The following is a 143,253-nucleotide window of genomic DNA, read 5'->3' on the forward strand; positions in this document are numbered from 1 at the left end:
ACGGTGGTGTGAGAGATCCAGCACCACAAGGTGTGCACGCTGAGTCCACCTGGTGCAGGTGGCCCAGGTGCATGAGCTGCAAGTGTGGGACCCAGGAAATTTAACAAAAATCTCCTACCCCTGAGCAAGCAGAGCAGGACTGATTCCATTTTGTGCTACACCCGCCACCTCCCCTATGACCCCCTCATCACCTGATTATGGCTTAAGGCGCTGCCCCACCCTAGTCAGATTGCTGGGCACACCCTAATCAGAAATCAGCTCATAACAGTGAACCCCGCTTTGTGCCCACCAAATCTGTGCGCCGATTCTGACCAAAGTAATAGAGCAGCTCAAGTGGATACTATACGGTAAGGTGCAATTCAATCGGCCACCTGCGTGTGAACTGACATGACTGTGCAAATTTCTGCATATCCCATGGTCCACTGGCCCCTATAAAGCTGCTATGCCTCTTAGTCTCAGGGTCCAAGTCCCTGCTCCGCTGTGTCGGGTGCACTTGGACACAAGCTCCAGTTTGTAAAGAAAGCCTTGGGAGTTTGCTTCGTGTTGGCTCCTCAGTGGTTTCTCGGTTTCACAATCTTGGGCACAACACAAGGGACTACTGTCCTGACATCCCTTCTAGGGCCATTCTGACTGCCCTGCAGGCCCTCTCTGCCCCAGGCTCACAGGCAAGGGGATGTGGGGAGGGGAGGAAGTGCCCCGTACCTGGCCAGCCACGACCTCCTGGACAGAGGGAGCACAGACATCCGGGTCGCTTTGCACAGACCCTGGTGACCTGAGGCTTCTTGGCTGTCACTCTGTCCCAGGCCCTCCTGGCTCGTGGGGCACAGCCTGAGTCCCAGTAAAGTCTGTCAGGTCCTGAACCCGGCATCTGGCCACCTGTGGAAGGCACGTGGGGACGCAGCTGGGTGTTCCTGGTGGCGCCCCTGCAGGGGCTGGTGGGGCCAAGGTGGTACCCCCTCCTCCTCTCTTGGTGTCTTTCCATGCCCCGTGAACAGTGTTCTGGGAGACACAGAAACGGGCTGGCTGTGCATTTTCCTACCACAACACTTTATTGACTTTCTACAGTAAACAGGCTCAGAGTCGAGGGTGGACGCCTTCCCCTGGGGAGGGAGACCTTTCTGTCCTTTAGGGGAGGGCAAGAATGACATGTGTTGGGGGGCGGGTGCTGGAGTCCCCCACCTGGGAGCAGGTGTGGACTCTGGGTGGGGGCGTGTGTCCTGACATTTCAGTCTGAGAGACAGTTCAGAGGACAGCAGAGCTGACCTGGACCTGCACCTCATGGGCTTCTGTGCTGGGCCCCGCAGGGCAGCTGGGCCCCAGCCTCGGGATCCCTGGGGCCCCAGCACCTGGAGGAGCCTGCCTCTTGGTGTGGGTGCGGGTGGGGCCCACCATCCTACCCCAGGGCCCAGGAGTCAACATCCAGCTGTGAGATGGCTCTCTCAGCCCGGGGCCAGAATCCAGGGCTGGCCAGGGCCATGTGGGCTGGATCCCATTAGTCTTTGTGTTGGGCCTGGGGTGAGGGCTCAAATCACCCCAGCCCTCACAGAGCCCAGGGCCAGGCCAGCCCAGATCCCCATGGGTTAAGGGCTGGTGTCCTATGCATGGTGTGCCGCCCTAAATGAGGGACACTGGGCGGAGGCAGGGCACAGTGGGTCCTCTGCACCACTCACCTGCACCCACCCTGTTGGGGGCTCCCTGTCTTCCCTCCTCCCTGCAACCCATGGGTACTCTATGGGACACCCGGGCTTCTGATGGGATCAGGGTATCCAGAGAACCCCAGGGAGGCTGAGCATGTCCCACAGGGGGCACCTGCACTGGGTCCTTGCTGGGGGTCAATGGTGTGGTGGTAGATGGTGTGGGGACAGGGGTATGATGGTGGTGAAGAGTGGGGAATGGTGTAGGGGTGATGGAGTTGGGGTATGGTGTGAGTGGGAATTGTGTGGGGCTGCGTGGTTTTGACGGGGATGGAGTCTGTGGGATGCCATTGGGGATGATGATGTAGGGGGATGGTGTGGGAGTGGTGAATGATGGGTATGTCGTGGGGGGCCTGTGGAAAAAGGGCATCTCCTTCCTCTAAGATGCACAAGGAGACATCTACAGTTAAAGGCGACTAGTCTGGGGTTTGCAGTGACACCTGCCCCTGGGGCACCGTGTGGTCAGTGCAGGGCCCTGGCTGGACTGGGGGCATTATCTGGGGGTCATTATACTATGTATGTTATCAAATTGCAAATTGTCTCAAATGAAATGCATAGAATTTAGAAATATATAAAGCACCGAGAGTGGGTGTCACTCTGACCCGTCTGACCCTCATGGGATCAATGTTTGTCCTGGTAGAGCCGCGGCCATGCCGCCTGGCCCCCAGGTCCGGTTCCTGCCCCCCACGTCCCCCACTCCATCCCCTGCTTCTCAGGGGGCCGTCCCTCTCCCCTTTGGCATTCAGCTCCCATGGCAACCCCTGGAGGCCCCATCCTACTGGCCTCCTCATCCCCGAGGCACCGGGAGTGTGGGCACTGGAGTCATCCCCAGCATCCTACCATGGAACAGTGTGTTGTTGGCTGCTATTGCTCCCCCCGGCCTCAGAAACCCGTTTTCCCTACCCAGAAGGCCCCGGGCCTCCCTCGGGGCCCCGAAGCCCCCTGGCCCAGCAGCCTCACCCGACCCCCTAGCCATCCCAAAATACGGTGTGGCTGCCGAATGTCCTGTTGCTGTCTAAGTCTACCTGGGTGATGTCCCTGGTGGAGACCAGGACCTCCTCCTTCATTTCCTGTGGGAAAACTGCGGAGGAGGAGCAGGCGTAAAGGACACAGACCCCCACCTGTCACGAGCTGCCATGCTGGCCAGGGAGCACTGGGGCCACCATGGGAGTGTGTCCTGCCGAAACCTCCTTCCTTCCCCTGGGAGCGGCATGGTGAGAGTTCCCACCATGCCCGTAGGACCTGTGTGAGGGCCTGTGCCCAGCTGTTGTGGGCGAGGAGGTGACTGAGGGTCAGCCTGGGTGGGAGGGGATAAGGTTTCAGCCCAGGTGGGAGGGGACATGGGGATGTTGTGCCCAAGATTGCAAATCCGAGAAACCACTACGGAGCTGACACTGATGCAAACCCACAAGGGTTGATTTCCAAACTCGAGCCTGCGTCCAAGTACACCCGACACAGCGGAGCAGGGACTTGGACCACGAGGTGGGTTTTTGCTTAGTTTTAAGGGCTTGTATCGGGGACCTCCAGAAGGGCTGGAGTAATTCCTCAAGTTCTGTTTACATTTTGATATGGGGCCTTCAAGGGCATTGACCTCTGTTCCCATTATAATAGGCGCCTCCATCCCTTGGCGTGGGCTCAGTTCTTATTCTATTGTGGGGGTTTCTAGGACATGAAGCTGTAAACTTTTGTTTTTTTCCTGTAACTGAAGTAATGTAAATTTCATCTCTTCTTCACAGGGGCCTGGGATGGCTGGACGTGTTCGAACGCTGAACTTAAAGCGGAAAGGCCTTCATTTTCTCAGCCTCCTTGCGTCCCATCCCATCCTATCTAGCTCCTTTCCCCTTCCCCGGACCTCCTGAGAGAGCAGTTGCAAATGACCTCAGCGTGGCAGCGTGTGTTGGACAGGACCAGGGATTTGGGATCAGGAAGACCTGGGTTGCGTGCACCCCGGCTGTGCAGCGGGATTCGATGCTGCAGACTCTTATTCCCTAAGGCTATCTTGAAAACTGACTTTTACATAGAAAAGCTGTCCTTTATGTTTAAAAGATGAGGAGCGAGTCAAAGCCTTTTTTCTCTGCCCATCTGATTGCTCAGATTCCAATCTGAGATGTATTTCCTGTTAATAAGGATAATTTACTATCCATAGTACTATGGTTAAAATATTCTGACACAAGTAATTCAGAGGGATGAGGGTTTCTCGTCTCTTTCTTTCCGGCTCAGTCACTCCTCAGGAAATGCATCTTTATGGATTTGGAAAGAACTGAGAGACATTATTACCAATGGTCCTATTATTATGTGAAGGATTCTTCCCTGAGAATCTTCCCCTGTTTCAACTGACACTGAAACACTGAACTCTTTTGAAGACAAATGTCAAGGAAATAAATGTTATGCATTGCTAATTTTAATTGCACTTGCAATATGGTGTCTATTATACTAAAAGTATTTTTATCTGATTTTTGCTATTTATTATCCGTTCCTGCTTTTGAGGTTAGGGAGGCATTATACGTGTTCATAAGTGTTTTTATTTCCTTCTGATCTAAAATTTTTACTTTGTTTCCATCAAAGGAACTCTTTAAGAATAAGGCAACAGTTAATTAAACTATTCTTAAAATGTCTTCACACTTGGAGCCTGATTCATTTAAGTCAATTTTCAAAATAAATCTTATTTATTAGGAAAAAAACAAAGATATATAGGGAAATTGAGAAGATAGTACAGAGCATTCGCATGCACTTGCACTCAATTTCTCCAATTATTGATATCTTATATTAGTACGGTACAAATGTTAGCTAATGAATCAATATTAAAATAGTCGCATTAACCAAAGACCATACTTTATTCAGATTTCCTTAGTTTTTGCTAAGTTACCATCCCTCATATCACATTCCATTTGTCCTCCTGTTTTCTTAGGCTCCTCTGGATTGTGACAGTCTTTCAGCCTTTCCTTGTTGTTGCACTGGAACACTTTGAGAAGTAGAGTATTTTGTAAAATTTCCCTCAGTTGGGACATGTCTGTTGTTTATCTCATGATTGAATTGTTTTTGTGGATTTTATGCAGAGATATACTGCCATTTTTATTATATCATATAAAGGATAGATACTATCAACATGATTTATCAGTTTTGGTATCGATCTGATCATCTTGCTGAGGTAGTGTTTGTCATCTTTCTCCATAGTTAAGTGATTCTTTTCATTATTATTAATTATTGTTATTATCATCATCATGTTATTTTGTTTTTCATAATATATTTTGTAGAAGGAAGTTACTATGTGTATTCCACACGTAAGAGTGGGAAGCTATGCTCATCAACATGAGAGTGGAATGTCTGCACAAATTGTTTGAAATTCTTCTACAAGGGAGATTTCTCTTCCTTGTGGGTTTCTTTTTTTTGTTTCTTTTTCAAAGGTGTTATTTATTTATTTGAGAGAGAGAAGAGAGAAAAAGCATGAGTGAGAGAAGCAGAGGGAGAGGGAGAAGCAGGTTCCCTGCTGAAAACGGAGCCTTCCTTGCGACCTGGATCATGATCTGACTTAAGGTAGAAGCTTAACTGACTGAGCCACCCCGGTGCCACTCTTTCTTTCTTTCTTTTTTTTTAAATAATAAATTTATTTTTTATTGGTGTTCAGTTTGCCAAATCAGAATAACACCCAGTGCTCATCCCATCTAGTGACCCCTCAGTGCCCGTCACCCATTCACCCTCAACCCTGCCCTCCTCCCCTCAATCACCACTAGTTCATTTCCAAGAGTTAGGAGTCTTTATGTTCTGCCTCCCTTTCTGATATTTCCCACACATTTCTACTCCCTTCCCTTATATTCCCTTTAAGTATTACCTATATTCCCCAAATGAATGAGAACATACAATGTTTGTCCTTCTCCGATTGTCCTACTTCACTCAGCATAATACCTTCCAGTTCCATCCACCTTGAAGCAAATGGTGGGTATTTGTTGTTTCTAATGGCTGAGTAAGGCCCACCTTTTCTCTCTCTTCATCTTCTGAGTCTCCTATGATATGAATGTTATTGTTTTAATAAGTGGCTGACTTCCCTACGTCTGCCTCTGTGGTCCATAACCTTTCTTGTTTTGAAGGCTTCCAGTTGGGACTGCATCTCAGTTATAGCATTTTTAACGTTGGACTGACTTGATTTTAGCTCTTTTATTTCTACAGTAAGAGATTCTCTAGTTTGCTTCTGTGCTCATTTTCCAGCCCAGCTGCTATCTTTATAATCATTGTTTTAAACCGTAGTTAGACATAATATATGTTTATTGATGAACTTCCTGGCTGTGAGTACTACCTCATGTTATTTTATGGAGGAGAATTTCTCCATCTCATTATTTTTTCCAGAAAAAAAGAAGGAAGAAAAAGAAAAACCACGAAAAACAATAACAACTGCCCTCCAAAAAAACCCACCAGATTATTTTGGCCTGCTTGTTAAAAGATTCTAAATCCCAAAATATGAAACACAATTAAACTACCATAAAAGTAAAAATAAGAAATATATAAGGTACATACATTAAATTAAAATAAGGCAATTAATAAAAAAGAATCAAAGAAAATAATTAAAAATAGAGCACAAAGTACAAGGGAATCTAGACCCTACTTTCCAGGCAGAGCTGAAGCTTTGCAGCCTCTGTGGTCTGGCAACTTGGTGGCAGCGAATGGTCTGTGTGGGGTCTGGGGATGGGCCTTGGCGCTGATTGTCAGGTGCACATCTGCCTGGGAGTTGCACCTGTGGGGGTCAGAGTCGGGGTGAGCGTCAGCGCCTCTGGGCTCCAGCGGGCGGCACTGTGCTGCTCCCTGATTCCTGGCCCTGATGGTGGGATGCCGGTGGGGACGCTGGGTCCTCTGGCTCTGGGGCTGAGCATCCCACCCCCCAGTCTGCTGGGGCCACCACAGAAGAACCCCAAAGCCCCCGGGTCTCCGCGGCTTCTCTCAGAACCCTGCGTTCACTCTACCTGCACCCAAGCTTCTTTTGGTTTTCTTTTTTTATCTCAGACTGTTGTGCCCAAGATTGTGAATCTGTGAATCTGAGAAATCACAAATCACCGAGAAGCCAACACCAATGCAAACACATGAGGGTTTATTTACAAGCTCGAGCTTGTGTCCAAGTATACCCAACACAGTGGAGCGGGGACTTGGACCCCGAGGTGGGTTTTAGCTTATTTTTAAGAGTTGGTCTCGGGGAACTCCTGAAGGGTGGAGTAATTCCTCAAGTTCTGTTTACATTTTGATATGGGGCCTTCAAGGGCATTGAGATCTGTTCTAATAGGGGCTTCCTGCCCTTGGACTGGGCTCAGTTTTTATTCTATTGTGGGGCTTGCTGTGTCCTGACAGTGAGCATTCAGGAAGGAAATGATGGATGTGACTCCCTTCTCAGGTGCATCACAGAGAATAAATAAGGAGACTGAACAAAAAGAGCACAAGACATTGGGGACTTCGTCCATATCAGAAGGGACTCCTCAGAACCACAGGGTAAGTGAATGGGTAGAATGGATGGTAGGGTCAGGGGAGGTGAGGCAGTTGGTGGTTAGGCTTAGGTTAGATGTTAGGTGTTTGTGATTAACCTTATGGTTACGGATTAGAGGTTAGGGTGAGGGATAAGGGTAAGGGTCAGTGGTTAGGAGTTAGGATGGGGGTTAGGGATTAGGGAATGAGGTTAGGGTTAGTGACAGTATTTAGAGTTAGGGTTAGGGTTATGCTTTAGGGTTTAGGGCAGGAGGTTTAGGAGGTGGGTTTAGGGTTATGGTTACAGTTAGGGTTGGGCTTAGGTTTGCAGTTAGGGTGAGGTGTTAGGGTGTGAGTTAGGGTTAGGGGTAAGGGTTAGGGGTTAGGGTAAAATTTAGGGCTAGGTTTAGGGTTAGGGCGAGGGTTAGGTATAGGATAGGGGTTAGGGCTAGGGATAGGATTAGTATTTATTTAGGGTTTAGGGTCAGGTCAGGGTCAGGGTCAGGGTACGGTTTTGGAAAAGGGTAAGAGATAGGTATAGGGAGTGGTTTAGGAGTTAGTTTTAGGGTACAGGTTAGAGTAAAGTTTGGGGTATGAGATAGGATTAGTATTAGAGGGTTAGGGTTAGGGTACAGGTTAAGGTTAGGAATAGGATTTGAGTACATTAAGTTAAGGTTAGGGTTAGAGGTTAGGGTTAGATTTAAGGTAGGGGTCAGGGTTAAGGGTTTAGAATAGGTTTAGGATATAGGGTGAGGGTTGGCATGAAGGTTCCGTGAATGTGTTTTGGTCTTGGGGTTTGTGTTTGGTTTTCGATTAGTGATGGGTCTTGTTTAAGGGTCAGGTTAACATTAAGATTAAGTGTAGGATTAGACTTATGTCTGTGTATGGTTAGAGTTTGGGTCTTGGAATGTGCCTGCACTGGGACTCCTAGCATCTTGGGCAGTTTAGTTTTATGCACTCTATTTAGGTTTTGGGTTCAAAGATAGCCTGACTCCACCAAGTCAGTGGCCTCCCCAGAGAATCAAAATCCTGGCTTCTGCTGGGGTGAGAATAGACATGGCAGGTTTCTCCCGAGCTGAGCTAAGGAGGGGATTTGTGGCTCTAAAGACTCTTTATTTGGATTTTCAGTTGCCTTTCTGATTTTATCTCTTGTGTGCACATGTTTTCTCTATACTACCAATTATTATTTTAAAGTTTTACTTGAATTCCTGTTTGTAAACACAGTATGATATAGTTTCAGGTTTACCACATAGTGGTTAGACCCCTGGATACAACGCCTGGTACTGGTCACAGGTGCCCTCCACTATCCCCATCCCCTGATTCACCATCCTCCCCACCTTCCCCTGGTATTTATTAGTTTATTCTCTGTGGTTAAGAGTGTGTATCTTGGTTTGCTTCTCTCATGCCTCCTCCGCCCCTTTGCCAGTTTGTTTGGTTTCTCAAAATTCACATGTGAATGCAATTGTATGGTATTTGGTATCTGTCTTTCTCTGACTGAGTTCATTTAGCATAAATCCTTTCCACTCCTTCCACGTCACCGTAAATGGATTCATTTCATCCCTTCTGATGACCGAGTGATGTCGCAGTGTGTATATTTACCACACCTTTCTGCCCATTCATCAGTCGATGGACATCTGGGCTGTATCCACAGTCTGGCTGTTGTTGATAACGCTGCTACAAACAGTGGGCTGCGTGTCCTTCCTCGAATCTACTAAAGTATTTCTCTATCCTCGGGATAAATACCTAGCTGTGAAATTTTGGAATCGTAGGGTAGCTCTATTTTTAACTTCTTTTTTAAAATTTTTTTATGATAGTCACAGAGAGAGAGGCAGAGACACAGGCAGAGGGAGAAGCAGGCTCCATGCCCTGGAGCCCAAAGTGGGATTCAATCCCGGGTCTCCAGGTTCGCACCCTGGGCCAAAGACAGGTACCAAACCACTGCACCACCCAGGGATCCAATTTTTTTTAACTTCTCTAGGACCCTCCACACTGTTTTCCACAGTGGCTAAATGTGTTCGCATGCCCACCAGGAATGTAAGGAGGCTACCCTTTCTCCAAAGCCTCACCAACACCTGTTGTTTCTTGTGTTGTTAATTTTAGCCATTATGACGGCTCTCAGCTGACATATCATTGTGGTTTTGGTTTGCATTTCCCTGATGATGGGTGACGCTTTGTGTCTTTCCGTGAGTCTGGTGGCCATCTGGCTGTCTTGTCAGAGACAAAGTCCATTCATTTTTCTGCCCATCTCTAGTTGCATAATTTGTTTTTAGGATCTTGAGATTAATATTTCCTTTATGTGTTTTGCATACTAACTCTTTATTGGATGTGTTGTTTACCAATATCTCCTTTCATTTTGTATGTTGCCTTTTAGCTTTGGTTGTTTCCTTCACTTTGCAGAAGCTTTTCATTTTGATGAAGTCCCAGTAGCATTTTTGCTTTTGTTCCCTCACCTCAGTGGCATATCTAGAAAGAAAAATCAGTGGCCAATGTCAAAGACGTTGCTGCCTATCTTTTCTTCTTTGATTGGTTTCAGGTCTCACATTTAGGTCTTTCATCCATTTTGAATTTATTTTTTATATATATGGTGTAAGAATGTGGTCCAGTTTCATTCTTCTGCATGTGGCTGCCTGGTTTTCCCAACACCATTTATTCTTATCCTGGGGTCAGGGTTAGGGTTTGTTGAAGAGACTGTCTTTCTGCCATTGGATATTCCTTCCTGCCTTGTTATCCTTTATGGGTCATAGATACAGGTTTGTATCTTGTTTTGGCTTTCCATTCTGTTCTATTGATCTAAGCGTCTCCTGTTGGGAGAACCCTGATTGCTGATTCAATTTCTTTGCTGGTTATCTGTCTGTTCAAATTTCTTATTTCTTCATTTTTAATTTTTGCTATGTTATATATTTCTAGGAATTGATCTATTTCTTCCAGGTTCTAGGTTGCTGGCATATAATTTTTCATCATATTCTCTTATAATCGTTTGTATTTCTCTAGTGTTGTTTTTTATTTCTCTTTTCTCATCTGATTTTATTTGGGTCCTTTCTCAACTTTTTATCTTTTTTTTTTAAATATTTTATTTATGTATTCATGAGAGACACAAAGATGCAAAGGTATAGGCAGAGGGAAAATGAGGCTCCATGCGGGGAGCCTGATGTGGGACTTGAACCCCTAGGACCCCGGGATCATGACCTGAGCCAAACACATGCTCAACCACTGAGGCACCCAGGTGCCTTGCTGATTCAATTCCTTTGCTAGTAATGGGTCTGTTCACATTTTCTATATCTTCCTATTTCAGTTTTGCTCATTTGCACATTTCTAGGGATTTGTCCATTTCTTCCAGGTCTCCCAGTTTGTTAGCGTATAATCTTTCATAGTATCCCCTTATAATTGTCTTATTTTTCTGGTGTTGATTGTGATCTCTCTTCTCTCATTTGTGATTTTATTTATTTAGGTCTTTTCTCTTTTCTCGTCATAAGGCTGGCTAGGGCTTGATCCATTTTATTACTTATTTTAAAGAACTAGCTCTTAGTTCTGTTATTCCATTCTACTGTTTTGTTGTTTCTGTATTGTTTATTTCTGCTCTGATCTTAATTTTTTCCCTTCTTTTGTAGGCTTTAGTCTTTGTTTGCTATTCCTTTTTCAGCTCCTTCAGGTGTAGGGTTAGATTGTGTATTGGAGACTTCTTGTTTCTTGAGGTAGGCCTGTATTGCTATGTACTTCCCTCTTAGGACTGCCTTTGCTACATCCCAGAGGTTTGGAGAAACATGTTTTCATTTTCATTTGTTTTAAATTTCCTCTTTAATTTTCTGGTTGCTCCATTCATTCTCTAGTAGGATGATCATAAACTCCACGTATTTTTGGTCTGTCCAATTTTTTTCTTACTGTCGACTTCCAGTTTCATAGCGCCTTGGTCTGAAAATGAACAGGGTGTGAAATCAACATTCTTGTACCTGTTGTACCTGTTGAGGGCTGATTTGTGGGCCCTGATATGATCTGTTCTGGAGAATGTCCCATATGCAATTGAACAGAATGTTTATTCTCCTTTTGGAACTAATATTCTAACTATATCTGTTGAGTCCCTGTTGCCCAGTGTGTCAAGGCTATTGTTCCCTTGTTGATTTTCTGCATAGACGATCGGTCCATTGCCATAAGTGGGTGTTGGAATCCTCTGTCAGTGTATTATTATCAGTGATTTCCTGTACGTTGGTTGTTAATCAGTTTCTATATTTAGGTACTCATGTTGGCAGCATAAATAGTTAGTTGTTTGATCTTGATAGTCTTTTTAATTATGAAATAATGCTCTTCTTCATCTCTTCTTACAATATTTGTTGTTTCTTTTTGAGATTTAAATATATTATTTATTTATTTTTGAGAGATACACAGAGAAGCAGAGGCAGAAACATAGGCAGAGGGAGAGGCAGGCTCCCCAAAGGGAGGGTGATGTGGGACTCGATCCTGGGATCCCAGGATCACACCCTGAGCCGAAGGCAGATGCTCAACAACTGAGCCACCAGGTGTCCCCCAGGGTTTGGTTTCAAATCTCGTTTGTCTGATATAAGTATGGGTCCTCCAGCTTTCTTTTGATATCCATTAGCGTGGTAGATGATTTTCCCTCCCCTGACTATCAATCTGCTGGTGTCTATAGGTCTAAGGTGAGCATCTTGTAGGCAGCATACAGATGGATCTTGTTTTTTTAATAATGATTTTATTTATCACAGAGAGAGAGAGAGGCCGAAAATTAGGGAGAGAGAGAAGCAGACTCCCCACCAGGAGCCCAATATGGGACATAATCCCAGACTCCAGGATCACAGCCTGAGCAAAGGCAGATGCTCAACCCCTTGAACCACCCAGGTATCCCGGATCCTGTGTTTTAAGCCACTCTGATACCCTATATCTTTTGATTGGAAAATTTAGTCTATCAGCATTAAGAGTGATTATTCACAGATATGAACTTTGTTCCTTTGTGTTACCAGAAGAGTTGGTGTTTCTGGTGACGTTCTCTGGTCCTTTCTAGTCTTTATTGCTTTTGGTCTCTTTTTTTCCCCCACTAGAAGAGTCCCTCTTAATCCCTTACTGGACTGGTTAAGTGGTCATGAAATCCTTGATATGTTGACTGTCCAGAAAATCTTTCTCTCTCCTTCTCTCCTGAATGACACCCTTGCTGAAGCAAGAATTCATACAAATTGGACTCCAATAAAAAGGAATTTAAAAACATAAAATAAATTTTTGGTCTTATGATTGAGGAAAATGGCATTTAGGAGGAAAACCAGAAGCTAAGAGAGAGGAGGACAGATTTCACCATCCGTAGCCATCACAGGGACATGGTGTCCTTTCCATGAAGGGGCCTCCCCTCCGTAGGATTCTTCCTGCACCTCTGTGCTCCTTGTTGGAAACCAGCAAGCACATCTCTGTATCTCTAGCACCTCTGCAGTCATGGTTTATTGCATCTTCCATGTATCCTACTGGTGACAACAGCGTCGTGTATGTAACCATCTGGCTCCTGTTAGACAACATTGGGGGGGATTCCGACTTCTGTTGGTTTTGGGGTGTGTGTGTGTCTATCACATGTAGCTATCACGTGCAGGTATCTGATCCTCTGGCTGGGTCACCCAAATGCCGAAATGGTTGGCACAACATCATTTCTGGTGCTGGCGCTGGGCAGATAGCTGGGCTCTCCTTGCCGACTCGGGGCTCGCTCCTGCAGTGACTTCCCACTGGAGGGTCAGCTGAGCTGGAAGGTCCAACTCGGCCAAATTCCCATGTCCTCAGGGGGTCCCGCTGAGCACCTGCTGTTTCTCTTCTCCCAGATGCCTCTCCAGCAGGGAGCCAGACCTCAGCGCCGCCCTGGGGGGAGATCCTGAGGAGCTGGCTGCCCATGGCGGGGAGCCCTGTTGCTGCCTGTGTATGGGAGTCGAGTTGGGGTCTGGTCTGGGGTTCTCAGTCCCCTGTGCTGCCTGGCCTTCTGGCGAGCCCCATGCTCACCCAGCCCCTACTCACTAGGGTGAGGAGGGTGCCCTCTACACACTGGTGTGAGAGATCCAGCACCACAAGCTGTGCACAGTGAGTCCACCTGGTGAGGGTGGCCCAGGTTCGTGAGCTGCAAGTGTGGGACCCAGGAAAGTTAACAAAAATCCCCTACCCCTGGACAAGCAGAGCAGGACTGATTCCATTTTGTGCTACACCCACCTCCTCCCCTATGACCCCCACATGAGCTGCTTATTGCTTAAGGTGCTGCCCCACCCTAGTCAGGCCGCTAGGCACACCCTAATCGGAAATCGGCTCATAACAATGTAACCCTGCTTTGTACCCCCCAAAACTGTGCGACGATTCTGACCAAAGTAATAGGCCAGCTCAAGTGGATACTATAGGGTAAGGTGTAATTCAAACGGCCACCTGCGTGTGGACCATCATGACTGTCCAACTTTCTGAATATCCCATGGGCCACTGGCCCCTATAAAGCTGCTATGCCTCTTAGTCTCGGGATCCACGTCCCTGCTCCGCTGTGTTTGGTGAAATTACACCCAAGCTCCAGCTTGTAAAGAAACCCTCGGGAGTTTCCATCGGTGTGGGCTCCTTGGTGGTTTCCCTGATTTACAATCTTGGGCACAACACCAGGGCCTGGTGTCCTGACATCCCTTCCGGGGCCACGCTGACCGCCCCACAGGCCCTTTGTGCCCCAGGCACACAGGCACGGGGATGCGAGGATGGGAGGAAGTGCCCCGGAACTCGGCCATCCTTGGCCCTCAGGACAGAGGGGGCACAGACCTCCCAGGTTGCTGTGCACAGACCCTGGTGACCTGAAGCTCCCTGGCTGTCACTCTGTCCCAGCCCCACCTGGCCCGGGGGACACAGCCTGAGTCTAAGTAAAGTCTGTGGGGTCCTGACGTCTGGCTGCCCCTGGAAGGCACGTGGGGACGTCAGCTGTGTGTACCTGGTGGCGCCCCTGCAGGGGCTATTTGGGGCCTGGATGGTGCCCCCTCCTCCTCTCTGGGTGTCTCTTCACGCCCCATGCATAGAGTTCTGGGATACACAGAAACGGGCTGGCTGTGCATTTTTTCACAACACTTTATTGACTTTTTACAGCAAAGCGGCTCAGAGCCTAATGCGCGCCTTCCCCTGGGGAGGGAGACCTTTCTGTCCTTTAGGGGAGGGCAATAATCACACGGTGTGGAGAGGCGGGTGCTAGAGTCCACATTGTGGGAACATGTGTGGACTCCGGGTGGGGGCGTGTGTCCTGAGATTTCATCCTGAGTGACTGTTCTGAGGACAGCAGAGATGACCTGGACCTGCAGCTCATGGGCTCCTGTACTGGGGCCCCGCAGGGCAGCTGGACACCTGCCTTGGGCCCTCTGGGGCCCCAATACCTGGAAGAGCCTGCCTCCTGGTGTGGGGTTGGGTGGGGCCAACCGGCCTATCCATCCTTTCCCTACCCTGGGGTGTCCCGGGATCCCCCAGTCTGCCCTAGGTTATTGACCTGGATCTGTGGGGCACGCCCAGGGCCCAGGAGGCCACATCCACTTGTGAGAGGGCTCGCTCAGCCTGGGGCCAGAATCCAGGGCTGGCCAGGACCATGGAGGCCTGGATCCCATTAGTCTTTGTGTTGGGCCTGGGAGGGGCTCAATTCAACCTAGTCCCCACAGAGCACAGAGCCAGGTCAGCCCAGGTCCCTCTGGGTTAGGGGCTGGTGTCCTGTGCAGGGTGTGCTGCCCTCCAGGACAGACAGTGGGCGGAGGCAGGGCCCAATGTATCCTCTGCACCACTCACCTACACCCAGCCTTTCGGGGATCTCTGCCTTCCCTCCTCCCTGCAACCTCTGGGTTCTCTATGGGACAATCAGGCTTCTGATGGGAGCAGGGTATCCAGAAAACCCCAGGGAGGCTGAGCATGTCCCACAGGGGGCAGCTGCACTGGGTCCTTGCTGGGGGCCGATGGTGTGGGGGTGGATGTTGTGGGGTAGGGATATGATGTTGGTGGTATATTAGGAAGGTATAAATATTAGCCTTGAATCAATATTAAAATATTCTCATTAACCAAAGACCATACTTTATTCAGATTTCCTTAGTTTTTGCTAAGTTACCATCCCTCATATCCCATTCCATTTGTCCTCATGTTTTCTTAGGCTCCTCTGGATTGTGACAGTCTTTCTGCCTTTCCTTATTGTCGTTGAACTGGAACACTTTGAGAAGTAGAGTATTTTGTAAAATTTACCTCAGTTGGGAAATGTCTGTTATCTCATGATTAAACTCTTTTTGTGGGTTATATAAAGAGATATACTGCCATTTTAATTATATCATATAAAGGATAGATATTATCAACATGATTTATCAGTCTTGGTATCAATCTGATCATCTTGCTGAGGTAGTGTTTGTCAGCTTTCTCCGTAGTAAAGTGATTATTATTATTATTATTATTATATTATCATTTTTATATACACATTTTCATATTCTATTTTGTAGAAGGAAGTTACTATGTGTATTCCATACATATGAGTGGGAGGCTATGCTAATCAACTTGAGAGTGGAATGTCTGTACAACTTCTTTGAAATTCTTCTACATGGGAGATTTCTCTTCCTTCTGGGTTTGTTTGTTTCTTTTTAAAGATGTCATTTATTTATTTGAAAGAGAGAGGAGAGAAAAACCAAGAGCGAGAGGGGCAGATGTAGAGGGAGAAGCAGGTTCCCTGCAAACAGGGAGCCTGCCTTGGGAATTGGATCATGATCTGAGCCTAAGACAATAGCTTATGTGACTGAGCCACCCAGATGCCACTTTTTCTTTCTTTTTCTTTTTTTAGTAATAAATTTACTTTTATTGGTATTCAATTTGCCCACATACAGAATAACACCCAGTGCTCAGCCCGTCAGTATACGTCACACATTCACCCCCACCCCCACCCTCCTCCCCTTCCATCACCCCTAGTTCATTTCCCAGAGTTAGCAGTCTTTACGTTCTGTCTCCCTTTCTGATACCTTCCCACCCATTTCTTCTCCCTTCCCTTATTTTCCCTTTCACTATTATTTATATTCCCCAAATGAATGAGAACATATAATGTTTGTCCTTCTCCGACTGACTTACTTCACTCAGCATAATACCCTCCAGTTCCATCCACGTTGAAGCAAATGGTGGGTATTTGTCATTTCTAATAGCTGAGTAATATTCCATTGTATACATAAACCACATCTTCTTTATCCATTCATCTTTCGTTGGACACCGAGGCTCCTTCCACAGTTTGGCTATAGTGGCCATTGCTGCTAGAAACATCGGGGTGCAGGTGTCCCGGCGTTTCATTGCATTTGTATCTTTGGGGTAAATCCCCAACAGTGCAATTGCTGGGTCGTAGGGCAGGTATATTTTTAACTGTTTGAGGAACCTCCACACAGTTTTCCAGAGTGGCTGCACCAGTTCACATTCCCACCAACAGTGTAAGAGGGTTCCCTTTTCTCCGCATCCTCTCCAACATTTGTTGTTTCCTGCCTTGTTAATTTTCCCCATTCTCACTGGTGTGAGGTGGTATCTCATTGTAGTTTTGATTTGTATTTCCCTGATGGCAAGTGATGCAGAGCATTTTCTCATATGCATGTTGGCCATGTCTATGTCTTCCTCTGTGAGATTTCTGTTCATGTCTTTTGCCCATTTCATGATTGGATTGTTTGTTTCTTTGGTGTTGAGTTTAATAAGTTCTTTATAGATCTTGGAAACTAGCCCTTTATCTGATATGTCATTTGCAAATATCTTCTCCCATTCTGTAGGTTGTCTTTGAGTTTTGTTGACTGTATCCTTTGCTGTGCAAAAGCTTCTTATCTTGATGAAGTCCCAATAGTTCATTTTTGCTTTTGTTTCTTTTGCCTTCGTGGATGTATCTTGCAAGAAGTTACTATGGCCGAGTTCAAAAAGGGTGTTGCCTGTGTTCTTCTCTAGGATTTTGATGGAATCTTGTCTCACATTTAGATCTTTCATCCATTTTGAGTTTATCTTTGTGTATGGTGAAAGAGAGTGGTCTAGTTTCATTCTTCTGCATGTGGATGTCCAATTTTCCCAGCACCATTTATTGAAGAGACTGTCTTTCTTCCAATGGATAGCCTTTCCTCCTTTATCGAATATTAGTTGCCCATAAAGTTCAGGGTCCACTTCTGGATTCTCTATTCTGTTCCACTGATCTATGTGTCTGTTTTTGTGCCAGTACCACACTGTCTTGATGACCACAGCTTTGTAGTACAACCTGAAATCTGGCATTGTGATGCCCCCAGATATGGTTTTCTTTTTTAAAATTCCCCTGGCTATTCGGGGTCTTTTCTGATTCCACACAAATCTTAAAATAATTTGTTCTAACTCTCTGAAGAAAGTCCATGGTATTTTGATAGGGATTGCATTAAACGTGTATATTGCCCTGGGTAACATTGACATTTTCACAATATTAATTCTGCCAATCCATGAGCATGGAATATTTTTCCATCTCTTTGTGTCTTCCTCAATTTCTTTCAGAAGTGTTCTATAGTTTTGAGGGTATAGATCCTTTACATCTTTGGTGAGGTTTATTCCTAGGTATCTTATGCTTTTGGGTGCAATTGTAAATGGGATTGACTCCTTAATTTCTCTTTCTTCAGTCTCATTGTTAGTGTATAGAAATGCCACTGACTTCTGGGCATTGATTTTGTATCCTGCCACGCTACCGAATTGCTGTATGAGTTCTAGCAATCTTGGGGTGGAGACTTTTGGGTTTTCTATGTAGAGTATCATGTCATCGGCGAAGAGGGAGAGTTTGACTTCTTCTTTGCCAATTTGAATGCCTTTAATGTCTTTTTGTTGTCTGATTGCTGAGGCTAGGACTTCCAGTACTATGTTGAATAGCAGTGGTGAGAGTGGACATCCCTGTCTTGTTCCTGATCTTAGGGGAAACGCTCCCAGTGCTTCCCCATTGAGAATGATATTTGCTGTGGGCTTTTCATAGATGGCTTTTAAGATGTCGAGGAATGTTCCCTCTATCCCTACACTCTGAAGAGTTTTGATCAGGAATGGATGCTGTATTTTGTCAAATGCTTTCTCTGCATCCAATGAGAGGATCATATGGTTCTTGGTTTTTCTCTTGCTGATATGATGAATCACATTGATTGTTTTACGGGTGTTGAACCAGCCTTGTGTCCCAGGGATAAATCCTACTTGGTCATGGTGAATAATTTTCTTAATGTATTGTTGGATCCTATTGGCCAGTATCTTGTTGAGAATTTTTGCATCCATGTTCATCAGGGATATTGGTTGTAATTCTCCTTTTTGGCGGGGTCTTTGTCTGGCTTTGGAATTAAGGTGATGCTGGCTTCATAGAATGAATTTGGAAGTACTCCATCTCTTTCTATCTTTCCAAACAGCTTTAGGAGAATAGGTATGATTTCTTCTTTAAACGTTTGATAAAATTCTCCTGGGAAGCCATCTGGCCCTGGACTCTTGTGTCTTGGGAGGTTTTTGATGACTGCTTCAATTTCCTCCCTGGTTATTGGCCTGTTCAGGTTTTCTATTTCTTCCTGTTCCAGTTTTGGTAGTTTGTGGCTTTCCAGGAATGCGTCCATTTCTTCTAGATTGCCTAATTTATTGGCGTATAGCTGTTCATAATATGTTTTTAAAATCGTTTGTATTTCCTTGGTGTTGGTAGTGAACTCTCCTTTCTCATTCATGATTTTATTAATTTGAGTCTTCTCTCTCTTCTTTTTAATAAGGCTGGCTAATGGTTTATCTATCTTATTAATTCTTTCAAAGAACCAACTCCTGGTTCTGTTGATCTGTTCCACAGTTCTTCTGGTCTCGATTTCGTTGAGTTCTGCTCGAATCTTTATTAACTCCCTTCTTCTCTTGGGTGTAGGATCTATTTGCTGTTTTTTCTCTAGCTCCTTTATGTGTAAGGTTAGCTTTTGTATTTGAGTTCTTTCCAGTTTTTGAATGGATGCTTGTATTGCGATGTATTTCCCCCTTAGGACTGCTTTTGCTGCATCCCAAAGATTTTGAACGGTTGTATCTTCATTCTCATTAGTTTCCATGAATCTTTTTAATTCTTCCTTAATTTCCTGGTTGACCCTTTTATCTTTTAGCAGGATGGTCCTTAACCTCCATGTGTTTGAGGTCCTTCCAAACTTCTTGTTGTGATTTAGTTCTAATTTCAAGGCATTATGGTCCGAGAATATGCAGGGGACAATCCCAATCTTTTGGTATCGGTTCAGACCCGATTTGTGACCCAATATGTGGTCTATTCTGGAGAAAGTTCCATGTGCGCTTGAGAAGAATGTGTATTCAGTTGAGTTTGGATGTAAAGTTCTGTAGATATCTGTGAAATCCATCTGGTCCAGTGTATCATTTAAAGCTCTCGTTTCTTTGGAGATGTTTTGCTTAGAAGACCTATCGAGTATAGAAAGAGCTAGATTGAAGTCACCAAGTATAAGTGTATTATTATCTAAGTATTTCTTCACTTTGGTTAATAATTGATTTATATATTTGGCAGGTCCCACATTCGGAGCATATATATTGAGGATTGTTAAGTCCTCTTGTTGAATAGATCCTTTAAGTATGATATAGTGTCCCTCTTCATCTCTCACTACAGTCTTTGGGGTAAATTTTAGTTTATCTGATATAAGGATGGCTACCCCTGCTTTCTTTTGAGGACCATTCGAATGGTAAATGGTTCTCCAACCTTTTATTTTCAGGCTGTAGGTGTCCTTCTGTCTAAAATGAGTCTCTTGTAGACAGCAAATAGATGGGTCCTGCTTTTTTATCCAGTCTGAAACCCTGCGCCTTTTGATGGGGTCATTAAGCCCGTTCACATTCAGAGTTACTATTGAGAGATATGAGTTTAGTGTCATCATGATATCTATTCAGTCTTTGTTTTTGTGGACTGTTCCACTGAACTTCTTCTTAAAGGGGAATTTTAAGAGGCCCCCTTAAAATTTCTTGCAGAGCTGGTTTGGAGGTCACATATTCTTTCAGTTGCTGCCTGTCTTGGAAGCTCTTTATCTCTCCTTCCATTTTGAATGAGAGCCTTGCTGGATAAAGTATTCTTGGTTGCATGTTCTTCTCATTTAGGACCCTGAATATATCCTGCCAGCCCTTTCTGGCCTGCCAGGTCTCTGTGGAGAGGTCTGCTGTTACCCTAATACTCCTCCCCATAAAAGTCAGGGATTTCTTGTCTCTTGCTGCTTTAAGGATCTTCTCCTTATCTTTGGAATTTGCAAGCTTCACAATTAAATGTCGAGGTGTTGAACGGTTTTTATTGATTTTAGGGGGGGATCTCTCTATTTCCTGGATCTGAATGCCTGTTTCCCTTCCCAGATTAGGAAAGTTTTCAGCTAGAATTTGTTCAAATACATATTCTGGCCCTCTGTCCCTTTCGGCGCCCTCGGGAACCCCAATTAAACGTAGGTTTTTCTTCCTCAGGCTGTCGTTTATTTCCCTTAATCTATCTTCATGGTCTTTTAATTGTTTGTCTCTTTTTTCCTCAGTTTCCCTCTTTGCTATCAACTTGTCTTCTAGGTCACTCACTCGTCCTTCTACCTCGTTAACCCTTGTCGTTAGGACTTCTAGTTTGGATTGCATCTCATTCAATTGATTTTTAATTTCTGCCTGATTAGCTCTAAATTCTGCAGTCATGAAGTCTCTTGAGTCCTTTATACTTTTTTCTAGAGCCACCAGTAGCTGTATAATAGTGCTTCTGAATTGGCTTTCTGACATTGAATTGTAATCCAGATTTTGTAACTCTGTGGGAGAGAGGACTGTTTCTGATTCTTTCTTTTGAGGTGAGGTTTTCCTTCTAGTCATTTTGCTCAGTGCAGAGTGGCCAAAAGCAAGTTGTATTGGGAAAAAGAGAAAAAGAGAGGAGAGAAAGAAGGAAAGAAAAGAGAAAGAGAAAAATAAGGGAAGAAAAAGAAAAAAAAAAACGAAAAAAAAAAAAGAAGAAAAAGAGGAAGAAAAAGAAAGGAGAAAAAAAGGGGGTGGGGGAAGGAAACAAATCAAAAAGCAAAACAAAACAAAAACAAAAACAAAAACAAACAAAAAAAAGAACCACCGGGGAGTATCTTCTGATTCTGTGTACTTTAAGTCCCTTGGCTTCTCCTGGAAGTTGTCCGTCTAGCTGGTGTTCTGGGGGAGGGGCCTGCTGTGCTGATTTTCAGGTGTTAGCAGTTGGGGGAGCTGCTGTGCCCCTGCCTGGTGCAGGGCTCGGTGGGGGTTGTTTACCCCGTGAGGCCGCAGGAGGAACAGCCCCAGTGGCGGGGCAGCTCTGGAAACCTGGATTCAGCTCCGGCAGGAACTCCGTCTGCAGGGCCTGGAGGCTCCGGGGCGGGGCCGCTGATCTGCTCAGCTGGGGCAGGAGCGTCCTTGCTGTCCTGGGCCCTCCCGGCCTCTGCCTGTCCCGGGGGAGGCGGGATCCTGGGCTGTGTCCCGGCGCCCTGTGCTCTGGAGCCTGCGCTGTTGGATTCGCGCTCCCGGGCCGCGCAGCCCCCTCCGCGGAGCCGCCGCCCAAGTCCCTCCGAGCTGCTCCTGGAACCGCGCAGCCCCCTCCGCACGGAGCCTCTTCCTCTGCCCGAGCCCCTCCGAGCTGCTCCCGGGGCCACGCAGCACCCTCCGCGGAGCCGCCGCCCGAGCCCCTTCAGCTGCTCCGGGTCCCGCCGGGTCCCGCCGTGCGCGCTGCAGCCCTTAGGGAGCTCGGCGCACTCTCCTGGGCGCGCAGTTGCTGTTACTGTCCCCGGGAGCCCGAGGGCATCCTCGCCCTCCTGGGTCCTGCTCCAACTCCCTGGGAGCCCCTTTCCGCCCGGGAAGGTCGGTGCAGCTCCTGCTCCTCCGGGACGGGGCTCTCCTGTCCTGGGGACACTCGCCCCGGCCTCAGCCCGGCTCCTCGCGGGGCCCCTCCCCCTTGGAGGCCTTTGTTCCTTTATTTCTTTTTCCCCCGTCTTCCTACCTTGATAGATGCGCGAACTCTTCTCACTGTAGCATTCCAGCTGGTCTCTCTTTAAATCTCAGGCCGAATTCATAGATTTTCAGGATAATTTGAAGGTTTTCTAGGTGGTTTGGTGGAGACAGGTGATTTGGAGACCCTACTCTTCCGCCATCTTGCTCCTCCCCTCATCTGTTTGTTTCTTTTTAAAGATGTCATTTATTTATTTGAAAGAGAGAGGAGAGAAAAACCAAGAGCGAGAGGGGCAGATGTAGAGGGAGAAGCAGGTTCCCTGCAAACAGGGAGCCTGCCTTGGGAATTGGATCATGATCTGAGCCTAAGACAATAGCTTATGTGACTGAGCCACCCAGATGCCACTTTTTCTTTCTTTTTCTTTTTTTAGTAATAAATTTACTTTTATTGGTATTCAATTTGCCCACATACAGAATAACACCCAGTGCTCAGCCCGTCAGTATACGTCACACATTCACCCCCACCCCCACCCTCCTCCCCTTCCATCACCCCTAGTTCATTTCCCAGAGTTAGGAGTCTTTATGTTCTGTCTCCCTTTCTGATATTTCCCACACATTTCTTCTCCATTCCCTTATATTCCCTTCACTATCATCTATATTCCCCAAATGAATGAGAACATACAATGTTTCTCCTTATCCGATTGACTTACTTCACTCAGCTAGTAGGGATATGATGTTGGTGGTATATTAGGAAGGTATAAATATTAGCTTGAATCAAATTAAAATATTCTCATTAACCAAAGACCATATTATTCAGATTTCCTTAGTTTTTGCTAAGTTACCATCCCTCATACCCATTCCATTTGTCCTCATGTTTTCTTAGGCTCCTCTGGATTGTGACAGTCTTTCTGCCTTTCCTTTTGTCGTTGAACTGGAACACTTTGAGAAGTAGAGTATTTTGTAAAATTTACCTCAGTTGGGAAGTCTGTTATCTCATGATTAAACTCTTTTTGTGGGTATATAAAGAGATATACTGCCATTTTAATATATCATATAAAGGATAGATATTATCACATGATTTATCAGTCTTGGTATCAATCTGATCATCTTGTTGAGGTAGTGTTTGTCAGCTTTCTCCGTAGTAAAGTGATTATATTATTATATTATTATTATTATATTATCATTATATATATCATTTTATTATAACATTTTCATATTTATTTTGTAGAAGGAAGTTACTATGTGTATCCATACATATGAGTGGGGGCTATGCTAATCAACTTGAGAGTGGAATGTCTGTACAACTTCTTTGAAATTCTTCTACAGGGAGATTTCTCTTCCTTCTGGGTTTGTTTTGTTTCTTTTTATTTTTTTTTATTTTTTTATTTTATTTTTTATTTTTGGCCTAATTTTTTTTATTGGTGTTCAATTTACTAACATACAGAAAACACCCAGTGCCCGTCACACCATTCACTCCCACCCCCGCCCTCCTCCCCTTCCACCACCCCTAGTTTCCCAGAGTTAGCAGTCTTTACGTTCTGTCTCCCTTTCTGATATTTCCCACACATTTCTTCTCCCTTCCCTTATATTCCCCTGTCAACTATTATTATATTCCCCAAATGAATGAGAACATATCAATGTTTGTCCCTTCTCCGACTGACTTACTTCACTCAGCATAATACCCTCCAGTTCCATCCCCGTGAAGCAAATGGTGGGTATTTGTCATTTCTAATAGCTGAGTAATATTCCATTGTATACATAAACCACATCTTCTTATCCATTCATCTTTCGTTGGACACCGAGGCTCCTTCCACAGTTTGGCTATCGTGGCCATTGCTGCTAGAAACATCGGGGTGCAGGTGTCCCTGCGTTTCATTGCATTTGTATCTTTGGGGTAAATCCCCAACAGTGCAATTGCTGGGTCGTAGGGCAGGTATATTTTTAACTGTTTGAGGAACCTCCACACAGTTTTCCAGAGTGGCTGCACCCAGTTCACATTCCCACCAACAGTGTAGAGGGTTCCCTTTTCTCCGCATCCTCTCCAACATTTGTGGTTTCCTGCCTTGTTAATTTTCCCCATTCTCACTGGTGTGAGGTGGTATCTCATTGTAGTTTTGATTTGTATTTCCCTGATGGCAAGTGATGCAGAGCATTTTCTCATGTGCATGTTGGCCATGTCTATGTCTTCCTCTGTGAGATTTCTGTTCATGTCTTTTGCCCATTTCATGATTGGATTGTTTGTTTCTTTGGTGTTGAGTTTAATAAGTTCTTTATAGATCTTGGAAACTAGCCCTTTATCTGATATGTCATTTGCAAATATCTTCTCCCATTCTGTAGGTTGTCTTTGAGTTTTGTTGACTGTATCCTTTGCTGTGCAAAAGCTTCTTATCTTGATGAAGTCCCAATAGTTCATTTTTGCTTTTGTTTCTTTTGCCTTCGTGGATGTATCTTGCAAGAAGTTACTATGGCCGAGTTCAAAAAGGGTGTTGCCTGTGTTCTTCTCTAGGATTTTGATGGAATCTTGTCTCACATTTAGATCTTTCATCCATTTTGAGTTTATCTTTGTGTATGGTGAAAGAGAGTGGTCTAGTTTCATTCTTCTGCATGTGGATGTCCAATTTTCCCAGCACCATTTATTGAAGAGACTGTCTTTCTTCCAATGGATAGTCTTTCCTCCTTTATCGAATATTAGTTGCCCATAAAGTTCAGGGTCCACTTCTGGATTCTCTATTCTGTTCCACTGATCTATGTGTCTGTTTTTGTGCCAGTACCACACTGTCTTGATGACCACAGCTTTGTAGTACAACCTGAAATCTGGCATTGTGATGCCCCCAGATATGGTTTTCTTTTTTAAAATTCCCCTGGCTATTCGGGGTCTTTTCTGATTCCACACAAATCTTAAATAATTTGTTCTAACTCTCTGAAGAAAGTCCATGGTATTTTGATAGGGATTGCATTAAACGTGTATATTGCCCTGGGTAACATTGACATTTTCACAATATTAATTCTGCCAATCCATGAGCATGGAATATTTTTCCATCTCTTTGTGTCTTCCTCAATTTCTTTCAGAAGTGTTCTATAGTTTTGAGGGTATAGATCCTTTACATCTTTGGTTAGGTTTATTCCTAGGTATCTTATGCTTTTGGGTGCAATTGTAAATGGGATTGACTCCTTAATTTCTCTTTCTTCAGTCTCATTGTTAGTGTATAGAAATGCCACTGACTTCTGGGCATTGATTTTGTATCCTGCCACGCTACCGAATTGCTGTATGAGTTCTAGCAATCTTGGGGTGGAGACTTTTGGGTTTTCTATGTAGAGTATCATGTCATCGGCGAAGAGGGAGAGTTTGACTTCTTCTTTGCCAATTTGAATGCCTTTAATGTCTTTTTGTTGTCTGATTGCTGAGGCTAGGACTTCCAGTACTATGTTGAATAGCAGTGGTGAGAGTGGACATCCCTGTCTTGTTCCTGATCTTAGGGGAAAGGCTCCCAGTGCTTCCCCATTGAGAATGATATTTGCTGTGGGCTTTTCATAGATGGCTTTTAAGATGTCGAGGAATGTTCCCTCTATCCCTACACTCTGAAGAGTTTTGATCAGGAATGGATGCTGTATTTTGTCAAATGCTTTCTCTGCATCCAATGAGAGGATCATATGGTTCTTGGTTTTCTCTTGCTGATATGATGAATCACATTGATTGTTTTACGGAGTGTTGAACCGCCCTTGTGTCCCAGGGATAAATCCTACTTGGTCATGGTGAATAATTTCTAATGACTGTTGGATCCTATTGGCCAGTATCTTGTTTGAGAATTTTTGCATCCATGTTCATCCAGGATATTGGTCTGTAATTCTCCTTTTGGGGGGGTCTTTGTCTGGCTTTGGAATTAAGGTGATGCTGGCTTTCATAGAAGCGAATTGGAAGTAACTCCATCTCCTTTCTATCTTGCCAAACAAGCTTTAGGAGAAATAGGTATGATTTCTTCTTTAGAACGTTTGATAAAATTCTCCTGGGAAGCATCTGGCCTGGACTCTTGTGTCTTGGGAGGGGTTTTTGATGACTGCTTCAATTTCCTCCCTGGTTATTGGCCTGTTCAGGTTTTCTATTTCTTCCTGTTCCAGTTTTGGTAGTTTGTGGCTTTCCAGGAATGCGTCCATTTCTTCTAGATTGCCTAATTTATTGGCGTATAGCTGTTCATAATATGTTTTTAAAATCGTTTGTATTTCCTTGGTGTTGGTAGTGATCTCTCCTTTCTCATTCATGATTTTATTAATTTGAGTCTTCTCTCTCTTCTTTTTAATAAGGCTGGCTAATGGTTTATCTATCTTATTAATTCTTTCAAAGAACCAACTCCTGGTTCTGTTGATCTGTTCCACAGTTCTTCTGGTCTCGATTTCGTTGAGTTCTGCTCGAATCTTTATTAACTCCCTTCTTCTCTTGGGTGTAGGATCTATTTGCTGTTTTTCTCTAGCTCCTTTATGTGTAAGGTTAGCTTTTGTATTTGAGTTCTTTCCAGTTTTTGAATGGATGCTTGTATTGCGATGTATTTCCCCCTTAGGACTGCTTTTGCTGCAATCCCAAAGATTTTGAACGGTTGTATCTTCATTCTCATTAGTTTCCATGAATCTTTTTAATTCTTCCTTAATTTCCTGGTTGACCCTTTATCTTTTAGCAGGATGGTCCTTAACCTCCATGTGTTTGAGGTCCTTCCAAACTTCTTGTTGTGATTTAGTTCTAATTTCAAGGCATTATGGTCCGAGAATATGCAGGGGGACAATCCCAATCTTTTGGTATCGGTTCAGACCCGATTTGTGACCCAATATGTGGTCTATTCTGGAGAAAGTTCCATGTGCGCTTGAGAAGAATGTGTATTCAGTTGAGTTTGGATGTAAAGTTCTGTAGATCTGTGAAATCCATCTGGTCCAGTGTATCATTTAAAGCTCTCGTTTCTTTGGAGATGTTTTGCTTAGAAGACCTATCGAGTATAGAAAGAGCTAGATTGAAGTCACCAAGTATAAGTGTATTATTATCTAAGTATTCTTTCACTTTGGTTAATAATTGATTTATATATTTGGCAGCTCCCATATTCGGTCGGGGCATATATTGAGGATTGTTTAGGTCCTCTTGTTGGATAGATCCCTTAAGTATCATTTAGTGTTCCTCTTCATATCTCTCACTACAGTCCTTGAGGGTAAATTTAATTTATCTGATATACGGATGGCTACCCCTGCTTTCTTTGAGGACCATTTGAATGTAAATGGTTCTCCAACATTTAATTTTCAGATTGTAGTGTCCTTCTGTCTAAAATGAGTCTCTCGTAGACAGCAAATAGATGGGTCCTGCTTTTTTATCCAGTCTGAAACCCTGGGCCTTTTGAACGCAGTCATTAAGCCTGTTCATGTTCAGAGTTACTATCGATAGATATGAGTTTAGTGTCATCATGAATATCTATTCAGTTCTTGTTTTTGTGATTGTTCCACTGAACTTCTTCTTAAGGGGAATTTTAAGAGTCCCCCTTAAATTTCTTGCAGAGCTGGTTGGAGGTCACATATTCTTTCAGTTCCTGCCTGTCTTGGAAGCTCTTTATTCTCCTTCATTTTGAATGAGAGCTTTGCTGGATAAAGTATTCTTGGTTGCATGTTCTTCTCATTTAGGACCCTGAATATATCCTGCCAGCCCTTCTGGCCTCCTGAGAGACGGTTCTTAGGACAGCAGAGCTGACCTGGACTTGCAGGTCATGGGCTCCTGCACTGGGTCCCCGCAGGGCAGCTGGACCCCGGACTTGGGCCCCCTGGGGTCCCAACACCTGGTGGAGCCTGTCTCCTGGTGTTGGTGTGGGTGAGGCCCACCGCCTACCCCTCCTCTCCCCAACCTGGGGTGTCCCGGCATCCCCAGGCCTGCCCTAGTTCAGCGACCTAGGCACGTGTTGGGCACGCCCAGGGCCCAATAGGCCACATCCAGCTGTGGGAGGACTCTCTCAGCCTGGGGCCAGAATCCAGGGCTGGCCAGGGCCATTGGGCGGCTGGATCCCGTTAGTGTTTGTGTTGGGCCTGGGGGTCTCAAATCCCCGCAGCCCCCACAGAGTCTGGGGCCAGGCCAGCCCATGTCCCTCTGGGTTAGGGGCTGGTGTCCGATGCAGGGTGTGCCGCCCTCCAGGAGGGACAGTGGGTGGAGGCAGGGCACAGTGGGTCCTCTGCACCACTCACCTGCACCCACCCTGTCAGGGGCTCCCTGCCTTCCCTCCTTCATGCCACCCCTGGGTACTCTATGGGAAACCCGGTCTTCTGATGGGAGCAGGGTGTCCAGAGATCCCTGGTGAGGCTGAGTATGTCCCACAAGGGGCAGCTGCACTGGGTCCTTGCTGGGGGCAGATGGTGTGGGGGTGGATGTTGTGGGGGCAGGGGCATGATGGTGGTGGCGTGTGGGGTATGGTGTAGGGGGGATGGTGGGGGTGTGGTGTGGGTGGGGATTGTGTGGGGCTGTGTGGGTGTGAGGGGGATGGTATAGGTGGGATGCCATTGGGGATGATGATGAAGGGGGATGGTGTGGGGGTGGGGAATGAGGGGGGATGGCGTGGGGGGCCTGCCGACACAGGGCATCCACATTCTCTCAGATGCACACGGATATGTCTACAGATAAAGGCGACCTCAGTCTGGGGTTTGCTGTGACACCTGCCCCTGGGGCCCCGTGTGGTCAGTGAAGGGCGCTGGCTGGACCGGGGGCATTATCTGGGGATCATCATACTATGTATGTTTACAAATTGCAAATTGTCTCAAATTAAATGCATAGAATTTAGATATATATAAAACACCAAGTGTGGGTGTCTCCCTGACCCGTCCGACCCTCATCGGATGGATGTGTGTCCTGCTCCAGCCACTGCCATGCCGCCTGGCCCCCAGGTCCGGTTACTGCCCTCCACGGGCCCCACCGCAGCCCCCTGCTTTTCAAGGGGCTGTCCCTCACCCCTTTGGGGTTCAGCTCCCATGGAAACCCCTAGAGGCGCCAACGTAGTGACCTCCTCATCCCCGAAGCCCCGGGTTTTGGGGCACGGTGGTCATCCCCGGCACCCTACCATACAGTGGTGTGTTGCTGGCTGCTGTTGCTTCCCCCGGCCTCTTAAGCCCTGTGTTCCCTACCCAGAAGCCTCTGGGACTCCCCCGGGGCCCTGAAGCCCCCTGACTCAGCAGCCACACCCCACCCCCTAGCAATCCCAAAACATGATTTGGCTGCCGAACGTCCTGTTGATGTCCAGGTCTATCTGCATGATGTCCCTGGAGGAGACGAGGCCTCCTCCTTCATTTCCTGCAGGAAAACCGGGGAGGAGGAGCTGGCATCAGGGACACAGACCACGGCCTGTCCCCAGCTGCCATCCTGGGCAGGGAGCCCTGGGGCCACCATGGGAATGTGTCCTACCGAAACCTCCTTTCTTCTCCTGGGAGGCCTGGGGACAGCCAGAGTGCCGACCGTGACCGTGGGACCTCTGTGAGGGCTTGTGCCAAGCTGCTGTCGGCGGGAGGTGACTGAGGGTCAGCCTGGGTTGGAGGGGACAGGGGATCAGCCCAGGTGGGGAGGGGACATGGGGGTCTTGTGCCCAAGATTCTGAATCGGAGAAACAACTAAGGAGCCGACACCAATGCAAACACAGGAGGGTTGATTTACAAACTCGAGCTTGGGTCCAAGTATACCCCACATAGTGGAGCAAGGACTTGGACCCCGAGGTGGGTTTTAGCTTAGTTTTAAGGGCTGGTCTCAGGGACCTCCAGAAGGGCTGGAGCAATTCCTAAAGTTCTGTTTACATTTTGATATGAGGCCTTCAAGGGCATTGAGCTTTGTTCTCATTCTAATATGGGGCTTTCTGGGACCTTAGGCTGTAACGTGTTTTTTTCTTTTTTTCCTGTAACTGAAGAAATGTAAATTTTAGCTCTTATTCACAGGGTCCTCGGATGGCAGTTCTTGTGCTAACAGTGAACTTAAAGTGGAACGGCCTCAATTTTCTCAGCCTCCCCACAGACAAGTGACTGAATTTTAAAACTCCAAATTTTAGGGGCTGCCCTGGTGGAGCCCTGTGCTCTTCCTGCCTGGGAGGGTGTCCTTGCACTCCTGGCCTTTGCTGGTCTGTCCCAGGAACGGGGCCCTGTGACTGCACAGGGGTTTGCAGCTTATGGCCACACAGGGCAGACAGCTGGCCCGAGTCCTGCTGCTCTCAGCCGGGTTCCTGCTCCTGTGCCTGGGAACAGTTGGCGCCACTGTCCTTGGGACCCTTGGGATCCTGAGCCCGCCCTGTTTCTCCAGGGATTGCCCCCTACTTCTCCACCTGAACACCTTAAGGCTGGTGTGTCCCCCACTCTAGGAGACTTCTGAAAGTTCAGATTTTGTGCACTGCTGCTTATAATATTGTGCGTAGACCCTTCAGTTGGCTCTCTGCCCTTGTGGGATCTGGGGCTGTGTCTCCCCAAGATCAACTGATTGATTGTTTTTAAGATTTTATTTTTCTGTAATCTCTACAGCCAACATGGGGCTAGAACTTGCTACCCCAAGAACAAGAGTCCCATGTTCTTACGAACAACACCAAGCCAGTCAGGCTCTCTTTGATTGATTGATACATGTTAATTGATGCAGGGGTCTTGCATGTGTCAGGGCAGAAACTGAGCCCACGCTTTGAGGTGTGGTGGAGTCATTTGGACCTGATCAATGTGAAAGAAACCATAGCTTCCCTGGGAGCCCAGGGAGCAGGGCCCACACACGTGAATAGTTGATAATTTCCTTTACTGTAGTAGTTATTTTACTGACTATTTATTTAAAGTGCTATTCAATGGTAAATGTCAATCTAGGATTGGGATACAGTGAGAATGTTCTAGGATTCGGAGGTAACTAAAGCTTCCCGTCCAGGACTTAATGTTCCAGTTGGATGCAGAGATAGTCAAGGAAGCAAAGAGTTATGAAACATGGCAGTGGGGTGCCTGGCTGGCCTGGTTGGGGGATCTTGATCTCAGGGTTGTGAGTTTGAACTCCATGTTGGGTATAGAGAGGACATGAAACGAAAATATTTAACAAATAATAAATGGATGAACAAATAAAGCATGACATCAAAGGTAAGTGTTTGCTTATGTCTCACCTGCGAACTATTCTTGATCGCCCCACTTGTCCTACTTGGCCCAGATGACGTCCTCCACAAGGGATAGTACTGCCCCAGTGAAAGTGGGCGTCTTTCATTGTAAGACCTGTGGTTCCCCTCGTTCTGCAGGGAGAGAAGAGCCGTGAAGCCACAAGTTCGGGGGATCAGCATACACCTAGGCAATGACCATTTCTGAACCCGGTAGCCAGAGCTCGGCCTCCTTTTAGGATGCGATGTCATAACGAAGCCTCTTTGGTCATTGTCTTGGATGCAGGGTGGAGGCTAAACTAGAATTAGGAAGAACAAAAGAGGAGGAAAACCAGAAGCTGAAAGAGAGGAGGACAGATTTCACCATCTGTAGCCTACACAGGGACCTGGTGTCCTTTCCTAGAAGGGACACCCCCTCCGTAGGATGCTTCCTGCCTCTCTGTGCTCCTTTTTGAAACCCAGCAGGCACATCTCCGTGCCTCCAGTACCTCTGTAGTCATGGTTTATAGCGTCTACCATGTATCCTATTGGGGACCACAGCATCGTGTATGTAACTATCCTGGCTGCTGTTTGACAACATTGGGGGGATTCCGACTTTTGTTGGTTTTGGGTTGTGTGTGTGTCTATCACATTCAGATATCACGTGCAGGCTATCTGATCCTCTGGCTGGGTCACCCAAATGCCGAAATGGTTGGCACAACATCATTTCTGGTGCTGGCGCTGGGCAGATAGCTGGGCTCTCCTTGCCGACTCGGGGCTCGCTCCTGCAGTGACTTTCCACTGGAGGGTCAGCTGAGCTGGAAGGTCCGACTCAGCCAAATTCCCATGTCCTCAGGGGGTCCCGCTGAGCGCCTGCTGTTTCTCTTCTCCCAGATGCCTCTCCAGCAGGGAGCCAGACCTCAGCGCCGCCCTGGGGGGAGATCCTGAGGAGCTGGCTGCCCATGGCGGGGAGCCCTGTTGCTGCCTGTGTATGGGAGTCGAGTTGGGGTCTGGGCTGGGTTCTCGGTCCCCTGTGCTGCCTGGCCTTCTGGCGAGCCCCATGCTCACCCAGCCCCTACTCACTAGGGCGAGGAGGGTGCCCTCCACACGCTGGTGTGAGAGATCCAGCACCACAAGGTGTGCAGGCTGAGTCCACCTGGTGAGGGTGGCCCAGGTTCGTGAGCTGCAAGTGTGGGACCCAGGAAAGTTAACAAAAATCCCCTACCCCTGGACAAGCAGAGCAGGACTGATTCCATTTTGTGCTACACCCACCTCCTCCCCTATGACCCCCACATGAGCTGCTTATTGCTTAAGGCGCTGCCCCACCCTAGTCAGGCCGCTAGGCACACCCTAATCGGAAATCGGCTCATAACAATGTAACCCTGCTTTGTGCCCCCCAAAACTGTGCGACGATTCTGACCAAAGTAATAGGCCAGCTCAAGTGGATACTATTTGGTCAGGTGTAATTCAATTGGCCACCTGCGTGTGGACCATCATGACTGTGCAACTTTCTGCATATCCCATGGGCCACTGGCCCCTATAAAGCTGCTATGCCTCTTAGTCTCAGGATCCACATCCCTGCTCCGCTGTGTTTGGTGAAATTACACCCAAGCTCCAGCTTGTAAAGAAACCCTCGGGAGTTTCCATCGGTGTGGGCTCCTTGGTGGTTTCCCTGATTTACAATCTTGGGCACAACACCAGGGCCTGGTGTCCTGACATCCCTTCAGGGCCACGCTGACCGCCCCACAGGCCCTTTGTGCCCCAGGCACACAGGCACGGGGATGCGGGGACGGGAGGAAGTGCCCCGGAACTCGGCCATCCTTGGCCCTCAGGACAGAGGGAGCACAGACCTCCCAGGTCGCTGTGCACAGACCCTGGTGACCTGAAGCTCCCTGGCTGTCTCTCTGTCCCAGCCCCCCCTGGCCCGGGGGACACAGCCTGAGTCCAAGTAAAGTCTGTGGGGTCCTGACCCTGGCGTCTGGCTGCCCCTGGAAGGCACGTGGGGACGTCAGCTCTGTGTACCTGGTGGCGCCCCTGCAGGGGCTGTTTGGGGCCTGGATGGTGCCCCCTCCTCCTCTCTGGGTGTCTCTTCACGCCCCATGCACAGAGTTCTGGGAGACACAGAAACGGGCTGGCTGTGCATTTTTGCACAACACTTTATTGACTTTTTACAGGAAAGGGGCTCAGAGCCTAATGCGTGCCTTCCCCTGGGGAGGGAGACCTTTCTGTCCTTTAGGGGAGGGCAATAATCACACGGTGTGGAGAGGCGGGTGCTAGAGTCCACATTGTGGGAACATGTGTGGACTCCGGGTGGGGGCGTGTGTCCTGAGATTTCAGCCTGAGTGACTGTTCTGAGGACAGCAGAGATGACCTGGACCTGCAGCTCATGGGCTCCTGTACTGGGGCCCCGCAGGGCAGCTGGACACCTGCCTTGGGCCCTCTGGGGCCCCAATACCTGGAAGAGCCTGCCTCCTGGTGTGGGGTTGGGTGGGGCCAACCGGCCTATCCATCCTCTCCCTACCCTGGGGTGTCCCGGGATCCCCCAGTCTGCCCTAGGTTAGCGACCTGGATCTGTGGGGCACGCCCAGGGCCCAGGAGGCCACATCCACCTGTGAGAGGGCTCGCTCAGCCTGGGGCCAGAATCCAGGGCTGGCCAGGACCATGGGGGCCTGGATCCCATTAGTCTTTGTGTTGGGCCTGGGAGGGGCTCAATTCAACCTAGTCCCCACAGAGCACAGAGCCAGGTCAGCCCAGGTCCCTCTGGGTTAGGGGCTGGTGTCCTGTGCAGGGTGTGCCGCCCTCCAGGACAGACAGTGGGCGGAGGCAGGGCCCAATGTATCCTCTGCACCACTCACCTACACCCAGCCTTTCGGGGATCTCTGCCTTCCCTCCTCCCTGCAACCTCTGGGTTCTCTATGGGACAATCGGGCTTCTGATGGGAGGAGGGTATCCAGAGAACCCCGGGGAGGTTGAGCATGTCCCACAGGGGGCAGCTGCACTGGGTCCTTGCTGGGGGCCGATGGTGTGGGGGTGGATGTTGTGGGGTAGGGATATGATGTTGGTGGTATATTAGGAAGGTACAAATATTAGCCTTGAATCAATATTAAAATATTCTCATTAACCAAAGACCATACTTTATTCAGATTTCCTTAGTTTTTGCTAAGTTACCATCCCTCATATCCCATTCCATTTGTACTCATGTTTTCTTAGGCTCCTCTGGATTGTGACAGTCTTTCTGCCTTTCCTTGTTGTCGTTGAACTGGAACACTTTGAGAAGTAGAGTATTTTGTAAAATTTACCTCAGTTGGGAAATGTCTGTTATCTCATGATTAAACTCTTTTTGTGGATTATATAAAGAGATATACTGCCATTTTAATTATATCATATAAAGGATAGATATTATCAACATGATTTATCAGTCTTGGTATCAATCTGATCATCTTGCTGAGGTAGTGTTTGTCAGCTTTCTCCGTTGTAAAGTGATTATTATTATTATTATATTATCATTTTTATATACACATTTTCATATTATATTTTGTAGAAGGAAGTTACTATGTGTATTCCATACATATGAGTGGGAGGCTATGCTAATCAACTTGAGGGTGGAATGTCTGTACAACTTCTTTGAAATTCTTCTACATGGGAGATTTCTCTTCCTTCTGGGTTTGTTTGTTTGTTTCTTTTTAAAGATGTCATTTATTTATTTGAAAGAGAGAGGAGAGAAAAACCAAGAGCGAGAGGGGCAGATGGAGAGGGAGAAGCAGGTTCCCTGCAAACAGGGAGCCTGCCTTGGGAATTGGATCATGATCTGAGCCTAAGACAATAGCTTATGTGACTGAGCCACCCAGATGCCACTTTTTCTTTCTTTTTCCTTTTTTTAATAATAAATTTACTTTTTATTGGTATTCAATTTGCCCACATACAGAATAACACCCAGTGCTCAGCCCGTCAGTACACGTCACCCATTCACCCCCACCCCCGCCCTCCTCCCCTTCCATCACCCCTAGTTCATTTCCCAGAGTTAGGAGTCTTTATGTTCTGTCTCCCTTTCTGATATTTCCCACACATTTCTTCTCACTTCCCTTATATTCCCTTCACTATTATCTATATTCCCCAAATGAATGAGAACATACAATGTTTGTCCTTCTCCGATTGACTTACTTCACTCAGCATAATACCTTCCAGTTCCATCCACTTTGAAGCAAATGGTGGGTATTTGTTGTTTCTAATGTCTGAGCAAGGCCCACCTTTTCTCTCTCTTCATCTTCTGAGTCTCCTATGGTATGAATGTTATTGTTTTAATAAGTGGATGACTTCCCTACGTCTGTCTCTGTGGTCCATAACCATTCTTGTTTTGAAGGCTTCCACTTGGGACTGCATCTCAGTTATACCATTTTTAACATTGGCCTGACTAGATTTTAGTTCTTTTATTTCTACAGTAAAGGTTTCTCTAGTTTTCTTCTGTGCTCTTTTTCTAGCCCAGCTGTTGTCTTTATAATCATTGTTTTAAACTGTAGTTAGACATCATATATGTGTATTGATGAACTTCCTGGCTGTGAGTAGACCTCATGTTATTTTATGGAGGTGATTTTCTCCATCTCATTATATTTTCCAGAAAAGAAAGAAGGAAGAAAAAGGAAAAACAAGAAAAACAATAACAACTGCCCTCCCCCCCAAAAAACAAAACAAAACAAAATAAAACCCAGATTATTTTGGCCTGCTTGTTAAAAGATTCTAAATCCCAAAATAGAAACAATTAAAGTGATCCCTGGGTGACGCAGCGGTTTAGTGCCTGCCTTTGGCCCAGGGCATGATCCTGTAGACTCTGGATCAAATCCCACGTCGGGGTCCCAGTGCATGGAGCCTGCTTCTCCCTCTGCCTGTGTCTCTGCCTCTCTCTCTCTCTCTCTCTCTCTTTCTCTCTGTTTGTGACTATCATAAATAAATTGAAAAAAAATTTAAAAAAGAATCACAATTAAAGTACTATGAAAGTAAAAATAAGAAATATATAAGGTACATACATAGAAATTAAAATAAGGCAATTAATAAAAAAGAATCAAAGAAAATAAATGAAAAAAGAGCACAAAGTACAAAGGAATCTAGACCCTACTTTCCAGGCAGAGCTTAAGCTCTGCAGCCACTGTGGTCCAACAACTTGGTGGCAGCGAATGCTCTGTGTGGGGTCTGGGGATGGGCCATGGCGCTGATTGTCAGGTGCACATCTGCCTGGGAGATGCACCTGCGGGGGTCAGAGGCGGGGTGGGCGTCAGCGCCTCTGGGCTCAGCGGGCTGTGCTGCCCTGTTCCTGAGACCTGGCCCTGATAGGCGGGATGCGGGTGGGGTCTCTGGGTCCTCTGGCTCTGGGGCAGAGCATCCCCCACCCCAGTCTGCTGGGGCCTCCACAGAAGAGCGGCCAAGCCCCCAGGTCTCCGCTGGCTTCTCTCAGAACCCTGCGTTCACTCTACCTGTGTCCGAGCTTCTTTTGGTTTTGTTTTTTTATCTCAGACTGTTGTGCCCAAGATTGCTAATCCGAGAAACCACCGAGAAGCTGACTCCAAGGCAAACACATGAGAGTTTATTTACAAGCTTGAGCTTGTGTCCAAGTATACCCGACAGAGCAGAGCAGGGACTTGGACCCTGAGGTGGGTTTTAGCTTAGTTTTAAGGGTTGGTCTCGGGGTACTCCCGAAGGGCTGGAGCAATTCCTCAAGTTCTTTTTTTTTTTTAAACTTCTTTTTTTTTTAAAGATTTTATTTTTTTTATGATAGTCACAGAGAGAGAGAGAGAGGCAGAGACACAAGCAGAGGGAGAAGCAGGCTCCATGCACCGGGATCCCGACGTGGGATTCGATCCTGGGTCTCCAGGATCGCGCCCTGGGCCAAAGGCAGGCGCCAAACCGCTGCGCCACCCAGGGATCCCCCTCAAGTTCTGTTTACATTTTGATATGGGGCCTTCAAAGGCATTGAGATCTATTCTCATTCTAATAGGGGCTTCCTGCACTTGGCCTGGGCTCAGTTTTTATTCTATTGTGGGGCTTTCCAGGGTATTAAGCTGTAAACTTTTGTTATTTTCCTGTAACTGAAGTAATGTAAATTTCAGCTCTTCTTCACAGGGGCCTGGGATGGCTGGACATGTCGAACGCTGAACTTAAAGTGGAAAGGCCTTCATTTTCTCGGCCTCCTTGTGTCCCTTCCCATCCTATCTAGCTCCTTCCCCCTTCCCCGGAGCTCCTAAGAGAGCAATTGCTAATGACCTCAGCCTGGCAGCCTGTGTTGGGGGACAGGCCCAGGGATTTGGGATCAGGAAGACCTGGGGCTCGGGCGTCCCAGCTGTGCAGCGGGATTTGATGCTGCAACTCTTATTCCCTAAGGCTATCTTGACAACTGACTTTGTACATAGAAAAGCTGTCCTTTCTCTTTATAAGACGAAGAGCGAGTCAAAGTGTTTTTTCTCTGCCCATCTGATTGCTCAGATTCCCAGGATAGATGTGGGCCCGCATCCACCCTGACAGGAACACCTGGGCCGCTTCAGGACCTGCAGGGAGGCTTCAGGAAGCTGTGGTGCTGCGTCCACTCTGTCAGGAGCTCCCGGGCCACTCAGGACATAATTTGAGTCTTCTGGAAGGTGGGGGCCGCATCCATGGTGTCAGGAGCCCTGGCCTCCTCAGAATCCGCAGTGAGGCTATGGGAGGACTTGGGGCCACGCCCACACAACAGGACGCTGACGTCCTCAGGACCCCCGGTGTAGACTTCGGGAAATATGGGGATGCTTCCATGCAGACAGAAGACCCCAGCCTTGTCAGGGCCTGTGGTGAGGCGTAAGAAAAATGTGGGTGCCGAATCCAAACTGACAGGAGTCTCCAGCCTCTTTAGGATCAGCACTTTGGCTTCAGGACATATGGGGCTGCGTCTATGCTGACAGGAGCCCACAGCCCCCTCAGGACCCGCAGTGAGTTTTCTGGGGGCCATGGGGCCATATCCAGGCTGACAGGAGCCCTTGGCCTCCTGAGGACCTGCTGTGAGGCTTCCAGAGGATGTGAGGCATAGTCCACAGTGACAGGAGACCCGGCGTCCTCAGGACCCGCTGACTATGACTCAGGAACACATGGGGCCACATCCACACTCACAGGATCCTGGCTTCCTCAGGACCCCCTGGAGGACTCTGGAGGTGCCGTTGGGGGCCACGTCCACATCAGAAGGGACTACTCAGAACCACAGGGTAAGTGAATGGGTAGAATGAATGGTAGGGTCAGGGGAGGGGAGGCAGTTGGTGGTTAAGTTAGGTTAGATGTTAGGGTTTAGTGATTATGCTTATGGTTACAGATTAGAGGATAGCGTGAGGGATAAGGGTAAGGGTCAATGGTTAGGAGTTAGGCTGGGGGTTAGGGATTAGGGAAAGGGGTTAGGGTTAGTGTTAGGGACAGGATTTAGAGTTACGGGTTAGGGTTTAGGCTTAGGGATTAGGGCAGGATGTTAGGAGTTGGGGTTAGGGTTATGGTTAGTGTTAGGGTTGTGATTAGGTTTGCAGTTAGGGTTAGGGGTTAGGGTGTGAGTTAGGGTTAGGGGTTAGCGTTAAGGGTTAGAGTTAAAGTTAGGCCTAGGTTTAGGGTTAGGGCGAGGGTTAGGCTTAGGATAGGGTTTAGTGCTAGTGTTAGGGTTAGTGTTTGGTTAGGGGTTAGGGATGGGGTCAGGTCAGGGTCAGGGTAGGGTCAGGGTACGGTTTTGGAAAAGGGTAAGAGATAGGGTTAGGCAGTGGGTTAGGGATTAGTTTTAGGGTATGGGTAGTGTACAGTTTGGGGTATGAGATAGGGTTAGTATTAGAGGGTTAGGGTTAGGGTACAAATTAAGGTTAGGAATAGGATTTGAGTACATTAAGTTAAGGTTAGGGTTAGAGGTTAGGGTTACGATTAGATTTAAGGTAAGGGTCAGGGTTAAGGAAACCTCAGAATAGGTTTAGGAGTTAGGGTGTGGCTTGGCAGGTAGGTTCAGTGAATGTGTTTTGGTCTTGGGGTTTGTGTTTGGTTTTTGATTAGTGATAGTTCTTGTTTAAGGGTTAGGTTAACATTAGGCTTAAGTGTAGGGTAAGGGTTATGTCTGTGTATGGTTAGAGTTTGTGTCTTGGCATGTGCCTGCACTGGGACTCCTAGCATCTTGGGCAGTTTAGTTTGATGCACTCTATTTAGGTTTTGGTTTCAAAGATAGCCTGACTCCACCAAGTCAGTGGCCTCCCCAGAGAATCAAAATCCAGTCTTCTCTGGGGTGAGAATAGGCATGGCAGGATTCTCGTGAGCTGAGCTAAGGAGGGGATTTGTGGCTCTAAAGACTCTTTATTTGGATTTTCAGTTGCCTTTCTGATTTTATCTCTTGTGTGCACATGTATCCTCTATACTACCAATTATTATTTTAAAGTTTTACTTGAATTCCTCTTTGTAAACACAGTATGATATAGTTTCAGGTTTACCACATAGTGATTCAACCCTTGAATACAATGCCTGGTACTGGTCAGAGGTGACCTCCACTATCCCCATCCCCTGATTTCCCACCCCCCACCTTCCTCTGGTATTTATTAGTTTATTCTCTGTGGTTAAGAGTGTGTTTCTTGGTTTGCATCTCTCATCCCACCCTTTGCCCCTTTGCCAGTTTGTTTGGTTTCTTAAAATTCACATGTGAATGCAATTGTATGGTATTTGGTATCTGTATTCTCTGACTGAGTTCATTTAGCATAAGTCCCTTCCACTTCTCCCACGTCATTGTAAATGGCTTCATTTCATCCCTTCTGATGACCCAGTGATGTTGCAGTGTGTATATTTAACACATCGTCTCTGCCCATTCATCTGTCGATGGACATCTCGGCTCTATACACAGTTTCGCTGTTGTTGATAACGCTGCTACCAACACTGGGCTGCATGTTCCTCTTAAAATCTACTAAACTACTTTTGTATCCTCGGGGTAAATACCTAGCTGTGCAATTTTGGAATCGTAGGGTAGCTCTATTTTTAACGTCTTTTTAAATTTTTTTTATGATAGTCACAGAGACAGAGGCAGAGACACAGGGAGAGAAAGAAGCAGGCTACATGCACTGGGAGCCCGACGTGGGATTCGATCCCGGGTCTCAGGGATCACGCCCTGGGCCAAAGGCAGGCACCAAACCACTGCGCCACCCAGGGATCCCCTATTTTTAATTTCTCGAGGACCCTCCAGACTGTTTTCCACAGTGGCTGCACCTTTATTTATGTATTCATGAGAGACACAGAGAGGCAGAGTTATAGGCAGAGGGAAAATGAGGCTTCATGCAGGGAGCCTGATGTAGGACGTGATCCCCCAGGACCCCGGGAACATGACCTGAGCCAAAGCAGATGCTCAACCACTGAGGCACCCAGGTGCCTTACTGATTCAATTTCTTTGCTAGTTATGGGTCTGTTCATATTTTCTATTTCTTCCTATTTCAGTTTTGCTCGTTTGCACATTTCTAGGGATTTGTCCATTTCTTCCAGGTCTCCCAGTTTGTTAGTGTATAATCTTTCATAGTATTCCCTTATAATCGTCTTATTTTTCTGGTGTTGATTGTGATCTCTCTTCTCTCATTTGTGATTTTATTTATTTAGGTTTTCTCTTTTCTCGTTGATAAGGCTGGCTAGGGCTTGATCCATTTTATTAATTATTTTGAAGAACCAGCTCTTAGTTTCGTTATTCCATTCTACTGTTTTGTTTTTTCTGCATTGTTTATTTCTTCTCTCATCTTTATTTTTTCCCTTCTTCTGTAGGATTTAGGCTTTGTTTCCTATTCCTTTACCAGCTCCTTTAGGTGTAGGGTTAGGTTGTGTATTGGAGACTTCTTGTTTCTTGAGGCCTGTATTGCTATGTACTTCCCTCTTAGGACTGCCTTTGCTACATCCCAGAGGTTTGGAGAAACATGTTTTCATTTTCATTTGTTTTAAATTTCCTCTTTAATTTCCTGGTTGCTCCATTCATTCTCTAGTAGGATGTTCATAATCTCCACGTATTATTGGTCTGTCCAATTTTTTTTCTTACTGTCGACTTCGAGTTTCATAGCGTCGTGGTCCGAAAATGTACAAGGGGTGATATCAACCTTCTTGTACCTGTTGTACCTGTTGAGGGCTGATTTGTGGCCCATGATATGATCTTTTCTGGAGAATGTCCCATGTGAACTTGAAAGGAATGTGTATTCTGCTTTAGGAAGAAATGTTCAGACTATATCTGTTGAGTCCCTGTGGTCCAGTGTGTCAAGGCTATTGTTCCCCTGTTGATTTTCTGCATAGACGATCAGTCCATTGCCATAAGTGGGTGTTAAAATCCAATGTCATTGTATTATTATCAGTGATTTCCTGTATGTTTGTTGTTAATTGGTTTCTATATTTAGGTACTCCTATGTTGGCAGCATAAATGTTTAGTTGTTTGAACTTTTTTTTTTAGTAAATTTATTTTTTATTGGTGTTCAATTTACCAACAAACAGAATAACACCCATGCTCATCCCGGCATGTGCCCCCCTCAGTGCCCATCACCCATTCTCCCGCACCCCCTGCCCTCCTCCCCTCCCAGCATCCCTAGTTACTTTCTCAGAGTTAGGAGTCTTTATGTTCTGTCTCCATTTCTGATATTTCCCACACATTTCTTCTCCATTCCCTTATTTTCCTTTTCACTATTATTTATATTAACGTATTGAATGACAACATACATTTGTCCTTCTCCGATTGACTTACTTCACTCAGCATAATACCTTCCGGTTCCATCCACGTTGAAGCAAATGGTGGGTATTTGTCGTTTCTAATGGCTGAGGAATATTCCATTGTATACATAAACCACATCTTCTTTATTCATTCATCTTTCAATGGACTCCGTCCACAGTGTCACTATTGTGGACATTCCTGGTAAAAACATCGGGGTACAGGTGTCCCGGCATTTCATTGCATCTGAATATTTTGGGTAAATAGGGAAGAGTGCAATTTCTGGGTCATAGGGCAGGTCTATTTTTAACACTTTGTGGAACCTCCACACAGTTTTCCGGAGTGGCTGCACCAGTTCACATTCCCACCAACAGTGTAAGAGGGTTCCCTTTTCTCCGCATCCTCTCCAACATTTGTGGTTTCCGGCCTTGTTAATTTTCCCTATTCTCACTGGTGTGAGGTGGTATCTCATTGTAGTTTTGATTTCTATTTCCCTGAGGCAAGTGATGCAGAGCATTTTCTCATGTGCATGTTGGCCATGTCAGTGTCTCCCTCTGTGAGATTTCTGTTCATGTCTTTTGCCCATTTCATGATTGGATTCTTTGTCTCTTTAGTGTTGATTTTAAGAAGTTCTTTATAGGTCTTTGAAACTAGCCCTTTATCTGATACATCATTTGCAAATATCTTCTCCCATTCTGTAGGTTGTCTTTTAGTTTTGTTGACTGTATCCTTTGCTGTGCAAAAGCTTCTTATCTTGATGAAATCACAACAGTTCATTTTTGCTTTTGTTTCTTTTGCCTTCGTGGATGTATCTTGCAAGAAGTTACTGTGGCCAAGTTCAAAAAGGGTGTTGCCTGTGTTCTCCTCTAGGATTTTGATGGACTCTTGTCTCACATTTAGATCTTTCATCCATTTTCAGATTATCTTTGTGTATGGTGAAAGAGAGTGGTCTCATTTCATTCTTCTGCATGTGGATGTCCATTTTCCCAGCCCCATTTATTGAAGAGACTGTCTTTCTTCCAATGGATAGTCTTTCCTCCTTTATCGAATATTAGTTGACCATAAAGTTCAAGGTCCACTTCTGGGTTCTCTATTCTGTTCCATTGATCTATTTGTCTGTTTTTGTGCCAGTACCACACTGTCTTGATGACCACAGCTTTGTAGTACACCCTGAAATCTGGCATTGTGATGCCCCCATATAAGGTTGTCTTTTTTAAATTCCCCTGGCTATTCGGGGTCTTTTCTGATTCCACACAAATCTTAAATAATTTGTTCTAACTCTCTGAAGAAAGTCCATGGTATTTTGATAGGGTTTGCATTAAACGTGTTCATTGCCTGGGTACCATTGACATTTTCACAATGATAATTCTGCCAATCCATGAGCATGGAATATTTTTCCATCTCTTTGTGTCTTCCTCAATTTCTTTCAGAAGTGTTCTATTGTTTTTAGGGTATATCCTTTACCTCCTTGGTTAGGTTTATTCCTAGGTATCTTAAGCTTTTTGGTGCAATTGTAAATGAAATTGACTCCTTAATTTCTCTTTCTTCAGTCTCATTGTCAGTGTATAGAAATGCCATTGATTTCTGGGCATTGATTTTTTATCTTGCAACGCTACCAAATTGCTGTATGTGTTCTAGCAATCTTGGGGTGGGGGCTTTTGGGTTTTCTAGGTAAAGTATTATGTCATCTGAGAAGAGGGAGTGTTTGACTACTTCTTTGCCAATTTGAATGCCTTTGATGTCTTTTTGCTGTCTGCTGAGGCTGGGACTTCCAGTACTATGTTGAATAGCAGTGGGAGAGTGGACATCCCTGTCTTGTTCCTGATCTTTGGGGAAAGGCCTCCAGTGCGGCCCCACTGAGAATGATATTTGCTGTGGGCTTTTCCTAGATTGCTTTTAAGATGATGAGAAATGTTCCTTCTCTCCCTATGCTCTGAAGTGTTTTGATCAGGAATGGATGCTCTATTTTGTCAAATGCTTTCTCTGCATCTAATGAGAGGATCATATGGTTCTTGGTTTGTCTCTTGCTGATATGATGAATCACATTGATTGTTTGACGAGTGTTGAACCAGCCTGTGTTCCGAGGATAAATCCTACTTGGTCATGGTGAATAATTTTCTTAATGTACTTTTGGATCCTATTGGCTAGTATCTTGTTGAGAATTTTTGCATCCATGTTCATCATGGCTATTGGTCTGTAATTCTCCTTTTTGGTGGGGTCTTTGTCTGGTTTTGGAGTTAAGGTGATGCTGGCCTCATGGAACGAATTTGGAAGTACTCTATCTCTTTCTAACTTTCCAAACATCTTTAGTAGGATAGGTATGGTTTCTTCTTTAAACGTTTGATAGAATTCCCCTGGGAAGCCATCTGGCCCTGGACGTTTGTGTCCTGGGAGGTTTTGGAATGACTGCTTCAATTTCCTCCCTGGTTTTTGGCCTGTTCAGGTTTTGTATTTCTTCCTGTTCCAGTTCTGGCAGTTTCTGGCTTTCCAGGAATGCGTCCATTTCTTCTAGATTGCCTAATTTATTGGTGTATGGCTGTTCATAATATGTTTTTAAAATCGTTTGTATTTCCTTGGTGTTGGTAGTGACCTCTCCTTTCTCATTCATGATTTTATTAATTTGAATATTCTCTCTCTTCTTTTTAATAAGGTTGGCTAATGGTTTATCTATCTTATTAATTCGTTCAACGAACCAACTCCTCCTTCCGTTGATCTGTTCCACAGTTCTTCTGGTCTCGATTTCCTTGAGTTCTGCTCGAATGTTAATTAACTCTATTCTTCTGTTGGGTGTAGGATCTATCTGCTTTTTTTTTGCTCTAGCCTCTTTATGTGTAAGGTTAGCTTTTGTATTTGAGTAGTTTCCCGTTTTGGAATAGATGCTTATATTGTGATGTATTTCCCCCTTAGGACTGCTTTTGCTGCATGCCAAAGATTTTAATGGTTGTATGTTCATTCTCATTAGTTTCCATGAATCTTTTTAATACTTCCTTAATTTCCTGGTTGACCCTTTCATCTTTTAGCAGGATGATCCTTCACCTCCACGTGTTTGAGCTCCTTCCAAACTTCTTGTTATGATTTAGTTCTAATTCCAAGGCATTATGGTCTGAGAATATGCAGGGGACGATCCCAATCGTTTGGTATCGGTTCAGACCCTATTTGTGACCCAGTATGTGGTCTATTCTGGAGAAAGCTCCATGTGCACTTGAGAAGAATGTGCATTCAGTTGAGTTTGGATGTAAAGTTCTGTAGATTTCTGTGAAATCCATCTGGTCCAGTGTATCATTTAAAGCTCTCGTTTCTTTGGAGATGTTGTGCTTAGAAGACCTATCGAGGGTAGAAAGAGCTAGATTGAAGTCACCAAGTATAAGATAATTATTATCTAAGTATTTCTTTACTTTGGTTATTAATTGGTTTAAGTATTTGGCAGCTCCCATATTCGGGGCATATATTGAGGATTGTTAAGTCCTCTTGTTGGATAGATCCCTTAAGTATGATTTAGTGTTCCTCTTCATCTCTCACTACATTCTTCGGGGTAAATTTTAGTTTATCTGATATAAGGATGGCTACCCCTGCTTTCTTTTGAGGAACATTTGAATGGTAAATGGTTCTCCAACATTTAATTTTCAGATTGTAGGTGTCCTTCTGTCTAAAATGAGTCTCTCGTAGGCAGCAAATAGATGGGTCCTGCTTTTTTATCCAGTCTGAAACCCTGGGCCTTTTGATGCGGTCATTAAGCCCGTTCATGTTCAGAGTTACTATCGATAGATATGAGTTTAGTGTCATCATGATATCTATTCAGTTCTTGTTTTTGTGGATTGTTCCACTGAACTTCTTCTTAAAGGGGAATTTTAAGAGTCCCCCTTAAAATTTCTTGCAGAGCTGGTTTGGAGGTCACATATTCTTTCAGTTCCTGCCTGTCTTGGAAGCTCTTTATCTCTCCTTCCATTTTGAATGAGAGCCTTGCTGGATAAAGTATTCTTGGTTGCATGTTCTTCTCATTGAGGACCCTGAATATATCCTGCCAGCCCTTTCTGGGGTGCCAGGTCGCTGTGGAGACGTCTGCTGTTACCCTAATGCTCCTCCCCATAAAGGTCAGGGATTTCTTGTCTCTTGCTGCTTTAAGGATCTTCTCTTTATCTTTGGAATTTGCAAGCTTCACTATTAAATGTCGAGGTGTTGGATGGTTTTTATTGATTTTAGGGGGGAATCTCTCTATTTCCTGGATCTGAATGCCTGTTTCCCTTCCCAGATTAGGAAAGTTTTCAGCTAGGATTTGTTCAAATACTTATTCTGGCCCTCTGTCCATTTTGGCGCCCTCGGGAACCCCAATTACACGTAGGTTTTCTTCCTCAGGCTGTCGTTTATTTCCCTTAATCTGTCTTCCTGGTCTTTTAATTGTCTGTCTCTTTTTTCCTCAGTTTCCCTCTTTGCCATCAACTTGTCTTCTATGTCACTCCCTCGTTCTTCTACCTTGTTAACCCTCGTCGTTAGGACTTCTAGTTTGGATTGCATCTCATTCAATTGATTTTTACTTTCTGCCTGATTGGATTTAAATTCTGCAGTCATGAAGTCTCTTGAGTCCTTTATGCTTTATTCTAGAGCCACCAGTAGCTGTATAATAGTGCTTCTGAATTGGCTTTCTGACATTGAATTGTAATCCAGATTTTGTAACTCTGTGTGAGAGAGGACTGTTTCTGATTCTTTCTTTTGAGGTGAGCTTCTCCTTCTAGTCATTTTGCTCAGTGCAGTGGCCAAAAACAAATTGTATTGGGAAAAGGAGAAAAAGAGAGGAGAGAAAGAAGGAAAGAAAAGAGAAAAAGAAAAAAGAATAAAGGAAGATAGAAGGAAAAAGAGAATAAAAGAGAAAGAAAAGAAAGAAGGGGGAAAAAGGGAGGGCGAAGCAATCAGAAATAAAAAAATAAAACATGGGGGAGTATCTTCTGATTCTGTATACTTTAAGTCCCTTGACTTCCCCTGGAACTTGTCCGTCTAGCTGGACTTCTGGGGCGGGGCCTGTTGTGCTGATTTTCAGATGTTAGCACTTGGGGGAGCTGCTCTGTCCACTGCCTGGTGCAGGGCTCAGTGGGCGTAGTTTACCCCGTGAGGCCTCTGGAGGAACAACCCCAGTGGCAGCGGCCAGCTCTGGATACCTGTATTCAGCACCCACAGTAACTCCAGAGCAGTCCATCTGCAGGGCCTGGAGGCTCTGGGGCGGGACCGCTGATCTGCTCAGCTCTGGGCAGGAGCGTCCTTGCTGTCCTGGGCCATCCGGGCCTCTGCCTGTCCCCGGGGAGGCCTAATCCTGGGCTGTGTCCTGGCGCCCTGTGCTCTGGGGCCTGCGCTGTTGGATTCACGCTCCTGTCTGCGCAGCCGCCTCTCCCCGGAGCTGCCGCCCAGCCCCTCTGAGCTGCTCCTGGTCGGGCAGCCCCCTCAGGGAGCCGCCGCCTGAGCACCTCCGAGTTGCTTCCGGAGCCGCACAGCCCCCTCTGCACGGAGCCACTTCCTCTGCTTGAGGCACTGCCACCAAGCTGCTCCCGGGGCATGCAACCTGCTCCACGCAGAGCCCTGCCCGAACCCCTCTGAGCTGCTCCCAAGTCAGTGCACGTGCCCTGCAGCACTTAGGGAGCTTGGTGCACTCTCCTGGGAGTGCAGGTGTCTCTTAGTGTCCCAGGGAGCCCGTGGGTATCCCCGCCCTCCTGGGGTCCTGCTCTGAATCCCTGTGGGCGCCATTCTGCCCAGGAAGATTGGTGCAGATCCTGCTTCTCTGGGACAAAGCTCTCCTGACCAGGGGGCACACCGCCTGGCCTTAGCCCGGCTCCTCGTGGGGCCCCTCCCCTTGGATGCCTTTTGTTTCTTTATTTCTTTTTCCCCCCTGTCATCCTACCTTGATAGAAGCGCGAACTTTTCTCACTGTAGCATTCCAGCTGGTCTGTCTTTAAATCTCAGGCAGAATTCGAAGATTTTCAGGATGATTTGAAGGTTATCTAGGTAATTTGGAGGGGACAGGTGACTTGGGGACCCTACTCTTCCGCCATCTTGCCCCTGCTCCTGTATGTTGCCTTTTAGCTTTGGTTCTTTCCTTCACTTTGCAGAAGCTTTTCAATTTGATGAAGTCACAATAGGATATTTGCTTTTGTTTCCCTCACCTCAGAGGCATATCTAGAAAGAAGATCCAATGGCCAATGTCAAAGTCATTGCTGCCTATCTTTTCTTCTTTATATGTTTTTTGGTCTCACATTTAGGTCTTTCATCCATTTTGAATTTATTTTTTATATATATGGTGTAAGAAAGTGGTCCAGTTTCATTCTTCTGCATGTGGCTGCCTGGTTTTCCCAACACCATTTGTTCTTATCCTGCAGTCAGGGTTAGGGTTTGTTGAAGAGACTGTCTTTCTGCCATTGGATATTCCTTCCTGCCTTGTTGTCCATTATGGGTCATAGATACATGTTTGTATCTTGTTTTGGCTTTCCATTCTGTTCTATTGATCTAAGCATCTCCTGTTGGGAGATTCCTGATTGCTGATTCAATTTCTTTGCTGGTTAACTGTCTGTTCAAATTTCTTATTTCTTCATTTTTAATTTTTGCTATGTTATATATTTCCAGGAATTGATCTATTTCTTCCAGGTTCTAGGTTGCTGGCATATAATTTTTCATCATATTCTCTTATAATCTTTTGTATTTCTCTAGTGTTGGTTTTTATTTCTCTTTTCTCATTTCTGATTTTATTTGGGTCCTTTCTCATCTTTTTATCTTTTTTCTTTTTTAAAGATTTTATTTATGTATTCATGCGAGACACAGAGATGCAGAGGTATAGGCACAGGGAACATGAGGCTCCATGCGGGGAGCCTGATGTGGGACTTGATTCCCCAGGACCCCAGGATCATGACCTGAGCCAAAGCACATGCTCAACCACTGAGGCACCCAGGTGCCTTGCTGATTCAATTCCTTTGCTAGTTATGGGTATGTTCACATTTTCTATTTCTTCCTATTTCAGTTTTGCTCATTTGCACATTTCTAGGGATTTGTCCATTTCTTCCAGGTCTCCCAGTTTGTTAACATATATTCTTTCATAGTATTCCCTTATAATTGTCTTATTTTTCTGGTGTTGATTGTGATCACTCTTCTCTCATTTGTGATTTTATTTATTTAGGTCTTTTCTCATTCATAAGCCTGGATAGGGCTTGATCCATTTTATTAATTATTTTGAAGAACCGGTTCTTAGTTTCGTTATTCCATTCTACTGTTTTTTTATTTCTGTATTGTTTATTTCTGCTCTCATCTTAATTTTTTCCCTTCTTCTGTAGGCTTTAGGCTTTGTTTGCTATGCCTTTTCCAGCTCCTTTAGGTGTAGGGTTAGGTTGTGTATTAGAGACTTCTTGTTTCCTTTTTTTTAAACATTTTATTTAATTTTTATTTATTTATGATAGTCTCAGAGAGAGAGAGAGGCAGAGACATAGGCAGAGGGAGAAGGAGGCTACATGCACCAAGAGCCCGATGTGGGATTCGTTCCCGGGTCTCCAGGATCGCGCCCTGGGCCAAAGGCAGGCGCCAAACCGCTGCACCATCCAGGGATCCCAGACTTCTTGTTTCCTGAGGTAAGCCTGTATTGCTATGTACTTCCCTCTTTGGACTGCCTTTGCTACATCCCAGAGGTTTGGAGAAACATGTTTTCATTTTCATTTGTTTTAAATTTCCTCTTTAATTTCCTGGTTGCTCCATTCATTCTCTAGTAGGATGTTCATAATCTCCACGTATTTTTGGTCTGTCCAAATTTTTTCTTACTGCCGACTTCAAGTTTCATAGCATCGTGGTCAAAAATATACAGGGTGGGGATCCCTGGGTGGCGCAGCGGTTTGGCGCCTGCCTTTGGCCCAGGGCGCGATCCTGGAGACCCAGGATCGAATCCCACGTCAGGCTCCCGGTGCATGGAGCCTGCTTCTCCCTCTGCCTATGTCTCTGCCTCTCTCTCTCCCTGTGTGACTATCATAAATAAATAAAAATTAAAAAAAATATACAGGGTGTGATATCAAACTTCTTGAACCTGTTGTACCTGTTGAGGGCTGATTTGTGGCCTATGATATGATCTGTTCTGGAGAATGTCCCATGTGCACTTGAAAGGAATGTGTATTCTGGGATCACTGGGTGGCGCAGCAGTTTGGCGCCTGCCTTTGGCCCAGGGCGCAATCCTGGAGACCCGGGATCAAATCCCACATCGGGCTCCCTGCTTGGAGCCTGCTTCTCCCTCTGCCTATGTCTCTGCCTCTCTCTCTCTCTGTGTGACTATCATGAATAAATAAATAAAATCTTTAAAAAAAAAAGAAAGTAATGTGTATTCTGCTTTAGGAAGAAATGTTCAGACTATCTGTTGGGTCCCTGTGGTCCAGTGTGTCAAGGCTATTGTTCCCCTGTTGATTTCCTGCATAGACAATCGGTCCATTGCCATAAGTGGGTGGGTGTTAAAATCCCGTCATTGTATTATTATCAGTGAGTTCCTGTACATTTGTTGGTAATTGTTTTCCATATTTAGGTACTCCCATGTTGGCAGCATAAATATTTAGTTGTTTGATCCTGATAGAGAGTCTTTTTAACTATGAAATAATGCCCTTCTTCATCACTTCTTATAGTATTTGTTCTTTCTTTTTTGAGATTGAATATTTAATTTATTTATTCATGAGAGATACACAGAGAAGCAGAGGCAGAAACATAGGCAGAGGGAGAGAAAGGCTCCCCAAAGGGATGCCGATGTGGGACTCGATCCTGGGATCCCAGGAACACACCCTGAGCCAAAGGCAGATGCTCAACCACTGAGCCACCAGGTGTCCCCCAGGGTTTGGTTTCAAATCTAGTTTTTCTAATATAAGCATTGGTCCTCCAGCTTTCTTTTCATAACCATTAGCGTGATAGATGATTTTCCATCCCTGACTTTCAATCTGCTGGTGTCTATAGGTCTAAGGTGAGCATCTAGTAGGCAGCATACCTATGGACCTTGTTTTTTTAATGACGAGTTTATTTTTGAGAGCATGAGAGAGAGAGAGAGAGAGAGAGAGAGAGGCAGAAAATTAGGCCCAGAGAGAAGCAGGCTTCCCACCAGGAGCCCAATATGGGACTCGATCCCAGACTCTAGGATCACATCCTGATTCAAAGGCAGAGGCTCAAACCCTGAGCCACCCAGGCATCCCGGATCTTGTTTTTTAAGGCACTCTGATACCCTATATCTTTTGATTGGAGCATTTAGTATCAGCATTCAGAGTGCTTATTCAAAATATGAACTTTGTGCCTTTGTGTTACCAGTAGAGTTGGTGTTTCTGATGACGTTCTCTGGTCCTTTCTAGTCTTTGTTGATTTTGGTCTCTTTTTTCCCCCACTAGAATGGTCCCTCTGAAAATTCCTTACTGGACTGGTTTAGTGGTCATGAACTCCTTTATACTTTGCCTGTCTGGGAAAATCTTTCTCTCTCTTTCTATCCTGAATGACACCCTTGCTGAAGCAAGAATTCATACAAATTGGACTCCAATAAAAAGAAATATGAAAACATAAAATAAATTTTTGCTATTATGATTGTGGAAAATGGCATTTAGTAGGAAAAGCAGAAGCTGAAAGAGAAGAGGAATGATTTCACCATCCGTGGGCTTCACAGGGTCCTGGTGTCCTTTCCTAGGAGGGCCCCCCCCCTCTGTAGGATGCTTCCTGCACCTCTGCACTCCTTTTTGGAACACAGCAGGCACATCTCCGTGCCTCCAGCACCTCTGCAGTCATGGTTTATAGCATCTTCCAGGTATCCTATTGGGGACCACGGCGTCGTGTATGTAACCATCCAGCTGCTGTTTGACAACATTGGGGGGATTCTGACTTTTGTTGGTTGTGGGGTGTGTGTGTGTCTATCACATGAAGCTGTCACATGCAGCTATCAGATCTTCCGGCTGGGTCACCCAAATGCCGAAATGGTTGGTACAACATCATTTCTGGTGCTGATGCTGGGTGGCTAGCTGGGCTCTCCTGGCTGACCCAGGGCTCGCTCCTGAGGTGAATTTCAGCTGGAGGGTCAGCTGAGGTGGAAGGTCTGGCTCGGCCACAATCCAATGTCCGGCAGTGGGTCTCCCCAAGCGCCGCCTGCTTCTCTTCTCCCCGATGCCTCTCCAGCAGGGAGCCGGACCTCGGGGCCACACTAGGTGGATCTCCAGAGGTGCCGGGTGCCCATTACAGGGAGCCATGGGGCAGCCTGTGTGTGGGAGTAGGGGTGGTGATGGGGCTGGTGTTCCTCGGTCCTCTGCTGCCTGGCCTTCGGGCCAAGCCCCATGCTCACCCAGCCCCTACTCACTAGGGCGAGGAGGGTGCCCTCTACACACTGGTGTGAGAGATCCAGCACCACAAGGTATGCACAGTGAGTCCACCTGGTGAGGGTGGCCCAGGTGCATGATCTGCAAGTGTGGGGCCCAGGAAATTTATCAAAAATCGCCTACCCCTGGACAAGCAGAGCAGGACTGATTCCATTTTGTGCTACAACCGCCACCTCCCCTATGACCCCCACATGACCTGCTTATGTCTTAAGGCATTGCCCCAACCCAGTCAAGCCGCTGGGCACACCGTAATCGTAAATCGGCTCATAACAATGTAACCCTGCTTTGTGCCCACCAAAACTGCACGCCGATTCTGACCAAAGAAATAGGCCAGGTCAAGTGGATCCTATAGGGTAAGGTGTAATTCAATCGGCCACCTGCATGTGGACCGACACGACTGTGCAACTTTCTGTGTATCCCATGGGCCAATGGCCCCTATAAAGCTGCTACTCCTCTTAGTCTCAGGGTCCAAATCCCTGCTCCGCTGTGTCGGGTGCACTAGGACACAAGCTCCAGATTGTAAGGAACCCTTGGGAGTTTGCATCGGTGTTGGCTCCTCAGTGGATTCTCGGATTCACAATCTTGGGCACAACTCAAAGGCGTACTGTCCTTAACATCCCTTCTAGGACCATGCTGACCGCCCGGCAGGCCCTCTCTGCCCCAGCCACACAGGCACAGGGATGCGGGGAGGGGAGGAAGTGCCCCGTACCCGGCCAGCCACGGCCTCCTGGAAAGAGGGAGCACAGACCTCTGGGTCGCTTTGCATAGACCCTGGTGACCTGAGGCTTCCTGGTGTCACTCTGTCCCAGGCCCTCCTGGCCCGCGGGGCACAGCCTGAGTCCCAGTAAAGTCCGTTGGGTCCTGACCCCGGCATCTGGCCACCCGTGGAAGGCACGTGGGGACGTCAGCCGGGTGTTCCTGGCGGCGCCCCTGCAGGGGCTTGTGGGGCCTAGGTGGTACCCCCTCCTCCTCTCTGGGGGTCTCTCCATGCCCCGTGAACAGTGTTCTGGGAGACACAGAAGTGGGCTGGCTGTGCATTTTCACACCACAACACTTTATTGACTTTCTACAGTAAACGGGCTCAGAGCCGAGGGTGCACGCCTTCCCCTGGGGATGGAGACCTTTCTGTCCCTTAGGGAAGGGCAAGAATGACATGGGTTGGGGACGGATGCCGGAGTCCCCCACCTGGAAGCATGTGTGGACTCTGGGTGGGGGCGTGTGTCCTGAGGTTTCAGTCTGAGAGACGGTTCTGAGGACAGCAGAGCTGACCTGACCTGGACCTGCAGCTCATGGGCTTCTGTGCTGGGTCTCCGCAGGGCAGCTGGACCCTGGCCTCAGGCTCCCTGGGGCCCCAGCACCTGTAGGAGCCAGCCTCCTGGTGTGGGTGCAGGTGGGGCCCACCATCCAGCTGTGAGAGGGCTGGCTCAGCCTGGGGCCAGAATCCAGGGCTATCCAGGGCTGTGTGTGCTGGATCCCATTAGTCTTTGTGTTGGGCCTGTGTTGGGGGCTCAAATCACCCCAGCCCTCACAGAGCCCAGGGCCAGGCCAGCCCAGATCCCCATGGGTTAGGGACTGGTGTCCTGTGCAGTGTTTACTGCCCTAAATGAGGGACAGTGGGTGGAGGCAGGGCACAGTGGGTCCTCTGCATCACTCAACTGCACCCACCCTGTCGGGGGCTTCCTGTCTTCCCTCCTCCCTGCAACCCCTGAGTACTCTATGGGACACCCGGGCTTCTGATGGGATTAGGGTATCCAGAGAACCCCGGGGAGGCTGAGCATGTCCCACAGGGGGCACCTGCATTGGGTCATTGCTGGGGGCCAATGGTGTGGTGGTGGATGGTGTGGGGGCAGGGGTATGATGGTGGTGGAGTGTGGGGGATTGTGTAGGGGTGATGGTGTTGGGGTATAGTGTGAGTGCGGATTGTGTGGGGCTGTGTGGGTGTGAGGGGGATGTGTAGGTGGGATACCATTGGGGATGATGATGTAGGAGGATGGTGTGAGAGTGGGAAATGTGGGGGATGTCGTGGGGGGCCTGCGGACACAGGAAATCTCCTTCCTCTATGATGCTAAGGAGACATCTACAGTTAAAGGCGACTAGTCTGGGGTTTGCAGTGACACCTGCCCCTGGGGCTCCGTGTGGTCATTGCAGGGCCCTGGCTGGACCGGGGGCATTTTCTGGGGGTCATTTTACTATATATGCTTTCAAATTGCAAATTGTCTCAAATTAAATGCATAAAATTTAGAATAATATAAAGCACCGAGAGTGGGTGTCACTCTGACCCGTCCGACCCTCATGGGATCGATGTGGTCCTGCTCCAGCCGTGGCTATGCAGCCTGGCCCCCAGGTCCAGTTCCTGCCCCCACATCCCCCACCCCATCCCCTGCTTCTCAGGGAGCCGTCCCTCTCCTCTTTGGTCTTCAGCTCCCATGGCTACCCCTGGAGGCCCCATCCTAGTGGCCTCCTCATCCCCGAGGCACCGGGAGTGTGGTCACGGGTGTCAGCCCCAGCATCCTACCATGGAGCAGTGTGTTGTTGGCTGCTATTGCTCCCCCGGCCTCAGTAGCCCCGTTTTCCCTACCCAGAAGGCCCCGGGCCTCCCTTGGTGTCCCGAAGACCCCTGGCCCAGCAGCCTCACCCGACCCCCTAGCCATCCCAAAATATGGTGTGGCTGCCGAACATCCTGGTGACATCCAAGTCTACCTCCAAGATGTCCCTGGAGGAGACCAGGGCCTCCTCCTTCATTTCCTGTGGGAAACCCGGGGAGGAGGAGCAGGCGTCAGGGACACAGACCCCAACCTGTCACGAGCTGCTGTGCTGGGCAGGGAGCCCTGGGGCCACCATGGGAGTGTGTCCTGCCGAAACCTCTTTCTTTCCTCTGGGAGGCCAGGCATGATGAAAGGGTCCACCGTGCCCGTGACACCTGTGTGAGGGCCTGTGCCCAGCTGTTGTGGGCGGGGAGGTGACTGAGTGTCAGCCTGGATGGGAGGGGATAGTGGTTCAGCCCAGGTGGGAGGGGACATGGGGGTGTTGTGCCCAAGATTGTGAATCCGAGAAACCACTACGGAGCTGACACTGATGCAAACACACAAGGGTTAATTTCCAAACTCGAGCTTGCGTCCAAGTACACCCGACACAGCAGAGCAGGGACTTGGACCCCAAGGTGGTGTTTTGCTTTTAAGGGCTTGTCTTGGGGACCTCCAAAAGGGCTGGAGCAATTCCTCAAGTTGTGTTTACATTTTGATATGGGGCCTTCAAGGGCATTGAGCTCTGTTCTCATTCTAATAGGCGCTTTCAGCCCTTGGCGTGGGCTCAGTTCTTATTCTATTGTGGGGCTTTCCAGGGCATTAAGCTGTAAACTTTTGTTTTTTTCCTGTAAATGAAGTAATGTAAATTTCATCTCTTCTTCACGGGGGCCTGGGATGGCTGGACGTGTTCGAACGCTGAACTTAAAGTGGAAAGGCCTTCATTTTCTTGGCCTCCTTGCATCCCTTCCCATCCTATCTAGCTCCTTCCCCCTTCCCCGGAGCTCCTAAGAGAGCAATTGCAAATGACCTCAGCCTGGCAGCCTGTGTGGGGGACAGGCCCAGGGATTTGGGATCAGGAAGACCTGGGGCGTGGGCGTCCCAGCTGTGCAGCGGGATTCGATGCTGCAGAATCTTATTCCCTAAGGCTATCTTGACAACTGACTTCGTACATAAAAAAGCTGTCCTTTCTCTTTATAAGATGAAGAGCGATTCAAAGTGTTTTTTCTCTGCCCTTCTGATTGCTCAGATTCCAATCTGAGACGTATTTCCTGTTAATAAGGATAATTTACTACTATCCGTAGTACTATGGTTAAAATATTCTGACACAAGTAATTCAGAGGGATGAGGGTTTCTCATCTCTTTCTTCACAGCTCAGTCACTCCTCAGGAATTGCATCTTTATGGATTTGGAAAGAACTGAGATATATTATTACCAGTGGTCCTATTATTATGTGAAGGATTCTTCCCTGAGATTCTTCCCCTGTTTCAACTGACACTGAAACACTTTGAACTCTTTGGAAGACAAATGTCAAGGAAATAAATGTTATGCATTGCTAATTTTAAATGCCCTTGCAATATGGTGTCTATTATAATAGAAGTATTTTTTATCTGATTTTTGCTATTTATTATCCGTTCCTGCTTTTCAGGTTGAGGAGACATTATACGTGTTCATAAGTGTTTTTCTTTCCTTCTGATATAAAATTATTACTTTGTTCCCATCGAAGGAAGTCTTTAAGAATAAGGCAAAAGTTAATTTAACTATTCTTAAAATGTCTTCACACTTGGAGCCTGATTCATTTAAGTCAATTTTCAAAATAAATCTTATTTATTAGGAAAAAAAAGAAAGATTTATAGGGAAATTGAGAAGATAGTACAGAGCATTCGCATGCACTTGCACTCAATTTCTCCAATTATTGATATCTTATATCAGTATGGTACAAATATTAGCTAATGAATCAATATTAAAATAGTTGCATTAACCAAGGACCATACTTTATTCAGATTTCCTTAGTTTTTGCTAAGTTACCATCCCTCATATCACATTCCATTTGTCCTCCTGTTTTCTTAGGCTCCTCTGGATTGTGACAGTCTTTCAGCCTTTCCTTGTTGTTGCACTGGAATACTTTGAGAAGTAGAGTATTTTGAAAATTTCCCTCAGTTGAGACATGTCTTTCGTTTATCTCATGATTGAACTGTTTTTGTGGATTATATACAAAGATATACTGCCATTTTCATTATATCATATAAAGGATAGATACTTTCAACATGATTTATCAGTCTTGGTATCGATCTGATCATCTTGCTGAGGTAGTGTTTGTCATCTTTCTCCGTAGTTAAGTGATTCTTCTCCTCCTCCTCCTCCTCCTCCTCCTCCTTCTTCTTCTTATTATTATTATCATTATTATTTTAAGTTTTTCATAATATATTTTGTAGAAGGAAGTTACTATGTGTATTCCACACGTAAGAGTGGGAAGCTATGCTCATCAACTTGAGGGTGGAATGTCTGCACAAATTGTTTGAAATTCTTCTACATGGGAGATTTCTCTTCTTGTGGCTTTGTTTTTTTTAGTTTCTTTTTCAAAGATGTTTTTATTTATTTGAGAGAGAGAGGAGAGAAAAACCATGAGTGAGAGGGGCAGAGGGAGAGGGAGAAGCAGGTTCCCTGCTGAACAGGGAGCCTACATTGGGACCTGGATCATGATCTGACTTAAGGTAGAAGCTTAACTGACTGAGCCACCAAGGTGCCACTATTTCTTTCTTTCCCTCTTTCTTTTTTTTTAAATAATATATTCACTTTTTATTGGTGTTCAATTTGACAACATACAGAATAACACTCAGTGCTCATCCCGTCAAGTGCCCCCCTCAGTGCCCGTCACCCATTCATACAGATCCCTGACCTCCTCCCCTTCCATCACCCCTAGTTAGCTTCCTAGAGTTAGGAGTCTTTATGTTCTGTCTGCCTTTCTGATATTTCCCACACATTTCTTCTCCCTTCCCCTATATTCCCTTTCACTATTATTTATATTCTCCAAGTGAATGAGAACATACAATGTTTGTCCTTCTCTGATTGACTTACTTCACTCAGCATAATACCTTCCAGTTACATCCACATTGAAGCAATGGTGGGTATTTGTGGTTTCTATTGGATGAGTAAGGCCCACCTTTTCTCTCTCTTCATCTTCTGAGTCTCCTATGATATGAATGTTATTGTTTTAATAAGTGGCTGAGTTCCCTAAATCTGCCTCTGTGGTCCATAACTTTCTTTGTTTTTAAGGCTTCCACTTGGGACTGCATCTCAGTTATACTGTTTTTAACATTCGCCTGACTAAAATTTAGTTCTTTTATTTCTACAGTAAGGGATTCTCTAGTTTTCTTCTGTGCTCTTTTTCCAGCCCAGCTGCTATCTTTATAATCATTGTTTTAAACTGTATTTAGACATCATATATTTGTTTTGATGGACTTCATGGCTGTGAATACTACCTCATGTTATTTTATGGAGGTGAATTTCTCGATCTCATTATATTTTCCAGAAAAGAAAGTAGGAAGAAAAAGAAAAACCAAGAAAAACAATAACAACTGCCCTCCCCCAAAAAAACCACTAGATTATTTTGGCCTCCTTGTAAAAAGATTCTAAATCCCAAAATAACAAACACAATTAATGTTCCATGAAAGTAAAAATAAGAAATATATAAGGTACATACATAAAAAATAAAATAAGGCAATTAATAAAATAGAATAAAAAAAATAAATGAAAATAAAGCACAAAATACAAAGGAAGCTAGACCCTTCTTTCCAGGCAGCGCTGAAGCTCTGCAGCCTCTTGGGTCTGACAACTTGGTGGCAGCGAATGGTCTGTGTGGGGTCTGGGGATGGCCCATGGTGCTGATTGTCAGGTGCACATCTGCCTGGGAGATGCACCTGCGGTGTCAGGGTTGGGGTGGTCTTCAGCGCCTCTGGCCTCCAGCAGGTGGCGCAGTGGTGCTCCCTGAGATTGGCGCTGTTTGGCGTGATTTGGGAGGGGACACTGGGTCCTCTGGTTCTGGGGCTAAGCATCCCACCACCCAGTCTGCAAGCCCTCCACAGAAGAGCCCCCAAGCGCATCTCTCAGAACCCTGCTTTCACTTTGCCCGCGTCCGAAATGCTTTTGGTTTTGTTTTTTTTATCTCAGACTGTTGTGCCCAAGATTGCGAATCCGAAAAACCATGGAGAAGCCCACACCGAAGCAAACACACGAGGGTTTATTTACAAGCTCGAGCTTGTGTCCAAGTATACCTGACAGTGCGGAGCAGGGACTTCGACCCCGAGGTGAGTTTTTGCTTAGGTTTAAGGGCTTGTCTCGGGGACCTCCAGAAGGGCTAGAGCAATTCCTCAAGTTCTGTGTACATTTTTATATGGGGCCTTCAAGGGCATTGAGCTCTGTTCTCATTCTAATAGGGGCTTCCTGCCCTTGGCCTGGGCTCAGTTTTGATTCTATTGTGGGGCTTTCTAGGACATTAAGCTGTAAACAGAAAAGGTTCCACACCTGGAAGGGGGACGTCACACTGTCCCTATATGCTGAAGACGCGATACTGGAAACAGGAAACCTGGGAGCCTCCACCAAAACCTGTTAGAACTAAGGAGTGAGTTCAGTAAAGTCACGGACACAAACTGACCCTACAGAGCAGAGTAGCCTTGCTCTGTCCCGACAATGAGCACTCAGGAAGGAAAGGAAGGACGTGACTCCCTTCTCAGGAGCATCAAGGAGAATAAATAATGAGACTGAACCATAGGAGCACAAGACTTGTTCACTGAGCCATACATGGCTCTGTTCTGGGAGGCCGTCCTGGGTTCGAGGGGTGGGAGCCTCATCTTGTGAAAATGTCCACAGTTTCTGAAGCCACCCTCAGTTTCAAAGTCATTCCTATCAAAATCATGGTGGCATATCTTAGAAATAGCAAAAAAAAAAAAAAAAAAAAAAAAAAAAACCATAACATCAATCTGCCCCCACAAATGACCCCGGACAGCAAATCAGTACTGGAGGAGCAGGAGAGAGTGGGACGCAGCACTTTCCTATTTCAAACGATGTCACAGACACAAAGGATAAAGCAGTGTGGTTCTCGGGCCCCCAGCTGGCTCCGTTGGTTAAGCATCTGACTCCTGACCTCACCTCCGGTACTGATCTCAGGGGTCATGAGTTCTAGCCCTGGGCTGGGCCATGGACGGTGCGTGGAGCCTACTTAGGCAAACCAGTCCCATGGGGGGTGGTTCGGGCATAAGCTGAAGGAGCAAAACAGAGAGTCCAGAAGGAAATGTGCTCTGATACAATGGATTTTTTTAACTTAATTTAATTTAAACCCAATTAATTAACGGATAGTGTATTATACTTTCAGAGGAAGAATCAGGGATTCACCAGTTGGAGATAACAGCAGTGCTCGTGACATCACGTGACCTCCTTCATGCAGGTCCTCTGTTAACCTCCCCGCCTCCAACGACCATCATTTTGTTTCCTATCATTAAGAGTCTGTATTTCGGGGATCCCTGGGTGGCGCTGCGGTTTGGCGCCTGCCTTTGGCCCAGGGCGCGATCCTGGAAACCCGGGATCGAATCCCACATCGGGCTCCTGGTGCATGGAGCCTGCTTCTCCCTCTGCCTATGTCTCTGCCTCTCTCTTTCTCTCTGTGACTATCATAAATAAATAAAAATTAAAAAAAAGAGTCTGTATTTCCTGCAACTGTTTTCATCTTATTTGTTTTTCCTTCCCTTCACAGTTGTTATATGCTTTGCTTTTTAATTCCACCTATGAATGACACCACACGGTCATTCTCTTTCCTGACTGACTTATTTCATTTAACATGATCCCTCTAGTTCTATCCACGTCATTGCAAATGGCAATATTTCCTTCTCTTTGATAGCTGAGTTCCATTCCTCTCTCTATGACCATCATCTATCTCCCATCCTTTTTATCCATCATCTGCCACAGGTCACCGAGGCTCCTCCCACAGTGTGGCTACTGTGGACCCGGCTGCTGTATACATTGGGGTGCAGGTGTCCCAAGTCTCACTGCATCTGTATCTTCGGAGTGAAATCAGGCCGTTCACCTGCTGTTCACAGGATGTTACAAATAGAGTCGCCCTGCAGAGCCTCCACACTGTTTCCAGGGTGGCTGCACCAGCCCGCAATCCCGCCCACAGTGGAAGAGGGTTGAGTGGGTTTTGCGGGACGTGGTAAAACTCTGGTCCACATTTCATTTCGCGTCCTGTGGGCTCCAATTCCTTGTCCTTAAGTATTTCTGGGGAAGCCAGGTGTTGGGCTCCGTTTCAGTGAGACGTTTCCAAAGCTAACAGGCCACAGCAGGAGCCTGGAAGGAGGCAGGTGTGGCCCCTGGAGCGCCACTGCCTTCTGCACAGCCTCCTGCAGCGCCTGAGCGTCCTGCAGGGGGCACCCGAGCCCAGGCCCCACCCAGCGGGCATGAATGTGCAGTAGGCCTCCTCTGCCTGCACTAACAGGAGCCAGCCTGTGCTGGGGAGGCCTGAGGAGGACGTGGGGACACGTCCACGCTGATGAGCCGCAGCTTCAGGAAATTGTGGGCTCGCATCCATGCTGAAAGGAGACCCTGGGCCTCCTCAGGACCCACGGGGCGGCTTCAGGAAGATGTGGGCCCGCATCCACGCTGACAGGAGCCCCTGGGCCACCTCAGGACATAAGTTGAGGCTTCTGGAAGCTGCGGGCCGCATTAATGGTGGCAGGAGCCCCGGCCTCCTCAGAACCCTCGGTGATGCTTCGGGAGGACGTTGTGTCACATCGACACAACAGGATGCTGAATCCTTAGGACCCCTGGTGTTGACTTGGGGAAATATGGGATGCATCCATGCGGACAGAAGACCCCAGGCTTGTCAGGGCCTGTGGTGAGGCCTAAGAAAAATGTGGGTGCCGCATCCACACTGACAGGAGTCTCCAGCCTCCTCAGGACCCACTGTGAAGGTTTGAGAAGATTTGGGGCCACATCTATGCTGACAGGAGCCCCCAGCATCCTCAGGTCTTATGGTGAGGCTTGAGGAAAATGTTGGGCCACCTCAACACTGACAGGACCCCCGTCCTCCTCAGGACATGCACTTTGGCTTCGGGAAATATGGGGCTGCGTCTATGCTGACAGGAGCCCACAGCTCCTCAGGACGTGTGGTGAGTTTTCTGGGGGACGTGTGGCCATGTCCAGGCTGACAGGAGCCCCGGGCCACCTGAGGACCTGCTGTGAGGCTTCCAGACGATGTGAGGCATAGTCCACAGTGACAGGAGACCCAGCGTCCTCAGGACCCTCTGACTATGACTCAGGAACAATTGGGGCCACGTCCGCACTCACAGGAGCCCTGCTTCCTCAGGACCCCCTGGAGGACTCTGGAGGCGCTGTTGGGGGTCACGTCCACATCAGAAGGGACTACTCAGAACCACAGGGTAAGTGAATGGGTAGAATGAATGGTAGGGTCAGGGGAGGGGAGGCAGTTGGTGGTTAGGCTTAGGTTAGATGTTAGGTGTTTGTGATTAAGCTTATGGTTACGGAATACAGGTTAGGGTGAGGGATAAGGTTAAGAGTCAGTGGTTAGGAGTTAAGATGGGGGTTAGGGATTAGGGAAAGGGGTTAGGGTTAGTGACAGGATTTACAGTTAGGTTTAGGGTTTAGGCTTCAGGGATTAGGACAGGAGGTTTGGAGGTGGGGTTAGGGTTATGGTTACAGTTAGGGTTGGGCTTAGGTTTGCATTTAGGGTTAGGGGTTAGGGTGTGAGTTAGGGTTAGGGGTAAGTGTTAGGGGTTAGGGTAAAAGTTATGGCTATGTTTAGGGTTAGGGCGAGGATTAGGTTTAGGATAGGGGTTAGGGCTAGGGTTAGGGTTAGTGTTTAGTTAGGGATTAGGGTCAGGTCAGGGTCAGGTTACGGTTTTTTAAAAGGGTAAGAGATAGGTTTAGGGAGTGGTTTAGGAGTTAGTTTTAGGGTACAAATTAGAGTACCATTTGGGGTATGAGATAGGATTAGTATTAGAGGGTTAGGGTTAGGGTACAGGTTAAGGTTAGGAATAGGATTTGAGTACATTAAGTTGAGGTTAGGGTTAGATTTAAGACAGGGGTCAGGGATAAGGGTTTCGAATAGTTTTAGGAGTTAGGGTGAGGGTTGGCAGGAAGGTTCACTGAATGTGTTTTGGTCTTGGGGTTTGTGTTTGGTTGTCGATTAGTGATGGGTCTTGTTTAAGGGTTAGTTTAACATTAGGATTAAGTGTAGGGTTAGGGTTATGTCTGTGTATGGTTAGAGTTTGGGTCCTGGCATGTGCCTGCACTGGGACTCCTAGTATCTTGGGTCGTTGAGTTTTATGCACTCTATTTAGGTTTTGGGTTCAAAGATAGCCTGACTCCACCAAATTAGTGGCCTCCCCAGAGACTCAAAATCCAGGCTTCTGATGGGGTCAGAATAGACATTACAGACTTCTTCCAAGCTGAGCTAAGGAGGGGATTTGTGGCTCTAAATACTCTTTATTTGGATTTTTAGTTGCCTTTCTGATTTTTTCTCTAGTGCGCACATGTTTCATCAATACTACCAATTATTATTTTAAAGTTTTACTTGAATTCCTGTTTGTAAACACAGTATGATATAGTTTCAGGTTTACCACTTAGTGATTCAACACTTGGATACAACGCCTGGTACTGGTCACAGGTGCCCTCCACTGTCCCCATCCCTTGATTCCCAATCCCCTCACCTTCCTCTGGTATTTATTAGTTTATTCTCTGTGGTTAAGAGTGGGTATCTTGGCTTGCTTCTCTCATCCCCCCTGAGCCCCTTTGCCAGTTTGTTTGGTTTCTTAAAATTCACCTGTGAATGCAATTGTATGGTATTTGGTATCTGTCTTTCTCTGACTGAGTTCATTTAGCATAAATCCTTTCCACTCCTTCCACATCATTGTAAATGGCTTCATTTCATCCCTTCTGATGACCGAGTGATGTCGCAGTGTGTATATTTACCACACTGTCTCTGCCCGTTCATCTGCCGATGGACGTAGGGCTGTATCCACAGTTTGGCTGTTGTTGATAACGCTGCTAGAAACACTGGGCTGCGTGTCCCCCTCGAATCTACTAAAGTACTTTTGTGTCCTCAGGGTAAATACCTAGCTCTGCAAATTTGGAATCGTAGGTTAGCTCTATTTTTAACTTTTTTTAAAATTTTTTTATGATAGTCACAGAGAGAGAGGCAGAGACACAGGCAGAGGGAGAAGCAGGCTCCATGCACCGGGAGCCCAATGTGGGATTCGATCCCCGGTCTCCAGGATCATGCCCTGGGCCAAAGACAGGCACCAAACCACTGCACCACCCAGGGATCACCTATTTTTAACTACTAGAGGACCCTCCACACTGTTTTCCACAGTGACTACATCTGTTCGCATGCCCACCAGGAGTGTAAGGGAGCGACCCCTTCTCCATAGCCTCACTAAAACTTGTTTTTTCTTGTGTTGTTAATATTAGCCATTATGACGGCTGTCAGGTGAACTATCATTGTGGTTTTGATTTGCATTTCCTTGATGATGGGTGATGCTTAGTGTCTTTCCTTGTGTCTGGTCGCCATCTGGCAGTCTTTCAGAGAGAAAGTCCATTCATTTTTCTGCCCATCTCCAGTTGCATAATTTGTTTTTAGGATCTTGAGATTTATATTTGCTTTATGTGTTTTGCATACTAACTCTTTAGTGGATGTGTTGTTTACCAATATCTCCTTTCATTTTGTATGTTGCCTTTTAGCTTTGGTTGTTTCCTTCACTTTGTGGAAGCTTTTGAATTTCTTAAAGTCCCAATAGGATTTTTGCTTTTGTTTCCCTCACCTCAGAGGCATATCTAGAAAGAACATCCAATGGCCAATGTCAAAGACTTTGCTGCCTATCTTTTCTTCTTTGTATGGTTTCAGGTCTCACAGTTAGGTCTTTCATCCATTTTGAATTTATTTTTTATATATATGGAGTAAGAAAGTGGTCCAGTTTCATTCTTCTGCATTTGGCTGCCTGGTTTTCCCAACACCATTTGTTCTTATCCTGGGGTCAGGGTTAGGGTTTGTTGAAGAGACTGTCTTTGTGCCATTGGATATTCCTTGCTGCCTTGTTGTCGATTAATGGATCATAGAGTTACAGGTTTGTATCTTGTTTCGGCTTTCCATTCTGTTCTATTGATCTAAGCATCTCCTGTTGGGAGATTCTTGATTGCAGATTCAATTTCTTTGCTGGTTATCTGTCTGTTCAAGTTTCTTATTTCTTCCTTTTTCATTTTTGCTATGTTATATATTTCCAGGAATTGATCTATTTCTTCCAGGTTCTAGGTTCCTGGCATATAATTTTTCATAATGTTCTCTTATAATCGTTTGTATTTCTCTAGTGTTGGTTGTTATTTCTCTTTTCTCATTTGTGATTTTATTTAGGTCCTTTCACATCTTTGTATTTGTTCTCTTTTTTAAAGATTTTATTTATGTATTCATGCGAGACACAGAGAGGCAGAGTTATAGGCAGAGGGAAAATGAGGCTCCATGTGGGGAGCCTGATGTGGGACTTGATCCCCCAGGACCCCGGAATCATGACCTGAGCCAAAGCACATGCTCAACCACTGAGGCACCCAGGTGCCTTGCTGATTCAATTCCTTTGCTAGTTATGGGTCTGTTCACACTTTCTATTTCTTCCTATTTCAGTTCTGCTCATTTGCTCATTTCTAGGGATTTGTCCATTTCTTTCAGGTCTCCCAGTTTGTTTGCGTATAATCTTTCATAGTATTCCCTTATAATTGTCTTATTTTTCTGGTGTTGATTGTGATCTCTCTTCTCTCATTTGTGATTTTATTTATTTAGGTCTTTTCTCTTTTCTCGTTGATAAGGCTTGCTAGGGCTTGATCCATTTTATTAATTATTTTAAAGAACCAGCTCTCAGTTTTGTTTTTCCATTCTACTGTTTTGTTTTTCCTATATTGTTTATTTCTGCTCTCTTTTTATTTTTTCCCTTCTTCTGTAGGCTTTAGGCTATGTTTGCTATTTCTTTTTCAGCTCCTTCAGGTGTAGGGTTACGATGTGTATTGGAGACTTCTTGTTTCTTGAGGTAGGCCTGTATTGCTATGTACTTCCCTCTTAGGACTGCCTTTGCTACATCCCAGAGGTTTGGAGAAACATGTTTTAATTTTCGTTTGTTTTATATTTCCTCTTTAATTTCCTGGTTGCTCCATTCATTCTCTAATAGGATGATCATAAACTCAACATATTTTTGGTCTGTCCAAATTTTTTCTTACTGTCGACTTCAAGTTTCATAGCGTTGTGGTCCAAAAATGTACAGGGTGTGATATCAACCTTCTTGTTACTGTTGTACCTGTTGAGAGCTGTTTTGTGGGCCTTGATATTATCTGTTCTGGAGAATGTCCCATGTGCAGTTGAAAGGAATGTGTATTCTGCTTTCTGATCGAATATTCTGACTATATCTGTTGAGTTCCTGTGGTCCAGTGTGTCAAGGCTATTGTTCACTTGTTGATTCTGCTAGATGATTGGTCCATTGCCATAAGTGGGTGTTGAAATCCCCTGTCAGTGTATTATTACCAGTGATTTCCTGTACGTTTGTTGTTAATTGGTTTCTATATTTAGGTACTCTCATGTTGGCAGCATAAATATTTAGTTGTTTGATCTTGATAGAGTGTCTTTTTAATTATGAAATAATGTTCTTCTTCATCTCTTCTTACAGTATTTGTTCTTCCTTTTTGAGATTTAAATATTTTATTTATTTTTTCATTAGAGATACACAGAGAAGCAGAGGCAGAAACATAGGCAGAGGGAGAGGCAGGCTCCCCTAAGGGAGTCCGATGTGGGACTCGATCCTGGGATCCCAGGATCACACCCTGAGCCGAAGGCAGATGCTCAACAACTGAGCCACCAGGTGTCCCCCAGGGTTTGGTTTCAAATCTCTTTTGTCTGATATAAGTATGGGTCCTCCAGCTTTCGTTTGATATCCATTAGCGTGGTAGATGATTTTCCCTCCCCTGACTATCAATCTGCTGGTGTGTCTAGGTCTAAGGTGAGCATCTTGTAGGCAGCATACAGATGGATCTTGTTTTTTTAATAACGATTTTATTTATGAGAGAGAGAGAGAGAGAGGCCGAAAATTAGGGAGAAAGAGAAGCAGACTCCCCACCAGGAGCCCCATATGGGACTCGATCCCAGACTCCAGGATCACACCCTGAGTCAAAGGCAGATGCTCAACACCTTGAGCCACCCAGGCATCCCAGATCCTGTTTTTTAAGCCACTCTGATACCCTATATCTTTTGAATGGATTACTTAGTCTATCAGCATTCAGAGTGATTATTCAAAGATATGAACTTTGTGATTTTGTGTTACCGGAAGAGTTGGTGTTTCTGGTGACGTACTCTGGGCCTTTCTAGAGTTGTTGTTTTTGGTCTCTTTTTTTCCCCCACTAGAAGAGTCCCTCTTAAAATTCCTTACTGGACTGGTTAAATGGTCATGAACTCCTTTATATTTTGCCTGTCTGAGAAAATCATTATCTCTCCTCTCCTCCTGAATGACACCCTTGCTGAAGCAAGAATTCATACAAATTGGACTCCAATAAAAGAAATTTAAAAACATAAAATAAATTTTTGGTCTTATGATTGAGGAAAATGGCATGTAGGAGGTAAACCAGAAGCTGAAAGAGCGGAGGACAGATTTCACCGTCCGTAGCCTTCACAGGGACATGATGTCCTTTCCAAGGAGGGGCCTCCCCTCCGTAGGATGCTTCCTGCCCCTCTGTGCTCCTTGTTGGAACCCAGCAGGCACATCTCTGTGCCTCTAGCACCTCTGCAGTCATGGTTTATTGCGTCTTTCATGTATCATATTGGGGACCACAGCGTCGTGTATGTAACCATCCGGCTGCTGTTAGACAACATTGGGTGGATTCCAACTTTTGTTGGTTTTGTGGTGTGTGTGTGTCTATCACATGTAGCTATCACGTGCAGCTATTGGATCCTCTGGCTGGCTCACCCAAATGCCGAAATGGTTGGCACAACATCATTTCTGGTGCTGGCGCTGGGCAGCTAGCTAGGCTCTCATGGCAGACCAACGGCTCGCGCGTGCAGTGATTTTCCGCTGCAGGGTAGGCTGAGCTGGAAGGTCCGGCTTGGCCATATTCCCATGTGCGGAAGTGGGTCCTGCCATGCGCTGGCTGCTTATCTTCTCCCTGATGCCTCTCCAGCAGGGAGCTAGACCTCGGGGCCATCCTGGTGGGAGCTCCTGAGGAGCCAGCTGCCCATGGCTGGGGAGCCCTGGGACTGCCTGTGTTTGGGAGTCTGGGTGGGGACGGGGCTGGGGTTCTTTGGTCCCCTGTGCTGCCTGGCCTTCAGGCTGAGCCCCATGCTCACCCAGCCCCTATTCACTAAGGCGAGGAGGGTGCCCTCCACATGCTGGTGTGAGAGATCTAGCACCACAAGGTGTGCACGCCGAGTACACCTTGTGAGGGTGGCCCACGTGCGTGAGCTGCAGTGTGGGACCCAGTAAATTTAACAAAAATCCCTTACCCCTGGACAAGCAGAGCAGGACTGATTCCATTTTGTGCTCCACCAGCCATCTCCCCTATGACCCCACGTGACCTGCTTATGGCTTAAGGCGCTGCCCCACCCGACTCAAGCCGCTGGGCACACCCTAATCTGAAATCGGGTCATCACAATTGTAACCCTGCATTGTGCCACACAAAGCTGCGCCCAATTCTGACCAAAGTAATAGGCCAGTTCAAGTCGATACTATAGGGTAAAGTGTAATTCAACCAGCCACCTGCGTGTGGACAAACATGACTACGCATCTTTCAGCATTCCCATGTGCCACTGGCTCCTATAAAGCTGCTACATCTCTTAGTCTCGGGGTCCAAATCCCTACACCTCTGTGTCCGGTGCACTTGGACCCAAGCTCCAGCTTGTAAAGAAACCCTCGGGAGTTTGCATCGGTGTGGGCTCCTTGGTGGTTTCTCGGATTAGCAATCTTGGGCACAACACAAGGGCCTGTTGTCCTGACATCCCTTCCAGGGCCACGCTACCGCCCCGCAGGCCCTCTGTGCCCCAGGCACACAGGCACGGGGATACGGGGAGGGGAGGAAGTGCCCCGGAACCCAGCCAGCCCTGGCCCCCTGGACAGAGAGAGCACAGACCACCCAGGTCTCTTCCACAGACACTGGTGCCCTGAGGCTCCCTGGCTGTCACTCTGTCCCAGCCCCTCCTGGCCTGCTGGGCACAGGCTGAGTCCCAGTAAAGTCTATGGTGCCTGACCCTGGCGTCTGGCAGCCCCTGGAAGGCATGTGAGGATGTCAGCTGGGTGTGACTGGCAGCGCCACTGTAGGGGCTGTTTGGGGCATGGATGTAGCCCCTCCTCCTCTCTCGGGGTCTCTCCACACCCTCTGCTCAGAGTTCTGGGATACACATAAATGGGCTGGCTGTGCATTTTCGCACCACAACACTTTATTGACGATCTACAGCAATGGGGCTCAGAGCCGAGGGCACGTGCTTTCCCCTGGGGAGGGAGACCTTTCTGTCCTTTAGGGGAGGGCAAGAATCACATGTGGGGTGGGGACGGGTGCTGGAGTCCCCAACCTGGGAGCATGTTTGGACTCCGGGTGGGGACGTGTCCTGAGGTTTCAGCAAGAGAGACGGTTCTGAGGGCAGCAGAGCTGAGCTGGACCTGAGCTCATGGGCTCCTGCACTGTTCCCTGCAGGGTAGCTGGACCCCGGTCTCGGGGCCCTGGGGCCCCAGAACCTGGTGGAGCCTGTCTCCTAGTGTGGGTGCGGGTGGGGCCCACCGGCCTACCTCTTCTCTCCCCAACATTGGGTGTCCCGGGATTCCTAGGGCTGCCCTAGTTCAGCGACCTGTATCTGTGGGGCACATCCAGCTGTGGGAGGGCTCTCTCAGCCTGGGGCCAGAATCCAGGACTGGCCAGGGTCATGGGGGGCTGGATCCCATTAGTCTTTGTGTCGGGCCTGGGGGGGCTCAAATCACCCCAACCCCACAGAGCCTGGGGCCAGGCCAGCCCATGTCCCTCTGGGTTAGGGGCTGGTGTCCTATGCAGGGTGTGCCGCCCTCCAGGAGGGACAGTGGGTGGAGGCAGGGCACAGTGGGTCCTCTGCACCACTCACCTGCACCCACCCTGTCTGGGGCTCCCTGCCTTCCCTCCTTCCTGCAACCCCTGGGTACTCTATGGGAAACCCGGTCTTCTAATGGGAGCAGGGTATCCAGAGAACACCGGTGAGGCTGAGTATGTCCCACAGGGGGCAGCTGCCCAGGGTCCTTGCTGGGGACAGAAGCTGTGGGGGTGGATGTTGTGGGGGCAGGGGCATGATGGTGGTGGAGTGTGGGGGATGGTTTAGGGAGGATGGTGGCGGGAATAGTGTGGGTGGGGATTGTGTGGGGCTGTGTCGTTGTGAGGGAGATGATATAGGTGGGATGCTATTGGGGATGATGATGAAGGGGGATGGTGTGGGGGTGGGGAAAGAGGGGATGACATGGGGGGCCTGCCGATACAGGGCATCCACTTTCTCTCAGACGCACATGGATACGTCTACAGATAAAGGCGATCCCAGTCTGGGGTTTGCTGTGACACCTGCCCCTGGGGCCCCGTGTGGTCAGTGCAGGGCGCTGGCTGGACCGGGGGCATTATCTGGGGGTCATCATACTATATATGTTTACAAATTGCAAATTGTCTCAAATTAAATGCATAGAATTTAGATATATATAAAACACCAAGTGTGGATGTCACCTGACCCGTCTGACCCTCATGGGAACGATGTGTGTCCTGCTCCAGCCACGGCCATGCTGCCTGGCCCGCAGGTCCGGTTACTGCCCTCCACGGACCCCACCGCAGCCCCCTGCTTCTCAAGGGGCCGTCCCTAGCCCCTGTGTGGTTCAGCTCCAATGGAAACCCCTAGAGACACTGACCTAGTGACCCCCTCAACCCCCGAAGCCCCGGGGGTTGGGGCACGGGTGTCATCCCCTGCACCCAACCATACAGTGGTGTGTTGCTGGCTGCTGTTGCTTCCCCTGGCCTCTTAAGCCCAGTGTTCCTTACCCAGAAGCCCCTGGACATCCCCCAGGACCTCGAAGCCCCCTGACTCAACAGCCTCTCCCCGCCCTCTAGCAGTCCCAAAACTTGATTTGGCTGCCAAACATCTTGTTGATGTCCAGGTCTATCTGCGTGATGTCCCTGGAGGAGACGAGGCCTCCTCCTTCATTTCCTGTGGGAAAACCGGGGAGGAGGAGCCGGCGTCAGGGACACAGACACCGGCCAGTCACCAGCTGCCATCCTGGGCAGGGAGCCCTGGGGCCACCATAGGAGTGTGTCCCTGGGATCCTGAACCCGCCCTTTTGCTCCAGGGACTGCCCCCCACTTCTCCACCTGAACACCTTAAGGCTGGTGTGTCCCCCACTCTAGGAGACTTCTGAAAGTTCAATTTTTGTGCACTGCTGCTTATAATATTGTGAGTAGATTCGTCAGTTGGCTCTCTGCCCTTGTGGGATCCGGGGCTATGTCTCTCCAAGATCAACTGATTGATTTTTTTAAGATTTTATTTTTCTGTAATCTCTACAGCCAACATGGGGCTTGAACTTGCTACCCCAAGAACAAGAGTCCCATGTTCTTACGAACCACACTGAGCTGGTCAGTCTCTCTTTGATTGATTGATACATGTTAATTGAAGCAGGGGTCTTGCATGTGTCAGGGCAGAAACTGAGCCCACGCTTTGAGGTGTGGTGGAGTCATTTGGACCTGATCAATGTGAAAGAAACCATAGCTTCCCTGGGAGCCCAGGGAGCAGGGCCCACACACGTGAAAAGTTGATAATTTCCTTTACTGTAGTAGTTATTTTACTATTTATTTAAAGTGCTATTCAATGGTAAATGTTAAACTAGGAATGGGATACAGTGAGAACGTTCTAGGATTCGGAGGTAACTAAAGCTTCCCGTCCAGGACTTAATGTTCCAGTTCAATGCAGAGATAGGCAAGGAAGCAAAGAGTTATGAAACATGGCAGTGGGGTACCTGGCTGGCCTGGTTGGGGGATCTTGATCTCAGGGTTGTCAGTTTGAACTCCATGTTGGGTATAGAGAGGACATGAAATGAAAATATTTAACAAATAATAAATGGATGAACAAATAAAGCATGACATCAAAGGTAAGTGTTTGCTTATGTCTCACCTGCGAAGTATTCTTGATCGCCCTGCTTGTACTACTTAGCCCAGATGACGTCCTCCACAAGGGATAGTCCTGCCTCAGTGTAAGTGGGCGTCTTTCATTGTAAGACCTGTGGTTCCCCTCGTTCTGCAGGGAGAGAAGAGCCGTGAAGCCACGACTTCCGGGGATCAGCATACACCTAGGCAATGACCATTTCTGAACCCGGTAGCCAGAGCTCGGCCTCCTTTAGGACGCAATGTCATAACGAAGCCTCTTTGGTCATTGTCTTGGATGCAGGATGGAGGCTAAGCTAGAATTAGGAAGAACAAAAGAGGAGGAAAACCAGAAGCTGAAAGAGAGGAGGACAGATTTCACCATCTGTAGCCTTCACAGTGACCTGGTGTCCTTTTCTAGGAGGGGTACCCCATCCGTAGGATGCTTCCAACCTCTCTGTGCTCCTTTTTGAAACCCAGCAGGCACATCTCCGTGCCTCCAGTACCTCTGCAGTCATGGTTTATAGCGTCTTCCTTGTATCCTATTGGGGACCACAGCGTTGTGTATGTAACCATCCGGCTGTTGTTTGACAACATTAGGGTATTCCGACTTTTGTTGGTTTTGGGTTGTGTGTGTGTCTATCACATGCAGATATCACGTGCAGGTATCTGATCCTCTGGCTGGGTCACCCAAATGCCGAAATGGTTGGCACAACATCATTTCTGGTGCTGGCGCTGGGCAGATAGCTGGGTTCTCCTTGCTTACTCGGGGCTCGCTCCTGCAGTGACTTTCCTCTGGAGGGTCAGCTGAGCTTGAAGTTCCGACTCGGCCAAATTCCCATGTCCAGCAGGGGGTCCTGCTGAGCACAGGCTGCTTCTCTTCTCCCAGATGCCTCTCCATCAGGGAGCCAGACCTCAGCGCTGCCTGGGGGAGATCCCGAGGAGCTGCCCATGGCAGAGAGCCCTGTTGCTGCCTGTGTGTGGGAGTCGAGTTGGGGTGAGGGCTGGGGTTCTCGGTCCCCTGTGCTGCCTGGCCTTGTGGCGATCCCCATGCTCACCCAGCCCCTACTCACTAGGGCAAGGAGGGTGCCCTCCACACGCTGGTGTGAGAGATCCAGTACCACAAGGTGTGCAGGCTGAGCCACCTGGTCAGGGTAGCAGAGGTGCATGAGCTGCAAGTGTGGGACCCAGGAAACTTAACAAAAATCGCCTACTCCTGGACAAGCAGGGCAGAACTGATTCCATTTTGTGCTACACCCGCCACCTCCCCTATGACCCCCACATGACCTGCTTATTGCTTAAGGTGCTGCCCCACCCTAGTCAGGCCACTGGGCACACAGCGATTCCGATTAGGACACATTAGGGTGTCCTAATCGGAAATCGGCTTATAACAATGTAACCCTGCTTTGTGTCCCCCAAAACTGTGCGACGATTCTGACCAAAGTAATAGGCCACCTCAATTGGATACTATAGGGTAAGGTGTAATTCAATCAGCCACCAGCTTGTGGACCGGCATGATCGTGCAACTTTCTGTGAATCCCATGTGCCACTGGCCCCTATAAAGCTGCTATGCCTCTTAGTCTCGGGATCCACGTCCCTGCTCCGCTGTGTTGGGTGCAATTAGACCCAAGCTCCAGCGTGTAAAGAAACCCTCGGGAGTTTCCATCGGTGTGGGCTCCTTGGTGGTTCCCCTGATTTACAATCTTGTGCACAACACCGGGGCCTGGTGTCCTGGCATCCCTTCCAGGGCCACGCTGACCACCCCACAGGCCCTCTGTGCCCCAGGCACACAGGCACGGGATTGCGGGGAGGGGAATAAGTGCCCCGGAACTCGGCCATCCTCGTTCATCAGGACAGAGGGAGCACAGACCTCCCAGGTCGCTGTGCACAGACCCTGGTGACCTGAAGCTCCCTGGCTGTCACTCTGTCCCAGCCCCTCCTGGCCCAGTGGGCAGAGCCTGAGTCCCAGGAAAGTCTGTGGGTCCTGACCCTGGCATCTGGCCGCCCCTGGAAGGCACGTGGGGACGTCAGCTGTGTGTACCTGGCTGCGCCCCTGCAGGGGCTGTTTGGGGCCTGGATGGTGCCCCCTCCTCCTCTCTGGGTATCTCTCCACGCCCCACGCAGAATTCTGGGAGACACAGAAATGGTCTGGCTATGCATTTTCGCACCACAAAACTTTATTGACTTTTTACAGCAAACCGGCTCAGAGCCTAATGTGTGCCTTCCCCTGGGGAGGGAGACTTTTCTGTCCTTTAGGGGAGGGCAAGAATCACACAGTGTGGGGGGGCGGGTGTTAGAGTCCACATTGTGGGAGCATGTGGGGACTCCGGGTGGGGGCGTGTGTCCTGAGATTTCAGCTTGAGTGACTGTTTTGAGGACAGCAGAGATGACCTAGACCTGCAGCTCATGGGCTCCTGACTGGAACCCACAGGGCAGCTGGACCCCGGCCTTGGGCCCTCTGGGGCCCCAATACCCAATACCTGGAGCCTGCCTCCTGGTGTGGGGTCGGGTGGGGCCAACCGGCCTATCCATCCTCTCCCCACCCTGGGTTGTCCCGGGATCCCCCACCCTGCCCTAGGTCAGTGACCTGGATCTTTGGGGCACACACAGGGCCCAAGAGGCCACGTCAAGCTGTGAGAGGGCTCACTCAGCCTGGGGCCAGAATCCAGGGCTAGTCAGGACCATGGAGTCCTGGATCCCATTAGTCTTTGTGTTGGGGCTGGGTGGGGCTCAAATCACCTCAGCCCCCACAGAGCACGGGGCCAGGTCAGCCCAGGTCCCTTTGGGTTAGGGGCTGGTGTCCTGTGCAGGGTGTGCCGAACTCCAGGAGGGACAGTGGGCGGAGGCAGGGCCCAATGTGTCCTCTGCACCACTCACCTGCACCCACCATTTCAGGGACCTTGCCTTCCCTCCTCCCTGCAAGCCCTGGGTTCTCTATGGGACAATCGGGCTGCTGATGGGAGCAGGGTATCCAGAGAACCCTGGGGAGGCTGAGCATGTCCCACAGGGGGGCAGCTACACTGGGTCCTTGCTGGGGGCCGGTGGTGTGGTGGTGGATGGTGTGGGGCAGGGATATGATTGTGGTGTTATATTAGTCCGGTACTAATATTAGCTAATGAATCAATATTAAAATAGTCGCATTAACCAAAAGACCATACGTTATTCAGATTTCCTTAGATTTTGCTAAGTTACTATCCTTCATATCACATTCCATTTGTACTCGTGTTTTCTTAGGCTCCTCTGGATTGTGACAGTCTTTCAGCCTTTCCTTGTTGTCGTTGAACTGGAACACTTTGAGAATTAAAGTATTTTGTAAAATTTACCTCAGTTGGGACATGTCTGTTGTTTATCTCATCATTGAACTGTTTTTGTGGATTATATACAGAGATATAATGCCATTTTTATTGTATCATATAAAGGATAGATATTATCAACATGATTTATCAGTCTTGGTATTGATCTGATCATCTTGCTGAGGTAGTGTTTGTCAGCTTTCTCCATAGTAAAGTGATTTTATTTTTATTATTATTATTATTTTTATTTTTATTTTTATATTAAGATTTTCATATTATATTTTGTAGAAGGAAGTTACTATGTGTATTCCACACATAAGAGTGGGAGGCTATGCTAATCAACTTGAGGAATGTCTGGACAACTTCTTTGAAATTCTACTACATGGGAGATTTCTCTTCCTTCTGTTTGTTTCTTTTTCAGGATGTTATTTATTTATTTGAGAGAGAGAGGAGAGAAAAACCATTAGCGAGAGGGGCAGATGGAGAGGGAGAAGCAGGTTCCCTGCTTCAGGGAGCCTGCCTTGGGACCTGGATCATGATCTGAGCCTAAGGCAGAAGCTTAACTGACTGAGCCAACCAGATGCCACTTTTTCTTTCTTTCTTTCTAATAATAAATTTACTTTTTATTGGTGTTCAATTTGCCCACATACAGAATAACACCCAGTGCTCATTCCGTCAAGTGTCCCCCTCAGTACACGTCACCCATTCACCCCCACCCCCATCCTCCTCCCCTTCCATCACCCCTAGTTCATTTCCCTGAGTTAGGAGTCTTTATGTTCTGTCTCCATTTCTGATATTTTCCACACATTTCTTCTCCGTTCCCTTGTATTCCCTTTCATTCTTATTTATATTCCCCAAGTGAATAAGAACATACAATGTTTGTCCTTCTCTGATTGACTTACTTCACTCAGCATAATACCTTCCTGTTCCATCCACATTGAATCAAATGGTGGGTATTTGTCCTTTCTAATGGCTGAGCAAGGCCCACCTTTTCTCTCTTTTCATCATCTGAGTCTCCTATGATATGAATGTTATTGTTTTAATAAGTGGCTGAGTTCCCTATGTCTGCCTCTGTGGTCCATAACCTTTCTTGTTTTGAAGGCTTCCACTGGGGACTGCATCTCAGTTATAGCATTTTTAACATTGGCCTGACTAGATTTTAGTTCTTTTATTTCTACAGTAGGAATTCTCTAGTTTTCTTCTGTGCTCTTTTCCAGCCCAGCTGCTACCTTTATAATCATTGTTTTAAACTGTAATTAGACATCATATATGTGTATTGATGAACTTCCTGGCTGTGAGTACTACCTCATGTTTTTTTATGGAGTTGAATTTCTCCATATCATTATTTTTTCCGTAAAAGAAAGAAGGAAGAAAAAGGAAAACCAAGAAAAACAATAACAACTACCCTCTAAAAATAAAAAACACCAGATTATTTTGGCCTGCTTGTTAAAGATTCTAAATTCCAAAATAAGAAACACAATTAAAGTACCATGATAGTAAAAATAATAAATATAGACCTAGAGGAGCAAGATGGCGGAAGAGTAGGGTCTCCAAATCACCTGTCTCCACCAAACTACCTAGAAAACCTTCAAATTATCCTGAAAATCTATGAATTCGGCCTGAGATTTAAAGAGAGACCAGGTGGAATGCTACAGTGAGAAGAGTTCGCGCATCTATCAAGGTAGGAAGACGGGGAAAAAGAAATAAAGGAACAAAGGCCTCCAAGGGGGAGGGGCCCCGCGAGGAGCCGGGCTGAGGCCGGGGCGAGTGTCCCCAGGACAGGAGAGCCCCGTCCCGGAGGAGCAGGAGCTGCACCGACCTTCCCGGGAGGAAAGGGGCTCGCGGGGAGTTGGAGCAGGACCCAGGAGGGCGGGGATGCCCTCGGGCTCCCTGGGACAGTAACAGCAACTGCGCGCCCAGGAGAGTGCGCCGAGCTCCCTAAGGGCTGCAGCGCGCACGGCGGGACCGGCGGGACCCGGAGCAGCTGAAGGGGCTCGGGGGCGGCTCCGCGGAGGGGGCTGCGCGGCCCCGGGAGCAGCTCGGAGGGGCTCGGGCAGAGGAAGAGGCTCCCTGCAGAGGGGACTGCGCGGTTCCAGGAGCAGCTCGGAGGGGCTCGGGGGCGGCTCCGCGGAGGGGGCTGCGTGGCCCGGGAGCGCGAATCCAACAGCGCAGGCTCCAGAGCACAGGGCGCCGGGAGACAGCCCAGGATCCGGCCTCCCCACGGGACAGGCAGATGCCGGGAGGGCCCAGGACAGCAAGGACGCTCCTGCCCCAGCTGAGCAGATCAGCGGCCCCGCCCCGGAGCCTCCAGGGCCTGCAGACGGAGTTCCTGCCGGAGCTGAATCCAGGTTTCCAGAGCTGCCCCGCCACTGGGGCTGTTCCTCCTGCGGCCTCACGGGGTAAACAACCCCCACTGAGCCCTGCACCAGGCAGGGGCACAGCAGCTCCCCCAACTGCTAACACCTGAAAATCAGCACAACAGGCCCCTCCCCCAGAACACCAGCTAGACGGACAACTTCCAGGAGAAGCCAAGGGACTTAAAGAACACAGAATCAGAAGATACTCCCCGGTGGTTCTTTTTTTGTTTGTTTGTTTTTGTTTTTGTTTTTGTTTTGTTTTGCTTTTTGATTTGTTTCCTTCCCCCACCCCCTTTTTTTCTCCTTTCTTTTTCTTTCTCTTTTTCTTCTTTTTTTTTCTTTTTTTTTTCTTTTTCTTCCCTTTTTTTTTCTCTTTCTCTTTTCTTTCCTTCTTTCTCTCCTCTCTTTTTCTCTTTTTCCCAATACAACTTGCTTTTGGCCACTCTGCACTGAGCAAAATGACTAGAAGGAAAACCTCACCTCAAAAGAAAGAATCAGAAACAGTCCTCTCTCCCACAGAGTTACAAAATCTGGATTACAATTCAATGTCAGAAAGCCAATTCAGAAGCACTATTATACACCTACTGGTGGCTCTAGAAAAAAGTATAAAGGACTCAAGAGACTTCATGACTGCAGAATTTAGAGCTAATCAGGCAGAAATTAAAAATCAATTGAATGAGATGCAATCCAAACTAGAAGTCCTAACGACGAGGGTGAACGAGGTGGAAGAACGAGTGAGTGACCTAGAAGACAAGTTGACAGCAAAGAGGGAAACTGAGGAAAAAAGAGACAAACAATTAAAAGACCATGAAGATAGATTAAGGGAAATAAACGACAGCCTGAGGAAGAAAAACCTACGTTTAATTGGGGTTCCCGAGGGCGCCAAAAGGGACAGAGGGCCAGAATATGTATTTGAACAAATTCTAGCTGAAAACTTTCCTAATCTGGGAAGGGAAACAGGCATTCAGATCCAGGAAATAGAGAGATCCCCCCCTAAAATCAATAAAAACCGTTCAACACCTCGACATTTAATTGTGAAGCTTGCAAATTCCAAAGATAAAGAGAAGATCCTTAAAGCAGCAAGAGACAAGAAATCCCTGACTTTTATGGGGAGGAGTATTAGGGTAACAGCAGACCTCTCCACAGAGACCTGGCAGGCCAGAAAGGGCTGGCAGGATATATTCAGGGTCCTAAATGAGAAGAACATGCAACCAAGAATACTTTATCCAGCAAGGCTCTCATTCAAAATGGAAGGAGAGATAAAGAGCTTCCAAGAGAGGCAGCAACTAAAAGAATATGTGACCTCCAAACCAGCTCTGCAAGAAATTTTAAGGGGGCCTCTTAAAATTCCCCTTTAAGAAGAAGTTCAGTGGAACAGTCCACAAAAACAAAGACTGAATAGATATCATGATGACACTAAACTCATATCTCTCAATAGTAACTCTGAATGTGAACGGGCTTAATGACCCCATCAAAAGGCGCAGGGTTTCAGACTGGATAAAAAAGCAGGACCCATCTATTTGCTGTCTACAAGAGACTCATTTTAGACAGAAGGACAACTACAGCCTGAAAATAAAAGGTTGGAGAACCATTTACCATTCGAATGGTCCTCAAAAGAAAGCAGGGGTAGCCATCCTTATATCAGATAAACTAAAATTTACCCCGAAGACTGTAGTGAGAGATGAAGAGGGACACTATATCATACTTAAAGGATCTATTCAACAAGAGGACTTAACAATCCTCAATATATATGCCCCGAATGTGGGAGCTGCCAAATATATAAATCAATTAATAACCAAAGTGAAGAAATACTTAGATAATAATACACTTATACTTGGTGACTTCAATCTAGCTCTTTCTATACTCGATAGGTCTTCTAAGCAAAACATCTCCAAAGAAACGAGAGCTTTAAATGATACACTGGACCAGATGGATTTCACAGATATCTACAGAACTTTACATCCAAACTCAACTGAATACACATTCTTCTCAAGCGCACATGGAACTTTCTCCAGAATAGACCACATATTGGGTCACAAATCGGGTCTGAACCGATACCAAAAGATTGGGATTGTCCCCTGCATATTCTCAGACCATAATGCCTTGAAATTAGAACTAAATCACAACAAGAAGTTTGGAAGGACCTCAAACACATGGAGGTTAAGGACCATCCTCCTAAAAGATAAAAGGGTCAACCAGGAAATTAAGGAAGAATTAAAAAGATTCATGGAAACTAATGAGAATGAAGATACAACCGTTCAAAATCTTTGGGATGCAGCAAAAGCAGTCCTAAGGGGGAAATACATCGCAATACAAGCATCCATTCAAAAACTGGAAAGAACTCAAATACAAAAGCTAACCTTACACATAAAGGAGCTAGAGAAAAAACAGCAAATAGATCCTACACCCAAGAGAAGAAGGGAGCTAATAAAGATTCGAGCAGAACTCAATGAAATCGAGACCAGAAGAACTGTGGAACAGATCAACAGAACCAGGAGTTGGTTCTTTGAAAGAATTAATAAGATAGATAAACCATTAGCCAGCCTTATTAAAAAGAAGAGAGAGAAGACTCAAATTAATAAAATCATGAATGGGAAAGGAGAGATCACTACCAACACCAAGGAAATACAAACGATTTTAAAAACATATTATGAACAGCTATACGCCAATAAATTAGGCAATCTAGAAGAAATGGACGCATTCCTGGAAAGCCACAAACTACCAAAACTGGAACAGGAAGAAATAGAAAACCTGAACAGGCCAATAACCAGGGAGGAAATTGAAGCAGTCATCAAAAACCTCCCAAGACACAAGAGTCCAGGGCCAGATGGCTTCCCAGGAGAATTTTATCAAACGTTTAAAGAAGAAATCATACCTATTCTCCTAAAGCTGTTTGGAAAGATAGAAAGAGATGGAGTACTTCCAAATTCGTTCTATGAAGCCAGCATCACCTTAATTCCAAAACCAGACAAAGACCCCGCCAAAAAGGAGAATTACATACCAATATCCCTGATGAACATGGATGCAAAAATTCTCAACAAGATACTGGCCAATAGGATCCAACAGTACATTAAGAAAATTATTCACCATGACCAAGTAGGATTTATCCCTGGGACACAAGGCTGGTTCAACACCCGTAAAACAATCAATGTGATTCATCATATCAGCAAGAGAAAAACCAAGAACCATATGATCCTCTCATTGGATGCAGAGAAAGCATTTGACAAAATACAGCATCCATTCCTGATCAAAACTCTTCAGAGTGTAGGGATAGAGGGAACATTCCTCGACATCTTAAAAGCCATCTATGAAAAGCCCACAGCAAATATCATTCTCAATGGGGAAGCACTGGGAGCCTTTCCCCTAAGATCAGGAACAAGACAGGGATGTCCACTCTCACCACTGCTATTCAACATAGTACTGGAAGTCCTAGCCTCAGCAATCAGACAATAAAAAGACATTAAAGGCATTCAAATTGGCAAAGAAGAAGTCAAACTCTCCCTCTTCGCCGATGACATGATACTCTACATAGAAAACCCAAAAGTCTCCACCCCAAGATTGCTAGAACTCATACAGCAATTCGGTAGCGTGGCAGGATACAAAATCAATGCCCAGAAGTCAGTGGCATTTCTATACACTAACAATGAGACTGAAGAAAGAGAAATTAAGGAGTCAATCCCATTTACAATTGCACCCAAAAGCATAAGATACCTAGGAATAAACCTAACCAAAGATGTAAAGGATCTATACCCTCAAAACTATAGAACACTTCTGAAAGAAATTGAGGAAGACACAAAGAGATGGAAAAATATTCCATGCTCATGGATTGGCAGAATTAATATTGTGAAAATGTCAATGTTACCCAGGGCAATATACACGTTTAATGCAATCCCTATCAAAATACCATGGACTTTCTTCAGAGAGTTAGAACAAATTATTTTAAGATTTGTGTGGAATCAGAAAAGACCCCGAATAGCCAGGGGAATTTTAAAAAAGAAAACCATATCTGGGGGCATCACAATGCCAGATTTCAGGTTGTACTACAAAGCTGTGGTCATCAAGACAGTGTGGTACTGGCACAAAAACAGACACATAGATCAGTGGAACAGAATAGAGAATCCAGAAGTGGACCCTGAACTTTATGGGCAACTAATATTCGATAAAGGAGGAAAGACTATCCATTGGAAGAAAGACAGTCTCTTCAATAAATGGTGCTGGGAAAATTGGACATCCACCTTCAGAAGAATGAAACTAGACCACTCTCTTTCACCATACACAAAGATAAACTCAAAATGGATGAAAGATCTAAATGTGAGACAAGATTCCATCAAAATCCTAGAGAAGAACACAGGCAACACCCTTTTTGAACTCGGCCATAGTAACTTCTTGCAAGATACATCCACGAAGGCAAAAGAAACAAAAGCAAAAATGAACTATTGGGACTTCATCAAGATAAGAAGCTTTTGCACAGCAAAGGATACAGTCAACAAAACTCAAAGACAACCTACAGAATGGGAGAAGATATTTGCAAATGACATATCAGATAAAGGGCTAGTTTCCAAGATCTATAAAGAACTTATTAAACTCAACACCAAAGAAACAAACAATCCAATCATGAAATGGGCAAAAGACATGAACAGAAATCTCACAGAGGAAGACATAGACATGGCCAACATGCATATGAGAAAATGCTCTGCATCACTTGCCATCAGGGAAATACAAATGAAAACTACAATGAGATACCACCTCACACCAGTGAGAATGGGGAAAATTAACAAGGCAGGAAACAACAAATGTTGGAGAGGATGCGGAGAAAAGGGAACCCTCATACACTGTTGGTGGGAATGTGAACTGGTGCAGCCACTCTGGAAAACTGTGTGGAGGTTCCTCAAACAGTTAAAAATATACCTGCCCTACGACCCAGCAATTGCACTGTTGGGGATTTACCCCAAAGATACAGATGCAATGAAACGCCGGGACACCTGCACCCCGATGTTTCTAGCAGCAATGGCCACGATAGCCAAACTGTGGAAGGAGCCTCGGTGTCCAACGAAAGATGAATGGATAAAGAAGATGTGGTTTATGTATACAATGGAATATTACTCAGCTATTAGAAATGACAAATACCCACCATTTGCTTCAACGTGGATGGAACTGGAGGGTATTATGCTGAGTGAAGTAAGTCAGTCGGAGAAGGACAAACATTATATGTTCTCATTCATTTGGGGAATATAAATAATAGTGAAAGGGAATATAAGGGAAGGGAGAAGAAATGTGTGGGAAATATCAGAAAGGGAGACAGAACGTAAAGACTGCTAACTCTGGGAAACGAACTAGGGGTGGTAGAAGGGGAGGAGGGCGGGGGGTGGGAGTGAATGGGTGACGGGCACTGGGTGTTATTCTGTATGTTAGTAAATTGAACACCAATAAAAAAAATAAAATAAAATAAAAAAAAAATAATAATAAATATATAAGGTACATACATAAAAATTAAAATAAGGCAATTAATAAAAAAGAATCAAAGAAAATAAATGAAAATAAAGCACAAAGAACAAAGGAAGCTAGACCCTACTTTCCAGGCAGCGCTGAAGCTCTGCAGCCTCTGTGGTCCGACAACTTGGTGGCAGTGAATGGTCTGTGCTGGGTCTCGGGATGGGCCATGCCACTGATTCTTAGGTGCACATCTACCTGGGAGATGCAACTGTGGGGTCAGAGGCTGGGTGGGCGTCAGCGCCTCTGGCCTCCAGTGGGCGGCGTTGTGCTGCTCCCTGAGACTCTCCTGATGGGCGGGATGTGGGTGGGGACGCTGAGTATTCTGGCTCTGGGGCTGAGCATACCCCCCACCCCCAACGCCCCTCCTCCCCGCCCCCCCCCCAGTCTGGAAGGGCCTACACAAAAGACCTGCCAACACCCCGGGCCTCCACTGCTTCTCTCAGAACCTTGCTTTTACTCTGCCTGTGTCTGAGCTTCATTGGTTTTGTTTTTTTTCTCAGACTGTTTTGCCCAAGATTGGGAATCCGAGAAACCACCAAGAAGCCGACACCAATGAAAACACACAAGGGTTTATTTACAACCTCGAGCTTGTGTCCAAGTGCACCCGACATAGTGGAGCAGGGACTTGGACCCCGAGGTGGGTTTTAGCTTAGTTTTAAGTGCTGGTCTCGGGACCTCCAGGAGGGCTGGAGCAATTCCTCAAGTTCTGTTTACATTTTGATATGGGGCCTTCTAGGGCATTGAGCTCTGTTCTCATTCTAATAGGGGCTTCCTGCCCTTTGCCTGGACTCAGTTTTTATTCTATTGTGGGGCTTTCTAGGGCATTAAGCTGTAAACAGCAAAGGTTCCACAACTGGAAGGGGAACTCACACTGTCCCTATATGCTGAAGACGTGGTACTAGAAACAGGAAAGTCGAGAGCCTCCATCAAGCCTGTTAGAACTAAGGAGTGAGTTCAGTAAAGTCAGGGGACACAAACTGACCCTACAGAGCAGAATAACCTTGCTGTATCCCAACAATGAGCACTCAGGAAGGAAATGAAGGACGTGACTCCCTTCTCAGGAACATCACAGAGAATAAATAATGAGACAGAAACAAAGGAGCACAAGACTTGTGCACTGAGCCATACCAGGCTCTGGGAGGCCTTCCTGGGCTCGGGGGTGGGAGCCTCATCTTGTGAAAATGTCCGCAGTTCCTGAAGCCACCCTCAGTTTCAATGTCATTCCAATCAAAATCATGGTTGCAGATCTTAGAAATAGGAAAAAAATAACCCATAACATCCATCCGCCCCCCAAAATGATCCCGGACAGCAAATCAGTATTGGAGGAGCAGGCCAGAGAGGGACATGGCACTTTCCTATTTCAAACGATGTCACAGAGACACAGGATATAACAGTGTTGTTCTCGCGCCCCCGGCTGGCTGTCAGTTAAGCATTCGACACCTGACCTCACCTCCCGTCCTGATCTCGGGGTCGTGAGTTCTAGCCGTGTGCTGGGCCATGGATGAGGCGTGGAGCCTACTTAAACAAACCAGACTCAAGGGGGGTGGTCCCGGCATAAGCTGAAGGAGCAGAACAGAGATTCTAGACGGAATTGTGCTCTGATACCACTGATTTTTTTAACTTAATTTAATTTAAACCCAATTAACTAACGGATAGTGTATTATACTTTCAGAGGAAGAATTCAGGGATTCACCAGTTGGAGATAACAGCAGTGCTCGTGACATCACGTGCCCTCCTTCATGCCGGTCCCCTGTGATCCCCTCACCCGTCCCCTACCCTCCAGCGACCCTCAGTTTGTTTCCTATAATTAAGAGTCTGTATTTCCTGCATCTGTTTTCATCTTCTTTGTTTTTCCTTCCCTTCACAGATGTTCATCTGCTTTGCTTCTTTAATTCCACCTATGAATGACACCCCACAGTCATTCTCTTTCCCGACTGACTTATTTCACTTAACATGATTTCTCTAGTTCTATCCACGTCATTGCAAATGGCAAGATTTCCTTCTCTTTGATACCTGAGCACCATTCTTCTCTCTATGACCATCATCTATCTCCCATGCTCTTTATTCATCATCTGCCTGAGGGCACCGAGGATACCTCACACAGTGTGGCTACTGTGGACCTGGCTGTTGTGGACATTGGGGTGCAGGTGCCCCGAGTCTCACTGTATCTGTATCTTCGGAGTCAGCTCCAGGCCCTCCACCTGCTGGTCGCAGGGCGTCTGTATTTGTAACTTCCTGAGGAGCCTCCACGCTGTTTCCAGGGCGGCTGCACCAGCCCGCAGTCCCGCCCACAGTGGAAGGGAGTTGAGTGAATTTTGTAGGACTTGCTAAAGTCTGGTCCACATTTCATTTTGCAGTCTGTGGGCTCCAATTCCTTGTCCTTAAGTATTTCTGGGGAAGCCGGGTGTTCGGCTCCTTTTCATTGAGACGTTTCCAATGCTAACAGGCCACAGCTGGAGCCTGGAAGGAGGCAGGTGCGGCCCCCTGCACCAGCAAGCCGCCTCCTGCACAGCCTCCTGCAGCGCCTAGCATCGCAAAGGGGGCACCCAAGCCCAGGCCTCACCCAGGGTGCATGCATGTGCAGTAGGCCTCGTCTGCCTGCACTAATAGGAGGCAGCCTGTGCTGGGGAAGCCTGATGAAGACATGGGGACGCATCCACCCTGATGAGCCACAGCCTCCTCAGGACGCGCAGGGAGTCTAAAGGGGGATATTGGGCCGTGTTCACGCTGACAGGAGCACCGGTCCTCTCAGGACCCTCGGTGAGGCTTCAGGAAGATGTTGGCCCGCATACACCCTGATAGGAAACCCTGAGCTACCTCAGGACCCGCGAGGAGGCTTCAGGATATTGTGGGCCCGCATCCACGCTGACAGGAGCCCCTGGGCCACCTCAGGACCCGTGGGGAGGGTTCAGGAAGATGTGGCACCGCGTCCACTCTGGCAGAAACTCCCAGGCCACTCAGGATATAAGTTGAGGCTTCTGGAAGCTGGGGGCCGCATTCAGAGTGACAGGAGCCACGGCCTCCTCAGTACCCTCAGTGACATTTTGGTAGTACGTGTGGTCATGTCCACACAAAAGGACGCTGACTTCCTCAGGACCCCTGGTCTAGTCTTTGGGAAATATGGATATGCGTCCATGCGGACAGAAGACCCTAGCCTTGTCAGGGCCTCTGGTGAGGCTTAAGAAAGATGTGGGTGCCGCATGCACCCTGACAGGAACCTCCGGCCTCCTCAGGACACACTGTGAAGTTTTGGGAAGATTTGGAGCCCTGTCAATGCTGACAGGAGCCCCCAGCCTCCTCAGGTCTTATGGTGAGGCTTGAGGAAAATGTGGGGCCACGTCAACACTGACAGGACCCCCGTCCTCCTCAGGACCTGCACTTTGGCTTTGGGAAATATGGGGCTGGGTCTATGCTGACAGGAGCCCACAGCTTCATCAGGACCCACAGTGAGTTTTCTGGGGGATGTGAGGCCATGTCTAGGCTGACAGGAGCCCCTGGCCTCCTGAGGACTTGCTGTGAGGCTTCCAGAGGATGTGAGGCATAGTCCACAGTGACAGGAGACCCGCCGTCCTCTGGACCCACTGACTATGACACAGAAACACGTGGGGCCATGTCCGCACTCACAGGAGCCTGGCTTCCTCAGGAACCCCTGGAGGACTATGGAGGCGCTGTTGGGGGCCACGTCCATATGAGAAGGGACTCCTCTGAACCACAGGGTAAGTGAATGGGTAGAATGAATGGTAGGGTCAGGGGAGGGGAGGCAGTTGGTGGTTAGCCTTAGGTTAGATGTTAGGTGTTAGTGATTATGCTTATGGTTATGGATTAGAGATTAGGGTGAGGGATAAGGGTAAGGGTCAGTGGCTAGGAGTTAGGATGTGGGTTAGGGGTAGGGATAGGATTTAGAGTTAGGTTAGGGTTTAGGCTTTAGGGATTAGGGCACGAGTTTTGGAGTTGGGTTTAGGGTTATGGTTAGAGTTAGTGTTGGGCTTAGGTTTGCAGTTAGAGTTAGGGGTTAGGGTGTGAGTTAGGGTTAGGGGTTAGAGTTAGGGGTTAGAGTTAAGAGTTAGAGTTAAAGTTAGTGCTAGGTTTAGGGTTAGGGCGAGGGTTAGGATTAGGATAGGGGTTAGGGCTAGGGTTAGGGTTAGTGTTTGGATAGGGGTTAAGGTTAGGGTCAGGTCAGGGTCAGGGTACGGTTTTGGAAAAGGGTAAGATATAGGGTTAGGGAGTGGGTTAGGGGTTGGTTTTAGGGTACGGGTTAGGGTACAGTTTGGGGTATGAGATAGGATTAGTATTAGAGGGTTAAGGTTAGGGTACAGGTTAAGGTTAGGAATAGGATTTGAATACCTTATTTTAAGGTTAGGGTTAGAGGTTAGTGTTCGGGTTAGATTTAAGTTAGGGGTCAGGGTGAAGAGTTCATAATAGGATTAAGAGTTAGCGTGAGGGTTGGCAGGAAGGTTCAGTGAATGTGTTTTGGTCTTGGGGTTTGTGTTTGGTTTTCGATTAGTGATGGGTCTTGTTTAAGGGTTAGGTTAACATTATGATTAAGTGTAGGGTTAGGGTTATGTCTGTGTATGGTTAGAGTTTGGGTCTTGGCATGTGCCTTCCACGGGGACTCCTAGTATCTTGTGCAGTTTAGATTTATGCACTCTATTTAGGTTTTGGGTTCAAAGATAGCCTGACTCCACCAAGTCAGTGGCCTCCCCAGAGAATCAAAATCCAGGCTTCTGTTGGGGTCAGAATAGGCATGGCAGGATTCTCCCGAGCTGAGCTAAGGAGGGGATTTGAGGCTCTAAAGACTCTTTATTTGGATTTTCAGTTGCCTTTCTGATTTTATCTCTAGTGCACACATATTTCATCAATACTACCAATTATTATTTTAAAGTTTTACTTGAATTACTGTTTCTAACACAGTATGATATAGTTTCAGGTTTACCACATAGTGATTCAACCCTTGGATAGAACGCCTGGTACTGGTCACAGGTGCCCTCCACTATCCCCATCCCCTGATTCCCCATCCCCCCCACATATCTCTGGTATTTATTAGTTTATTCTCTGTGGTTAAGAGTGTGTTTTTTTTTGTTTGCTTCTGTCATCCCCCCTTCTGCCCCTTTGCCAGTTTGTTTGGTTTCTTAAAATTCACATGTGAATGCAATTGTATGGTATTTGGTATCTGTCTTTCTCTGACTGACTGAGTTCATTTAGCATAAGTCCTTTCCACTTCTCCTACGTCATTGTAAATGGCTTCATTTCATCCCTTCTGATGACCCAGTGATGTCGCAGTGGGTATATTTACCACATCGTCTCTGCCCATTCATCAGTCGATGGACATCTGGGCTGTATCCACAGTTTGGCTCTTGTTGATAATGCTGCTACAAACACTGGGCTGCGTGTCCCTCTTTGAAACTACTAAACGACTTTTGTATCCTCGGGGTAAATACCTAGCTCTGCAATTTTGGAATCGTAGGGTAGCTCTATTTTTAACATCTTTTATAAATTTTTTATGATAGTCACAGAGAGAGAGGCAGAGACACAGGCAGAGGGAGAAGTAGGCTCCATGCACTGTGAGTCCGACATGGGATTCCATGCCGGGTCTCCAGGATTGCGACATGGGCCAAAGGCAGGTGCCAAACCACTGCACCACCCAGGGATCCCCTTTTTTTAACTTCTCAAGGACCCTCCAAAGTGTTTTCCACATTGGCTGCACCTGTTCATATTGTGATGTATTTCCCCCTTAGGACTGCTTTTCCTGCATCCCAAAGATTTTGAACGGTTGTATGTTCCTTCTCATTAGTTTCCATGAATCTTTTTAATCCTTCCTTAATTTCCTGGTTGACCCTTTCGTCTTTATCAGGATGATCCTTCATCTCCACGTGTTTGAGCTCCTTCCAAACATCTTGTTGTGATTTAGTTCTAATTTCTTTTTTTCATTATTTTATTATTTTTTTTAATTTATGATAGTCACACAGTGAGAGAGAAAGAGAGGCAGAGACACGGGCAGAGGGAGAAGCAGGCTTCTAGCACCGGAAGCCTGACGTGGGATTCAATCCCGGGTCTCTAGATTCACGCCCTGGGCCAAAGGCAGGCGCCAAACTGCTGCGCCACTCAGGGATACCTTAGTTCTACTTTCAAGGCATTATGGTCTGAGTATATGCAGGGGACAATCCCAATCTTTTGGTATCGGTTCAGACCCGATTTGTGCCCCAGTATGTGGTCGATTCTGGAGAAAGTTCCATGTGCACTTGAGAAGAATGTGTATTCAGTTGAGTTTGGATGTAAAGTTCTGTAGATTTCTGTGAAATCCATCTGGTCCAGTGTATCATTTAAAGCTCTCGTTTCATTGGATATGTTGTGCTTAGAAGACCTATCGAGGGTAGAAAGAACTAGATTGAAGTCACCAAGTATAAGTGTATTATTATCTAAGTATTTCTTCACTTTGGTTATTAATTGTTTTAAATATTTGGCAGCTCTCACATATGGGGCAATATATTGAGGATTGTTAAGTCCTCTTGTTGGATAGATCCTTTAAGTATGATTTACTGTCCCTCTTCATCTCTCACTACAGTCTTCGGGGTAAATTTTAGTTTATCTGATATAAGGATGGCTACCCCTGCTTTCTTTTGAGGACCATTTGAATGGTAAATGGTTCTCCAAACATTTATTTTCAGGCTGTAGGTGTCCTTCTGTCTAAAATGAGTCTCTTGTAGACAGCAAATAGATGGGTCCTGCTTTTTTATCCAGTCTGAAACCCTGCGCCTTTTGATGGGGTCATTAAGCCCGTTCACATTCAGAGTTACTATCAACAGATATGAGTTTAGTGTCATCATGATATCTATTCAGCCCTTGTTTTTGTGGATTGTTCCACTGAACTTCTTCTTAAAGGGGAATTTTAAGAGTCCCCCTTAAAATTTCTTGCAGAGCTGGTTTGGAGGTCACATATTCTTTCAGTTCCTGCCTGTCTTGGAAGCTCTTTATCTCTCCTTCCATTTTGAATGAGATCCTTGTTGGATAAAGTATTCTTGGTTGCATGTTCTTCTCATTTAGGATCCTGAATATATCCTGCCAGCCCTTTCTTGCCTGCCAGGTCGCTGTGGAGAGGTCTTCTGTTACCCTAATGCTCCTCCCCATAAAGGTCAGGGATTTCTTGTCTCTTGCTGCTTTAAGGATCTTTTCTTTATCTTTGGAATTTGCAAACTTCACTATTAAATGTGGAGGTGTTGGACGGTTTTTATTTATTTTAGAGGGGATCTCTCTATTTCCTGGATCTTAATGCCTGTTTCCCTTCCCAGATTAGGAAAGTTTTCAGGTAGGATTTGTTCAAATACATATTCTGGACCTCTGTCCATTTCGACGCCCTCTGGAACCCCAATTAAACGTAGGGTTTTCTTCCTCAGGCTGTCGTTTATTTCCCTTAATCTGTCTTTCTGGTCTTTTAATTGTCTGTCTCTTTTTTCCTCAGTTTCCCTCTTTGCCATCAACTTGTCTTCTATGTCACTCACTTGTTCTTCCACCTCGTTAACCCTTGTCGTTAGGACTTCTAGTTTGGATTGCATCTCATTCAATTGATTTTTACTTTCTGCCTGATTGGATCTAAATTCTGCAGTCATGAGTCTATTGAGTCCTTTATGCTTTTTTCTAGAGCCACCAGTAGCTGTATAATAGTGCTTCTGAATTGGCTTTCTGACATTGAATTGTAATCCACATTTTGTAACTCTGTGGGAGAGAGGACTGTTTCTGATTCTTTCTTTTGAGGTGAGGTTTTCCTTCTAGTCATTTTGCTCAGTGCACAGTGGTCAAAAACAAGTTGTATTGGGAAAAGGAGAAAAATAGAGGAGAGAAAGAAGGAAAGAAAAGAGAAAGAGAAAAAAGAAGAAGAAGGAAAAAAGAGAATAAAAAGAGAAAGAAAAAGAAAGAAAGGGGGAAAAGGTTGGGGGAAGCAATCAGAAATGAAAAAAAAAACATGGGGGAGTATCTTCTTATTCTGTATACTTTAAGTCCCTTGAATTCCCCTGGAACTTGTCCGTCTAGCTGGTCTTCTGGGGGAGGGGCTTGTTATGCTGATTTTCAGGTGTTAGCCCTTTGGGGAGCTGATCTGCCCCCTGCCTGTTGCAGGGCTCAGTGGGGGTTGTTAACCCCGTGAGGCCCCAGGAGGAACAATCCCAGTGGCAGAGGCCAGCTCTGGAAACCTGGATTCAGCCCCCCCAGTTACTCCGGAGCAGTCCGTCTGACGGTCCAGGAGGCTCCGGGGCAGGGCCTCTGATCTGCTCAGCTCTGGGCAGGAGGGTCCTTGCGGTCCTGGGCCCCCCGGCCTCTGCCTGTCTCGGGCGAGGCCAGATCCTGGGCTGTGTACCGGAGTCCTGTCCTCCGGGGCCTGGACTGTTGGATTCGAGCTCCCAGCCGTGCAGCCGCCTCTCCACCAAACCGCCTCCCCAGCCCCACTGAGCTGCTCCTGGAGCCTCACCGCCCCCTCTGCCTGGAGCCTTTTCCTCTGCCCTAGGCGCCGCCGCCAAGCCCCTCCCAGGTTCGTGCAGCCCCTTCAGCACAGAGCCACCGCCCGAGCCCCTTGGAGCTGCTCCAGGGTCAATGCATGTGCCGTGTACCCCTTAGTGAGCTCAGTGGACTCTCTTGGGAATGCAGGTGTCTGTTAGTGTCCCAGGGAGCCCGAGGGCATCCCCGCCCTCCAAGGTCCTGTGCTGACTCCCTGCGGGCCCAATTCCACCCTGGAAGGTTGGTTCAGCTCCTGCTTCTCTGGGACAGAGCTCTCCTGACTGGGGGGCACTCGCTGTGGCCATAGCCTGGCTCTTCGCAGGACCCCTCCCCTTGGATGCCCTTTGTTTCTTTATTTCTTTTCCCCCATCTTCCTACCTTGATAGATGCGCGAACTTTTCATACTGTAGCATTCGATCTGGTCTCTTTTTAAATCTCAGGCCGAATTCGTAGATTTTCAGGATGATTTGAAGGTTGCTTAGGTAATTTGGTGGGTACAGGTGACTTGGGGACCCTACTCTTCCGCCATCTTGCCCCTCCTCCTGTATGTTGCCTTTTAGCTTTGGTTGTTTCCTTCACTTTGCAGAAGCTTTTCAATTTGATGAAGTCCCAATAGTATTTTTGCTTTTGTTTCCCTCACCTCAGAGGCATATCTAGAAAGAGGATCCAATGGCCAATGTCATAGATGTTGCTGCCTATCTTTTCTTCTTTGTATGGTTTCAGGTCTCACATTTAGGTCTTTCATCCATTTTGAATTTATTTTTTATATATATCGTATAAGAAAGTGGTCCAGTTTCATTCTTCTGCATGTGGCTGCCTGGTTTTCCCAACACCATTTGTTCTTATCCTGCGGTCAGGGTTAGGGTTTGTTGAAGAGACTGTCTTTGTGCCTTTGGATATTCCTTCCTGCCTTGTTGTCGATTAATGGATCATAGAGTTACAGGTTTGTATCTTGTTTCGGATTTCCATTCTGTTCTATTGATCTAAGCATCTACGGTCGGGAGATCCTTGAATGCTGATTCAAATTCTTTGCTGGTTATCTGTTCAAGTTTCTTATTTCTTCCTTTTTCATTTTTCCTATGTCATATATTTCCAGGAATTGATCTATTTCTTCCAGGTTCTTGGTTGCTGGCATATAATTTTTCATAATGTTCTCTTATAATCGTTTGTATTTCTCTAGTGTTGGTTGTTATTTCTCTTTTCCTTTGTGATTTTATTTGGGACCATTCTCTTTTTTATCTTTGTTCTTTTTTAAAGATTTTATCTATGTATTCATGAGAGACACAAGGAGGCAGAGGTATAGGCAGAGGGAAAATGAGGCTCCATGCAGGGAGCCTGATGTGGGACGTGATCCCCCAGGACCCTGGGATCATGACCTGAGCCAAAGCAGATGCTCAACCACTGAGGCACCCAGGTGCCTTGCTGATTCAATTCCTTTGCTTTTATATGTCTGTTCACATTTTCTATTTCCTCCTATTTAGGTTTCCTCGTTTGACATTTCTAGGGATTTGTCCATTTCTTCCAGGTCTCCCAGTTTGTTAGCGTATAATCTTTCATGGTGTTCTCTTATAGTTGTCTTATTTTTCTGGTGTTGATTGTGATCTCTCTTCTCTCATTTGTGATTTTATTTATTTAGGTCTTTTCTCTTTTCTTGTTGATAAGGCTGGCTAGGGCTTGATTCAATTTATTAATTATTTTGAAGAACCATCTCTTTGTTTCGTTATTCCATTCTACTGCTTCGTTGATTCTGTATTGTTTATTTCTGCTCTCATCTCTATTTTTCCCCTCTTCTATAAGCTTTAGGCTTTGTTTTCTATTCCTTTTCCAGGTCCTTAAGGTGTAGGGTTAGGCTGTGTATTGGAGACTTCTTGTTTCTTGAGGTAGGCCTGTATTGATATGTACTTCCCTCTTAGGACTGCCTTTGCTGCATCCAAGAGGCTTGGAGAAACATATTTTCATTTTCGTTTGTTTTAAATTTCCTCTTTAATTTCCTGGTTGCTCCATTCTCTAGTAGGATGATCATAAACTCAACGTATTTTTGGTCTGTCCAAATTTTTTCTTACTGTCGACTTCGAGTTTCATAGCGTCGTGGTCCGACAATGTACAGGGTGTTATATCAACCTTCTTGTACCTGTTGTACCTGTTTAGGGCTGATTTGTGGCCCATGATATGATCTGTTCTGGAGAATGTCCCATGTGCACTTGAAAGGAATGTGTACTCTGCTTTAGGTTGAAATGTTCAGACTATATCTGTTGAGTCCCTGTGGTCCAGTGTGTCAAGGCTATTGTTCCCTTGTTGATTTTCTGTATAGATGATCGGTCCATTGCCATAAGTGGGTGTGAAAATCCGCTGTCATTGTATTATTATCAGTGAGTTCCTGTAAGTTTGTTGTTAATTGGTTTCTATATTTAGGTACCCCCATGTTGGCAGCATAAATATTTAGTTGTTTCATCTTGATAGTCTTTTTAATTATGAAATAATGCCCTTCTTCATCTCTTCTTACAGTATTTGTTCTTTCTTTTTTGAAATGTAAATATTTTATTTATTTATTCATGAGAGACACAGAGAGCAGCAGAGGCAGAAACATAGGCAGAAGGAGAGGCAGGCTCCACACAGGGAGGCCGATGTGGGACTCGGTCCTGGGATCCCAGGATCACACCCTGCGCCGAAGGCACATGCTCAACCACTGACCCACCAGGTGTCCCCCAGGGTTTGGTTTCAAATCTAGTTAGTCTGATATAAGTATGGGTCCTCCAGCTTTCGTATGGTATCCATTACCGTGATAGATGGTTTTCCATCCCCTGACTTTCAATCTCCCGGTGTCTATAGGTCTAACGTGAGCATCTTGTTGGCAGCATACAGATGGATCTTGTTTTTTTAATAACGATTTTATTTATGAGGGAGTGAGAGAGAGAGAGAGGCAGAAAATTAGGCAGAGAGAAAAGCATGCTCCCCACCAGGAGCCCAATATGGGACTGGATCCCAGACTCCAGGATCACAGACTGAGTCCAAGGCAGAGGCTCAAACCCTGAGCCACCCAGGCATCCCGGATCCTGTTTTTTAAGCTACTCTGATACCCTATATCTTTTGATTGGAGCAATTTTTCTATCAGCATTCAGAGTGATTATTGAAAAATATGAACTTATTGCCTTTGTGTTACCGGTAGAGTTGGTGTTTCTGGTGACGTTCTCTGGTCCTTTCTAGTCTTTGTTGCTTTTGGTCTCTTTTTTTCCCCCACTAGAAGAATCCCTCTTAAAATTCCTTACTGGACTGGTTTAGTGGTCATGAACTCCTTTATACTTTGTCTGTCTGGGAAATCTTTATCTCTCCTTCTTTCCTGAATGACACCCTTGCTGAAGAAAGAATTCATATGAATTGGACACCTGTAAAAAGAAATTTAAAAACATAAAATAAATTTTTGCTATTTTCATTGAGGAAAATGGCATTTAGGAGGAAAACCAGAAGCTGAAAGGGAGGAGGACAGATTTCACCCTCCGTAGCCTTCACAGGGACCTGGTGTCCTTTCCAAGGAGGGCCCCCCCCCTCCGTAGGATGCTTCCTTCCCCTCTGCACCTCTTGTTGGAACCCACCAGGCACATCTCCGTACCTCTGACACCTCTGCAGTCGTGGTTTATACCATCTTCCATGTATCCTTTTGGGGACCACAGCATCGTGTATGGAATCATCCGGCTACTTTTTGACAACATTGGGGGGATTCTGACTTTTGTTGGTTTTGGGGTGTGTGTGTGTCTATCACATGCAGCTATCATGTGCAGCTATCGGATCCTCTGGCTGGGTCACCCAAATGCCGAAATGGTTGGCACAACATCATTTCTGGTGCTGGATCTGGGCAGCTAGCTGGGGTCTCCTGGCCGACCCTGTGCTCGCTGGTGCAATGACTTTCAGCTGGAGGGTCAGCTGAGCTGGAAATTCCGGCTCAACCACATTCTCATGACCTGCAGTGGGTCCCGCCAGGCGCCTGGGTGCTTCTATTCTCCCCGATGCCTCGCCAGCAGGGAGCCAGACCTTCGGGCCACTCTGGGGGGAGCTCCTGAGGAGCCGGTTGCCCATGGCGGGAGCCCTGGGGCTGCCTGTGTGTGGGAGTCGGGGTGGGGATGGGGCTGGGGTTCTTCAGTCTGCTGTGCTGCCTGGCCTTCAGGCCGAGACCCATGCTCACCCAGCCCCTACTCACTAGGGTGAGGAGGATGCCCTCCATATGCTGGTGTGAGTTATCCAGCACCACAAGGTGTGCAGGCTGAGTCCACCTGGTGCGGGTGGCCCAGGTGCATGAGCTGCAAGTGTGGGACCCAGGAAATTTAACAAAAATCTCCTACCCCTGGGCACACAGAGCAGGACTGATTCCATTTTGTGCTACACCCGCCACTTCCCCTATGACCCTGACATGACCTGATTGTTGCTTAAGGCGCTGCCCCACCCTAGTCAGGCTGCTCAACACACGCTAATCAGAAATCAGCTCATAACAATGTAACCCCGCTTTGTGCCCGCCAAATCTGTGCGCCGATTCTGACCAAAGTAATAGGCCAGCTCAAGTGGATACTATAGGGTAAGGTGTAATTCAATCGGCCACCTGCGTGTGAACTGACATGACAGTGCAACTTTCTGCGTATCCCATGGGCCACTGGCCCCTATAAAGCTGCTACGCCTTTTAGTCTCGGGGTCCAAGTCCCTGCTCTGCTGTGTCGGGTGCACCTGGACACAAGCTCCAGCTTGTAAAGAAATCCTTGGGAGTTTGCAATGGTGTTGGCTCCTCAGTGGTTTCTCAGATTCACAATGTTGGGCACAACACAAGGGCCTACTGTCCTGACATCCCTTCTAGGGCCATGCTGACCGCCCTGCAGGCCCTCTCTGCCCCAGGCACACAGTCAAGGGAATGCAGTGAGGGGAGGAAGTGCCCCACACCCAGCCAGCCACAGCCTCCTGGACAGAGGGAGCACAGACCTCCGGGTCGCTTTGCACAGACCCTGGTGACCTGAGGCTTCCTGGCTGTCACTCTGTCCCAGGCCCTCCTGGCCCGCGGGGCGCAGCCTGAGTCCCAGTAAAGTCTGTTGCGTCTTGACCCCGGCATCTGGTCCAGTGGAAGGCACGTTGGGATGTCAGCTGGGTGTTGCTGGCGGCGCCCCTGCAGGGGCTGGTGGGGCCTAGGTGGTACCCCGTCCTCCTCTCTGGGGGTCTCTCCATGCCCCGTGAACAGTGTTCTGGGAGACACAGAAACGGGCTGGCTGTGCATTTTCGCACCACAACACTTTATTGACTTTCTACAGCAAACGGGCTCAGAGCTGAGGGTGCACGCCTTCCCCTGGGGAGGGAGACCTTTCTGTCCTTTAGGGGAGGGCAAGAATGACATGGGTTGGGGGGCGGGTGCTGGAGTCCCCCACCTGGGAGCATGTGTGGACTCTGGGTGGGGGCGTGTGTCCTGAGGTTTCAGTCTGAGAGATGGTTCTGAGGACAGCAGAGCTGACATGGACCTGCAGCTCATGGGCTTCTGCGCTGGGTCCCAACAGGGCAGCTGGAACCCGGCCTCGGGCTCCCTGGCGCCCCAGCACCTGGAGGAGTCTGCCTCCTGGTGTGGGTGTGGGTGGGGCCCACCATCCTACCCCAGGGTCCAGGAGTCAACATTCAGCTGTGAGAGGGCTCGCTCAGCCCAGGGCCAGAATCCAGGGCTGGCCAGGGCCATGTGGGCTGGATCCCATTAGTCTTTGTGTTGGGCCTGGGGCGGAGGCTCAAATCACCCCAACCCTCACAGAGCCCAGGGCCAGGCCAGCCCAGATCCCCATGGGTTAGGGGCTGGTGTCCTGTGCAGGGTGTGTACGCTAAATGAGGGACAGTGGGCGGAGGCAGGGCACAGTGGGTCCTCTGCACCACTCACCTGTACTCACCCTGTTGGGGGTTCCCTGTCTTCCCTCCTCCCTGTAACCCCTGGGTATTCTATGGGACACCCAGGCTTCTGATGGGAGCAGGGTATCCAGAGAAACCCGGGGAGGCTGAGCATGTCCCACAGGGGGCACCTGCACCGGGTCCTTGCTGAGGGCCGATGGTGTGGTGGTGGATGGTGTGGGGGCAAGGTTATGATGGTGGTGGAGTGTGGGGGATGGTGTAGGGGTGATGGTGTTGGGGTATAGTGTGAGTGGGGATTGTGTGGGGCTGTGTGGGTTTGAGGGGGATGGTGTAGGTGGGATGCCAATGGGGATGATGATGTAGGGGGATGGTGTGGGAGTGGGGAATGAGGGGGATGTCGTGGGGGGCCTGCGGACACAGGGCATCTCCTTCCTCTAAGATGCACAAGGAGACGTCTACAGTTAAAGGCGACTAGTCTGGGGTTTGCAGTGACACCTGCCCCTGCCCTGGCTGGACCAGCAGCATTATCTGGGGATCATTATACTATGTATGTTTTCAAATTGCAAATTGTCTCAAATTAAATGCATAGAATTTAGAATAATATAAAGCATCGAGAGTGGGTGTCACTCTGACCCGTCTGACCCTCATGGGATCGATGTTTGTCCTGCTCCAGCAGCGGCCATGCAGCCTGGCCACCAGGTCCGGTTCCTCCCCCCACGTCCCCCACCCCATCCCCTGCTTCTCAGGGGGCCGTCCCTCTCCCCTTTGGTGTTCAGCTCCCATGGCAACACCTGAAGGCCCCATCCTACTGGCTTCCTCATCCCCGAGGCATCGGGAGTGTGGGCACGGGAGTCATCCCCAGCATCCTACCATGGAGCAGTGTGTTTTTGGCTTCTATTGCTCCCCCGGCCTCAGAAGCCCCATTTTCCCTACCCAGAAGGACCCGGGCCTCCCTCAGGGCCCCGAATCCCCCTGGCCCAGCAGCCTCACCCTGACCCCCTAGCCATCCCAAAATATGGTGTGGCTGCCGAACGTCCTGTTGACGTCCAAGTCTACCTGCGTGATGTCCCTGGAGGAGACCAGGGCCTCCTCCTTCATTTCCTGTGGGAAAACTGGGGAGGAGGAGCAGGCGTCAGGGAAACAGACCCCGACTTCTCACGAGCTGCCGTGCTGGGCAGGGAGCCCTGGGGCCACCATGGGAGTGTGTACTGCCGAAACCTCCTTCCTTCCTCTGGGAGGCCGGGCATGGCGGGAGTGCCCACCAGTGCCCGTGACACCTGTGTGAGGGCCTGTGCCCAGCTGTTGTGGGCGGGGAGGTGACTGAGTGTCAGCCTGGGTGGGAGGGGATAGGGGTTCAGCCCAGGTGGGAGGGGACATGGGGGTGTTGTGCCCAAGATTGTGAATCTGAGAAACCACTATGGAGCTGACACTGATGCAAACACACAAGGGTTGATTTCCAAACTCGAGTTTGCGTCCAAGTTCACCCGACACAGAGGAGCAGGGACTTGGACCTCGTGGTGGGTTTTTGCTTAGTTTTTAGGACTTGTCTCAGGGACCTCCAGAAGGGCTGGAGTAATTCCTCAAGTTCTGTTTACATTTTGATATGGGGCCTTCAAGGACATTGACCTCTGTTCTCATTCTAATAGGCGCTTCCAGCCCTTGGGGTGGGCTCAGTTCTTATTCTATTGTGGGGCTTTCTAGGACATTAAGCTGCAAACTTTTGTTTTTTTCCTGTAACTGAAGTAATGTAAATTTTACCTCTTCTTCACAGGGGCCTGGGATGGATGGACCTGTTCGAACCCTGAACTTAAAGAGGAAAGTCCTTCATTTTCTTGGCCTCCTTGCGTCCCCTCCCATCCTATCTAGCTCTTTCCCCCTTCCCTGGAGCTCCTGAGAGAGCAATTGCAAATGACCTCAGCTTGGCAGGGTCTGTTGGGGGACAGGCCCAGGGATTTGGGATCAGGGAGACCTGGGGTGCGGGCATACTGGCTGTGCATCGTGATTTGATGCTGCAGACTCATTCCCTAAGGCTATCTTGACAACTGACTTTGTACATAGAAAAGCTCTCCTTTATCTTTAAAAGATGAAGAGCCAGTCAAAGCCTTTTTTCTCTGCCCATCTGATTGCTCAGATTCCAATGTGAGACGTATTTCCTGTTAATAAGGATAATTTACTATCCGTAGTACTCTGGTTAAAATATTCTGACACAAGTAATTCAGAGGGATGAGGGTTTCTCATCTCTTTCTTCACAGCTCAGTCACTCATCAGGAAATGCATCTTTATGGATTTGGAAAGAACTGAGAGACATTATTACCAATGGTCCTATTATTATGTGAAGGATCCTTCTCTGAGATTCTTCCCCTGTTTCAACTGACACTGAAACACTTTGAACTCTTTGGAAGACAAATGTCAAGGAAATAAATGTTATGCATTGCTAATTTTAAATGCACTTGCAATATGGTGTCTATTATACTAGAAGTATTTTTATCTGATTTTTGCTATTTATTATCTGTTCCTGCTTTTCAGGTTGAGGAGGCATTATACGTGTTCATAAGTGTTTTTCTTTCCTTCTGATATAAAATTCTTACTTTGTTTCCATCAAAGGAACTCTTTAAGAATAAGGCAAATTTAATTCAACGATTCTTAAAATGTCTTCACACTTGGAGCCTGATTCATTTAAGTCAATTTTCAAAATAAATCTTATTTATTAGGAAAAAAACAAAGATTTATAGGGAAATTGAGAAGATAGTACAGAGCATTTGCATGCACTTGCACTCAGTTTCTCCAATGATTGATATCTTATATCAATACGGTACAAATATTAGCTAATGAATCAATATTAAAATATTCGCATTAACCAAAGACGATACTTTATTCAGATTTCCTTAGTTTTTGCTAAGTTACCACCCCTCATATGACATTCCATTTGTCCTCCTGTTTTCTTAGGCTCCTCTGGATTGTGACAGTCTTTCAGCCTTTCCTTGTTGTTGTTGCACTGGAACACTTTGAGAAGTAGAGTATTTTTAAAAAAAAAAAAAATTAAAAAAAAAAAAAAAAAAAAAAAGGGATCCCTGGGTGGCGCAGTGGTTTAGCGCCTGCCTTTGGCCCGGGGCGCGATCCTGGAGACCCGGGATCGAGTCCCACATCGGGCTCCCGGTGCATGGAGCCTGCTTCTCCCTCTGCCTGTGTCTCTGCCTTTCTCTCTCTCTCTCTCTGTGACTATCATAAAAAAATAAAAATTAAAAAAAAAAAAAAGATTCAAGTCTCACATTTAGGTCTTTCATCCATTTTGAATTTATTTTTTATATATATGGTGTAAGAAAGTGGTTTCATTCTTCTGCATTTGGCTGCCTGGTTTTCCCAATACCATTTGTTCTTATCCTGGGGTCAGGGTTAGGGTTTGTTGAAGAGACTGTCTTTGTGCTTTGGATATTCCTTCCTGCCTTGTTGTCGATTAATGGATCATAGAATTACAGGTTTGTATCTTGTTTCGGATTTCCATTCTGTTCTATTGATCTAAGCATCTCCTGTTGGGAGATCCTTGATTACTGATTCAATTTCTTTGCTGGTTATCTGATTGTTCAAGTTTCTTATTTCTTCCTTTTTCATTTTTGCTATGTTATATATTTCCAGGAATTGATCTATTTCTTCCAGGTTCTAGGTTGCTGGCATATAATTTTTCATAATGTTCTCTTATAATCGTTTGTATTTCTCTAGTGTTGGTTGTAATATCTCTTTTCTCATTTGAGATTTTATTTGGGTCCTTTCATCTTTTTATCTTTTTTCTTTTTTAAGGATTTATTTATGGATTCATGAGAGACACAGAGAGGCAGAGGTATAGACACAGGGAAATTGAGGCTCCATGCGGGGAGCCTGATGTGGGACTTGATTCCCCAAGACCCCTGGATGATGACCTGAGCCAAAGCAGATGCTCAACCACTGAGGCACCAAGGTGCCTTGCTGATTCAAATCCTTTGCTAGTTATGGGTCTGTTCACATTTTTTATTTCTTCCTATTTCAATTTTGCTCGTTTGCACATTTCTAGGCATTTGTCCATTTCCTCCAGGTCTCCCAGTATGTTAGCGTATAATCTTTCATAGTATTCCCTTATAATTGTCTTATTTTTCTGGTGTTGATTGTGATCTCTCTTCTCTCATTTGTGATTTTATTTATTTAGGTCTTTTCTCTTTTCTCGTTGATAAGGCTGGCTAGGGCTTGATCTATTTTCTTAATTATTTTGAAGAACCATCTCTTTGTTTCATTATTCCATTCTACTGCTTTGTTGTTTATGTATTGTTTATTTGTGCTCTCATCTTTATTTTCCCCCTGTTCTATAGGCTTTAGGCTTTGTTTACTAATCATTTTCCAGCTTCTTAAGGTGTAGGGTTAGGCTGTGTATTGGAGACTTCTTGTTTCTTGAGGTAGGCCTGTATTGCTATGTACTTCCCTCATACGACTGCCTTTGCTACATCCCAGAGGTTTGGAGAAACATGTTTTCATTTTCATTTGTTTTAAATTTCCTCTTTAATTTCCTGGTTGCTCCATTCATTCTCTAGTAGGATGTTCATAATCTCCACGTATTTTTGGTCTGTTCAAATTTTTTCTTACTGTTGACTTCGAGTTTCATAGCGTCGTGGTCCGAAAATGTACAGGGTATGATATCAACCTTCTTGTACCTGTTGTACCTGTTGAGGGCTGATTTGTGGGCCATGATATGACCTGTTCTAGAGAATGTCCCATGTGCAATTGAAAGGAATGTGTATTCTGGTTTAGGAAGAAATGTTCAGACTATATCTGTTGAGTTCCTGTGGTCCAGTGTGTCAAGGCTATTTTTCCCTTGTTGATTTTCTGTATAGATGATTGGTCCATTGCCATAAGTGGGTGTTAAAATCTGCTGTCATTGTATTATTATCAGTGAGTTCCTGTACATTTGTTGTTAATTGGTTTCTATATTTAGGTACTGCCATTTTGGCAGCATAAATATATAGTTGTTTGATCTTGATAGAGAGTCTTTTTAATTATGAAATAATGCCCTTCTTCATCGCTTGTTACAGTGTTTGTTCTTTCTTTTTTGAAATGTAAATATTTTATTTAGTTATCCATGAGAGATACACAGAGAAGCAGAGGCAGAAATATAGGCAGAAGTACAGGCAGGCTCCCCAAATGGAGGCCGATGTGGGACTCGGTCCTGGGATCCCCAGGCATACAGGCACGGGGATGATGGGCAGAGGAGGGGCCCCGGAACACGGCCTGCCCCGGCCCCCTTGACAGAGGGAGCACAGACATCGGGGTGGCTTTGCACAGAAACTGATGACCCGAGGCTTCCTGGCTGTCACTCTGTCCCAGCCCCTCCTGGCCCACGGGGCACAGCCTGAGTCCCAGTAAAGTCTGTCAGGTCCTGAACCTGGCATCCGGCAGCCCCTGGAAGTCACATGGGGAGGTCAGCTGGGTGTGCATGGTGGCACCCCTGCAGGGGCTGGTGGGGCCTGGGTGGCGCCCCCTCCTCCTCCCTGGGGGTCTCTCCAAGCCCCGTGCACAGTGTTCTGGGAGACACAGAAAGGGCTGGCTGTGCATTTTCGCACCACAACACTTAAATGACTTTCTACAGCAAATGGGCTCAGAGCCGAGGGTGCACGCCTTCCCCTAGGGACGGAGAGCTTTCTGTCCTTTAGGGGAGGGCAAGAATGACACGGGTTGGGGGGACGGGTGCTGGAGTCCCCCAACTGGGAAAATGTGTGGAATCCGAGTGGGGACATGTGTCCTGAGGTTTCAGCCTGAGAGACGGTTCTGAGGACAGCAGAGCTGACCTGGACCTGCAGCTCATGGGCTCCTATGCTGGGTCCCCGCAGGGCAGCTGGACCCCGGCCTCGGGCTCCCAGGTACCTCAGCACCTGGAGCAGCCTGCCCCCTGGTGTGGGTATGGGTGGGGCCCACCGACCTACCCCTGCTCTCCCCACCCTGGGGTGTCCCAGGATCCAAAGGGCGCCCTAGGTCAGCGACCTGGATCGGTGGGGTACGCCCAGGGCCCAAGAGGCCACATCCAGCTGTGAGACGGCTTGCTCAGCCCGGGGCCAGAATCCAGGGCTGGCCAGGGCCATGGGGGGCTGGATCCCATTAGTCTTTGTGTTAGGCCTGGGGGGGGGGGCTCAAATCAACTCAGCCCCCACAGAGCCCGGGGCCAGGTCAGCCCAGGTTCCTATGGGTTAGGGGCTGGTATCCTGTGCAGGGTGTGCCACCCTCCAGGAGGGACAGTGGGCGGAGGCAGGACACGGTGGATCCTCTGCGCCACTCACCTGCACCCACCCTGTCGGGGGCTCCCTGTCTTTCCAGCTCCCTGCAACCCCTGGGTACTCTATGGGACACCCGGGCTTCTGATGGGATCAGGGTATACAGAGAAACTCGGGGAGGCTGAGCATGTCCCACAGGGGGCATCTGCACCAGGTCGTTGCTAGGGATAAATGGTGTGGGGGTGGATCCTGTGGGAGCAGGGGTATGATTGTGGTGGAGTGTGGGGGATGGTGTAGGGGGGATGGTGTTGGGATATAGTGTGGGTGGGGATTGTGTGGGGCTGTGTGGGTGTGAGGGGGATCATTTAGGTTGGATGCCTTTGGGGATGATGATGTAGGGGGATGGAGTGGGAGTAGGGAATGAGGGGGATGTCGTGGGGGGCTTGCACACACAGGGTATCTCCTTCCCCTAAGATGCACAGTGAGACGTCTACAGTTAAAGGCGACCCCAGTCTGGGGTTTGTTGTGACACCTGCCCCTGGGGCGCGGTGTGGTCAGTGCAGGGCCGTGGCTGGACCGGGAGCATTATCTGGGGGTCATCATAATATGCATGCTTTCAAATTGCAAATTGTCTCAAATTAAATGCATAGAATTTAGAAATATATAAAGCACCGAGAGTGGGTGTCACTCTGACCCGTCCGACCCTCATGGGATCGATGTGTATCCTGCTCCAGCCGCGGCCATGCCACCTGGCCCCCAGGTCCGGTTCCTGCCCCTCACATCCCCCACCCCATCCCCTGCTCCTCAGGGGGCCGTCCCTCTCCCCTTTGGTGTTCAGCTACCATGGCAACCCCTGGAGACCCCATCCTAGTGGCCTCCTCATCCCTGAGGCCCAGAGGGGTGGGCACGGTGGTCATCCCAATCACCCTACCATGGAGTGGTGTGTTGTTGGCTGCTGTTGCTCCCCCTGGTGTCAGAGGCCCCGTTTTCCCTACACAGAAGCCCCCGGGGCACCAAAGCCCCCTGGCCCAGCAGCCTCACCCGACCCCTTAGCAGTCCTAATATATGATGTGGCTGCCGAACGTACTGTTGACGTCCACGTCTACCTGCGTGATGTCCCTGGAGGAGACCAGGGCCTCCTCCTTCATTTCCTGTGGGAAAACCGGGGAGGAGGAGCAGGCGTCAGGGACAGACCCCGACCTGTCACGAGCTGCCATGTTGGGCAGGGAGCCCTGTGGTCACCATGGGAGTGTGTCCTGCCAAAACCTCTTTCCTTCCTCTGGGAAGCCAGGGATGGGGGGAGTCCCCACCGTGCCCATGGGACCTTTGTGAGGGCCTGTACCCAGTTGTTGTGGGCGGGGAGGTGACGGAGTGTCAGCCTGGTTGGGAGGGGATAGGGGTTCAGCCAAGGTGGGAGGGGACATGGGGGTATTGTGCCCAAGATTGCGTATCCGAGAAATCACTAAGGAGCTGACACCGATGCAAACACACAAGGGTTGAATTCCAAACTCGAGTTTGCGTCCCAGTACACCCAACACAGCGGAGCAGGGACTAGGACCCGGAGTTGGGTTTTAGCTTAGTTTTAAGGGCTGGTCTAAGGGACCTCCAGAAGGGCTGGAGCAATTCCTCAAGTTCTGTTTACATTTTGATATGGGGCCTTCAAGGGCATTGAGCTCTGCTCTCATTCTAATAGGGGCTTCCTGCCCTTGGCCTGGGCTCTGTTTTGATTCTATTGTGGGGCTTTCTAGGACATTAAGCTGTAAACTTTTGTTTTTTTCCTGTAACTGAAGTAATGTAAATTTCATCTCTTCTTCACAGGGGCCTGGGATGGCTGGGCGTGTGCGAATGCTGAATTTAAATTGGAATGGCCTTAATTTTCTCGGCCTCCGTGTGTCCTGTCCCATCCTATCTAGTTCCTTCCCCCTTCCCAAGAGCTCCTAAGAGAGCAATTGCAAATGACCTCAGCGTGGCATCCTGTGTTGGGGGGACAGGCCCAGTGATTGTGATCAGGAAGACCTGGTGTGTGGGTGTCCCAGCTGTGCAGCAGGATTCGATGCTGCTGACTCTTATTCCCTAAGGCTATCTTGATTATTATTATTATTATATTATCAATATTATATTAAGTTTTTCACATTATATTTTGTAGAAGGAAGTTACTATGTGTATTCCGCACATAAGAGTGGGAAGCTATGCTCATGAACTTGACGGTGGAATGTCTGCAAAAATTGTTTGAAATACTTCTACATGGGAGATTTCTCTTCCTTGTGGGTTTGTTTCTTTTTCAAAAATATTTTTTATTTATTTGAGAAAGAGTGGAGAGAAAAAGCATGAGCGAGAGGGGCAGAGGGAGAGGGAGAAACAGGTTTCCTGCTGAACAGATAGCTTGCCTTGGGACCTGGATCATGATCTGAGCCTAAGGCTTAACTAACTGAGCCACACAGGTGCCACTCTTCTTTCCTTCCTTCCTTCCTTCCTTCCTTCCTTCCTTCCTTCCTTCCTTCCTTCCTTCCTTTCCTTTTCTTTCTTTCTTTCTTTCTTTCTTTCTTTCTTTCTTTCTTTCTTTCTTTCTTTCTTTCTTTCTTTTTTCTTTCTTTCTTTCTTTCTTTCTTTCCTTCTTTCTTCTTTTAATAATAATTTTATTTTTTATTGGTGTTCATGTCGCCAACATACAGAATAACTCCCAGTGCTCATCCCGTCAAGTGCCCCTCTCAGTGCCCGTCACCCATTCACCCGCACTCCCTGTCCTCCTCCCCTCCCAGCATCCCTCGTTACTTTCTCAGAGTTAGGAGTCTTTATGTTCTGTCTCCATTTCTGATATTTCCCACATATTTCTTCTCCATTCCCTTATATTCCTTTTTACTATTATTTATATTAACGCATTGAATGACAACATACGTTTGTCCTTCTCTGATTGACTTACTTCACTCAGCATAATACCCTCCAGTTCCATCCACATTGAAGCAAATGGTGGGTATTTGTCGTTTCTAATGGCTGAGTAATATTCCATTGTATACATAAACCACATCTTCTTTATAAATTCATCTTTCGATGGACACCATGGCTCCGTCCACAGTTTCGCTATTGTGGACATTGCTGCTATACACATCAGGGTGCAGGTGTCCCAGCGTTTTATTGCATCTGAATCTTTGAGGTAAATCCCCAACAGTGCAATTGCTGGGTCGTAGGGCAGGTCTATTTTTAACTCTTTGAGGAACCTCCACACAGTTTTCCACAGTGGCTGCACCAGTTCACATTCCCACCAACAGTGTAAGAGTCTTCCCTTTTCTGCGCATCCTCTCCAACATTTGTTGTTTCTTGCCTTGTTAATTATCTCCATTCAATGGTGTGAGGTGGTTCTCATTGTGGTTTTGATTTGTATTTCCCTGATGGCAAGTAATGCAGAGCATTTTTCCATGTTCATGTTGGCCATGTCAATGTCTTCCTCTGTGAGATTTCTCTTCATGTCTTTTGCCCATTTCATGATTGCATTGTTTGTCTCTTAGTGTTGATTTTAAGATGTTCTTTATAGATCTTTGAAACTAGCCCTTTATCTGATACGTCATTTGCAAATATCTTCTCCATTCTGTAGGTTGTTTTTTAGTTTGGTTGACTCTATCCTTTGTTGTGCAAAAGCTTCTTATCTTGATGAAATCACAATAGTTCATTTTTGCTTTTGTTTCTTTTGCCTTCGTGGATGTATCTTGCAAGAAGTTACTGTGGCCAAGTTCAAAAAGGATGTTGCCTCTGATCTCCTCTAGGATTTTGATGGACTCTTGTCTCACATTTAGATCTTTCATCCATTTTGAGTTTATCTTTGTTTATGGTGAAAGAGAGTAGTCTAGTTTCATTCTTCTGCATGTGGATGTCCATTATGCCAGCACCATTTATTGAAGAGACTGTCTTTCTTCCAATGGATAGTCTTTACCCCTTTATCGAATATTAGTTGACCACAAAGTTCAGGGTCCGATCCTGGGGTCTCTTTTCTGTTCCACTCATCTATTTGTCTGTTTTTGTGCCAGTACCACACTGTCTTGAACCACAGCTTTGTAGTACACCCTGAAATCTGGCATTGTGATGCCCCCAGATATGGTTGTCTTTTTTAAAATTCCCCTGGCTATTCAGGGTCTTTTCTGATTCCACACAAGTCTTTTTTTTTTATGATAGTCACACACAGAGAGAGAGAGAGAGAGAGAGAGGCAGGGACACAAGCAAAGCGAGAAGCAGGCTCCATGTACCGGGAACCTGACATGGGATTTGAAACCAGGTCTCCAGGATCGTGCCCTGGGCCAAAGGCAGGCGCCAAACCGATTGCACCACCCAGGGATCCCGATTCCACACAAATCTTAAAATAATTTGTTCTAAATCTCTGAAGAAAGTCCATGGTATTTTGATAGGGTTTGCATTAAACCTGTACATTGCCTTGGTAACATTGACATTTTCACAATGTTAATTCTGCCATTCCATGAGCATGGAATATTTTTCCATCTCTTTGTGTCTTCCTCAATTTCTTTCAGAAGTGTTCTATAGTTTTTAGGGTATAGATCATTTACCTCCTTAGGGTTATTCCTAGGTATCTTATGCTTTTGGGTGCAATTGTAAATGAGATTGACTCCTTCATTTCTCTTTCTTCAGTCTCATTGTTAGTGTATAGAAATGCCGTTGATTTATGGCTATTGATTTTGTATCCTGCAACGCTACCAAATTCTGTATGAGTTGTAGCAATCTTGAGATGGAGGCTTTTGGGTTTTCTAGGTACAGTATCATGTCATCGGCGAAGAGGGGGAGTTTGAGTTCTTCTTTGCCAATTTGAATGCCCTGAATGTCTTTTTGTTGTCTGATTGCTGAGGCTAGGAATTCCAGTACTATGTTGAATAGCAGTGGTGAGAGTGGACATCCCTGTCTTGTTCCTCATCTTAGGGGAAAGGCTGCCCGTGCTTCCCCATTGAGCATGATATTTGCTGTGGGCTTTTCGTAGATGGCTTTGTAAGATGTCGAGGAATGTTCCCTCCATCCCTACACTCTGAAGTGTTTTGATCAGGAATGGATGCTCTATTTTGTCAAATACTTTCTCTGCATCTAATGAGAGGATCATATGGTTCTTGGTTTTTCTCTTGGCCGATATGATGAATCACATTGATTGTTTTTAGCGTTATCCATGTATCCTATTGGAGACCACAGTTTTGTGTATGTAAGGCATCTGGCTGCTGTTTGACAACATTGGGGGGATTCCGACTTTTGTTGGTTTTGTGGTGTGTGTGTGTGTCTATCACATGCAGCTATCACATGCAGCTATCAGATCCGTTGGCTGGGTCACCAAAAATCACCAAAATGGTTGGCACAACATCATTTCTGGTGCTTGCGCTGGGCGGTTAGCTGGGCTATCCTGGCAGACCCGGGGCTCGCTCGTGCAGTTACTTTCAGCTGGAGGGTCAGCTGAGCTGGGTGTTCCGTCTCTGCCACATTCTCATGTCCAGCAGTGGGTCTGGCCGCCCTGGAAGGCACGTGGGGTCGTCAGCTGTGTGTGCCTGGCGGCACCCCTGCAGGGGCTAGTTGGGGCCTAGGTGGTACCCTCTCCTCCTCTCTGGGGGTCTCTCCATGCCCCATGCACAGAGTTCTGGGAAACACAGAAACGGGCTGGCTGTGCATTTTCGCACCACAACACTTTATTGACTTTCTACAGCAAACGGGCTCAGAGCTGTGGGTGCGTGACTTCCCCTGGGGAGGGAGACCTCTCTGTCCTTTAAGAGGGGGCAAGAATCACACAGGGTGGGGGGTGGGTGCTGGAGTCCCCCACCTGGGAGCATGTGTGGAATCTGGTTGGGGGTATGTGTCTTGAGGTCAGCCTGAGTGATGGTTCTGAGGACAGCAGAGCTGACCTGGACTTGCACCTCATGGGCACCTGTGCTGGGTCCCCACAGGGCAGCTGGACACCGGCCTCGGGCCCTCTGGGGCCCCAGCACATAGAGGAGCCTGCATCCTGGTGTGGGTGCAGGTGGGGCCCACCGGCTTACCCCTCCACAACCCACACTGGGGTGTCCTGGGATCCCCAGGGCTGCCCTAGGTCAGTGACCTGGATCAGTGGGGCACGCCCAGGGCCCAGCAGGTCACATCCAGCTGTGAGAGGGCTCGCTCAGCCCGGGACCAGAATCCAGGGCTGGCCAGGGCCATGTGGGCTGGATCCCATTGGTCTTTGTGTTGGGCCTAGGGCGGGGGCTCAAATCACCCCAGCCCTCACAGAGCCCAGGGACAGGCCAGCCCAGATCTCCATGGGTTAGGGGCTGGTGTCCTGTGCAGGGTGTGCCGCCCTAAATGAGGGACAGTGGGCGGAGGCAGGGCACAGTGCATCCTTTGCATCACTCACCTGCACACACCCTGTTGAGGGCTCTGTGTCTTCCCTCCTCCGTGCAACCCCTGGGTACTCTATGGGACACCTGGGCTTCTGATGGGAGCAGGGTATCCAGAGAATCCCGGGGAGTCTGAGCATGTCCCACAGGGGTACCTGCACCAGGTCCTTGCTGGGGGCCGATGATGTGGTGGTGGATGTTGTGGGGGCATGGGTATGAAGGTGGTGGAGTGTGGGGGATGGTGTAGGGGTGATGGTGTTGGGGTATAGTGTGAGTGGGGATTGTGTGGGGCTGTGTGGGTGTTAGGGGGATGGTGTATGTGGGATGCCATTGGGAATGATGATGTAGGGGGATGGTGTGGGAGTGGGGAATGAGGGGGATGTAATGAGGGGCCTGCGGGCACAGGGCATCTCCTTCCTCTAAGATGCATAAGGAGATGTCTTCAATTAAAGGCGACTAGTCTGGGGTTTGCAGTGACACCTGTTCCTGGGGCACCGTGTTGTTAGTGCAGGGCTCTGGCTGGACCGGGGGCATCATCTGGGGGTCATCATAATATGTATGTTTTCTTTTTTTTTTATTATTTTTTTAAATTTTTATTTATTTATGACAGTCACAGAGAGAGAGAGAGGCGCAGAGACACAGGCAGAGGGAGAAGCAGGCTCCATGCACCGGGAGCCCGATGTGGGATTCGATCCCGGGTCTCCAGGATCGCGCCCTGGGCCAAAGGCAGGCGCCAAACCGCTGCGCCACCCAGGGATCCCTATGTATGTTTTCAAATTGCAAATTGTCTCAAGTTAAATGCATAGAATTTAGAATAATATAAAGCACCGAGAGTGGGTGTTACTTTGACCCGTCCAACCCTCATGGGATGATGTGTGTCCTGCTCCAGCCGGAGCCATGCCTCCTGGCCCCCAGGTCTGGTTCCTCCCCCCACGACCCCCACCCCATCACCTGCTTCTCATGGGGCCGTCCCTTTCCCCTTTGGCGTTCAGCTCCCATGGCAACCCCTGGAGGCCCCATCCTAGTGGCCTCCTCATCCCCGAGGCACCGGGAGTGTGGGCACGGGAGTCATCCCCAGCATCGTACCATGGAGCAGTGTGTTTTTGGCTGCTATTGCTCCCCCCAGCCTCAGAAGCTCAGTTTTCCCTACCCAGAAGGCCCCAGGCCTCCCTCAGGGCCCCAAAGCCCCCTGGCCCAGCAGCCTCACCTGACTCCCTAGCCATCCCAAAATATGGTGTGGCTGCCGAACTTCTTGCTGACGTCCAAGTCTACCTGTGTGATGTCCCTGGAGGAGACCAGGCCCTCCTCCTTCATTTCCTTTGGGAAAACCTGGGAGGAGGAGCAGGCGTCAGGGACACAGACCCCGACCTGTCACGAGCTGCCATGCTGGGCAGGGAGCCCTGTGGCCACCATGGGAGTGTGTCCTGCTGAAACCTCCTTCCTTCCTCTGGGAGGCCGGGCATGGCAGGAGTGCCCACTGTACCCGTGGGACCTGTGTGAGGGCCTGTGCCCAGCTGTTGTGGGCAGGGATGTGACTGAGTATCACCCTGGGTGGAAGGGGATAGGGGTTCAGCCAGGTGGGACGTGACATGGGGGTGTTGTGACCAAGATTGCGAATCCGAGGAACCACTACGGAGCTGACATTGATGCAAACCCACAAGGGTTGATTTCCAAACTCGAGTTTGCATCCAAGTACACCCGACACAGCAGAGCAGGAACATGGACCCCGAGGTGGGTTTTTGCTTAGTTTTAAGGGCTTGTCTCCGGGACCTCCAGAAAGGCTGGAGTAATTCCTCAAGTTCTGTTTATATTTTGATATGGGGCCTTCAAGACATTGACCTCTGTTCTCATTCTAATAGACACCTCCATCCCTTGGCGTGGGTTCAGTTCTTATTCGATTGTGGGGCTTTCTAGGACATTAACCTGTAAACTTTTGCTTTTTTTTTTTTTTACTGTAACTGAAGTAATGTAAATTTCAGCTCTTCTTCACTGGGGCCTGTGATGGATGGACTTGTTCGCATGCTGAACTTAAAGTGGAAAGACCTTCATTTTCTCAGCCTCATTGCATCCCCTCCCCTCCTATCTAGCTCCTTCACCTTCCCCGGAGCTCCTGAGAGAGCAATTGCAAATGACCTCAGCATGGCAGTGTTTGTTGGGGATAAGGCCTAGAGATTTTGGATCAGGAAGAGCTGGGGTGTGGGCATCCCGGCTGTGCAGCTGGATTCGATGCTGCAGACTCTTATTCCCTAAGGCTATCTTGACAACTGACTGTGTAGGTAGAAAAGCTGTCCTTTCTCTTTAAAAGATGAAGAGCATGGGGATCCCTGGGTGGCTTAGTCCTTTAGAGCCTGCCTTTGGCCCAGGGCGCGATCCTGGAGACCCGGGATCAAGTTCCGCGTCGGGCTCCCAGTGCATGGAGCCTGCTTCTCCCTCTTCCTGTGTCTCTTCCTCTCTCTCTCTCACTGTGTGCCTACCATAAATAAATAAAATTTAAAAAAAATAAATAAAAGATGAAGAACGAGTCAAAGCCTTTTTTCTCTGCTCCACTGATTGCTCAGATTCCAATCTGAGATGTATTTTCTGTTAATAAGGATAATTTACTATCCGTAGTACTATGCTTAAAATATTCTGACACAAGTATTTCAGAGGGATGAGGGTTTCTCATCTCTTTCTTCACAGCTCAGTCACTCCTCTAGGAAATGCATCTTTAAGGATCTGGAAACAACTTAGAGGCATTAATACCAATGGTCCTATTATTATGCAACGGATACTTCCCTGAGATTCTTCCACTAATTCAACTGACACTGAAACACTTTGAACTCTCTGGAAGACAAATGTCAAGGAAATAAATGTTATGCATTGCTAATTTTAAATGCACTTGCAATATGGTGTCTATTATAATACAAGTATTCTTATCTGATTTTTGCTATTTATTATCCGTTCCTGCTTTTCAGGTTGAGGAGGCATTATACGTGTTCATAAGTGTTTTTCTTTCCTTCTGATATAAAATTACTTTGTTCCCATCAAAGGAACTCTTTAAGAATAAGGCAAAAGTTAATTCAACGATTCTTAAAATGTCTTCACACTTGGAGACTGAATCATTTAAGTCAATTTTCAAAATAAATCTTATTTATTAGGAAAAAAAGATTTATAGGGAAATTGAGAAGATAGTACAGTGCATTCACATGCCCTTGCACTCAATTTCTCCAATTATTGATATATTAATACAGTACAAATAATAGCTAATGAATCAAATTAAAATATTCGCAGTAACCAAAGACCATACATTATTCATATTTCCTTAGTTTTTGCTACTTTACCATCCGTAATATCACACTCCATTTTTCCTCCTGTTTTCTTAGGCTCCTCTGCATTGTGACAGTCTTTCAGCCTTTGCTTGTTGTTGTTGAACTGGAACACTTTGAGAAGTAGAGTATTTTGTAAAATTTCCCTCAGTTGGTACATGTCTGTGGTTTATCTCATGACTGAACTGTTTTTGTGGATTATATACAGAGATATACTGCCATTTTCATTATATCATATAAAGGATAGATACTATCAACAGGATTTATCAGTCTTGGCATCGATGTGATCATCTTGCTGAGGTAGTGTTTGTCATCTTTCTTCGTAGTAAAGTGATTATTATTATTATTATTATGAGTTATTATATTATCATTATCATTCTAAGTTTTTCATAATATATTTTGTAGAAGGAAGTTACTATGTGTATTCCACACATAAGATTGGTAAGCTAAAAAAAAAAAAGATTGGTAAGCTATGCTCATGAACTTGAGGGTGGAATGTCTGCACAAATGTTTGAAATTCTTCTACATGGGAGATTTCTCTTCCTTGTGGGTTTGTTTGTTTGTTTTTCAAAGATGTTATTTATTTATTTGAGAGAGAGAGGAGAGAAAAAGCATGAGCAAGAGGGGCAGAGGGAGAGGGAGCAGCAGGTTCCCTGCTGAACAGGGAGCCTGCCTTAGGACCTGATCATGATCTGAGCCTAAGGCAGAGGCTTAACTGACTGAGCCACACAGGTGCCACTCTTTCTTTCTTTCTTTCTTTTTAATAATAAATTTACATTTTATTGGTGCTCAATTTGCCAACATACAGAATAACACCCAGTGCTCATCCCGTCAAGTGTCCCCCTCAGTGCCACTCACCCATTCACACCCAACCCGGCCTTCCTCCACTTCCCTCAGCCCTAGTTCTTTTCTCAGAGTTTGGTGTCTTTATGTTCTGTCTTCCTTTTCTGTTATTTCCCACACATTTCTTCTCCCGTCCCTTATATTCCCTTTCACTATTATTTATATTCCCCAAGTGAATGAGAACATACAATGTTTGTCCTTCTCCAATTGACTTACGTCACTCAACATAATACCTTCCACTTCCATCCACGTTGAAGCAAATGGTGGGTATTTGTCGTTTCTAATGGCTGAGCAAGGCCCACCTTTTCTCTCTCTTCATCTTCTGAGTCTCCTATGATATGAATGTTATTGTTTTAATAAGTGGCTGAGTTCCCTAAGTCTGCCTCTGTGGTCCATAAATTTCCTTGTTTTTAAGGCTTCCCCTTGGGACTGCACCTCAGTTATAGCATTTTTAACATTGGCCTGACTAGTTTTTAGTTCTTTTATTTCTACAGTAAGGGATTCTCTAGTTTTCTTCTGTGCTTTTTGTCCAGCCCAGCTGCTATCTTTATAATCATTGTTTTAAACTGTAGTTAGACATCCTATATGTGTATTGATGGACTTCCTGACTGTGAGTACTACCTCGTGTTATTTTATGGAGGTGAATTTCTCCATCTCATTACTTTTTCCAGAAAAGAAAGAGGGAAGAAACAGAAAAACCAAGAAAATCAATAACAACTGCCCTCCAAAAAAAACACCTGATTATTTTGGCCTGCTTGTTAAAAGATTCTAAATCCCAAGATATGAATCACAATTAAAGAACCATGAAAGTAAAAATGAGAAATAAATAAGGTATATACATAAAAATTAAAATAAGGCAATGAATAAAATAGCATCAAAGAAAATAAACGAAAATAAAGCAAAAAGTACAAAGGAAGCTAGACCCTATATTCCAGGCTGAGCTGAAGCTCTGCAGCCTCTGTGGTCCAAAAACTTGGTGGCAGCGAGTGGTCTGTGCCAGGTCTGGGGATGGGCCCTGGTGTACATCTGCCTGGGAGATTCACCTGTGAGGTCATAGGCGGGGTGGTCATCAGCCATTCTGGTCTCCATCGGGCAGTGCTGTGCTGCTCCCTGAGACTCGGCGCAGATGGGCAGGATGCGGGTGGGGACGCTGGATCCTCTGGCTCTGGGGCTAAGCATTCCTCCCCCTGTCTGCAGGCCCTCCACAGAAGAGCCCCCAAGCCCCCGGGTCTCCGCCGCTTCTCTCAGAACCCTGCTTTCACTCTGCCCGCGTCCGAGCTTCTTTTGGTTTTGTTTTTTTATCTCAGACTGTTGTGCCCAAGATTGAGAATCTGAGAAACCACCGAGAAGCCAATTACGATGGAAACACACGAGGGATTATTTACAAGCTCAATCTTCTCTCCAAGTATATCGGACACGCGGAGCAGGGAATTGGACCCCGAGGAGGGGTTTAGCTTAGTTTTAAGGGCTGGTCTTGGGGACCTCCAGAACGGCTGGAGCAATTCCTCAAGTTCTGTTTACATTTTGATATGGGGACTTCAAGGGCATTGAGCTCTGTTCACATTCTAATAGGGGCTTCCTGTTCTTGGCCTGGGCTCAGTTTTGATCAATTGTGGGGCTTTCTAGGACATTAAGCTGTAAACAATAAAGGTTCCACACCTGGAAGGCGGACGTCACACTGTCCCTATATGCTGAAGATGCAGTACTAGAAACAGGAAACCCGAGAGCCTCCACCAAAACCTGTTAGAAATAAGGAGTGAGTTCAGTAAAGTCACGGGACACAAACTGACCCTACAGAACAGAGTAGCCTTGCTGTGTCCCGACAATGAGCACTCAGGAAGGAAAGGAAGGACGTGTCGCCCTTCTCAGGAGCATCAAGGTGAATAAATAATGAGACTGAACCAAAGGAGCACAAGACATGTGCACTGAGCCATACCAGGCTCTGGGAGGCTGTCCTGGGCTTGTGGGATGGGAGCCTCATCTTGTGAAAATGTCCACAGTTCCTGAAGCGACCCTCAGTTTCAATGTCATTCCTATCAAATCATGGTGGTAGATCTTAGAAATAAGAAAAAAAAAAAAACCATAACATCCATTCCCCCCAACAAATGACCCCGAACAGCAAATCAGTATTTGAGAAGAACGACAGAGTGGGACGCATCACTTTCTGATTTCAAACGATATCACAGAGACACAGGATAAAGTAGTGTGGTTCTCAAGCCCCCGGCTGGCTCCATCAGTTAAGCATCCGACTCCTGACCTCACCTCTGGTCCTGATCTCAAGGTCGTGAGTTCTCTCCGTGGGCTGGGCCATGGACGAGGCGTGGAGCCTACTTAGATAAACCAGACCCACGTGGGTGGTCCCGGCATAAGCTGAATGAGCAAAACAGAGAGTCCAGAAGGAAATGGGCTCTGATACAACTGATTTTTTAAATTAATTTAAACCCAATTAATTAACATATATTGTATTATACTTTCAGAGGAAGAATTCAGGGATTCACCAGTTGGAGATAACAGCAGTGCCCGAGACATCACGTGCCCTCCTTCATGCTGGTCCCCTGTTATCCCCCCACCTCCAGCGACCCTCAGTTTGTTTCCTATCATTAAGAGTCTGTATGTCCGACATCTGTTTTCATCTTATTTGTTTTTCCTTCTTCACAGTAGTTCATCTGCTTTACTTCTTTAATTTCACCTATGAATGACACCACATGGTCATTCTCTTTCCAGACTGACTTATTTCACTTAACATGATCCCTTTAGTTCTATCCACATCATTGCAAATGGCAAGATTTCCTTCTCTTTGATAGCTGAGTACCATTCCTCTCTTTATGACCATCATCTATTTCCCATCCTCTTTATCCATCATCAGCCCGAGTACACCGAGGCTCCTCCCACAGTGTGACTAATGTGGACACGGCTGCTGTGGACATTAGGGTGCAGGTGTCCCGAGTCTCACTGCATCTGTATCTTCTGAGTGAGCTCCAGGCCTTTCAACTGCTGGTCGCAGGGCGGCTTTATTTGTAACTTCCTCAGGGACCTCCACACTGTTTCCAGGGCTGCTGCACCAGCCCGCGGTCCCGCCCACAGTGGATGAGGGTATGTGACATTTCCAGGACGTGGTAAAAGTCTGGTCCACATTTCATTTCATGTCCTGTGGGCTGCAATTCCTTGTCCTTAAGTATTTCTGGGGAAGCCAGTTGTTGGGCTCCTTTTCAGTGAGAGGTTTCTAAAGCTAACATGGCCCATTTGGAGCCTGAAAGGAGGCAAGTGGGGTCCATGGAGCACCCGCTGCCTCCTGCACAGCCTCCTGCAGTGCCTGAGCTTCCAGCAGGGGCTGCCGAGACCAGGCCCCTCCCATGGGGTGTGCATGTGCAGTAGACCTCCTCTGCCTGCACTAACAGGAGCCAGCCTCTGCTGGGGAGGCCTGAGGAGGACTTGGGGACGCATCAACGCTGATGAGCTGCAGCCTCCTCAGGACGCGCGGGAGTCTTTTGGGGGAAATTGGGCCACGTTCACGCTGACAGGAGCCCCGGTCTCCTCAGGACCCGCAGTGAGGCTTTAGGAAATTGTGGGCCCGCATCCACCCTGACAGGAGCCCTGAGCCACCTCAGGACCTGCGTGGAGGCTTCAGGAAATTGTGGGCCCGCATCCACACTGACAGGAACCCCTGAGCAGCCTCAGGATCTGCGGGAAGGCTTCAGGAAGATATGGGTCCTCATCCACGCTGACAGGAGCCCCTGAGCCACCTCAGGACCTGCGAGGAGGCTTCAGGAAGATGTGGCACCGTGTCTATTCTGGCAGGAGCTCCCGGGCCTCTCAGGACATAAGTTGAGGCTTCTGGAAGCTGGGGGCGGCATTCATGGTTACAGGAGCCCCGGCCACCTCAGAACCCTCGGTGACGCTTTGGGAGGACTTGGGGCCACAAGGACACAACAGGACGATGACTTCCTCAGGACCCCCGGTGTAGACTTTGGGAAATATGGGGATGTGTCCATGCGGACAGAAGACTCCAGCCTTGTCAGAGCCTGTGGTGAGGCCTAAGAAAGATGTGGATGCCGAATCCACACTGACAGGAGTCTCCGGCCTCCTCAGGATGCACTGTGAAGGATTGGAATGATTTGGGGCCACGTCCATGCTGACAGGAGCCCCAAGCCTCCTCAGGTCTTATGGTGAGGCTGAGGAAAATGTGGGGCCACGTCAAGACTGAGAGGACCCCTGTCCTCCTCAGGACCTGCACTTTGGCTTCGGGAATTATGGGGCTGCGTCTAGGCTGACAGGAACCCACAGCCTCCTCAGGAAGTGCAGTGAGTTTTCAGGGGAGGTGGGCCCATGTCCAGGCTGACAGGAGCCCCCGGCCTCCTGAGAACCTGCTGTGAGTCTTCCAGAGGATGTGAGACATAGTCCACAGTGACAGGAGACCCGGCATACTCAGGACCTGCTGACTATGACTCTGGAACACGTGGGGCCACGTGCACACTCACAGGAGCCCGGCTTCCTCAGAACTCCCTGGAGGAATCTGGACGCGCCTTTGGGGGCCACGTCCATATCAAAGGAACTCCTCAGAACCATAGAGTAAGGGAATGGGTAGAATGAATGGTAGGGTTAGTGGAGGGGAGGCAGTTGGTGGTTAGGCTTAGGTTAGATGTTAGGGGTTAGTGATTATGCTTATGGTTACAGATTAGAGGTTAGGGTGAGGGATAAGGGTAAGGGTCAGTGGTTTGGAGTTAGGATGGGGGTTTGGGTTAGGGACAGGAGTTAGAGTTAGGGTTAGGGTTTAGACTTTAGGGATTAGGGCAGGAGGTTAGGAGTTGGGGTTTGGATTATGGTTAGAGTTAGGGTTGCCGTAGGTTTGCAGTTAGGGTTAGGGATTAGAGTGTGAGTTAGGGTTATGGTTAGGGGTTAGAGTTAAAGTTAGGGCTAGGTTGAGGGTTAGGGCGAGTGTTAGGTTTAGTGTTTGGTTAGGGGTTAGGGTTAGGGTCAGGTCAGGGTCAGGGTACGGTTTTGGAAAAGGGTAAGAGAGGGTTAGGCAGTGGGTTAGGGATTAGTTTTAGGGTACGGGTTAGGGTATGAGATAGGATTATGGGGTATGAGATAGGATTAGTATTAGAGGGTTAGGGTTAGGGTACAGATTTGGGGTTAGGAATAGGATTTGAGTACATTAAGTTAAAGTTATTGTTAGAGGTTAGGGTTAGGGTTAGATTTAAGGTAAGGGTCAGGGTTAAGGGTTTAGAATAGGTTTAAGAGTTAGGGTGAGGGTTGGCTGGAAGGTTCAGTGAAGGTGTTTTGGTCGTGGGGTTTGTGTTTGGTTTTTGATTAGTGATAGTTCTTGTTTAAGGGTTAGGTTAACATTAGGCTTAAGTGCAGGGTTAGGTATGCCTGTGTATGGTTAGAGTTTGTGTCTTGTCATGTGCCTGCCCTGGGACTCCTAGCATCTTGGGCAGTTTAGTTTTATGCACTCTATTTAGGTTTTGGGCTCAAAGATAACCTGACTTCACCAAGTCAGTGGCCTCCCCAGAGAATCCATATCCAGTCTTCTGCTGGGGTCAGAATAGACATGGCAGGCTTCTCCTGAGGTGAGTAAAGGAGGGCATTTGTGGCTCTAAAGACTCTCTGTTTGGATTTTCAGTTGCATTTCTGATTTTATCTCTTCTGCACACATGTTTCCTCTATACTACCAATTATTATTTTAAAGTTTTACTTGAATTCCTCTTTGTAAACACAGTATGATATAGTTTCAGGTTTACCACATAGTGATTCAACCCTTGAATACAACGCCTGGTACTGGTCAGAGTTGACCTCCACTATCCCCATCCCCTGATTCCCCATCCCCTGATTCCCCATCCCCTCCACCTTCCTCTGGTATTTATTAGTTTATTCTCTGTGGTTAAGAGTGTGTTTCTTGGTTTGCATCTCTCATCCCCCCCTTCGCCCCTTTGCCAGTTTGTTTGGTTTCTTAAAATTCACATGTGAATGCAATTGTATGGTATTTTGTATCTGTCTTTCTCTGACTGACTGAGTTCATTTAGCATAAGTCCCTTTCACTTCTCCCACGTCATTGTAAATGGCTTCATTTCATCCCTTCTGATGACCGAGTGATGTCGCAGTGTGTATATTTACCACATTGTCTCTGCCCATTCATCTGTCGATGGACATCTGGGCTGTATACACAGTTTCGCTGTTGTTGATAAAGCTGCTACCAACACTGGGCTGCGTGTTCCTCTTCGAATCTACTAAACTACTTTTGTATCCTCGGGGTAAATACCTAGCTGTGCAATTTTGGAATCGTAGGGTAGCTCTATTTTTAACTTTTAATTTTTTTTATGATAGTCACGAGAGAGAGGTAGAGACACAGGCAGAGGGAGAAGCAGGCTCCATGCACGGGGATCCCGACGTGGGATTCGATCCCGGGTCTCCAGGATCACGCCCTGGGCCAAAGGCAGGAGCCAAACCACTGCGCCACCCAGGGATCCCCTATTTTTAACTTCGAGGACCCTCCAGACTGTTTTGCACAGTGGCTGCACCTTTATTTATGTATTCATGAGAGACACCTAGAGGCAGATTTATATCAGAGGGAAAATGAGGCTCCATGCGGGGAGCCTGATGTGGGAAGTGATCTCCCATGACCCCGAGATCATGGCCTAAGCCAAAGTAGATGCTCAACCACTGAGGCACCCAGGTGCCTTGCTGATTCAATTTCTTTGCTAGTTATGGGTATGTTCATATTTTCTATTTCTTCCTATTTCAGTTTTGCTCGTTTGCACATTTCTAGGGATTTGTCCATTTCTTCCAGGTCTCCCAGTTTGTTAGCGTATAATCTTTCATAGAATTCCCTTATAATTGTCTTATTTTCCTGGTGTTGATTGTGATCTCTCTTCTCTCATTTGTGATTTTATTTATTTAGGTTTTCGCTTTTCTCGTTGATAAGGCTGGCTAGGGCTTGATCCATTTTATTAATTATTATGAAGAACAAGCTCTTAGTTTCATTATTCCATTCTACTGTTTTGTTTTTTCTGCATTCTTTATTTCTGCTCTCATCTTTATTTTTTCCCTTCTTCTGTAGGCTATAGACTTTGTTTGCTATTCCTTTACCAGCTCCTTTAGGTGTAGGGTTAGGTTGTGTATTGGAGACTTCTTGTTTCTTGACGTAGGCCTGTATTGCTATGTACTTCCCCCTTAGGATTGCCTTTGCTACATCCCAGAGGTTTGGAGAAACGTGTTTTCATTTTCATTTGTTTTAAATTTCCTCATTAATTTCCTGGTTGCTCCATTCATTCTCTAGTAGGATGTTCATAATCTCCACGTATTTTTGGTCTGTCCAATTTTTTTTCTTTTTTTTTTAAAGATTTTATTTATTTATTCATGATAGTCACAGAGAGAGAGAGAGAGAGAGAGGCAGAGACACAGGCAGAGGGAGAAGCAGGCTTCATGCACTGGGAGCCCGATGTGGGATTCGATCCCAGGTCTCCAGGATCGCGCCCTGGGCCAAAGGCAGGCGCCAAATCGCTGCGCCACCCAGGGATCCCATCCAATTTTTTTTCTTACTGTCGGCTTCTAGTTTCATAGCGTCGTGGTCCAAAAATGTACAGGGTGTGATATCAACCTTCTTGTACCTGTTGTACCTGTTGAGGGCTGATTTGTGGCCCATGATATGATCTGTTCTGGAGAATGTCCCATGTGCACTTGAAAGGAATGTGTATTCTGCTTTAGGTTGAAATGTTCAGACTATATCTGTTGAGTCCCTGTGGTCCAGTGTGTCAAGGCTATTGTTCCCCTGTTGATTTTCTGCATAGACGATCGGTCCATTGCCATAAGTGGGTGATAAAATCCCCTGTCATTATATTATTATCAGTGAGTTCCTGTACGTTTGTTGTTAATTGGTTTCTATATTTAGGTACTCTCATGTTGGCAGCCTAAATATTTAGTTATTTGAAATTTTTTTTAAAATAAATTTATTTTTTATTGGTGTTCAATTTACCAACAAACAGAATAACACCCAGTGCTCATCCCGGCACGTGCCCCCTCAGTGCCCGTCACCCATTCACCCGCACCCCCTGCCCTCCTCCCCTTCCAGCTCCCTCGTTCCTTTCTCAAAGTTAGGGGTCTTTATATTCTGTCTCCCTTTCTGATATTTCCCACACATTTCTTCTCCATTCCCTTATATTCCCTTTCACTATTATTTATATTAACCAATTGAATGAGAACACACGTTTGTCCTTCTCCGATTGACTTACTTCACTCAGCATGATACCCTCCAGTTCCATCCATGTTGAAACAAATGGTGGGTATTTGTCATTTCTAACGGCTGAGTAATATCCCATTGTATACATAAACCACTTCTTTATCCATTCATCTTTCAATGGACACCATGGCTCCATCCACAGTTTCGCTATTGTGGACATTCCTGCTAAAAACATCGGGGTGCAGGTGTCCCGGCATTTCATTGCATCTGAATCTTTGTGGTAAATCCCCAACAGTGCAATTGCTGGGTCGTAGGGCAGGTCTATTTTTAACTCTTTGAGGAACCTCCACACAGTTTTCCGAGGGGCTGTACCAGTTCATATTCCCACCAACAGTGTAAGAGTGTTCCATTTTCTCCGTATCCTCTCCAACATTTGTGGTTTCCTGCCTTGGTAATTTTCCCCATCCTCACCGGTGTGAGGTGATATCTCATTGTATTTTTGATTTTTTATATCCCTGAGGCACGTGATGCAGAGCATTTTCTCATGTGCATGTTTGCCATGTCTATGTCTTCATCTGTGAGATTTCTGTTCATGTATTTTGCCCATTTCATGATTGGATTGCTTGTTTCTTTGCTGTTGAGTTTAAGAAGTTCTTTATAGATCTTGGAGACTAGCCCTTTATCTGATACGTCTTTTGCAAATATCTTCTCCCATTCTGTAGGTTGTCTTTTAGTTTTGTTGACTTTATTCTTTGCTGTGCAAAAGCTTCTTATCTTGATGAAGTGACAATAGTTCATTTTTGCTTTTGTTTCTTTTGTCTTCGTGGATGAATCTTGCAAGAATTTACTGTGGCCGAGTTCAAAAAGGGTGTTGCCTGTGTTCTACTCTAGGATTTTGATGGACTCTTGTCTCACATTTAGATCTTTCATCCATTTTGAGTTTATCTTTGTTTATGGTGAAAGAGAGTGGTCTAGTTTCATTCTTCTGAAGGTGGATGTCCAATTTTCCCACCACCAACTTTTGAAGAGACTGTCTTTCTTCCAATGGATAGTCTTTCCCCCTTTATCGAATATTAGTTGAACATAAAGTTCTAGGTCTCTATTCTGTTCCATTGATCTATGTGTCTGTTTTTGTGACAGTACCACACTGTCTTGATGACCACAGCTTTGTAGTACAGCCCGAAATCTGGCATTGTGATGCCTCTAGATGTCGTTTTCTTTTTAAAATTCCCCTGGCTATTCGGGATCTTTCCTGATTTCACACAAATCTAAAAAAATAATTTGTTCTAACTCTCTGAAGATAGTCCATGGTATTTTGATAGGGATTGCATTAAACGTGTACATTGTCCTTGCTAACATTGACATTTTCATAATATTAATTCTGCCAATCCACGAGCACGGAATATTTTTCCATCTCTTTGTGTCTTCCTCAATTTCTTTCAGAAGTGTTCTATAGTTTTTAGGGTATATCCTTTACCTCCTTGGTTAGGTTTATTCCTAGGTATCTTAAGCTTTTTGGTGCAATTGTAAATGAAATTGACTCCTTAATTTCTCTTTCCTCAGTCTCATTGTCAGTGTATAGATATGTCATTGATTTCTGGGCATTGAGTTTCTTTCTTGAAACGCTACCAAATTGCTGTATAAGTTCTAGCAATCTTGGGGTGGAGGCTTTTGGGTTTTCTAGGTAGAGTATCATGTCATCAGCAAAGAGGGAGTGTTTGACTACTTCTTTGCCAATTTGAATGCCTTTAATATCTTTTTGCTGTCTGACTGCTAAGGCTAGGACTTCCAGACTATGTTGAATAGCAGTGGTGAGAGTGGACATCCCTGTCTTGTTCCTGATCTTAGGGGAAAGGCTCCCAGTGCTGCCCCACTGAGAATGATACCTGCTGTGGGCTTTTCCTAGATTGCTTTTAAGATGACGAGAAATATTCCATCTCTCCCTATGCTATGAAGTGTTTTGATCAGGAATGGATGCTCTATTTTGTCAAATGCTTTCTCTGCATCTAATGAGAGGATCATATGGTTCTTGGTTTGTCTCTTGCTGATATGATGAATCACATTGACTGTTTGACGAGTGTTGAACCAACCTGTGTTCCGAGGATAAATCCTACTTGGTCATGGTGAATAATTTTCTTAATGTACTTTTAGATCCTATTGTCTAGTATCTTGTTGAGAATTTTTGCATCCATGTTCATCAGGGCTATTGGTCTGTAATTCTCCTTTTTGGTGGGGTCTTTGTCTGGTTTTGGAATTTAGGTGATGCTGGCCTTATAGAAGGAATTTGGAAGTACTCTATCTCTTTCTATCTTTCCAAACAGCTTTAGTAGGATAGGTATGGTTTCTTCTTTAAACGTTTGATAAAATTCCCCTGGGAAGCCATCTGGCCCTAGACTTTTGTGTCTTGGGAGGTTTTGGAATGAGTGCTTGAATTTCCTCCCTGGTTATGGCCTGTTAAGCTGTGTATTTCTTCCTGTTCCAGTTTCGTAGTTTCTGGCTTTCCAGAATGCGTCCATTTCTACTAGATTGCCTAATTGATTTGGGTGATGGCTGTTCATATATGTTTTTAAAATCGTTTGTATTCCTTGGTGTTGGTAGTGACCTATCCTTTCTCATTCATGATTTTATTAATTTGAATATTCTCTCTCTTCTTTTTAATAAGGTTGGCTAATGGTTTATCTATCTTATTAATTCGTTCAAAGAACCAACTCCTGGTTCTGTTGATCTGCTTCCAGAGTTCTTCTGGTCTCGATTTCCTTGAGTTCTGCTCGAATTTAATTAACTCTATTCTTCTGTTGGGTGTAGGATCTATCTGCTTTTTTTTTCTCTAGCCTCTTTATGTGTAAGGTTAGCTTTTGTATGTGAGTAGTTTCCCGTTTTTGAATAGATGCCTTGTATTGTGATGTATTTCCCCTTTAGGACTGCTTGTGCTGCATCCCAAAGTTTTGAATGGTTGTAATGTTCATTCTCATTAGGTTTCCATGAATCTTTTAATACTTCCTTTAATTTCCTGGTTGACCCTTTCGTCTTTTAGCAGGATGATCCTTCACTTCCACGTGGTTGAGCTCCTTCCAAACTTCTTGTTGTGATTTAGTTCTAATTCCAAGGCATTATGGTCTGAGAATATGCAGGGGACGATCCCAATCGTTTGGTATGGTTCAGACCCTATTTGTGACCCAGTATGTGGTCTATTCTGGAGAAAGTTCCATGTGCACTTGAGAAGAATGTGCATTCAGTTGAGTTTGGATGTAAAGTTCTGTAGATTCTGTGAAATCCATCTGGTCCAGTGTATCATTTAAAGCTCTCGTTTCTTTGGAGATGTTGTTGCTTGGGGAGTATCTTCTGATTCTGTATACTTAAAGTCCCTTGACTTCCTCCGGAACTTGTCGTCTAGCTGGTCTTCTAGGGGAGGGGCTGTTGTGCTGATTTTCAGGTGTTAGCACTTGGGGGAGCTGCTCTGTCCCCTGCCTGGTGCAGGGTTCAGTGAGGGTAGTATACCCTTTGAGGCCCTAGGAGGAACAACCCCAGTGGCAGCGGCCAGCTCTGGAAACCTGTATTCAGTACCCACAGTACTCCAGAGCAGTCCATCTGCAGGGCCTGGAGGCTCTGGGGTGGGCCGCTGATCTGCTCAGCTCTGGGCAGGAGCATCCTTGTTTTCCTGGGCCCTCCAGGCCTCTGCCTATCCCGGGGGAGGCCAAATCCTGGGCTGTGTCCTGGCGACCTGTGCTCTGGAGACTGCGCTGTTGGATTCGCTCCTGGCTGTGCAGCCTTCTCTCCCCACAGCTGCCGCCCAGCCCCTCTGAGCTGCTCCTGGTCGCGCAGCCCCTCAGGGAGCCACCGCCTGAGCACCTCCGAGTTGCTCCGGAGCCGAGCAGCCCCCTCTGCATGGAGCCCCTTCCTCTGCCAGAGGCACCACTGCCAAGCTGCTCCTGGGCATGCAACCCCCTCCACGCAGAGCCTGCCTGAGACCCTCTGAGCTGCCCAAGTCAGTGCATGTGCCCTGCAGCCCTTAGGGAGCTTGGTGCACTCTCCTGGGACTGCAGGTTTCTGTGTACAGGGAGCCTGTGGGTATCACGCCTCCTGGGGTCCTGCTCTGAATCCCTGAAAGCGCCATTCCACCCAGGAAGATTGGTGCAGATCTTGCTTCTCTGGGACAGAGCTCACCTGACCGGGGGCACTTGGCCTGGCCTTAGCCTGGCTCCTCGTGGGGCCCTTCCCCTTGGATGCCTTTTCTTTCTTCATTTCTTTTCTTCCCCGTCTTCCTACCTTGATGATAGAAGCCTGAACTTTTCTCACTGTATTCGATCTGTTCTCTGTTTAAATCTTTGAGTTAGGGGTTTGGTTAGGGGTTAGAGTTAAAGTTAGGGCTAGGTTGAGGGTTAGGGCGAGATGGTTAGGTTTAGTGTTGGTTAGGGGTTAGGGTTAGGGTCAGGTCAGGGTCAGGGTCGGTTTTGGAAAAGGGTAAGAGAGGGTTAGGCAGTGGGTTAGGGATTTAGTTAGGGTACGGGTTAGGGTATGAGATAGGATTATGGGGTATGAGATAGGATTAGTAATTAGAGGGTTAGGGTTAGGGTACAGATTGGGGTTAGGAATAGGAGTTGAGTACATTAAGTTAAAGTTATTGTTAGAGGTTAGGGTTAGGGTTAGAGATTAAGGTAAGGGTCAGGGTTAAGGGTTTAGAATAGGTTTAAGAGTTAGGGTGAGGGTTGGCTGGAAGGTTCAGTGAAGGTGTTTTGGTCGTGGGGTTTGTGTTTGGTTTTTGATTAGTGATAGTTCTGTTAAGGGTTAGGTTAACATTAGGCTTTAAGTGCAGGGTAGGTATGCTGTGTATGGTTAGAGTTTGTGTCTGTCATGTGCCGCCCTGGGACTCCTAGCATCTTGGGCAGTTTAGTTTATGCCCACTCTATTAGGTTTGGGCTCAAAGATAACTGACTTCACCAAGTCAGTGGCCTCCCCAGAGATCCATATCCAGTCTTGGCTGGGGGTCAGAATAGACATGGCAGGCTTCTCATGAGGTGAGTTAAAGGAGGGCATTTGTGGCTCTAAAGGACTCTCTGTTTGGATTTTCAGTTGCATTTCTGATTTATCTCTTTCTGCACAAATTGTTTCCGTATACTACCAATATTATTTTAAAGTTTTACTTGAATTCCTCTTTGTAAAAACAGTATGATATAGTTTCAGGTTACCACATAGTGATTCAACCCTTGAATACAACGCCTGGTACTGGTCAGAGTTGACCTCCACTATCCCCATCCCCTGATTCCCATCCCCGATTCCCCATCCCCTCCACCTTCTCTGGTATTTATTAGTTTATTTCTGTGGTTAAGAGTGTGTTTCTTGGTTGCATCTCCTCATCCCCCCTTCGCCCCGCCATGTTGTTTGGTTTCTTAAAATTCACATGTGAATGCAATGTATGGTATTTTGATCGTCTTTCTCTGACTGACTGAGTTCATTTAGCTTAAGTCCCTTTCACTTCTCCCACGTCATTGTAAATGGCTTCATTTCATCCCTTCTGATGACCGTCGTGATTGTCGCAGTGTGTATATTACCACATTGTCTCTGCCATTCATCTGTCGATGGACATCTGGGCTGTATACACAGTTTCGCTGTTGTTGATAAAGCTGTACCAACACTGGGCTGCGTGTTCCTCTTCGAATCTACTAAACTACTTTTGTATCTCGGGTTAAATACCTAGCTGTGCAATTTTGGAATCGTAGGGTTAGTATCATTTTTACATTTAATTTTTTATGATAGTCACGAGAGAGAGGTAGAGACACAGGCAGAGGGAGAAGCAGGCTCCATGCCACGGGATCCCGACGTGGGATTCGATCCCGGGTCTCCAGGATCACGCCCTGGGCCAAAGGCAGGAGCCAAACCACTGCGCCACCCAGGGATCCCATATTTTAACTTCGAGGACCCCTCAGACTGTTTTGCACAGTGGATGCACCTTTATTATGTATTCATGAGAGAGGACACCTAGAGGCAGATTTATATCAGAGGAAAATGAGGCTCCATGCGGGGAGCCTGATGTGGGAAGTGGGATCTCCCATGACCCCAAGATCATGGCCTAGCCAAAGTAGATGCTCAACATGAGGACACCCAGGTGCCTTGCTGATTCAATTTCTTTGCTAGTTATGGGTATGTTCATATTTTCTATTTCTTCTATTTAGTTTGCTCGTTTGCACATTTCTAGGGATTTGTCCCATTTCTTCCAGGTTCCCAGTTTGTAGGATAATCTTCATAGAATTCCCTTATAATTGTCTTATTTCCTGTGTTGATTGTGACTCTTCTTCTCTCATTTGTGATTTTATTTTATTAGGTTTTCGACTTTTTCGTTGATAAGGCTGGCTAGGGCTGATCCATTTTATAATTATTATGAAGAACAAGCCTTAGTTTCTTATTCCATCTACTGTTTTGTTTTTCTGCATTCTTTATTTCTGCTCTCATCTTTATTTTTCCCTTCTTCTGTAGGCTATAGACTTTGTTTGCTATCCTTTACCAGCTCCTTTAGGTGTAGGGTTAGGTTGTGTATTGGAGACTTCTTGTTTCTTGACGTAGGCCTGTATTGCTATGTACTTCCCCTTAGGATTGCCTTGCTACATCCCAGAGTTTGGAGAGAAACGTGTTTTCATTTTCATTCTGTTTTAAATTTCCTCATTAATTTCCTGGTTACTCCATTCATTCTCTAGTAGGATGTTCATAATCTCACGTATTTTTGGTCTGTCCAATTTTTTTTTTTTTTTTTTAAAGATTTTTTTATTTATTATTCATGATAGTCACAGAGAGGAGAGAGGAGAGAGAGGGCAGAGAAAAGGCAGAGGAAGAAGAAGCAGGCTTCATGCACTGGGAGCCCGAGTGGGGATTCGATCCCAGGTCTCCAGGATCGCCGCCCTGGGCCAAAAGGCAGGCGCCAAACGCTGCGCCCCCAGGGATCCCATCCAATTTTTTTCTTACTGTCGGCTTCTATTCATAGCGTCGTGGTCCAAAAAGTACAGGGTGTTGATATCAACCTTCTTGTACCTGTGGTACCTGTTGAGGGCTGATTTGTGGCCCATGATATGATCTGTTCTGGAGGAATGTCCCATGTGCACTTGAAAGGAATGTGTTATTTGCTTTAGGTTGAAATGTTCAGACTATATCTGTTGAGTCACTGTGGTCCAGTGTGTCAAGGCTATTGTTCCCCGTTGATTTTCTCCTAGACGATGGTCCAGTGCATAAGTGGGTGATAAAATCCCCTGTATATTATATTAGTGAGTTCCTGTACGTTGTTGTTAATTGGGTTCTATATTTAGGTACTCTCATGTGGCAGCCTAAATATTTAGTTATTTGAAATTTTTTTTAAAATAAATTTATTTTTTATTGGTGTTCAATTTACCAACAAACAGAATAACACCCAGTGTCATCCCGGCACGTGCCCCCTCAGTGCCCGTCACCCATTCACCCGCACCCCCTGCCCTCCTCCCTTCCAGCTCCCTCGTTCCTTTCTCAAAGTTAGGGGTCTTTATATTCTGTCTCCCTTTCTGATATATTCCACACATTTCTTCTCCATTCCCTTATATTCCTTTCACTATTATTTATATTAACCAATTGAATGAGAAACACACGTTTGTCCTTCTCCGCATTGACTTACTTTCACTCAGCATGATACCTCCAGTTCCATCCATGTTGAAACAAATGGTGGGTATTGTCATTTCAACGGCTTGAGTAATATCCCATTGTATACATAAACCACTTCTTTATCCATTCATCTTTCAATGGACACCATGGCTCCATCCACCAGTTCGCTATGTGGACATTCCTGCTAAAAACTCGGGGTGCAGGTGTCCCGGCATTTCATGAATCTGAATCTTTGTGGTAAATCCCAACAGTGCAATTGCTGGTCGTAGGGCAGGTCTATTTTTAACTCTTTGAGGAACCTCCACACAGTTTTCCGAGGGGCTGTACCAGTTCATATTCCCACCAACAGTGTAAGAGTGTTCCATTTTCTCCGTATCCTCTCCAACATTTGTGGTTTCCTGCCTTGGTAATTTCCCCATCCTCAACGGTGTGAGGTGATTCTCTGTATTTTGTGATTTTTATATCCCTGAGGCACGTGATGCAGAGCATTTTCTCATGTGCATGTTGCCATGTCTATGTCTTCATCTGTGAGATTTTGTTCATGGTATTTTGCCCATTTCCATGATTGGATTGCTGTTTCGTTGCTGTTGAGTTTAGAAGTAGTTCTTTATAGATCTTGGAGACTAGCCCTTTATTGATACGTCTTTTGCAAATACTCTTCTCCATTCTGTAGGTGTCTTTAGTTTTGTTGACTTATTCTTGCTGTTTTGCAAAAGCTTCTTATCTTGATGAAGTACAATAGTTCATTTTTGCTTTTGTTTTTTTGTCTTCGTGGATGAATCTTGCAAGAATTTACTGTGGCCGAGTTCAAAAAGGGTGTTGCCTGTGTTCTTACTCTAGGATTTTGATGGACTCTTGTATCACATTTAGATCTTTCATCCATTTTGAGTTTATCTTTGTTTATGGTGAAAGAGAGTGGTTCTAGTTTCATTCTTCTGAAGGTGGATGTCCAATTTTCCCACCACCAACTTTGAGAGAGACTGTCTTTCTTCCAATGGATAGTCTTCCCCCTTTATCGAATATTAGTGGAACATAAAGTTCTAGGTCTCTATTCTGTTCCATTGATCTATGTGTCTGTTTGTGACAGTACCACACTGTCTGATGACCACAGCTTTGTGTACAGCCCGAAATCTGGCATTGTGATGCCTCTAGATGTCGTTTCTTTTTAAAATTCCCCTGGCCTATTCGGGATCTTTCCTGATTTCACACAAATCTAAAACAAATAATTGTTATAACTCTCTGAAGATAGTCGTCCATGGTATTTGATAGGGATTGCATTAAACGGTACATTGGTCCTTGCTAACATTGACATTTTCATAATATTAATTCTGCCAATCACGAGCACGAAATTTTTCCATCTCTTGTGTCTTCCTCAATTCTTTCAGAAGTGTTCTATAGTTTTAGGGGATATCCTTTACCTCCTTGGTTAGGTTATTCCTAGGTATCTTAATTTTGGTGCAATTGTTTGTAAATGAAATTGACTCCTTAATTTCTCTTTCCTCAGTCTCATTGTCAGTGTATAGATATGTCAGTGATTTCTGGCATTGAGTTTCTTCTTGAAACGCTACCAAATTGCTGTATAAGTTCTAGCAATCTTGGGGTGGAAGGTTGGGTTTTCTAGGTAGAGTATCATGTCATCAGCAAAGAGGGAGTGTTTGACTACTTCTTTGCCAATTGAATGCCTTTAATATCTTTTTGCTTGTCTGACTGCTAAGGCTAGGACTTCCAGACTATGTTGAATAGCAGTGGTGAGAGTGGACATACTGTCTTGTTCCTGATCTTAGGGGAAAGGCTCCAGTGCTGCCCACTGAGAATGATACCTGCTGTGGGCTTTTCCTAGATTGCGTTTGTTAGATGACGAGAAATATTCCATTCTCTCCTATGCTATGAATGAAGTGTTTGATCAGGATAGAATGGATGCTCTATTTGTCAAAATGCTTTCTCTGCATCTAATGAGAGGATTCATATGGTTCTTGGTTGTCTCTTGCTGATATGATGAATACAGTGACTGTTTGACGAGTGTTGAACCAACCTGTGTTCCGAGGGATTAAATCCTACTTGGTCATGGTGAATAATTTTCTTAATGTACTTTTAGATCCTATTGTCTAGTATCTTGGTGAGAATTTTTGCATCATGTTCATCAGGGCTATGGTCTGTATTCTCCTTTTGGGTGGGGTCTTTGTCTGGTTTTGGAATTTAGGTGATGCTGGCCTTATAGAAGGAATTTGGAAGTACTCTATCTCCTTCTATCTTTCCAAACAGCTTTAGTAGGAAGGTATGGTTTTCTTTAAACGTTTGATAAAATCCCCTGGGGAAGCCATCTGGCCCTAGACTTTTGGTTTGGGAGGTTTTGGATGAGTGCTTGAATTCCTCCCTGGTTATTGCCTGTTAAGCTTGTGTATTTCTTCCTGTTCCAGTTTCGGTAGTTTCTGGCTTTCCAGGAATGCGTCCATTTCTTCTAGATTGCCTAAGTTATTGGTGATGGCTGCTTATAATATGTTTTAAAATCGTTTGTATTTCCTGGTGGTGGTAGTGACCTATCCTTTCTCATCAGATTTTATTATTTGAATATCTCTGTCTTTTTTTTAATAAGGTTGGCTAATGGTTTATCTATCTTATTATCGTTCAAAGAACCAACTCCTGGTTCTGTTGATCTGTTCCAGAGTTCGTTCTGGTCTCGATTTCTTGAGTTCTGATCGAATTTTAATTAACTCTATTCTTCTGTTGGGTGTAGGATCTGCTTTGTTTTCTCTAGCGTCTTTATGTGTAAGGTTAGCTTTTGTATTTGATTAGTTTCCCGTTTTTGTTTTTTTGTTTTTTTTTTTTGTTTTGTTTTGTTTTTTATCTTTTATTTATTTTTTTAAAGATCTTATTTTTTAATTTTTATTATTTATGATAGTCACAGAGAGAGCGAGAGAGGCAGAGACACTGGCAGAGGGAGAAGCGGAGGCTCCAGGCACGACGGGAGCCTGACGTGGGATCGATCCAGTGTCTCCAGGATCGCGCCCTGGGCCAAAGGCAGGCACCAAACCGCTGCGCCACCCAGGGATCCCTAGTTTCCCGTTTTTGAATAGATGCTTGTATTGGTGAGTATTTCCTTTAGGACTGCTTTGCTGCTCAACCCAAAGTTTTGAATGGTTGTATGTTCATTCTCATTAGTTTCATGAATCTTTTAATACTTCCTTATTCCTGGTTGACCCTTTCATCTTTTAGCAGGATGACTTCCACTTCCACGTGTTTGAGCTCCCTTCCAAACTCTTGTTATGATTAGTTCTAATTCCAGGCATTATGGTCTGAGAATATGCAGGGGATGATCCCAATCGTTGGTGGTATCGGTTCAGACCCTATTTGTGACCCAGTTGTGGTCTATTCTGGAGAAAGTTCCATGCTGCACTTGAGAAAGATGTGTATTCAGTTGGTTTGGATGTTAAAGTTCTGTAGATTTCTGTGAAATCCATCTGGTCCAGTGTATCATTTAAAGCTCTCCTTCTTTGGAGTTGTTGTGCTTAGAAGACCTATCGAGGGTAGAAAAGCAGGTAGATTGAAGTCACCAAGTAAAGTGTATTATTATCTAAGTATTCTTTTATTGGTTATCAATTGGTTAAATATTGGCAACTCCCACATTCGGGGCATATATTGAGGATTGTTAAGTCCTCTTTTTGGATAGATCCCTTAAGTAGAGTTCAGTGTCCCTCTTCATCTCTCACTACAGTCTTCGGGGTAAATTTTAGTTTTTCTGATATAAGGATGGCTACCCCTGCTTATTTTGAGGACCATTTGAATGGTAAATGGTTTCCAACATTTAATTTTCAGATTGTAGGTGTCCTTCTGTCTAAAATGAGTCTCTTGTAGGCAGCAAATAGATGGGTCCTGCTTTTTTATCCAGTCTGAAACCCAGCCCCTTTTGATGCAGTCATTAAGCCCATTCACGTTCAGAGTTACTATGGACAGATATGAGTTTAGTGTCATCATGATATCTATTCAGTCCTTGTTTTTGTCGATTGTTCCAATGAACTTCTTCTTAAAGGGGAATTTTAAGAGTTCCCCTTAAATTTCTTGCAGAGCTGGTTTCGAGGTCACATATTCTTTCAGTTCCTGCCTGTTGGAAGCTCTTTATTCTCTCCTTCATTTTGAATGAGAGCCTTGCTGGATAAAGTATTCTCGGTTGCATGTTTTCTCATTGAGGACCCTGAATATATCTGCCAGCCCTTTTGGCCTGCCAGGTCGCTGTGGGAGACGTCTGCTGTTACCCTAATGCTCCTCCCCATAAAGGTCAGGGATTTATTGTCTCTTGCCTCCTTTAAGGATTTTCTCTTTATCTTTGGAATTTGCAAGCTTTTTACTATTAATGCGAGGTGTTGGACGGTTTTTATTGAGTTTAGCAGGGAATCTCTCTATTTCTGGATTGAATGCCTGTTTCCCTCCTAGATTAGGAAAATTTTTAGGTATGATTTGTTCAAAATACATATTCTGGCCCTCGTCCATTTTGGATGGCCCTCAGGAACCCTAATTACACGTAGGTTTTTCTCTTCTCGGCGTCATTATTCCTATTAATCTGTCTTCTGGTTCTTTTTAGTTGTCTGTCTCTTTTACCTCAGTTTCTCTCTTTGCCAATCAACTTGCCTTCTACAGCACTCACTCGTTCTTCCACCTCGTTAACCCTCATCCTTAGGACTTCTAGTTTGGATTGCATCTCATTCAATTGATTTTTAATTTCGGCCTGATTGGATCTAAATTCTGCAGCCATGAAGTCTTTTGAGTCCTTTTATGCTTTTTTCTAGAGCCACCAGTAGTAGCTGTATAATCGTGCTTCTGAATTGGCTTTCTGACATTGGATTTTAAATCAGATTTTGTAACTCTGTGGAGAGAGGTCTGTTTCTGATTCTTTCTTCTGAGGTGAGGTTTTCCTTCTAGTCATTTGCTCAGTGCAGAGTGGCCAAAATCAAATTGTATTGGGAAAAGGAAGAAAAAGAGAGGGAGAGAAAAGAAGGGAAAGAAAAGAAAAAGAAAAAAGAATAAGAAGAAGAAAGAAAAGAGGAATAAAAGAGAAAGAAATAAAAGGGGGAAATGGGTGGGGGAAGCAATCAGGAAATAAAAAAAAAAAACATGAGCAAAACAGAGAGTCCAGAAGGAATGGGCTCTGATACAACTGATTTTTTAAATTAATTTAAACCCAATTAATTAAACATATATTGTATTTACTTTCAGAGGAAGAATTCAGGGATTCACCAGTTGGAGATAACAGCAGTCCCGAGACATCACGTGCCCTCCTTCATGCTGGTCCCCTGTTATCCCCCCACCTCCAGCGACCCTCAGTTTATTTACTATCATTAAGAGTCTGTATGTCCTACATCTGTTTTCATCTTATTTGTTTTTCCTTCCCTTCACAGTAGTTCATCTGCTTTACTTCTTTAATTTCACCTATGAATGACACCACATGGTCATTCTCTTTCCAGACTGACTTATTTCACTTAACATGATCCCTTTAGTTCTATCCACATCATTGCAAATGGCAAGATTTCCTTCTCTTTGATAGCTGAGTACCATTCCTCTCTTTATGACCATCATCTATTTCCCATCCTCTTTATCCATCATCAGCCCGAGTACACCGAGGCTCCTCCCACAGTGTGACTAATGTGGACACGGCTGCTGTGGACATTAGGGTGCAGGTGTCCCGAGTCTCACTGCATCGGTATCTTCTGAGTGAGCTCCAGGCCTTTCAACTGCTGGTCGCAGGGCGGCTTTATTTGTAACTTCCTCAGGGACCTCCACACTGTTTCCAGGGCTGCTGCACCAGCCCGCGGTCCCGCCCACAGTGGATGAGGGTATGTGACATTTCCAGGACGTGGTAAAAGTCTGGTCCACATTTCATTTCATGTCCTGTGGGCTGCAATTCCTTGTCCTTAAGTATTTCTGGGGAAGCCAGTTGTTGGGCTCCTTTCAGTGAGAGGTTTCTAAAGCTAACATGGCCCATTTGGAGCCTGAAAGGAGGCAAGTGGGGTCCATGGAGCACCCGCTGCCTCCTGCACAGCCTCCTGCAGTGCCTGAGCTTCCAGCAGGGGCTGCCGAGACCAGGCCCCTCCCATGGGGTGTGCATGTGCAGTAGACCTCCTCTGCCTGCACTAACAGGAGCCAGCCTCTGCTGGGGAGGCCTGAGGAGGACGTGGGGACGCATCTACGCTGATGAGCTGCAGCCTCCTCAGGACGCGCGGGAGTCTTTTGGGGGAAATTGGGCCGCGTTCATGCTGACAGGAGCCCCGGTCTCCTCAGGACCCGCGGTGAGGCTTTAGGAAGATGTGGGCCCGCATCCACCCTGACAGGAGCCCTGAGCCACCTCAGGACCTGCGTGGAGGCTTCAGGAAATTGTGGGCCCGCATCCACACTGACAGGAGCCCCTGAGCAGCCTCAGGACCTGCGGGAAGGCTTCAGGAAGATATGGGTCCTCATCCACGCTGACAGGAGCCCCTGAGCCGCCTCAGGACCTGGGAGGAGGCTTCAGGAAGATGTGGCACCGTGTCCATTCTGGCAGGAGCTCCTGGGCCTCTCAGGACATAAGTTGAGGCTTCTGGAAGCTGGGGGCGGCATTCATGGTTACAGGAGCCCCGGCCACCTCAGAACCCTCGGTGATGCTTCGGGAGGACTTGGGGCCACAGGGACACAACAGGACGATGACTTCCTCAGGACCCCCGGTGTAGACATTGGGAAATATGTGGATGTGTCCATGTGGACAGAAGACCCCAGCCTTGTCAGAGCCTGTGGTGAGGCCTAAGAAAGATGTGGATGCCGAATCCACACTGACAGGAGTCTCCGGCCTCCTCAGGATGCACTGTGAAGGATTGGAATGATTTGGGGCCACGTCCATGCTGACAGGAGCCCCAAGCCTTCTCAGGTCTTATGGTGAGGCTGAGGAAAATGTGGGGCCACGTCAAGACTGAGAGGACCCCCGTCCTCCTCAGGACCTGCACTTTGGCTTCCGGAAACATGGGGCTGCGTCTAGGCTGACAGGAACCCACAGCCTCCTCAGGAAGTGCAGTGAGTTTTCAGGGGAGGTGGGGCCATGTCCAGGCTGACAGGAGCCCCCGGCCTCCTGAGAACCTGCTGTGAGGCTTCCAGAGGATGTGAGGCATACTCCACAGTGACAGGAGACCTGGCGTACTCAGGACCTGCTGACTATGACTCTAGAACACGTGGGGCCACGTGCGCACTCACAGGAGCCCGGCTTCCTCAGGACTCCCTGGAGGAATCTGGACGTGCCTTTGGGGGCCACGTCCATATCAAAGGGACTCCTCAGAACCATAGAATAATGGAATGGGTAGAATGAATGGTAGGGTTAGTGGAGGGGAGGCATTTGGTGGTTAGGCTTAGGTTAGATGTTAGGGGTTAGTGATTATGTTTATGGTTACGGATTAGAGGTTAGGGTGAGGGATAAGGGTAAGGGTCAGTGGTTAGGAGTTAGGATGGGGGTTTGGGTTAGGGACAGGAGTTAGAGTTAGGGTTAGGGTTTAGACTTTAGGGATTAGGGCAGGAGGTTAGGAGTTGGAGTTTGGATTATGGTTAGAGTTAGTGTTGGGCTTAGGTTTGCAGTTAGGGTTAGGGGTTAGAGTGTGAGTTAGGGTTACGGTTAGGGGTTAGAGTGTGAGTTAGGGCTAGGTTGAGGGTTAGGGCGAGGGTTAGGTTTAGTGTTTGGGTAGGGGTTAGGGTTAGGGTCAGGTCAGGGTCAGGGTACGGTTTTGGAAAAGGGTAAGAGAGGGTTAGGCAGTGGGTTAGGGATTAGTTTTAGGGTACGGGTTAGGGTATGAGATAGGATTATGGGGTATGAGATAGGATTAGTATTAGAGGGTCAGGGTTAGGGAACAGATTTGGGGTTAGGAATAGGATTTGAGTACATTAAGTTAAAGTTATTGTTAGAGGTTAGGGTTAGGGTTAGATTTAAGGTAAGGGTCAGGGTTAAGGGTTTAGAATAGGTTTAAGAGTTAGGGTGAGGGTTGGCAGGAACGTTCAGTGAAGGTGTTTTGGTCGTGGGGTTTGTGTTTGGTTTTTGATTAGTGATAGTTCTTGTTTAAGGGTTAGGTTAACATAAGGCTTAAGTGTAGGGTAAGGGTTATGTCTGTGTATGGTTAGAGTTTGTGTCTTGGCATGTGCCTGCACTGGGACTCCTAGCATCTTGGGCAGTTTAGTTTGATGCACTCTATTTAGGTTTTGGGCTCAAAGATAACCTGACTCCAGCAAGTCAGTGGCCTCCCCAGAGAATCCATATCCAGTCTTCTGCTGGGGTCAGAATAGACATGGCAGGCTTCTCCTGAGGTGAGTAAAGGAGGGCATTTGTGGCTCTAAAGGCTCTCTGTTTGGATTTTCAGTTGCATTTCTGATTTTATCTCTTCTGCGCACATGTTTCCTCTATACTACCAATTATTATTTTAAAGTTTTACTTGAATTCCTCTTTGTAAACACAGTATGATATAGTTTCAGGTTTACCACATAGTGATTCAACCCTTGAATACAACGCCTGGTACTGGTCAGAGTTGACCTCCACTATCCCCATCCCCTGATTCCCCATCCCCGGATTCCCCATCCCCTCCACCTTCCTCTGGTATTTATTAGTTTATTCTCTGTGGTTAAGAGTGTGTTTCTTGGTTTGCATCTCTCATCCCCGCCTTCACCCCTTTGCCAGTTTGTTTGGTTTCTTAAAATTCACATGTGAATGCAATTGTATGGTATTTTGTATCTGTCTTTCTCTGACTGAGTTCATTTAGCATAAGTCCCTTTCACTTCTCCCACGTCATTGTAAATGGCTTCATTTCATCCCTTTGATGACCGAGTGATGTCGCAGTGTGTATATTTACCACATTGTCTCTGCCCGTTCATCTGTCGATGGACATCTGGGCTATATACACAGTTTCGCTGTTGTTGATAAAGCTGCTACCAACACTGGGCTGGGTGTTCCTCTTCGAATCTACTAAACTACTTTTGTATCCTCGGGGTAAATACCTAGCTATGCAATTTTGGAATCGTAGGGTAGCTCTATTTTTAACTTTTAATTTTTTTTATGATAGTCACAGAGAGAGAGGTAGAGACACAGGCAGAGGGAGAAGCAGGCTACATGCACGGGGATCCCGACGTGGGATTCGATCCCGGGTCTCCAGAATCACGCCCTGGGCCAAAGGCAGGAGCGAAACCACTGCGCCACCCAGGGATCCCCTATTTTTAACTTCGAGGACACTCCAGACTGTTTTGCACAGTGGCTGCACCTTTATTTATGTATTCATGAGAGACACCTAGAGGCAGATTTATATCAGAGGGAAAATGAGGCTCCATGCGGGGAGCCTGATGTGGGAAGTGATCCCCCATGACCCCGAGATCATGACTTGAGCCAAAGCAGATGCTCAACCACTGAGGCACACAGGTGCCTTGCTGATTCAATTTCTTTGCTAGTTATGGGTCTGTTCATATTTTCTATTTCTTCCTATTTCAGTTTTGCTCATTTGCACATTTCTAGGGATTTGTCCATTTATTCCAGGTCTCCCAGTTTGTTAGCGTATAATCTTTCATAGAATTCCCTTATAATTGTCTTATTTTCCTGGTGTTGATTGTGATCTCTCTTCTCTCATTTGTGATTTTATTTATTTAGGTTTTCTCTTTTCTCGTTGATAAGGCTGGCTAGGGCTTGATCCATTTTATTAATTATTATGAAGAACAAGCTCTTAGTTTCATTATTCCATTCTACTCTTTGTTTTTTCTGCATTCTTTATTTCTGCTCTCATCTTTATTTTTTCCCTTCTTCTGTAGGCTATAGGCTTTGTTTGCTATTCCTTTTCCAGCTCCTTTAGGTGTAGGGTTAGGTTGTGTATTGGAGACTTCTTCTTTCTTGACGTAGGCCTGTATTGCTATGTACTTCCCTCTTAGGATTGCCTTTGCTACATCCCAGAGGTTTGGAGAAACATGTTTTCATTTTCATTTGTTTTAAATTTCCTCGTTTATTTCCTGGTTGCTCCATTCATTCTCTAGTAGGATGTTCATAATCTCCACGTATTTTTGGTCTGTCCAATTTTTTTTCTTTTTTTTTAAAGATTTTATTTATTTATTCATGATAGTCACAGAGAGAGAGAGAGAGAGGCAGAGACACAGGCAGAGGGAGAAGCAGGCTCCATGCACTGGGAGCCCGATGTGGGATTCGATCCCGGGTCTCCAGGATCGCGCCCTGGGCCAAAGGCAGGCGCCAAATCGCTGCGCCACCCAGGGATCCCATCCAATTTTTTTTCTTACTGTCGGCTTCGAGTTTCATAGCGTCGTGGTCCAAAAATGTACAGGGTGTGATATCAACCTTCTTGTACCTGTTGTACCTGTTGAGGGCTGATTTGTGGCACATGATATGATCTGTTCTGGAGAATGTCCCATGTGCACTTGAAAGGAATGTGTATTCTGCTTTAGGTTGAAATGTTCAGACTATATCTGTTGAGTCCCTGTGGTCCAGTGTGTCAAGGCTATTGTTCCCCTGTTGATTTTCTGCATAGACGATTGGTCCATTGCCATAAGTGGGTGATAAAATCCCCTGTCATTATATTATTATCAGTGAGTTCCTGTACGTTTGTTGTTAATTGGTTTCTATATTTAGGTACCCTCATGTTGGCAGCCTAAATATTTAGTTATTTGAACTTTTTTTAAAATAAATTTATTTTTTATCGGTGTTCAATTTACCAACAAACAGAATAACACCCAGTGCTCATCCCAGCACGTGCCCCCTCAGTGCCCGTCACCCATTCACCCGCACCCCCTGCCCTCTTCCCCTTCCAGCTCCCTCGTTCCTTTCTCAGAGTTAGGGGTCTTTATATTCTGTCTCCCTTTCTGATATTTCCCACACATTTCTTCTCCATTCCCTTATATTCCCTTTCACTATTATTTATATTAACCAATTGAATGAGAACACACGTTTGTCTTTCTCCGATTGACTTACTTCACTCAGCATGATACCCTCCAGTTCCATCCACGTTGAAGCAAATGGTAGGTATTTGTCATTTCTAACGACTGAGTAATATCCATTGTATACATAAACCACATCTTCTTTATCCATTCATCTTTCAATGGACACCATGGCTCCATCCGCAGTTTCGCTATTGTGGACATTCCTGCTAAAATCATCGGGGTGCAGGTGTCCCAGCATTTCATTGCATCTGAATCTTTGTGGTAAATCCCCAACAGTGCAATTGCTGGGTCGTAGGGCAGGTCTATTTTTAACTCTTTGAGGAGCCTCCACACAGTTTTCCGAGGGGCTGTACCAGTTCATATTCCCACCAACAGTGTAAGAGTGTTCCATTTTCTCCGTATCCTCTCCAACATTTGTGGTTTCCTGCCTTGTTAATTTTCCCCATCCTCACCGGTGTGAGGTGATATCTCATTGTATTTTTGATTTTTTATATCCCTGAGGCACGTGATGCAGAGCATTTTCTCATGTGCATGTTGGCCATGTCTATGTCTTCATCTGTGAGATTTCTGTTCATGTATTTTGCCCATTTCATGATTGGATTGTTTGTTTCTTTGGTGTTGAGTTTAAGAAGTTCTTTATAGATCTTGTAAACTAGCCCTTTATCTGATACGTCTTTTGCAAATATCTTCTCCCATTCTGTAGGTTGTCTTTTAGTTTTGTTGACTGTATTCTTTGCTATGCAAAAGTTTCTTATCTTGATGAAGTGACAATAGTTCATTTTTGCTTTTGTTTCTTTGCCTTCGTGGATGAATCTTGCAAGAATTTACTGTGGCCGAGTTCAAAAAGGGTGTTGCCTGTGTTCTACTCTAGGATTTTGATGGACTCTTGTCTCACATTTAGATCTTTCATCCATTTTGAGTTTCTCTTTATTTATGGTGAAAGAGAGTGGTCTAGTTTCATTCTTCTGAAGGTGGATGTCCCATTTTCCTACCACCAACTATTGAAGAGACTGTCTTTCTTCCAATGGATAGTCTTTCCCCCTTTATCGAATATTAGTTGAACATAAAGTTCTAGGTCTCTATTCTGTTCCATTGATCTATGTGTCTGTTTTTGTGCCAGTACCACACTGTCTTGATGACCACAGCTTTGTAGTACAGCCCGAAATCTGGCATTGTGATGCCTCTAGATATCGTTTTCTTTTTAAAATTCCCCTGGCTATTTGGGATCTTTCCTGATTTCACACAAATCTAAAAAAAATAATTTGTTCTAACTCTCTGAAGAAAGTCCATGGTATTTTGATAGGGATTGCATTAAACGTGTACATTGTCCTTGGTAACATTGACATTTTCATAATATTAATTCTGCCAATCCACGAGCACGGAATATTTTTCCATCTCTTTGTGTCTTCCTCAATTTCTTTCAGAAGTGTTCTATAGTTTTTAGGGTATATCCTTTACCTCCTTGGTTAGGTTTATTCCTAGGTATCTTAAACTTTTTGGTGCCATTGTAAATGAAATTGACTCCTTAATTTCTCTTTCCTCAGTCTCATTGTCAGTGTATAGATATGTCATTGATTTCTGGGCATTGAGTTTCTTTCTTGAAACGCTACCAAATTGCTGTATAAGTTCTAGCAATCTTGGGGTGGAGGCTTTTGGGTTTTCTAGGTAGAGTATCATGTCATCAGCAAAGAGGGAGTGTTTGACTACTTCTTTGCCAATTTGAATGCCTTTAATGTCTTTTTGCTGTCTGACTGCTAAGGCTGGGACTTCCAGACTATGTTGAATAGCAGTGGTGAGTGGACATCCCTGTCTTGTTCCTGATCTTAGGGGAAAGGCCTCCAGTGCTGCCCCACTGAGAATGATACTTGCTGTGGGCTTTTCCTAGATTGCTTTTAAGATGACGAGAAATATTCCGTCTCTCCCTATGCTCTGAAGTGTTTTGATCAGGAATGGATGCTCTATTTTGTCAAATGCTTTCTCTGCATCTAATGAGAGGGTCATATGGTTCTTGGTTTGTCTCTTGCTGATATGATGAATCACATTGATTGTTTGACGAGTGTTGAACCAACCTGTGTTCCGAGGATAAATCCTACTTGGTCATGGTGAATAATTTTCTTAATGTACTTTTGGATCCTATTGTCTAGTATCTTGTTGAGAATTTTTGCATCCATGTTCATCAGGGCTACTGGTCTGTAATTCTCCTTTTTGGTGGGGTCTTTGTCTGGTTTTGGAATTAAGGTGATGCTGGCCTCATAGAACGAATTTGGAAGTACTCCATCTCTTTCTATCTTTCCAAACAGCTTTAGTAGGATAGGTATGGTTTCTTCTTTAAACGTTTGATAAAATTCCCCTGGGAAGCCATCTGGCCCTGGACTTTTGTGTCTTGGGAGGTTTTGGATGACTGCTTCAATTTCCCACTGGTTATTGGCCTGTTAAGGTTGTGTATTTCTTCCTGTCCCAGTTTCGGTAGTTTCTGGCTTTCCAGGAATGCATCCATTTCTTCTAGATTGCCTAATTTATTGGTGTATGGCTGTTCATAATATGTTTTTAA

The 143,253-nt window shown here is 46.5% G+C and overlaps 1 protein-coding gene across 16 annotated transcripts; it reads left to right on the forward strand.

Moving 5' to 3' along the window:
* The first annotated feature begins 5,070 nt into the window (after nucleotides 1–5,070).
* Nucleotides 5,071–99,431, forward strand: LOC119878447. Of its 16 annotated transcripts, XR_005386915.1 has the most exons (9): nucleotides 5,071–5,228; nucleotides 6,687–6,838; nucleotides 7,069–7,163; nucleotides 37,559–38,304; nucleotides 49,076–49,087; nucleotides 52,343–52,461; nucleotides 58,801–58,937; nucleotides 60,002–60,073; nucleotides 60,592–61,981. XR_005386915.1 is itself a non-coding variant. In XM_038589079.1 (8 exons), exons 2-8 carry the CDS (start codon nucleotides 6,754–6,756, stop codon nucleotides 99,073–99,075), a joined length of 636 nt encoding a protein of 211 aa, XP_038445007.1. In that variant the 5' UTR covers nucleotides 5,075–5,228; nucleotides 6,687–6,753; the 3' UTR covers nucleotides 99,076–99,431. The 16 variants fall into 16 exon arrangements, 1 of the variants encoding a protein (XP_038445007.1); XM_038589079.1 differs by lacking the exons at nucleotides 49,076–49,087; nucleotides 52,343–52,461; nucleotides 60,002–60,073; nucleotides 60,592–61,981 and adding exons at nucleotides 61,988–62,060; nucleotides 99,042–99,431 and having other exon boundaries at nucleotides 5,075–5,228; nucleotides 37,572–37,710; nucleotides 38,232–38,304; XR_005386912.1 differs by lacking the exons at nucleotides 49,076–49,087; nucleotides 52,343–52,461 and adding an exon at nucleotides 36,593–36,729 and having other exon boundaries at nucleotides 5,078–5,228.
* The last annotated feature ends 43,822 nt before the right edge of the window (nucleotides 99,432–143,253 follow it).

Source organism: Canis lupus, unplaced genomic scaffold, assembly GCF_011100685.1.
Source record: "Canis lupus familiaris isolate Mischka breed German Shepherd unplaced genomic scaffold, alternate assembly UU_Cfam_GSD_1.0 chrUn_S1632H1823, whole genome shotgun sequence".
Lineage (NCBI taxonomy): Eukaryota > Metazoa > Chordata > Mammalia > Carnivora > Canidae > Canis > Canis lupus.

Bases quoted from the DNA above. Each gene is read 5' to 3' on its own strand.
- LOC119878447 (XM_038589079.1), top strand. From the start codon at position 6,754: ATGCAAACACATGAGGGTTTATTTACAAGCTCGAGCTTGTGTCCAAGT. The intron at 7,164-37,571 runs GTAAGTGAATGG...TTCCCAGGATAG, and splicing joins GGACTCCTCAGAACCACAGG to ATGTGGGCCCGCATCCACCC. The intron at 37,711-38,231 runs GTGGGGGCCGCA...TGGCTTCCTCAG, and splicing joins TAATTTGAGTCTTCTGGAAG to GACCCCCTGGAGGACTCTGG.